The 121,896-nt window shown below is 43.6% G+C and overlaps 9 protein-coding genes, 2 long non-coding RNA genes and 2 pseudogenes across 11 annotated transcripts in view; 6 read left to right on the top strand and 7 right to left on the bottom strand.

Annotated features, from left to right (window-relative positions):
• Positions 1-1,289: 1,289 nt before the first annotated feature.
• Positions 1,290-30,523, bottom strand: LOC136525417 (DNA-directed RNA polymerase III subunit 2-like). Its single transcript, XM_066518410.1, has 39 exons — positions 30,284-30,523; positions 28,033-28,414; positions 27,080-27,966; positions 26,592-26,713; positions 26,413-26,505; positions 23,604-23,670; positions 23,431-23,521; positions 23,275-23,327; positions 23,042-23,106; positions 22,833-22,938; positions 21,658-21,768; positions 21,419-21,478; positions 21,271-21,300; positions 21,016-21,066; positions 20,836-20,934; positions 18,993-19,052; positions 18,835-18,924; positions 17,787-17,888; positions 17,593-17,703; positions 17,353-17,469; positions 16,513-16,629; positions 16,351-16,431; positions 14,302-14,406; positions 14,144-14,224; positions 13,924-14,070; positions 13,804-13,848; positions 13,459-13,536; positions 13,244-13,383; positions 12,974-13,073; positions 12,740-12,858; positions 12,480-12,615; positions 12,272-12,402; positions 5,556-5,681; positions 5,419-5,474; positions 4,979-5,049; positions 4,013-4,097; positions 3,818-3,921; positions 2,284-2,412; positions 1,290-1,539 (listed from the first exon to the last, which is right to left on the bottom strand). Exons 1-39 carry the CDS (start codon positions 30,521-30,523, stop codon positions 1,489-1,491), a joined length of 4,839 nt encoding a protein of 1,612 aa, XP_066374507.1. The 3' UTR covers positions 1,290-1,488.
• LOC136527223 (uncharacterized) lies at positions 9,932-10,288 on the bottom strand. The gene has a single exon (XM_066519864.1). It carries the CDS (start codon positions 10,286-10,288, stop codon positions 9,932-9,934), a length of 357 nt encoding a protein of 118 aa, XP_066375961.1.
• Positions 10,436-11,095, bottom strand: LOC136527222 (uncharacterized). The gene has a single exon (XM_066519863.1). It carries the CDS (start codon positions 11,093-11,095, stop codon positions 10,436-10,438), a length of 660 nt encoding a protein of 219 aa, XP_066375960.1.
• On the top strand, positions 30,352-32,061 carry LOC136528901 (uncharacterized). Its single transcript, XM_066521894.1, has 3 exons — positions 30,352-30,461; positions 31,484-31,582; positions 31,677-32,061. Exons 2-3 carry the CDS (start codon positions 31,489-31,491, stop codon positions 31,817-31,819), a joined length of 237 nt encoding a protein of 78 aa, XP_066377991.1. The 5' UTR covers positions 30,352-30,461; positions 31,484-31,488; the 3' UTR covers positions 31,820-32,061.
• A 13,497-nt stretch (positions 32,062-45,558) lies between these two features.
• Positions 45,559-47,726, bottom strand: LOC136527935 (uncharacterized membrane protein At1g75140-like). The gene has a single exon (XM_066520799.1). It carries the CDS (start codon positions 47,658-47,660, stop codon positions 45,738-45,740), a length of 1,923 nt encoding a protein of 640 aa, XP_066376896.1. The 5' UTR covers positions 47,661-47,726; the 3' UTR covers positions 45,559-45,737.
• A 13,504-nt stretch (positions 47,727-61,230) lies between these two features.
• On the top strand, positions 61,231-62,755 carry LOC136525279 (uncharacterized). The gene is made up of 3 exons (XR_010776474.1): positions 61,231-61,577; positions 61,798-61,906; positions 62,618-62,755. It is a non-coding gene; the product is annotated as an uncharacterized lncRNA (long non-coding RNA).
• Positions 62,756-62,851: 96 nt separating this feature from the next.
• LOC136525280 (uncharacterized) lies at positions 62,852-64,911 on the top strand. Its single transcript, XR_010776475.1, has 4 exons — positions 62,852-62,951; positions 63,031-63,237; positions 64,351-64,663; positions 64,753-64,911. It is a non-coding gene; the product is annotated as an uncharacterized lncRNA (long non-coding RNA).
• A 22,328-nt stretch (positions 64,912-87,239) lies between these two features.
• LOC136528470 (acyl-CoA-binding domain-containing protein 2-like) lies at positions 87,240-89,863 on the bottom strand (annotated as a pseudogene).
• A 2,398-nt stretch (positions 89,864-92,261) lies between these two features.
• On the bottom strand, positions 92,262-95,148 carry LOC136529122 (superoxide dismutase [Fe] 1, chloroplastic-like; annotated as a pseudogene).
• Positions 95,149-97,159: 2,011 nt separating this feature from the next.
• On the top strand, positions 97,160-100,417 carry LOC136525284 (protein CYCLOPS-like). The gene is given in 12 exon segments (XM_066518286.1): positions 97,160-97,351; positions 97,592-97,638; positions 97,999-98,139; positions 98,255-98,303; positions 98,398-98,450; positions 98,537-99,177; positions 99,356-99,402; positions 99,484-99,529; positions 99,764-99,812; positions 99,910-99,936; positions 99,938-100,036; positions 100,141-100,417. Coding segments are annotated over 12 exon segments (1,512 nt in total). The 3' UTR covers positions 100,262-100,417.
• Positions 100,418-100,971: 554 nt separating this feature from the next.
• Positions 100,972-101,950, bottom strand: LOC136529698 (uncharacterized). The gene has a single exon (XM_066522771.1). The coding sequence runs from the start codon at positions 101,865-101,867 to the stop codon at positions 101,304-101,306; it is 564 nt and encodes a 187-aa protein (XP_066378868.1). The 5' UTR covers positions 101,868-101,950; the 3' UTR covers positions 100,972-101,303.
• Positions 101,951-104,464: 2,514 nt separating this feature from the next.
• Positions 104,465-108,264, top strand: LOC136525415 (uncharacterized). The gene is made up of 2 exons (XM_066518409.1): positions 104,465-104,690; positions 107,732-108,264. The coding sequence occupies exons 1-2, from the start codon at positions 104,465-104,467 to the stop codon at positions 108,262-108,264; spliced, it is 759 nt and encodes a 252-aa protein (XP_066374506.1).
• Positions 108,265-117,799: 9,535 nt separating this feature from the next.
• The window catches only part of LOC136527290 (cyclin-dependent kinase F-4-like), a 6,028-nt gene continuing 1,931 nt past the window's right edge, over positions 117,800-121,896 (top strand). Inside the window, exons 1-9 of the mRNA XM_066519971.1 lie at positions 117,800-117,993; positions 118,913-119,118; positions 119,943-120,021; positions 120,140-120,208; positions 120,287-120,376; positions 120,469-120,607; positions 121,289-121,391; positions 121,470-121,522; positions 121,614-121,680. Coding sequence (XP_066376068.1) covers positions 117,976-117,993; positions 118,913-119,118; positions 119,943-120,021; positions 120,140-120,208; positions 120,287-120,376; positions 120,469-120,607; positions 121,289-121,391; positions 121,470-121,522; positions 121,614-121,680 — 824 coding nt within the window. The 5' untranslated portion in view covers positions 117,800-117,975. The remainder of the gene's footprint in view (positions 117,994-118,912; positions 119,119-119,942; positions 120,022-120,139; positions 120,209-120,286; positions 120,377-120,468; positions 120,608-121,288; positions 121,392-121,469; positions 121,523-121,613; positions 121,681-121,896) is intronic.

The raw sequence follows: 121,896 nt of genomic DNA, 5'->3' as shown, positions 1-121,896 counted from the left end.
GGCTCGCGGCCGGCGGCGAGGGGGAGTCCGCGGCGGACCAGGGCAGGTCTGGGGGCGCGGCGGTGGGGCGGCGTGCTGGGGCTCACGGCCGGCGGCGAGGGGGAGTCCGCACGGCGGCCTAGGGCGCCCGTGTGGCGGGCCAGGGTGGGTCTAGGGGCGCGGCGGTGGGGCGGTGTGCCGGGGCTCGCGGCCGGCGGCGAGGGGGAGTCCGCACGGTGGGCTCGGGCGCGCGCGTGCGCCGGGCAGGTGCGGGTCTGGGGGCGCGGCAGTCGGGCGGCGTGCCGGGGCTCGCGGCCGGCGGCGAGGGGGAGTCGGCACGGCGGGCTGGGGGGCGCGGAGGGTAGTTCGCGTGGGCAGCGGAGGGGAGTTCGCGTGGCCGGCAACGAGGCGGCATCTGCGCGGCAGGCTGTGGACACGCATCTGTCACTGCCGTGCTCTGCCTCGACATCGTGCACACCATGTCCAGCCGCATCTGCAGGGGCGCCTTTGTCGTCGTCAGGGACACCGCCTCCGGCGAGGCCGTCGCCTTCGACACCCGAGAGACCGCGCCGATACATACTTGCGCCGCAGGCCTGTGGCCATGGCGGAGGAGAAGGTCGGAAGGAAGATGGTGAGAGGAAGGGGATGAGTGCATGGGCCCGCATGTCATTGAGTGGAGAGACTGCAGTTAGAGGGGTATTTTGGGCTATACGAAAATACGATGATCTGTAAGTGGGTCTAGTGTAGTTTCAGACGTAGAAAATGGCATGAATTGGATACGGAGAAAATTGTAATGGCAAGTATCCAAATAGGTGAATAGTAATGGCATATGTCAGAAGTTCGAAAAATGTAATGGTAGGGATCAAAATAACCCCAAAAAAAACCCCAGATTGGTTCATATATGATAATATAGAGTCATCGGGAAAAGTTACACATATCATTCAGGCACAGCATGCTTACATATACAACAATTGCAAGGCGGCCGAAATAAATCTGCTACACCTTCGCGGGAGAAGCCCGCACCTACGTGGTTTCTCTGGCTTCTTAACTAGTTGCAATGAAGCCCTATCAAAGAGGACTTTAATTTACAAGGGCCGTTTTATCATACTTCAGTTAAAATCGGCCACTTGCCCGGTATTTTGTCTTGTATAGCAATGTTCTGGTCCAGTTCCAGCATCTATCGTGTATTATGGCGTGCAACTTAGCAATACTCCTTACCTTTTTTTTTTAGGAAAGCAATACTCCTTACCTGAAAGTTGTTGAATCTACTCTACGGGCAGAGAAAATCTCCATGATTTTCGTTAAAAAAAGAGAGAAATTCTTCATGGATTTTTTAAACCCATTTTGTCAATACAGTTACCAGTTTGGAAAGCGATCCATGGGATGAAAGGTTGGGTGAACTATTTCTACACTTAGGCCATGTTTTGTTTGACAGTTCAAATCGGCCACTTGCCCGGTATTTTGTCTTGGATAGCAATGTTCTGGTCCAGTTCCAGCATCTATCTTGTATTATACTTCAGTTAACTTCAAGCGTGGAACAACATTCATTGCATGCAATTCCTGAAATAGAAAATCAAACAAGTGAACATAATGAAATCAAATGCAGCATGGCATAGCTATACCCTACATGTACTAGGGGAATTAGTTAAGGTAATGCTGACAAAATTCCTCATAGTATGGCTTACTTTCCCCTACCAAGAAATGAGATTTATCATTTTGGGAATGGGACCGATACCAGGATAGTTCATTTGGGTTAAGTGGATTGTGGAATTTTCTGCAGGCAGATTTATAAAGACAAATAGGCGGGGTGATAAAGAGCTCCAGCATCTCCATTAACGAAAATGCAAATAGCTCTAACATGTATTTGTCTAAAAAAACTGCAAAAAAAAAAACTTATGCATGCGATCAGTCCAATTCCAAACGTATCACTTTAGACTTGTGAATAAGGCTTAAAACATCACTGCACTTCATTTGTGAGTAGTAGCATAATATCAAGGTGGCAATGAAGTAAAGAGTCAAAAAAAAAAAAAGTTCTAGGATGGTTTCATTTAGAGAGAAGGCTAAAACAACCTACATTCATTTTGGGAACTAAACAGAGTAGTCCACATAAGAGATACTAATCTTAACAAAAATTCAAACACAAATGATCTGTTAGCACATATACCAGATGGGTACTATACCTGAAAAAAAACTGTTCCTAAATTTTTGTGGCAGTTAAGAAGTCTTAGAAAAACAATTACATTGCAGGGCCAAAATAAATCAGGTTCTATGATTAAAGCAATACATTACGCTCTTATGCAGTACCTGGAACAAAAGCTTGCAAGCATATGGCAGCCTCATCTTGGCCATATTTTCCCCATTTTTGCACATTGAACAGTATGATGTCTTCAGTTTATGATTGTAGTAGCCTAACAAGCCACATTTTCTGCAAACCTGAAAAATGTTCACATTCATACACGAGGTGAGGCCACAGCAATACCCATTGGGGAAAAAAAAGAGTGCTTCGTGATACTGGTTGAAATAAGTAATGACATAAATAACAGAAATTGTCAACTGGCCTGGCCATTGGGCTAAGTTAGCTCCATTATTACAGTACTCTAATATGAATTAGATAACACCTGATACAACAGTTTGTCTCTAACACCCACCCGTAGATTTTGCTAGGTGCTGAAGAAAACAAACATTTTGGAGATCGGTTAAAAAGACCATTATGCCTTTCTCATTTTTCTTTCCTTTTTCTCCCCAAGCCGGCACTTATCATCTCAAAACCTACCAGCAGACTCAGGTTTGTCTCTCAAAGCCTAAACTATTTCTAGTTCCACATTTTTTTCTCAAAAACAAAATCAAATATGATATTGACAGAAACAAATACAGAAACAGTATTATGGAATGTAAACAAAAACAAAAATCAATTGTCTCTAGTTTTTTTAATTTCTGTGTTCACTTTATTTGGTTACCATTTTTATTGTCACTTTATCCTAAAATACAACAAGAATTCAGAAACAAGCCCAAGTAGACGAGATTTTTGTTCTAGTGTAAATGGAAAGGAGTATGACGCTGCTGGCGTCCAAGAAGACCAAGACGCTGTATGCAGAGATGTAATGCTCTTTATCTGGTCTGTGTTGAGAGGTGATGTAATCAGGATAGACTGTCAAGGTGGTTTTGTCGCTAGTAGTTATGTCAGTTAAGTTCGAGTCCTCTCTTGCGCTGGTGGTTAAGCGCACTCCTGTTAGCTGTCTGGTCTTTTTCTTTCTACTTTCTTAAAAACTCTTAACTGCTTGTATTTCCGTTCTAGTAATGGAAATGGGGAAGATCCTCGGTTCTAAAAAAAATGACAGGTGGACCAAAAGGAGAAGGTCAAAATGTTCTTTTTATAACTCAACTGTATTATATGATAGTCCTAGGGACAAATTACAAAACCACAATGTGCCTCAAAACAAAATCAACTAGTGGTATGTCCTAGGGAGTAGGGATCAAACAACATTATGTGTCCTGAAAAAGTTCCACTTTCAAGACAAGAGGCCCAATGGTCAAGAGGCAAATTTATTCTTTGGCAAAATATATATGATAGAGTAACATGCACTAGTCACCTCAAAGTGATGATCGATTCATCATACTTTTTAAGTGGGTTAACAAGAGGTGATATTTCTCTTAGAGTGAACCACTTCAAAGGTTGAAGGACTTAGATCCTTGCTTTTCGAGTTTATGCACAAAGTGACAGTCTAGGAAATGCTCAAAGATCCAGTACATTTCACTCCATAATACTATTAGCATTTAGGCCACCCTGCATCATTCCAACGTCTAAAAAATATAAGTCACAAACTACTTCTGATATCACCTGGACTTGATAAGGATCACTTGACAACATTAGCCGTTCAAATATTAGCATGCTAGCACCATATGCAATCAAACAATCACGTTCCATTTCACCAAGACGCAAGCCTGTAAACAATATTATAGAATGAGAATAAGATAATCAACAGGTACTAGTAAATATAGCCGTATGACTACAGCACAAGAAGATATTGCCAACCTCCATCACGGCTTCGCCCCTCAGTTGGTTGCCTGGTCAGTAACACCCGTGGTCCACTAGCTCGAGCATGCATCTTATCAAGAACCTAGAGAATCCATGTTTTAAGAAAATTAGAATGGTACCAAAAAGAAATAATCCACTTTTACACATCCAAATCTTGCCAAAGTCTGACACTGGTGTAGCAAAGATTGCTGTGCTGCTTGGCTGGGCGCTGTCGGGCGGATTAGTGTTCCATGAGCGTAGCAAACACATCAATGTGCGCTACCACTTCATTAGGGAGTGCTTGGATGATAGAAGGATTTAGGTAAGAACAGTGGCCCCACATGTTAATGAATTTGATCTACCCCTCACCTTATCCTTTCTTTTACCTGCTTGCCTCTCGTTCAATTTTTTTGGGAAGCTGTGTAATTTTATTAACACTATCCATTATGTAGCCTCCTAATTTTAGCAAATTAGTTGGTGGACCAGACCATTAATGTGAGGCGTTGTCGAATCTGTCCTTGATCACAATGTTTTCCAGATCGTTGATTAGATCTTTTCCTAGAGTTTTGGACTGAGATCTTGCTATATGTGGATTCAGATTACTTAACATGTCATCTCCTATCACACTGAAGTTGCTCATTAAACACTTTATACTCATTCAACACTATTTCTTCTTAATGAAAAACGTGCTCAGCATGTTAAAAAAAACACTTTGGAGGTTTGACTGGTAAACTTTTGCTGCATCGATGAATATAGTCAATTCAAGTGAAAACACTATTCTTCCATTGGCCTTGTACCAATTGTTGGTAGAGAAAAGCTTGTTCATGATACACAACTGACACCAATTTATATGTAATGAATGCATTTAGAAACCTTGTGCAGTAATGTTATAGAGAGAGCCCAGCATAAAAATAAGGACACAGAAGCAATAGAAAACAAAGCCTAACCAAGTTAAAAGGAACAAAATAATGGAACCATCATTACCATGTGCTTCAGTTTCTGATAGTAGATTGGCCCCATGAAGATGTATGCCTCAAGTGGCTGACCAAGAATTCCTGAGAGGAGAAATATTAAGACTGGAAAATTATGGCAGGAACATGAGTCGAGAACACATGTCAAGAAACAAGATATTTACATGACTAGAATAGTGTAGTACACTTGAAGCCATTAGCTTTTGTATATTATGAAGATTGTCCCCTTTTCCCAATGTAGCTTTTGTATATTATGTATTTCTATAAACACCAAATTTAATGGTAATATTTTTACATTAGCTTATTGCAAATTGGTGCACCAATGACTCGTTCAATCCACAAGTCCGCTACAGGACTATTGAGTTAAGTGCTTTCTAATTTTGTCGAATCTAATCAATAGATTTAACATGATAACTAAAGCTCAAGTATAAAGTAATTTGATATCAAGTATACCTGAGTACAAGAAATCTTTTCCACCATAGCTGAAGCCGTGCTTAATTAGAGAAGAGCTGGTATGCAAGAAATGGGTGTTAAAACTCGTAGTAATAAACACACCTACAGTCCCAAGATGACCAAACGCCAAAGTATACCTTATGTCTGCAACATTGTCAGCATTACCACTTGGCTCACCAAATGCACTGCCATAGTGAAATCGACCACAAGAAACACCAGCCTTTCCACCAAGAAGTTCGATCATTTTACCTATTGTCATACGACTAGCGAGCAAAATAAGAGTAAGGCAGCCTTGAAATAAGCATAAACACAGAAAATATAATAATACCAGCAAAACCAATTTAGTTATATAAAGCCTTGTAGCATTGATTATTTTGCATGCCCATGATCAATGGATCCTATAGGACAAATATACTCCTTGAGGATCCCTCTCTATAGCGGCATACTGTGGGCAGCCTTGTTTATCATACTTGAAAGAGAATATAATTGGAGGAATATTAATATATTGCATTGGGCCTCATGGGCTGATTATATAGAGTACATGGGACTAACATCTCACATGATTAGGCAATGTGGTACTATTCCTAATACTCTAACAGCCCCTAGGCTACCAGCCGAACAGGCTTGGTGCCGGCCCATAGCAGGCCCCTTAGGCGCCTATTCTAACACACCCCCTCAGTCGAAACGTCAGCCACTCTGCACGTTTAGACTGGACCTGAACTCCGTGAACTCCGTGAACACTGAAGTAGGCAGCCCCTTGGTGAAGATGTCTGCATATTGCGAAGCAGTAGGAACATGCAGAACACGAAGATCACCAATAGCAACTCGCTCCCGGACGAAGTGAAGATCGATCTCAATGTGCTTGGTGCGCTGATGTTGCACCGGATTGGAGGACATGTAGACGGCACTGATGTTGTCGCAGTACACCAGTGTGGTGCGCCGAAGAGGGGCACGTAGCTCCAAGAGAAGCTGTCGCAGCCAAGTCGCCTCTGCAACTCCGTTAGCCACTGCGCGATACTCGGCTTCAGCACTTGATCTTGACACTGTATTCTGGCGCTTGGATGACCAGGAAACAAGATTGTCGCCGAGGAACACTGCATAGCCCGAGGTGGACCTGCGAGTGTCCGGACAACTAGCCCAGTCAGCGTCGGTGTAGACAACAAGATCAGTCGGAGTAGACGGTCGCAGCAGAAGACCGAGGTGGAGTGTGCCCCGAACATAGCGAAGAATCCGCTTCAGGGCAGCAAGGTGAGGCTCTCGAGGGTCATGCATGTGAAGGCAAACCTGCTGAACAACATATGCAATATCTGGGCGAGTGAATGTCAAGTACTGAAGAGCTCCTGCAAGACTGCGAAAGTCTGTAGCATCAGACACTAGGCCCCCCTCAGCTGCAGCAACCTTGGAGTTGGTGTCAACTGGAGTAGACCACGGCTTGCACTCAGCCATCCCGGCGCGATCTAAGATATCCAGCATGTACTGTCGCTGTGAGCAGAAGTCCATCGCCGCATCGTTGAACATGCATCCCGAGGAAGTGATGTAGTTCACCAAGATCTTTCATGGCGAACTCCCGCTGAAGAGCTGAGATGATCCGCCGAAGAGAATCTGAAGACGAAGCTGTGAGGACAATATCATCAACGTAAAGCAACAGGTAGGCTGTGTCTGATCCGCGCTGATAGATGAAGAGAGAAGTGTCTGACTTGGCTTCAACAAACCCAATGGACAGCAAGTAAGAAGCCATCCGACTGTACCAAGCACGAGGAGCCTGCTTCAAGCCATAGAGCGACTTCTTCAGAAGACAGACAAAGTCGGGATGAGCTGCATCTTCAAATCCGGACGGCTGCTGACAATACACTGTCTCAGTCAAATCGCCATGAAGGAAGGCGTTCTTCACATCCAGCTGGTGAATGGGCCAGCGGCGACAGAGCGCCAAGGAGAGCACCGTGCGAACAGTGGCAGGCTTCACGACAGGGCTGAAGGTTTCATCAAAATCCACACCAGGCCGTTGGGTAAAACCACGAAGAACCCAACGCGCCTTATACCGCTCGAGGGAGCCATCAGACTGAAACTTGTGCTTGAAGATCCACTTCCCAGTGACAACATTGGCCCGAGGCGGACGAGGCACAAGGTCCCAAGTGCAGTTCTGTAGGAGAGCACTGTGTTCTTCTTCCATAGCTGCTCGCCAATTGGGGTCGGCAAGAGTACTACGGAAGGTCTTCGGCACCGGTGAGAGAGGCACGGCGTGGTAGATAGAAGGCATCCTGAAGCCGTTCTTCGATCGTGTGCCCATGGAGTGCTGGTTGGCTGCCGGAGGAGCAAGAACCGTCCCTTTGGGCAGCGGCAGCAGCAGTGGGGGCGGCCGGTGCAGCAGCCGGGCCGGCTGGGGCCGCAGTCAGGGCAGCCGGCAGCTCCCGTTGTCGACGACTGTAGACGTACGTGAAGTCGCTGGGCGGCCGGGGCGGCCGGAGGGGTGGGAAACCTGGTGGTGGCCCACGGGGTGCCTGAAGAGACACCGGAGAACCCGAGGAAGACGAAACTGCACGCAGCGCGTCGGGCAGCTCCAGGGCCGCGCGTGGCGCGGAAGAGAGACTCCTGGTGGCCGCGCGTGGCGCGGTGGACGTCCCTGACACCCGCAGGGCGGGGGGAACGTAGAGTGCGGGCGTCCGAGGATCCTCAGCATCCTCGGGAGGCTCCAGGGGCGCCCCAGGCACGGCCGCACGGGGACCGGCAGGAGCGCGGGTGGCGTCGAAGGTGCTGGAGGGAGTCCTTGCAGGTAAACACTTGTGCGACGGTCCAATAGGAGCGGGCACAATATCAGTACTGTCATCGGCAAGAAACTCGAGGTCTGCTGGAGTACTGGGACCATGACGCTCAGCGAAAGGGAAGGCCGTTTCATCGAAGATGACGTGCCGGGAGATGATGACTCTATTGGATGATAGGTCAAGGCAGCGGTACCCTTTATGATGAGCTGAATAGCCGAGGAAGACACACAGGACAGACCTAGGAGCAAGCTTGTGAATAGCAGTGGCGGACATGTTGGGGTAGCATTTGCAACCGAAAACTCGCAGATGATCATATGTGGGTGGCTTGCCAAACAAGGCAAGATGAGGTGTGGAGAACTCTAGAGTCTTGGTGGGCAATATGTTGGAGGAGAACAGTCGCCGTGGAGAGAGCCTCCGTCCAGTAGGAGGGAGGCATGGACGCCTGAAAGAGTAGGGAGCGAACAACATTATTTGTAGAGCGAATAATGCGCTCAGCTTTACCGTTCTGAGGTGAGGTGTAAGGGCAGGACATGCGAAGGTGGATGCCCTGGGTGAGGAAGAAGTGGCGGGTGCTGGAGTTGTCAAATTCTTTCCCGTTGTCGCACTGGACGGCTTTGACGCGGGCGCCAAACTGAGTGGAGGCGTGGGCGATGAAGTGAGCAAGCATGTTGAAAGTGTCAGATTTAAGTCGTAAAGGAAATGTCCACAGATAATGAGTGCAATCATCAAGTATGACCAAATAGTATTTATAACCAGAGATGCTGACAACTGGAGAGGTCCATAAATCACAGTGAATAAGATCAAACTTGCTAGACGCACGAGAGGTGGACACATGAAAAGGTAGACGAACATGACGTCCTAGCTGACAAGCATGACATAAATCTGAACAATCCTGAACAGAAAAAGACACTAGACGCTAGCTTTGACAAGGCCTCATGACCGGGATGCCCAAGACGCCGATGCCACAGTGGAGAGGAGCCCTGAGCGGCAAAGGAGAGTGCTAGTGGAAGGCGAAGTGGGTACAGTGGCCCGGAGCTATTACACCTGACGATCTCTTTCCGAGACAGAAGAACCTTCACAGAACAACCAGCGGGGTCAAACTCAACAGAACAATTATTGTCAATAGTGAATTGACGAACAGAGATAAGATTCTTAATAATCTGTGGCGACACAAGAACATTATTAAGACGTAGAGAAGGTGATAACTCTGTGGAGCCAGTTGCAATGACAGGAATAAGGGAGCCATTACCGACAATAATAGATGAAGGGTTAGGGTACCGCGAAGGTTGAGTATGTGAAAGAGAAGAAGACTGAGCTGTCATGTGTGAAGAAGCACCTGAGTCGAAGTACCACTCATTGTTCGAAGGAGGGGTCAACGACGTCGTGCTGAATGACGCCGCGAGGTCCGTCGGGTCCCAGGAGGGGAGACCGGTCATAGGGTTGTAATACCCCGGAGCGACCCACTGACCGGCAGCCTGCTGGTGGGCAGCAACAAGCGCCTGCTGCTGCTGCTGCTGCTGCTGCTGGGCGAGCAGGGCCTGTTGCTGCTGCTAGTGTTGCGCCTGCTGCTGCGCCTGGAGGTGAGGAGGCACCGGGATGGGCGCCAGAGGTGGTCGACGGCCCCCTGGCCACATCTGGATGGAGCCGGACCAGGGGTTGTAGATGCTCGATCAAGGGCACCCCCCTCCGGCCTGCTGCTGCTGCTGTCCAGCAGCTTGCTGCTGCTGGTTGTTGCCGGTAGGAGCCTTGGAACCCTATCCTGAAGAGCCGCTACTGCCCTGACCTTTGCCGCCGCCGCCGCGCTTGTTGCGGCGGTTGTTGGAAGGCTTGGAGCCCCCGCCACCGCCTCCAGAACCGGTGCTGGACGAAGGAGGAGCTGCTGTAGGAGTCGTAGTGGCAGCAAGGGCAGCTGCTGGAGTCTCCTTGCGGTTTGCCATGGTGAGTTCCTCGAGGATGAGGTCCTCACGGGCCTCCAGGAACGTGGGGAAGGGCTTGGCGCGGCGTAGAAGGGTGCCGACGTGGGCGAAGCGCTCGTTGAGGCCGCGGATGACGTTGAGGACGAGGGTGCGGTCGGTGATGACCTCGCCGAGGGCCGTGAGATCATCGGCCATCTTCTTCAGCTTGCGGCAGAAATCGGTGACGGAGAGGTCGTCTTGGACGAAGTTGCGGAACTGCGTCTCCAACTGAATGGAGCGGGCCTCCCGATTTCCGAGGAATTGCGACTCGACGGCGAGCCAGGCGTGACGAGCTGTGGAGCCCTAGGCACGGATGATCTCGCCAAGATCGTCCGTGAGCGTGACGATGATCCAAGACTTGACGACGCAGTCCATCCGGGCCCAATCGGGGGAAATTGGGACTGGAGGCTCTTCGCGGACATGGCCCTGAAGCGAAAACTTGCCGAGGATGAGCAGGAATTGATCGCACCAACGGTTGAAGTTACCGGAGTCGACGTCGAGGACGGTGGTGACGTGGTTCCGGATGTTGCTGACGGCGACAGCCTGGGAGTGAAGCTGGAGCAGCGCCATGGCCTCGTGGTGGAGCATGGCCGCTCGGAGATCGGCTGGCGTAGAGGCGCCTCCAGGCAGTGGAGAGGCGCCGCCCGATGGCCCAGGTGCGAGTGCAGCAGCGGCGGCTGCGCGTTCCATGGCCGCGCGCGCAAGGGCTTCGCTGGCGCGTAGGGCGGCGTCGTCTCGCTCCTTGGCCGCGGCTGCGGCCTGCTGCTCGGCCTCGAGAGCACGTGCCAGAGCAGCATCACACGCCTCCTCCTTGGCCACGCGCTTACGCTCCAGGCGCTGCACGGTGGCGGCGGCTTCGCTGGCCTGCTCATTGGCGAGGCACCGAGCGACCTCGTCACCCTGGAGCGAGGTGGCGGAGCTATCTTCGTCGCCCTTGGGGGTTGGTGGGGAGGACGACCCCATGGGCGGGCTGCGCGGCTGTTTGCCGGCGCGCGAGGGCGCTGCGCGGCTGGTGCCGGCGCGCGTGGGGTGGGTTGGGCAGCGGAAGACCTAACCTAGTCTGATACCATGAAAGAGAATATAATTGGAGGAATATTAATATATTGCATTGGGCCTCATGGGCTGATTATATAGAGTACATGGGACTAACATCTCACATGATTAGGCAATGTGGTACTATTCCTAATACTCTAACAGCCCCTAGGCTACCAGCCGAACAGGCTTGGTGCCGGCCCATAGCAGGCCCCTTAGGCGCCTATTCTAACAATACTGTTACCGGTCATGGTATTGTTTTTGCAGTCCACATGTTGAGTCCATTTGTCAGTGCTCCTACTTAAGTCCATTTTGGGCATTGCTTCATGTGCTACGATCATATCAGTGCTTGTTCTATGCCCATGTCAGTCTGCTTCACCCTCATGCTTACTCAACAGGCCATCATTTGTTACAAATTATTGCATTTTTTCTGGGCTCTTGACCTCTTGTATGGAAGTCCAACAAGCATGAACTTCAAGCACTACCACTTCATTGATTGTATTGCTTCATTAGTTGTTAACTGATTTTGGCATTTCCTACCTCTTAATGTGATAATTCTAGAACCATACAGATTGCTAATGATCCCATGAAGCATGAACTTACAAAACACATTAGTGCATGCCACTTTCACCCAGTCTCATTTTCATCAGAAAGCAATCTCTCCAGTATGTGCCTTCAAAATTGCAAGTGGCAATCTTATTCAATTATAAGCACAAACTTGAGAGCAACATTGGCTTCACTTGCTCAAACTCAGTGCTTCAGATGCTCCACTTCCACCTTGAGTTTGAAGGGAGTGTTAAGTCTATCAAGGTCCATATACTATAGGCCCATATGGCTCATGAGGTTCTCTATATAATGTCATCTCCACTACTGGAAACATCAACTTCTAACACCCCCATAGTTAGTGACAGCAAAGAATGAACTAAAGAACCCAAATTCTATATTAATTTGGAGCTAAGCTAAATACCTCAGATGGTATACAGTTACAAAATAAAACTACAATTACAATATTCATATTAATGATCATGAGAGAAGAAACTTCCTCAGATAAAACGAGATAGGTGAGGAAAATAACAAAAATAAAACAAATAACAAGCAAAATAAAACCTTGGGAAACCATGTGGATTCATGATTAAATCAGGACAGATTCCTCTCTCAGAGAAGGGGAAGTCTTCTTGCTGAATAATAGTACCACAAACACCTTTCTGCCCATGTCTGCTACTGAATTTGTCACCAACCTGAAATACAAACATGAAAGAAAAATTTTATATCCATCCGTGCAAAAAAAAAGGTGCATGGAGCATACAAACCATACCTCTGGCCTTCTAGTGTGACGAATAATACACTTAATGGACAACTTATCATTTGTATCTGAGCACAGCATTACACGATCTACGACAGTAGTCTCACCATCAACACCTTTGTAAATGGCAGGGGAGTCCTTGTAGCACCTAGATGGTAAAATTACAGGAAAGGGAAACATATATAGCATTCATCAAGACCAAAACTTAATAACCCTAAAATTGAAGAGTGGACACATAAACAAGGAAAAGTACAAGGGGAAAGAATCCTTACCTGTCTGTCAGTGGCCTACCTATACCTTTTGAAGTGTTCATGGGAGTTTGCTTGTTCACATAGATATCATGATTGCGAATAATTTGACCAGGTGCGACAATTCCATCATCATCCAATGCCTTTCAATAAGTAATCATATTGTTAGTGTTAACTAGAACATGCTTAGGTGAGAAAAATGAAACAGTTCTAAAAAATAGTGGCAGAATATGGGCAGTGATAACTCCGTATCCTTACTCTCATATTCTGCTTCATCAAAACACCATCTTTATCTCTTTGGGGTTTAACAATCCTATCCGATACACCATCTACATAGTTGTCCTTTAAAACTGTGTACCTGTAAGTGGAAAATAACATATGTAAAAAAAACTAATAATATAATTTTCATTAAAAAAAACAAAAAACCAATAATATAGGAGACCAACAGAACTAGAGACATGAAAGTAAAGCACTTCAATCAAACAATCAAAACAAACTACATGCCACTGATTGGAAGTACAATATTACTTTTTCAATGCTATGCAACGGCCAAACCCTCGATCAAGGGATGACTTGTTCATCACAATTGCATCTTCAATATCATAACCACTATATCCCATGACAGCAACAGTGGCGTTCTGCCCAGCACCAAGTTTATCATACCCCACCTGAAAACAAATTGCAGTAAAATATCCACCATATTGATTCAAAGAACGAGTGTGGGTGAGATTTTAGACACAAACCAACTCAATAGTTTTCGTCGTTAGAAGTGGACGTTGTGCATACACTAGTAAGTACAGTAGTGAATCTGCTCTGAACAACTGCAGTTCATTACAAAAGAAAATAAAACATTACTTTTGCCATAAAGGGTAAAGAACCTGAGAAAGAAGATAGAACCAGATATCACAGCATCAGAAGATTAAACAAGTCATTAAATACAATATAAAAATTAACTTTAAGTTTCTGAATATTCTGAATACATGCAATAGTTACAACCAAACCAACCAATGTAGCATTTAAATCGAGAGATTTTTCAACAAAAAAAAAATGCAACAATGAACTGGTACAAAAATTATGAGGTTCCTTGCCTGATTATATGCAATATTTCCCATCGCTTGCTTACCCATTGCACACTGAAATAAGTGAAATGTCAATAGAAAAATAAACCAAGAAACAATGAGATATATAATGATAATCTACATCCTTGCCTGATAAGTATTACGTGGAGATTGGTTGTGGTGTGGATATGGAATAAGTCCAGATACAACCCCTAAGATACTCAATGGCTCTATTTCAATGTGCGTGATGCTGCTTCTTTCAACATCATCTTGATCCATGTGCTCATACAACGCAATCTGTTTGAATCATATTAGTACACACCACCACAATTTGGATAACCATAAAAAAGGCAAAAGAATCATGATGTACCAGTGCATTGTTCTCTTCATTGACGTCAAGATATTCAATCAGCCCACCACTCAGAAAATCATCAAAATCATAAATTCCATCCTGAGGGAAAACCAACTTATGAGAAAGAGAAAATAAAGGATAACAAGTCAAGAAATTATGGAACTCAAAATGCCGACCCTCAGTTTTGCCATGTGAGTCTCATCGATCCTTGATATCCCCATATCAGCAATTATAAGTGGGCGACAAACACGGCCACCATCAGAGGCAATGTGAACGCAACGCTATAAAAGCAGGTCCAAGGTTAGTATCTTGCAACTTATTTGTTGATAAAAAAACATACAAAGCATTAAATTACAGATAACAAGTAAAAAAAGATTACATGTTTGACATGGAAAAAAACACATTCAAGAAATGTCCCCCTAGACCTCCTTCCTTGGGACAGATATTGGTTCAGGTTAAGTTGTTATGACCTCAGCAGTGATCTATCTAGCTATCGCCAATTCGCACTAGACCTCCCTCCATGGGCCATCAAGGTCAAGGCTATAGATAAAATCTGCCGAAGTTTTCTTTGGAGGGGAAGAAAAGAGACAAAGGTTGGACATTGTTTGATTGCTTAGACTAAAGTTTGTCGCCTCAAAGAGCTTGGAGGACTTGGTATTTCATGATCTTAAATCCTTTGGATAGGCATTGCAGATGTAATGACTTTGGCTTGCCAACACGCAACCTAACAAACAGTGGGCTGCTTTTCCTATCCAAGTTCATGCCTCAGTCAGGGCCTTTTCCCAATTGACATGGTTACTAATGTGGGTAATGGAAACACAAGGAATATCAATTGCTGGTTTGGCCCCTAATCTTCTTGCTTTAATCCTAAAGTGAAGAGAGAACCAGCTTACTGTGAGAGAGCCCCTAATGGATCATTGATGGGTCCAGGATATAAGTGGTGGTAGTGGTATTGCCCTCTATGATTTTCTTGATGTCTGGGAGTTGGACACAATCGTGCAGCTGCATCCAAATGCAGAGGATGACCATCGTTGGAGATTCACAGAATCCAATCAGTATTCAGCAAAATCGGCTGATGTGGCCTTCTTCAATGGGGCTGTTAATTTTGAGCCATGGGAGTTTATTTGGAAATCTTGGGTACCTAAGAAGTATCAATTTTTCCTATGGCTAGCACCACATGATAGGTGTTGGACTGCTGATACACTTGCTCGCAGAGGGCTGCCTCATCCAAATCAGTGGCCATTATGAGACCAAGAGCAGGAGACAATTCAACATATTTTGACATTGGGAGACACAGAAACGATTGTGTTTTAATGGTGCTGTACCAAATGTCCAGGTTGTTCTTAGAAGAATTTTTGAAGGGAACCTCTGGTGTAAGGCTGGTGCAAAAGGTTTGGCGCAGCTTTGGGCTGCTGCCTAATAAAGGTCATTTTTAGTTGTTCTGTTTGAGTGTTTTATGAGTTTCAGGCGTGTGTATTCTTTGAACAAGTAAGGTGTGGTGTGAATTTTGTCTTGTAATGTAAATATTTTCTCCTTCTTAATGCAATGAGATGCAGTTCAGCCCATGCTTCGGAAAAAAAAAGTGTCCCCCTTATGAGAAACATAAATCACGGGACAACAAATTTGCAATATACAAGATTAAGGCATAACTTAAAAATATTAAACCAGTAGAAATGCTGATGCAACCATTTTTGTTCACTTTTGTTGAAAAATATGATATCATAGGTCTTCTTATCTGAAAGTATTAAAGGCTTAGCAAGATGTCATACAAAATGCAATCCAGAAAAACAAGGAAATCAGTTTCCAGATCTATGCTATACTTACCTCCCTAAGAAGTTCAAACGTTTCTAGCTCCTCTATATGACTATATCACAATCCCATTCACTCATGAACTCATGACCAAATGGTATCCAACAAGAGTTTCAGGAGTCAACAGATCCAAAGTTCAGTTACAAGTTACTTTTCATGTATTGATTTTCCGTTTGGATAATTGAACATGAAATGATGAGTTTGTCTTGAAAATCTTGAAAAAGTAATTTCATATTAGTGTATTTTTGCTATATTTTAAAAAGTTTGTATTCAGAGTTGTGTTTTGGGGACGAAGGAACAACTGAAAATTAATTTCCAAGTTTTTTTAGGATAATATCAGCTAATAGGTACACAGCTTCTTTTGCGTGATAATCAGATTCGTTATAACCTAATAGTTACAAAGAGAAAGGACATACCTGTTTCTCATTAATAAAAATGCTTACAAACTCGCCAATTACGTTAGATCGACGTAAATTCCTCAAATCAATAACAAGCCTCTGAAAGCATGAGACACAACTTTACAATGGAAGAAAAGTCAAATAAATAAAGACGTATGTACGATCTGTAATGAATAAGACCTGAGGATCTTTGTGTTTCCCCAGTATTAATCCATTGAGCATGACCAAAAATGAACCCGGCGCATGAATTTCTTCAGACGATAGAAACAATAAATCCTCCACGCCTAGACTATAACACTACAGTAAAGAATGAACACAAATAAGAATAATAGATATATAATATTATAGATAAACTGATGCACTTGATTATAATAGAAGTAGAGAAACCAAGTGAAAAGAGAGTAAGAAAATTTTGAATCAGCGTACCAAGTTATAGGTACTAAAGCAAACAGACAAGTATCTTATGTAACTAAGGATCAGTTTGTGGTTGCTTTGCTGCTCTGTAAGGTCCTGCTAGTTACAGGAACTTTGTATTCAAGTACAGTTTTGCTGTTGTGGTGTCCAAAAGGTTGCTTTTGTGTAGTTATTACTATATTCAATACCGATCGTACTTGTATGCATTTTAAGCACTTCCAAAAGAAATTTAAAAGCACACCCAAAAAAGATTGAGAAAGCTTGTAGCTGAAAACATTTAGAAAAGTACAATGCAGTTTAAAATCTAATGCAACTCCTAGAAGAGCCTGAAGATGAAAATATTAGTTGATATACTTCTGCAATCAAGGTATTGCAGGATCTACTGTTGTATGCAACAGGTTCGAGATTGTAAACAACAAAGCGCGCTTGATAGCAATTTGGGTATTAAAGATTTTGATGCTAGAGTTGTTACAGAGTATTAAACTGCTATAGAAAGTTAGCTATCTAATCATGGTCTTAAGGGCCTATCGGATCATTAATGCACTATTATAGGCACAAAACATCAACACCAAAAAGTACAATTAAATGAACCAAAATATAACAAACCAGATCTATCAGTGGGCCCTCCTCTTGGTCTGTTGTGATATGAGACAGCAAAGCTAAATTTTTTGTCAATCCACAAGCTTCTCCTTCAGGAGTATCACATGGGCAAAGCATACCCCACTGTTACAAATAAAATTATTACATTATTACACAGTATAGGAAGAACAGATGGGTTTTAACATTCTTGGTTTCCACAAAATTTTTGTCTCTATGATGTAGCAACATTGTAAGATTTCTCTTCACCTGACTAGGCTGCAAAGCACGTGGACCACTTGTTTTACGAGTCTTCTCAAATTGGGGTGTTATCCGCGTCATGTAGCCTAAAGTTGCCATGTACGATAGCCTTGAAAGAACCTTTAATCAGAAGAAAAAGAGGTTACATTTAAAAAAATAACTGGGGGGATAAATAAAAATCAAAGGTATGGAGAACTTGGTACCTGAGATACACCTTTCCTATGCATCCTAAAACGTTTAATATCCCAATTTCCTGTGGAAATAGCCCTCTCCAAACCAAAGGTAATAGTATCTTGCATTATCAACTACAAAAAGGGAACACATTTACATAAACAAGACACCATGTCTGAGCATCCTAAGTGGTTAACAAATATGGTTAATGAGACAACACCCTCAGATATATTTCGGAAGGGGGGTAATTTGATGATAAATTTGAGAGGGATTTGAAGAAAGAAGAGAAGAAAAAGGAGTGGCTGCACCTAGGCTAGCCATCTCTAACTATGAAAAGGAGGGGATGGCACACGCAGCAAGGACGCTACCAGCGTAGTAGTGGTGGTGAAGGGCAGTAACATGAAAGCCAGGGCATGGGTTGGTTTAATTCTTACTCTATCCAAAAAAGGTATGGCTCCCCGTATATTTATAGACGATCCTGCATAATTTTAGAGAGGATCCCATGATTTGGCAACCCCTAGTATCTAAAATAACTCTACCAAAATTAATGTGTAGGTAACCACACTTTACAAGAGTGGGTCATTGTTAGTTGCTACTGTCCACGCGTGCTACCGACCTACCGTGCACACTGCGATCAACAGTCAGCTTTTTTTAACTTTAAATAATCAAGAAATAGTTTTAAAAGCTCTGATATCTTCTTGTCAAACATGGTGTCGGTTTGGAAAAGAGTAACCAGTAATAAAACAGATTAAGCTCTGGTTTTGAAGTCAACAAATAGATCTTCCAAGAAGTATATGTTACCCAAACAAGCATATAATAATAGAAAAATATTAAAGCCCCAGCAAGGTCCTTAGATCTTCCACACAAATTGCCAACCAAAGATAACAAGGTTATGCCATTAAAATGATAAAACTGAAGATATTACAGCTAGAAATGTAACCTGTCACATTGGGTTATTACAGCAATATTAGGTATTCAGAACTCAGGTGAACCTTTTTGGTGATTACAACATTGCAAGAGTAACAGGAGGCAAAATGGGAACAAATGAATATCCATAAATGTGCACTTGCATACTATTACCTGGCTAAAATCCAAAGGACTAGAGCGAGTCTTGTCACTATTTTTATTCATGCGCTCCACAGCTTGGGAATTCATTGTTTTGAATAAATCCTTCAAAAGAAACACCATAAGAAACAAAAAATGTAACATCTAATAAAAACTATGAGAAAAATATGCACCTCGAAAAGAAGAGATATTAGTTGGCCAGATAGCTCAAATCTCTTATTTCCAACATAATCCTGGAAAATGTAAGAAAATATGTCAACTAGATGATAAGCATGTGGTAAAAAAACCTTCACCCTTCTTTTCTAAGTAATATTCAAGGACAAATGTTGTAGTAAATCACCATCCATCACTCCATGTGTCCATCACTAACATTCAAGGTATATTTTATTTCATTAAGTCAATAAACATAAGGCACATTTTGTTTCTTTGCAAGAAAGAGTAGACCATAAAGAAAGTACAAGACAATTTTTTTTAAAGCCAACGGGAGGGACGAAGAGTCCCTACCTGATATATTTCCAAAGATTCCAGTGTGTTTCTGGTGGTAAAAGGTTAGGCATTGTAGCCTTGAATCATACAGATCTCAGCAAAGAGGGGGAGTAAGATTACATATGAAACATGAGCCTCCAATATGAAACTTAACAGGCTTTTTGTATGGGTAGGCGGCACAGCCATAGCTTTGCTGTCTCTCTGCAGGCTGCAAGTGCTCAACATTTGGTGCTTGGGACCTGAACACCACGTCACTGTGTTTCCACAGTTCCCAGCAGCAGAGCAGAAGGGCTTCCTTGGGTCCTTGGGTACTCCTGGCGGTGATGTGGAGGTCCACAGTTCTTGCACACGCGGCGATCATGTCCGGGTTCCATCCGATTCTCATCCAGAAGGCTCGAGTGAACGGACACTGAGAGATAATGGGGTCTGCGTCCTTACCAGTGAGCCCGCAAATGTCACAGGTGTCTATGTCAAGGACATCCTTCTTTCTCAGGTTGATCTTGCACTGGATGCAATTCTGAATCAGAAGCCAAGGAAAGAATTTGACCTTCGGTGGGGCATAGTTGCACCAGACGAAGGTATACGACAGGTGCATATAGTTTCAATCTGGACAGAGGCCTTGTAGATGAGATTGGTGGAGTCAATGGTCTTCATCTTAGATGAGGTTGGTGGAGTCGATGGTCTTCATCTTCAAAGAAGCATGAGCGCATGTCCAGGTTGTCACTCAGGTTCACACCTAACAGCATGGACTCCAGTTGGCGCAGCTCGATTGCCGCCTGCCGGCTCAAGCGTGGTTGGAATTGTGTTGCAAGTCTGGAAGACAACTTCCTCAACTGAAGCTCCTTCTCTCAGGAGGTGGCTGTGTAGAGCTGGCAGTTGCGAGGACAGCGGCTGGTCGCCAATCCACTGATCTTTCCAGAATGAGGTGTCTTGCCCATTGCCCACCTGAACATGTGAGATCTGACGGTAGGCCGGGAGGAGGCCCCGAAGGGCATCCCAATGGTTTCCAGTGAGCACTCCATGCAGCTCAGCAATGACAACTTGCTCTTTTGTCCATGCCACCCACGATGATTCTCCAGGGTGGTGCAGCTGGTGCAGCAGTTTCATCAGTAGACATGTGTTTTGTGTGTCTAAGAGCATCTGATGCCAAGCCCGCCATCTTCCTTCAGAGTACACACTTTCTCTCACGCCACTAAGCACTTGGCGTCGGAGTACAAGACAAATTAGAACTCCGTATTAAGTCAATGGTTGTTATGAATGTAATTTTCCTTTTCTTTGGGTCACTAGGTCAACCCAAAACACATAAACAAACTAGTCAGTGACCCAGAACCACCCATCGCATACCACTTGCATCAGAACTAACCTAATTCCCTATAAAAAAAGAACTAACCTAATTCTACCATATGGACACACAAGATTCTGCATGATTTTTTTTCAGTAAGAGTTGGTAAAGGAAAAAATAGCTTTAGCTGACAGAAAAATATTTTGAGTCCTTCACTGAAGTGATATATGGGTCATCATTGAACTTGCCTTATCATCAAAGGTGTCAGAATTTAAGATTGCGTCCATCATGCGCCTTAACATTACAGCAGTGTATATACACTTTGGTCGTAGGTTCCCATCTTTAACCTAAAATAGAGATTTGCAAGTGTATGAGCTATGACATTAATTTCAATTTTGGCTTGCAATAAGTAAAAACATTTATCTCACCGGCACATGGGCAATAAACACATCATGGAGGATTGAGTTTGACCGACCTTCCTGAAAGTGAGAAATCAAGAACAAATATAGATGGCTTCACTACAAAAAAAATGATGTGCATTTTGGATGCATACTTTTAGACAGGAACAAGCAACAGTAACTTTATTGATTAATAAGAAGCTGAGCTCTCAGCATCAGCCCCTCATCCTTAGCAATCAATTTCAGAATGGAAGAGCCAAGAAGAGAGGTGTGGTCAACAATTACCTTCTTATTTGTGGCACCAGGATACATCACCTGCACAAAATGTATACAGTAAACCAGTCTGTTTAGCATAATTCAAAACGAGACGAATGGCTAAACAGCATAACCGATCCATGATATTAAGTTAATGATTTTTATTTTGGTGTTTCACCTTCTCGTCCATGTACTGCAGGGCTTGCTGACGTGTATATATTCTCTCTGAAGCACATTCCTAAGCAATAATGAAACATTTAATTAGCCAGAGACATAAGATATAAATAAACTATTGAGAAAAATGAAAACAAAAATGGATGACGAAAAAAATATTAAACACTTAGCACAGGTTTAAAATCAAATTCACAATTATTGAGGTAATATCCATTTTATCATGGCTATTTAAAAAATAGTTACCTGAATAGATGGAAATAGGAGATCTCCGTATCTTGGGTCCCTGCCAACCATTTGTACAGTCTCCTGATCACTTTCCATTCCCATCGCTTTCATCACCACTATAATAGGAATCTGCAAAATTCAAAAGCTCAGAAATAGAGTGATAGCTCACCAACTTAGGCATTCAATATTATATTAGGATCCAAAGAACTCGCACACATTTATTACAGAGGCATCAAGTGTTAATCAAAAGATAGATAAGGCAACTAAGGTCAACTTGCTATATATGAAATGAGATGGCCAATCATTTCAATTTGAGATGGTCAGCTCAATACATTACAAGCATTTATAAAATGTAAAAATAAACCGAAACTCATGACTAACAAGTGGGCTTGTGGCCATTGAACAGTGACACACTGATGCCATTGTCCAACTCAGGCAGTGCATGTAATATCATTAAGATCTATGACCCCTTAAATTTCTCTCAGATTTAGGAGGGTCAAATATATATAGTAACCAGATTTAATGTAGGAATGGAATAGGTTGAACCGTTGAAGCATGACATCCTGATTACATTAGGAGAGCGAACTTTTAGAAATTTAAGTAAGGCAATCAGCTAGTTGCTAAGATAGGGTTTATAGCTTAATCATGGAGGCACTCAGCTAGTTGCTAAGATAGGATTTATAGCTTAATCATGGAGGACTGTTTAAGTCCTATTCTGCCAATGCAAAGCAATTAAGAAAACAAAGGAAATTCCATTGCTCATAGGTGAACGGGTTCTCCATTCAAACAGCCATCCCATAGCTATTTCTACCATTTCGAAAGAATCAAACGAACCCCCAATTGTTACAAAATAATGGAACCAAAAGGCCTGCACAAACTGATGCTTTGTGTATTTGAGAATTGAGATTTAAGTTCAGCTCTGCACGCATTTGTTTTAGGGTTGAGTGAGCTTGTGCATGTAGGAGCATGTTAGTATGGCCTTTGTTAACTTTGTGGTGTTCCCATTTGATCTTCTGTTCCTAATATACTGCATATTTGAGAAAAATGGAAAAAATATCCAAAGCTTCAAATGAAGAATGTCACCAATCAACCCAGTATTTCAAAATGAATTAACACAATGAAGTATTCCAAAATGAATTGATACATAAAGTGGAAAAACTCATTAACAGGACAATGGAGTACATAAACCATACTGGCTTGGTGAACTGATTCAGCTGTAGATAAATCTTCCCCTTATCCATAAGAATCACCGTCTTGCTTTTTATTGCATGTGTGCTACTGGTAACAGATGCGATCACCCTAATTTGATGTGCGTGACAGTAAGGAAAACAATAAATGTCTAATGTTACAGTTGCCAAACAAAAATAGTATATTCTGAAGTAATCAAATAACTTAATCAAACCTTCCTTTGCTATCAGTGTCAACAATAATACGATTCTTTGATAGCTGTTCTTGAATTAGAATGACCTGAAAATTAATATGTCACAAGATCATTAATACACACAAGAAGCAACTACAAGAGCATTGAGCAGTTAATGGCCATAACTATGGTTTGCAATCAATCGTAGCACACGGAACACGGACCACATCAAACCAGCAAGAAAAGAAGAAAATTACAGCACTGTTTTCTGTTACCTTCTCCGTTCCTTTGACAACAAAGTAGCCACCAGGATCAAGAGGGCACTCACCTGGCATAACATATTGATGAGACCATTAAAACAGCAAGCAAGACAAAAGGTTACAAAGTTTTAGTAATGAAAATATTTTTTTAGGGACAAGAATTTAATATACCATATTTTGCTAGTTCAGCTTCATCCATTTCATTCAGAATACAGGCACAACTTCTTAGCATAATAGGCATGTAGCCAATGATAAACTTATCCTGAAGAAAAAAGGAAAATAGAAGGCCAACTTAGTTACCAAATCAAACAAACAAAAGGGTTTTCAGTCAGATGGATAGGTACCCTTCTTTTCACTATATGCTGCTTTCCAACAGTGTATTGGATATCAACTTCTATAGGAGCAGAATAACTGAAACAATAAAGGAAATTTGAGCAAGCACGACAACTCGATAGGTCATATAGAATTTGAACATGCAGAAGCATGCACTAGAAACATAAACCACCACTGTACCACCAAGATAGTCAAGCTATTGGTGTTCAACAGATCTACAAATGCCACCATTGATCAGCATGTCAAGCTTTCACGTTGCAAACCAAGAGCAATCCTCCCTTGGTGCTTCATGAAACATCTCCACCACTATGCGCTATCATGCATAATGAAAAATTAACTGCCTACCTCTCTACCCATTCAAAAATTCCATCAAGTCAGATTGACTGAGTTTCCCACATCACTCTATCTTCAACAACCATCCTAGCATTCCACATGCCGTCCTGCCATGACTAAAGGTTTGTGGCAGCCAAGTACTAGTGATTGTACCATCCTGGAACTTGGGTGTAGAAGCGACCACTTAAAGATGGCAATGGGGAATTCCCCGTCGGGTTCAACCTCCCCATCCCCGTCCCCACGGGGTGAAAATTTCCGCATCCCCGCTAAGACTCACGGGGGACATTTTCTCCTCATCCCCGTTCCCCGCGGGGATTACGTACCCGACGAGGATCCCCATCCCCGCTATAGGATAAAAGAACTGCTCAAATCGACAAACCAAAAGTGTACAAAATACTGAAAAAAACTCATCTTGCAACAACATCAAACAAGATTGCAGTTTACAGATCACAAATCGGATTTACGGATTCCAACAATCCAACTCACTCCCTAGGTGGCCAAAATCTAATGCAGATCTCACGAATCACAAGTGAGATTGTTCAGCACCTTGAGTCCTTGACGTTGCCTTCCTGTAGAGTACAGACCGGAGCAAAGAGAGAATTTGGGTCTCCGGACTGAGCAGAGAGTGAGAGAGAGAGAGCAGAGAAAGACTATGCAGTTTTCCTAGACGGAGATCGAGTATTCAAGTGCAGCGCCAGCAGTAGCGGTCACGCTGAACAGCAGGCGCATGTCCTCTTCGTGGCGCGCCGCGCGCATGGCGATGGCGACCGGGAATAGGGGCGAGGTTGGATGCGGGATTGGTGAAGCCTAAAGCGAGCCTGCGCGAGCAGCGAGCTGGGCATCGGCAGGAGGAGCTGCCGCACTAAGCACAGTGCAGGGTCTTTACAAGGTTGCGGTGGAATCCATAGTTGGTAATGGGGAAAGCATCCTGTTCTGGTCTGGTAGGTGGCTGCGAGGAACAGTTGCTGAGCTGGCACCTAATCTTTTCGAAACAATTCCTAAGAGCCATAAAACAGCGCAGTGGCGCGGGCTTTGGAGAACTGCCATTGGGTCTCAGATATGAAGGTACACTCTTCTGTCCCGGTCCTGAGTACCTCCTGCTATGGAATTTGGTTGATAACATGTTGCTGCAAGAGGGGGTTGAAGATCAGCACCGATGAAAGCTCACCAGGTCTGGTATTTATTCTAGCAAATCAGCCTATAATGCTTAGTTTATTGGCTCTGTTCGTTTTTGCTCCATGGAAAAGAATTTGGAAGAGCTGGGCTCCTCAACACTGCAAGTTCTTCATTTGGCTTGCAATCAACAATAGATGTTGGACTGGTGATCATCTAGCAAAGAGAGGACTCCCTCATCCAGCAGCCTGTCCGGAGAGTCCATCCAGCATGTGTTGATCTCTTGCGTCTTCGCTAAGGTCTGGTATATTATTCTTCAGAGATTGGTGTTGAGCTCCATCAGTCCGGTTTCTACTAGCAAATTTTCAAGTTGGTGGTACTGGGCAATCAAGGATGTGCCTAAGGAGATGAAAAAAGAGTTTAGTTCACTCATTACCCTGGTGGCCTGGGAGTGCAAGTCCGAGCGTCACAATTCTACTGCAGACAATCACAAATAAATGCATACTATGGTGCTCTGCTGGGGCAAAAGGACTCCAGGAGCTGCTGGCTGTGTCGCTTGTTGTGGGTTAATTTTCCCTAAGTTTCTGTTGGGTGCTCTGTCGCCTATCCTATACTGGACTAGTTTCTTTGGCCTTGTGTCTCACATCCACAGATCATGTTAGCTGTGGAAGGCTAGTTGCTCTGGTCTTTTCCATGTGGAGTCATGGGTGGTGGTTTTTTCTCCCTCCTTTGTACTGTTCCTCTTTTCTCTCTTAGTGAAATGGTACACAATTCTCTTGCATGTTTGAGAAAAAAAAAAGGGAAGATACACAAAACAGGGCCAAAGAACGTCACCACGTCGGCGGGAAAGGAGAGAAGGAAAGGAAAGAGCTAGTCAGGGCAACAGGCGGCTCACTAGAGGCAACAAGCAAGAGGAGAAGAATCTAGGACAACCATGAAGCTCTGGTACCATGTTAACAATAGCACATCTCTGTTCAACATGCCCTTAAGGCTAATATATAACTACAAGAACAACTCATCTCTGTTCAACATGCCTTTAAGGATAATATACAACTACAAGAGGTGTATGCATACACAAATACAAAGAAACATATATACATCGAAGGAAATGTAAACAAGTATATATTTACATCTAACATCATTAACATCTACAATAGGAAATTTGATGTGGACAGCCCGAATTATGTTAGGCAAGAAAACAATACCAGAGCCATAACAGTCCCACATAAATCTTTTGCTTATTCCATCTAGCTCAAATGATGTGTAACATAATTTCTCTTTTATTTTTTTCTTAGTTTTGCAAGTACAAACTACAAACCGATGCAAATGAGGAAATGAATTTACGTTCAAAATATGAGGAAATGAAAGGCTTACGTGCGGTCAGTAAGGCGACAAAGATGTGGTGTGATAGATTCAACGTTACAATTTTCATATATCGAGGGCATGCCAACACGCACATCAAGATACCTGCAATGTGACCAACAAAATACATACTTAATAACAATAGTTAAAAATATAGTTAGAATACATATTACACAAATTGAAGAGCATACCTAAGGTAAATGGATGGATCATTGCGTGCTTGAATTCGATTGTTTGCCTCAACGATCTTCTTGATTCCTTTGTCGACAAAGTAGTTAAATGAGTCAATGTGCTCCTTCACAAGCCCTCTAACCTGGTGTTTCCATCAGAGAGAGAGAGAAAAATAAATCAAAGCAACACGAGCTTCAAACTGAATAGTCGTTGGCACATAAAAAAAAACATGTGCATGAGTTGATATTTGAGTCATGAATTAGACATGGATACAAGATAACCCAAGTATGGAACAGAGCAAGGAGCTAATTTAATCTGCGGCAAACAGAGCGAGGAGCTGAGATGTGCATATGACTGTAACAAACATGCATGGTAACAATAATCGGGTTAACACACGCCTACTGCTTGATCGCCCCGTGAATGCAGGGAGCATTAAAAACTGAGTGTGACAAAATTGCTGGACAATAAATCAACAGGCAGCACTGTTGAATGAGAACGTCATGCTGACCTTGAGGAAGGCCGGGAGGAGAGCAAACTTGTCGACAGGCTTCCTGACCGGCGCTGCCACCGAATGGTAGGTCGGTAATGGCATTGTATCAGCAACACCGCGGCCCACAGAATGCCAACGCCCAACAGAGGGGAAGCAGACGCTCGAGGCAGCCGCCGGCGCGCTCGAATCCGGCTGCGTGGGGTGCGACCGTACGATGGGGCGTGTCGCTGGCCGCCGGCGCGCTCGAGGCCGGCCGCGCGGGGGGCGTCGAGGAGGAGGGCGGCCGCCGGCGCGCTCGAGGCCGGTGCTGGGGGCGTGAAGGAGGCGGCCGGTGATGCGGGAGACGCGGAGGTGGTGGTCGCCGGCGAGAGCACGGAGGAGGTGCGGGACGGGGGAGGAGCGAGACGAGCGAGAGCACCAAGGGCTCGTGGCTCTCGTGCGGCGCGGGGAGGGAAGAGAAGGGAGCACGCGGTGCCGGCTGCCACGCGCCCACACCTGGCCGGCGAACGAAGAGAGGGAGCAAGGGAGAAGAGCGATGCTGTGAGTGGGGAGCGGGGAGGGAGGGGAGCTGAGCGCGTCGCGAATCGCAATTCGTGAGTGCGGCTGTGCGCAGAGGTGGGAGGAGGAGCGAGCACTGCGGCGTGGGGAGGGAGGGAGGGGGATGCGCGGGGAGATGGGAAGGGCGTTAGGGTTCAGGGGGTGGGGGCGGGCCGGATACGGGAGCAGGCCGGCACTAATGGCCCAGGCACGGCCTGCTTCTCCGGGCCGTGCCAGCCCAGGTCCGCTCGCCACCGGGCCGGGCCGTGCTTGACCGTGATCCCGTCGGGCGGGAGGAGACGCGGGATCTTGCGCCGCCACGGCTGGGCGTCGTCGAACACGCCGCGTCGGGCGTCCCGGAGCGACGCCTCAGAGCTGGCGAGGTCGTCGACGAGGTTCTGGTCGGAGTAGTGGAAGAGCAGGTCGTCGTGGACGAGCTGCTGCCTGGGAACGACGCCCGGTGTCGGGCTGGAAGATGGCGAGGTTGACGTAGGAGTTGGAGTAGGCAGAGTGGTAGAGGCCGCAGCGCGCCACGGCGTCAGGCGCGCCCCACAGGTGGAGGATCCGGTGCACGTCCAGCAGGTGCGCCAGGAACGTGCCGTGCTTGTGCCAGCACTCGCCGGCGCCCGCGGCGCGCAGCACGGCGGCGAGGCCCGGCAGCGCCGGGTCCACCTCAGCCTCCTCCCCGCGCAGGAACGGGCGCGCCGCCGCCAGGGACCGCGACGGCGGCGCCGTGGCTGCTGCTGCAGGCGCGGCGACGAGATCTGTGCGGTGGCATGGTGGCTGTGTTGTGGAGATCGTGATCACCACCGGACCCTGGGGAGTGGGGAGTGGGGAGTGAGGAGGAGCAGATAGGAGAGGTGGTTGTAGGCAACTTGGACACCGAGGGGACCCATTCGCTCAATCCTTTTTTTTTTCTTATAGGTCGCTGATGTTGTCTAATACGATCAAACGAACATGTGGATAGAGACGGTGGAAAAGACGAGATTTTTGGGGGTTGCAGTTGCAGATTTGCAATTGCGGTACGACCCGATTCCCATTTCCTCTTTCCCTGTACAACTTTAGGAATTCAGAGATAGGCCAGGATACGTTCGGAGCATAGCAAATAAAGAGAGCCATCAATAGAGTTGCCAATCTTGTTTTTTTTTTTACTAATAGTAGAACATCATGCGCCCTTCGAGCACCCTACAATGGTTTGAAGAACACAAGCTATGTCTATGCTCAACAAACATGACTTTATAATTCGATATCAGACGCCCTTCGGGCACCCACACAATGGTTTGAAGAACACAAGCTATGTCTATGCTCAACAAACATGACTTTATAATTCGATATGGTAACGCTAAGATATCAAGTGATACATATTCTTGTGTGAACAGCAATAAATTCAGTCAACGCTCCAGGCAACGTGTTTTGCACCATAAATTATGGATTATCAGATGTATGCAGATGAATTTTCTATTTCTTTTCTATTGCTCCTACAAGAAAAGGTAAGCTTCAATAGTTAGCAACTGAACTCTAAGCCTATAACATGGTAGAACTCTATATGCAAGGGGATCACAGATTGCTGTACAAACAATGACATACTATTATATAAGCACACATATATAAGTAGTTTGGAAATCTCGATGCAAGTTGTTTGATATTGTTCTCATATGTTTTTTTAGTACTTTATGATTGCATAGCACGCGCGTTGCCATTGCATCATTAATTTTTGTATGTATAAATGTGTGGCGAGTTAATTCCAGAGGTTACAGAGAAAGATGGTAAAGATAGTTATCATCTCTATTTATCTTCTTAGCAATGCTTCAGATTGCCTGTGTTTACATTTCGATTGCAATTGTTTTAGGTAATACACATCTCTGATGCATGGAATAGCGAATCTGTTTGTAAAAGCATGAATACAATAAGAACTTTTTTTTTTTCAGAGACTACATTGAGCACACACCGAAGGCAAAGCATTACGAATCTCACGAGATTTGCATCTAGTGTCTAATGTATACCAAATTGAGAGAGGGATGGGGAATAGGGGAAACCACCTGCGCCACCAATCAATCAAGGGGGAATTCCTTGTGTGCCATTAAAAAAGATCACGATGCTCTGTGTGCCTCTGAAAAAGTTCAGCGGTCTTCAGCGCCACTGCTCCAACTTTTTTATGCCCTCCATGCCACTGCCGTCAGTCTGGGCTCTAACGCCGTCAAACTGCAGGTGTGAAAAGTCGAAAATACCCTTAAGTCTAAATATGTCATTAATTTTTTTGAGAATCTTAACGACTTCAAATAAAAAAACTCAAAACTAGAAAGTTGTAGATCTCGTCGAGATCTATAAATTTTATATAAAAATTATCTTCATTTAATTCAACAAAAAAATATGATTTGATATGATTAATATATCTTAGAAAAATCATATCTTTTTTTTGCGGACTGACGTGGTGCTACGTGATTTGCTCGGGGAGGTAAATGTGACAGTTTCAAAAGTTGAAGAAGTATATAGAAAATTAGTTTTCCAATTGCGACAGGCAAAATGGATTTTCAAAATAGTTGATGGGTTTTCAAGATAGCTGAGTGAGGTTAGATGGACCTTTTTTCAATAATAAACAACCTATTCATTTGGGCCTAAAACAACCGATCATTTTAGGCCTTTTAGGCCTCAAGGGCTAGAAGCAATCCCTTAGCAAGGGCCCACATGGCCCGCCCGGAAGCCACGGCTCAAGGCGACCCACGTGTCAGTGTGACGCCCCCAAAGACCGGCGCCCCACCGGGTCATCGCCACAAAAGCCCATTTGACGCCGCCGCATCCCCTCGTCTCCGCCCCCATTCCTTCCGCGCCTCTCCTCCCCGCCGCGCCGCGCCGCCCCCTGCAGGTAACGACTGCTCCGGACCCTGCTCCCGTTGGTTTCCGCTGGTTCGTCCCCTTCCCAGGCATCTGGGGTCTCCGATCTTGTGATCTGATTTAGTCTCCGGTAGCTGCGGACGATTCCTAGGTCGGGTATTGGCGTCTTGGGTCCGTGGGAATCGGGCGGCTAGATCTGTGCGAATCCGATCGATTGGGGCTAGGCGTGGGGTTCCAGAACTTCACCTCGCGTGCTTCTGCGGAGGCGTCGTCGTCGTCCACTGGGCTGGAGATCCGTCCACCCAACTTGAGTGGATTTATTTTTGTTTCCTTTTGTTGTTCGTCGATTTGGATGCGCTGCATGTGCTGGTGGCAGAGTGGGCAAGGGACGAAAATTCGGGCGGAGAGAAATTTTCGCTCTTTGATCTTAGCTAGGTATATGATGTTGTCGTGATTTGAATCGTACCGTGCACATTACACATGACACTGTTACTGTAAATCTGGTGAGATTCATATTGACGCATGTTTTGTGAACAAAAAAATGCTGGTGTAATGTTAATTTGGCCTGATAAGTAGATGGAAGTATGGTGAGATTCATATTAACGCTGTCACTTTATGTCTGCTGAGATTCTTATTAACACTTGTTTCATTGAAGTTTTTATGGTCATCATGGTTTGAATTGTTCCCTGTATGTGACACTGTCACTATAAGCCCTGGAAAATTATTAGTAACACTTGTTTCATAATGAAAATAGATGTTGGATACAATGATAAGGTAAACTTGTTAAGGATCGGGATTCACTTGTTTGCTGCTGGAAAAACTGCAAACCTTTCTGTTATCAAGGAAAAGTTACGCCTTCCCTTGGCTTTTGTGTTGGCTATTGGTCGACCAGTATGTGTTTGCTGGACTGTATGTTCTGTTTATTTGAGTTATTTGTGAGGAACAATCTTTAGGCTTGTCTTCTCTACAATGCATCTACACATGTGACTCATTTATTCATGATTCATGGTTTACCAGACCTAATAGTTTGTACCTCAATCCATCCTTTTGCAGCAAAAATGACAGCTGGCTACATTGTTGGCTCACTGGTCGGATCCTTTGCCATTGCATACCTGTGTGACACATTTGTTTCTGACAAGAAGGCATTTGGAGGTTAGTGTCATCCTTACTAGATTTATGTTGGAGATCTGTGCCAAATCCTTGTAGATTTTGGATTTAATCTGCTTCAATCTTTGTGGGCACACAGGTTCCACCCCCAAGACTGTTTCTGAGAAGGAGTGGTGGCAGGCCACAGACACCAAGTTCCAGGCCTGGCCTCGCACTGCTGGGCCACCGGTTGTCATGAACCCCATCAGCCGCCAGAACTTCATCGTCAAGTCCACTGAGTAGGCTGGAGAAGCTGGTTCAGCGACTTGTTGCCACCATGAAGCCAAAGTTCCTTTTCTAGGTCTTAATCAATTGTAATAAAACGAACTACAGTCAGGGTTTTGGTGATTTTCACGTCATCTGTGAGCAAACACTGGGGCTTTCAGTTTACTTGTCATTCAATGGGTTCTGTTCCTTGGTGAAATTTCCCACCAGGCAGTAAAGAATTGCACTGTTTTCTATAATATATATGCTTTTGCTATGCAGCCTCTGCTTTTGTATGAATTATGATGATGAAATTATCCAGCACGCAGCAAGGAATTCCATTGTTATATAAGTGTATGGTGCTGTTTAACTAGTCTGTTGATGTTCCGTATCTGCTTGTGGTTTCCTGTAGACTGCTATGCCAATCAATCTCAGTTTCCTGTATTATCATAGCCAGTTTTAGTGTCCAGCACAAGGCGTTACAGGGACGAGGAACTCTTGAGGATTTGATGATATGTTAGCTCAATCAAGCTCTTTGCGGAGCAGAATCCGATGATGGTTACTTTCTTGAGGTTCAGATTGGGGGGAATTGTGGAATGCGCCTCATGTGTGATGAATCCATGTTGGAATTTTCAAGCATAATTGAGTCCTGCCTTACATCAAAATGTGGACCTGCCTGTAAAAGAATATCGGTCTCACTATCAACTATCCCGCGCAGCTGCATCATCCACCGGCTCTGTGCTGGTAACAGGATCCTCATGTGAGGTGGGCGAGGCGCGGAGACGCGCAGGAAAGCAAGCAAAGACAAGAGATATTTGCATTTCCTTTGTCTTTGTTGTCATGACTCGCGAGGTGGAGCCGTGGAGTCGAAGACCTCTCATCTCATGTGACAGCAGCACTGAGCCTGGTCTAGCTTATAAGCCATGGCTGAAAGTACTGTTGACTGATTTGGTGTGAAAGAAAAATACTGTTCGTTAGCTAATAAGTCATGGCTTATAAATCAAATACGACCAAACGAACAGGCTACGAGGGAGCTGCAGCTTGGCAGGCAGAGGAGCCCAAGCATTGAAATGGAAAAAGGAGCCTAGCTGGCTTTGGAGTTTTGACACCGGCATGGCATGGGATTCCATTCCATGGTGCGTGCAGCGTGCGTGGTGAATAAAGGTCCATGGTGACGGGCTCACCACCAACACCAGGTCCAGGAGCAGTGACGGCGCCAGTGCACTGGACTGGATACATAGAACGGCGCCAAAACAAAACGCAAGTACGTATAATAAACTCCACGAATCCGATTGAAAGTTACACAACAATCCTACCCATGCAAAAAATGAGCACGAAATCGTTTCTTCATTGCAGTTTTCGTAACACAAACAGCCGGGACACAAAACCAGAAAGCAGATCTTAGGAGAACATGTCCATTTATCTACTTATTCATCCTTAGATGCGATATGTAATACCCCATCATCAAATTATAGATTTCAATTCATGCGTGAATAATGCTCCTGACAAAAACTCCATGCTAGACCTTCCCATTCTTAGGCTCCTAGCTGCTACTAGCTTCATCTACAGACTCAAACATCATATACCACCATCATCTTCAGAATCAGACTCCTCGTCATTGAAACCTAAAAACACAAAATCAAAAATAAGTTAAGAGAATAGGAAGAAGCTATCAACATGCATGCGATGCACAAACTTGTTGGTCTGCAGCAAACTGTTACGATGAAGATCAAACAATAATCTCTCGCACTGAATACCCCAATTGGGATGTGGAGGGGTCACTACACTACACGTAAATGGTATATATTACCGAATTATGAGGACCACAAAGTGAAATTACTGTAACAGTCAACACAATGTTGGAAAAGTAAATTGGGCATATATCCTAGAAGTGTATACCTTGACCACTAACAATATTGTACGTGTATCTGAGCATTATGCTTTCTATCAATCCATGCAGAAAGATATTCATGTAGCAAAGTTTACTATCTTGTTGGTTTATTATAAGCTTGTGATTTCCATTTTTAGTACCCCTTCCACAAATCTACAAGGACAGAAAGGAATGATGATGCACTATATGTTAAATGCCGTAGTTTGACAACTCTAGACAAAACCCTTTCCATGATGCCAATACTACAGGATTGTGGATATCACACAGCCAACTAACCATGGAGTAATAGTTTTAGTATATAAGAGCTCATGAGCAGTTCCAGATTTATTTCCTAGGCTATAAGTGGTAAACATCACAATTAAAGAAATTCTTAACACCAGAACTAAACAAAAAAAATCAGTTGCAACTTATGCATAGGCAACTGTTAGATCATCCAGGTAGCATCGCAGGCTCTATAACTTGAACATCTATGAATGATGATCTACTTGCGACTAGTGATGAACGGTATGCACTGCTTGAAACTAAAGCTGAAACACACTGCATCTAGGATTCATATGCCTTTTAACTAAACCCGTCATGTCCAAATCACGCAAGAGAAAGCTGCGAATCCACAGAGGTAGCAATGCATAGGGGATTTGAATCTGATGATCGTGATCGGAGAAACCGAGTAAATTTATACTGATTTCGGGCGGCACCATCCACGCACAGACGGAGGCAGAAGAGGGGTTGCTGCCGAGTCTGTGGCGCTCGCACCTCTCCATCGTCTTGGCGTGCCCGTCGACGCCGAAGATACAGTTGTCGAGATGAAAAAGTACAGGACGTCGGGGTTCTCGGGATTGATAAGCGCGAAGGCAGGGTTCTTCTTCGGTAGTAATTCCTCCTCGTAGCTGTTCGTGGCCCAGATCTCGGTGACGACCACCAATGCTGCGGGCGCAGTGGCCGGCGTGTGCGATTCGTTTGAGCTGGTTGGGCTGGCGGATGTTGATGTAGCGGAGCGACCCCTGACTGAGCCGCACGTAGTGGTGTACATACGTAGGTGTCGTCGTGGTCGTCGCCAGCAGCATGTTCCTCGCCGATGGCCTCAGGATCCTAGAGGCGGATGTGGGATGTCTCTTGTTCCTCGCTGAAATGGTTCCAGTAGACGAGGTCCTGGGAATTGTCTATCCACCACAACCTTCCATTGTGAGGGACGACGTCTTCAGTGCTAGGCCTGCGTGCACCTTAGTGTTCCAGGTGGAGGACATGGACAATGAACTCTAGTAGACGAACACACTGACGAGCGTGGTGTTGGGGAAGATGATGAGATCCTGGTCGAGGATTTGGAGGTCGGCGACGATGAAGTGTCCCTTCCGGGTGGGGTTGGCGATGACGCTGAAAGGTGTCAGAGGTGAATAGCTTATAAAAATTTCTACAAATATATCAGTACAAAGAGGATAGTATACTAAGGATCTGTTCACGTGTCCTTAAACCCGGCTTGATCCGCTTTTTTTTTCATCCAAAACAGTGTTTTCCTCTCATAAATTTCTCCAGCATTCCTCCAAACCATCCAAATTTCTTCAAGCGAACAGGCCCTAAATGGCGTAATGTAATTTTATTCTAGCTCTACAAGGGTTACAAGCCACCCACTCAACAATTCTAGTTGCTATGATCACTAAGCACACAACAAGCTATGTCACTACTCACTAAGCTAGTGTGCTCTCAAAGACTAACTAAAGAGCCACACTAACCAAACTAACAAGCTCTCAAAGACTAGCTACGCTAAAGAGCTTGACAACTAGTTTGAAAGAATATAAAGAGTGAGTAGGGTGATTTATACCGCCGTGTCGAGGAATAAACCAATCATAATATGATGACAACCAATCACTGGGAGAAATCCAAACATAAGATGGACACCAAGATTTTTCTCCCGAGGTTCACGTGTTTACTGGCACACTAGTCCCCGTTGTGTCGACCAACACTTAGTGGTTCGGCGGCTAAGAGGTGTTGCATGAACCTCGTCCATACAATTAGACAACACAAGAACCTAACCACAAGTGAGATGACTCAATGACACGAGCAATCCACTAGAGTTACTTTTCGGCGCTCCGCCGGAAAAGGTACAAGACCCCTCACAATCACTGGGAGACGGTCACGAACAATCACCAACTCGTGTCGATGCTCCACCGCCGCTTCAAGCCATCTAGGTTGCGGCAACTACCAAGAGTTACAAAGAACTCCGCTGCCACAATGATCCACAAGTACCACTAGATGCAATCACTTAAGCAAATGCACTAGGAATCACTCCCAATCTCACTATGATGATGAATCAATGATGGAGATGAGTGGGAGGTGTTTGCTTAGACTCACAAGGATGCTAGTAATATCAAAGTGCCAAGAGAGTGAGCCACAAGCCAACCATGCTCTATTTATAGAGCCCCAAAGACCAAAGAGCCGTTGGCTCTGCGTAGGCGTGACCGGACACACCGACCGGACGCTGCCCCAGCGTTCGGTCGCCCAAGTCCGGTCAACCGATGTCGTCCTTTGTCCTCCTTTAAATCTAGTACATTCGATCCCAACGGTCACATAATGGTCAACACTACAGTCAAAGGATGACCGGACGCGTCCCTCGAATCGACCTGATGCCGCGCTGTCAGAGTCCGGTCAACATCAGAAAGCATCTAGAGCGCATTTTTGTTGACTGAACGCGTCCGCTCGTTAGTGACCGGACTCGGGCCAAAGTCCAGTCCTCACTGTCTCACACGTGCGAGCTGCTGAGTTGTTGACGCCAGCGTATGTCAGCATGGCCCTGACGCACCCCTTGCGCGTCTGATCACAAGTTGCCGCTAGCATCCGATCGCGAAGCCGAGCGCTGCCCTCTCTAGAACCACTGACCGGACGCGCCCCCTGCATCCGGTCCAGCGTCCGGTCGCCTCTGCGCTACAGCCCGAAGGCTAGGGTTAGGTATCGGACGCGCAGGTCCACCCCATGGCCAGCGTCCGGTCCTTCCCCAACTCCTCCTTTTCTTTTTCTAAGACCACAACCACTTCACTCTTGCTTCTATATTGCTAACCACAAAGTGTAGAACTTGTATGCACGTGTGTTAGCATTTTTCCAAGCATTTTTCAAGGGTTAATGTTAGCACACTAGGTCCCTAATGTATATGCAAGAATCATGTCATCTAGTGACACTCGATAAACCGCTTAGCCAAAGAATTCTTCTCTTTATAGTATGGCTATCGATCCTAAATCACTCACACCCTCTATGGTGTCTTGAGTGCAAAATAAAAATGGCTCCTAATAATATACATTTGCCTTGAACCCATTTTTGTTTTTCTATTTTTTCTTTTCCAAATGTGAAGCACTTGATCATCTTTTAGGTCACCTTCATCTCGATGACCATCATCTAACTCCACCACTTGGATTGTACCAACCTTGCTCAAATGATCACTCATGACAAAAGTTAGTTCTAGGTTTTATCAATTATCCAAAACCAAACTAGGGCTTTGAATCTCTTCCTTTTTGGTAATTGATGACAACCTTGTCACAAATATATTCAATTAAATCTTTTTGGATTCATGTTGCTTGCCCAAGCATTTTACCATATGTAAAGGATATGGACAAGTTTTATAAACCCAAATTAGTAGCATTAGCTTCCCCTACATATGTGCTAAGAGTTTAGATTTGAAAGCTTACACATATGCATGGATTAGAAGTGTGGGGAAGTAATATCTACCAAATAATGCTAAGCTGTAAAGAATGGACCTTTGAAATGTGATACCAATCGGAGTTGCCATTTGAACACCATCCTTAGCACTATGGTTTGCTAGATACCACATGGAAATTACATGAAAGCACAAACTAGATACCTTATGAGATCAACATTATAAGCAAGGTTTTTGTACCACTTGTGAAACAAGCAATTCAAGTATCTAGTTATCCTATGCATGCTAGCTCTTTATTTCATCATTTAAACCTACAACTAGCATACACCACACAAGCATGTATCAGAGAGTAAAAACTTGTGCCATACAAGCAAACATATGTAATGCACGTCCAAATGCAACATACAAGTTAATGAGCTTGCTCCCACCTACTTGTGTGCTTCAAATTTTAATTGATCCATTTCTTTTAGCATCTCTCTCCCTTTTACACTTATCTTTGGTTTTCTCTTCTATCTTTGTGAATTTCTCTCCCCCTTTTTCATCGATGACCATAAAAGGTGAGCTCAAATTTTTAGATAGGTTGTGTGAAACCATTGTTAGTGAGGATCATTTTCTCAAATTTGATTCAATCTAGATTACTTGCGAAAGACATTTAACTCGGTTTGATCCAAGGATAAGCTTCTTCACACCTCCAAATAAGAGTTATCTGGTACCATGTTGAGTTAAACACTTTTAGCTCATTTTCTAGATCAAACACTAGGTTCACAAGCCCACAAACATGTCATATGCTATCACTAGATCATTTCAAACATAGAAGCAATAGTGGTACCATACAAGCATCAAATTCATTTGATTTTCATGAATGAGCCTAAGACATGATAGGAATGACTAGATGCACTAAATAAGTCCTCAGCGAAGGATGAATGACATGTCAATCAATTTTACCTTGATTTGCTTGAAGAAGAGGCATGTCATATAAGTGGGGGTGCATCAACACATATTCTGAATTGAGAAATTCATTTGAGAAATCTAATATGTTTAATTCATTCCTTAGCTTGCAAAACATCTTCTCATCAAGTGGTTTGGTGAAGATATCGGCAAGTTGATCTTCGGTACCCATATTCTGAATTGAAATGTCCCCTTTTTGTTGATGAACTCTTATGAAATGATGACAGACATCTATATGCTTTGTTCTTAAGTGTTGAACTGGGTTGTTCGTGAGCTTTACGGCACTCTCATTATCACATAGCAATGGCACTTGCTTGTACTTGATTCTGAAATCATTTAATATAGCCTTCATCCAAAGTATTTGTGCACAACAACTACCGGCGGCTATGTATTCGACTTCGGCGGTTGAAAGTGCAACACTATTTTGCTTCTTTGATGATCAAGAAACAAGTGATCTTCTCAATAGTTGAACATGTGACTGAAGTGCTTCTTCTTTCAACCTTGCATCCCACATAATCCGAGTCAGAATAACCAACTAACTCAAACTTTGCTCCTTTGGGATACCACAATCCAATATTTTGTGTATGCTTTAAGTACCTCCATATTCTCTTGGTTGCCTTCAAATGACTTTCTCTTGGTGAGGCTTGAAATCTAGCACACATGCATACACTAAACATCACATCTAGCCTTGATGCGGTCACATAGAGTAGGCTTTCAATCATAGACCGATACATCTTTTGATTTACTATATTTCCACTTGCATCACTATCCAAGCTTCCATTTGTCCTCATAGGTGTACTAATGGCCTTTGTATCTTCCATTTCAAACTTCTTGACCATGTCTTCGATGTACTTGCCTTGACTCACAAATGTATCATTCTTTATTTGCTTGATTTAGAGACCAAGAAAGTAACTAAGCTCTCCAATCATGGACATCTCAAACTCATTTGCTATCATCTTCCCAAACTCTTCATAATACTCTTGATTTGTTGATCCAAATATAATGTCATCCACATAGATTTGCAACACAAACAAGTCTTTGCCAATCTTTTTGGTGAAAAGAGTTGTGTTAACCTTTCCCATCTCGAACCCTTTAGAAAGCAAGAAATCTCTTAATCTCTCATACCATGCTCTAGGTGCTTGTTTCAAATCATACAAAGTCTTCTTCAACTTATACACATAGTTGAGCTTCTTGTCATCTTCAAAACTGGCAGGTTGCTCAACATAGACTTCTTCATTGATGTACCCATTGAGAAATGCACTCTTCATATCTATTTGATATAGCTTGATGTTGTGGGCACAAGCATAGGCTAACAAGACCCTAATTGCTTTCAATCTTGCAACCGAGGCATATGTTTTACCAAAGTCAAGACCTTCGACTTGAGTATAGCCTTGTGCTACTAATCTTGCTTTGTTCCTTACTACTATCCCATCTTGATCTTGTTTATTGCGAAAGACCCATTTAGTTCCAATCACATTGTGTTCCTTAGACCTCTCAACTAACTCCCATACTTGATTTCTCTTGAAGTTGTTTAGCTCTTCATGCATAGCATTGACCCAATTAATATTCTTCAAAGCTTCATCTATCTTCGTTGGCTCGATGAATGACACAAATGAGAAATGCTCATAAAATAATACCAATCTTGATCTTGTTTGTACACCTCTATAAATATCTCCAATTATAGTGTCTAAGGAATGATCTCTTGCAACATTGGTTGGTTGGAGCATTTGAACTTGATTGCTTGCACTTGGTTAGCCATTTGGTTGAGATGATGAACTAGCCACTTGTTGTTGATCTTGCACATAAGAATCATTTGTACTAGCTTGATTTTGATCTTGAGAACCACTAGTTTACACATTTGAGTTAGAGAGCACTTGATCTTAGTCATCTTCAACTTTAATCACTTCTCTAGGCCTTATGTCATCAATATCCATCTTTTTCATTGCATTTGTCAATTAAGTGCCTCTCACATCATCTAGATTCTCATCTTTCTCTTAGAAACCATTGGTTTCATTAAATTCCATATCATGAACCTCCTCAAAAGTACCACTAGCTAAATTCCAAACTCTATAAGCCTTGCTAGTAGTAGAGTAATCAAGCAAGAAGCATTCACCATATTTCTTCTCAAACTTGCTCAATCTAGTGCCTTTCTTTAAGATATAGCATTTGCAACCAAAGACCCAAAAGTATGCAATATTGGGCTTTCTACCATTCAAGATCTCATATGGTGTCTTCTCCAACAATTGATGGCAATAGAGGCGGTTGCTATAGTAGTAAGCCATGTTGATTGCTTTGGCCCAAAATGAATAACTAACATTGTACTCACTTAGCATTGATCTTGCCATATCAATCAAGGTTCTATTCTTTCTTTCAACTAGCCCATTAGATCGTGGAGTGTACTGGGCTAAGAATTGATGCCTAATCCCAAATTCATTACAAAGCTCATCAATTTTTGTGTTCTTAAACTCACTTCCATTGTCACTTCTCACTTTCTTGATTGTGGTTTCAAACTCATTGTGAACTCTCTTGATGAAAGACTTGAATGTAGCAAACATATCACTCTTGTCAACAAGAAAGACTACCCATGTATATCTAGTGAAATCATCCACAGTCACAAACCCATATTTGTTTCCACCAATACTAGTGTATGTTGTTGGTCCAAACAAATCCATGTGAAATAACTCAAATGCCTTAGATGTGCTCATGATGCTCTTCTTAGAATGAGTGTTTCCAACTTGCTTTCTGGCTTGACATGCACTACATAGCTTATCCTTCTCAAATATGACATCCTTCAAGCCTCTTACTAAGTCATGCTTCACTAACTTGTTCAATTATTTTATTCCAACATGACCAAGCCTTCTATGCCATAACCAACATATGCTAGATTTGGTGAACAAACATATTGATAATTGGGTTTCTCTAGCATTGAAATCAACCAAGTATAGATTCTCATATCTAAAGCCTTTTAAAATCAAGTTAGAGCCATCTACACTTATGATCTCTACATTATCCATACCAAATATGCACTTGAAACCAAGATCACAAAGTTGAGCTACCGACAATAGGTTGAAGTGCAAGCTCTCTACTAGTAGCACATTGGAAATACTCAAATCATTGGATATTGCAATCTTACCAAGCCCCTTGACCTTGCCTTTGCCATTGTCACCAAATATGATACTTTGAATACCATCACTATCATTTGACTTGATTGAATTGAACATTCTTGAATCACCGGTCATGTGTTGTGTGTACCCACTATCAAGCACCCAATACCTTCCTCTGACTTTATAATTGATCTACAAAAGAAGATCAATTCTTTTAGGTATCCAAACTTGCTTGGATCCTTAAAGGTTAGTCACTAAGCTATTTGGTACCTAAATGGCCTTCTTCTTTGGGCCCAACAAGGATGTACCAACAAACTTAGCCTTCATACCATTGGCACTCTTAGTAAGCAAATAATAAGAATCAAACTTAATTAAGGATACATTAGCATGTGATTTCTTGTTCTTGCATTCTTGCTCTTTGTAACCAACTTGCTTGCAACTAGTGCAAAAATGACCATTGTTCTTCACAAAATAAATCTTGTGAGGAGCAAAGGCTGCCTTGCCTTTCTTGAGGGTATAGCCCAATCCCTCTTTATAGAGAGATGCTCTTTAGCTACCCAAGCACATAAGTAAGCGGTCCTCACCACCATAGACATGCCTAAGACGCAAGTGAGCTCATTGACCTCTTTGAGGGTCTCATTCTCAACAATTAGTGAGGCATCATAAGTAAAACCATCACTAGTAGATGAGGTGGAAGTGAAAGTGCTACAAGAAGAGTTAGTGAAAGTAGCAATAATAGGCTCGAAAGATTCATTAATCAAATCACATGTAGAGCCCTTGTCACAAGTCACAATTGCTTCCTTCTTCTTGGCTTGCTCGAGAAGAGAGGAGTGAGCTTTTTCAAGCTTAATGTGAGCAATGCCAAGCTCCTCATGGTCTACCTTTAGACTCTCATGCGAGGCTTGGAGCTCCTCAAAGAATCGTTCAAGAGATTTTACTTTCTTGCATAATTCTTTGCACTCTGCTCTCTTCATCTCAAAGCAAGTGTTGACTTGCTCCAACATGTCCATGAGCTCCTCCTTGGTGTACCCCTCCTTATCATCACTCCTACAATCATCACTTTCACATTCATCATTACTTTCATCATATTGTACTGTCAGAGATATGGGCCAGGGGTACCTGCACCGCCCGTATATTTGATCATCACCAAGCTACCGGCCCAACGGTTGTCAAGGGTAAGGCCCGCAAGGGCTAACATGGTTGACCAACATGGAGATCAAGGCAAACCGAGACAAACATATCTAGATGATAGCTAGGATCAATCTGTTGTAACAAACTAGGAACACAATCTGTTAGCCTGTCCGTCCTCTCTGTAACCCTACCTCTCCTGCCTATATAAAGGAGGGTAGGAACCTCGGGTTCGGGATCCAATCTTCCACCAATTCTATCTACCTCGTAGCTAGGAGCAACAACCCATGTAATTGAGCATACGAATACAAGAGTAGCCGTACCACTGGAGTAGGGATTAGCCTGAGAACTTCAAATGGAGGATAAAAAATCCTCCATTTGTTGACAGGAGGGCCTTCTTCAACACCTTCGGCACGAGGGCCTTCACCAACATCTTCGGCGTCCATAACGACTCGCCTTCGGCAACACTTTGGCATGAGGGCTTCGCTAACATGTTCGACGTCTCCACCAACACTTCGGCGTGAGGGGCTTCCCTATCATCTTTGGCTAGTACAACGGCTCAAGAGCCTTTGTCAATACATTTGGCATCAATGTTTAGACAACTAGCCTTCATCGTCGAGTTTGAGGGGCTACATCAACTCATTTGGCACCGAGGACTACTTCACCTTCCTCGACCACTTTAGCTCGAGGGGCTCATAGATGACTTCGAAAGATCTGCATGCCAAAAGGTCCCAAAGATGATCTATGCAAAGAGAAAGTCCTAGAGGCAAAGATCTACATGAAGCTAACAATCCATGTCATAGAAGCAACCGAGGAAGCCCAAGGCCAAATATGAAGATACCGGGGAGATTGGCATAGAGGCACTTGGAGTAAGTAGCTTCCTGAGTTAGCACTTGTATAGACTAGAGTCATGTCCGTGCTCTTTTCTCCATGCCTCGTCTAGTATGAGCATCTATTAGGTCATGATGTACCTTTCATAACCCAATAGCTAAGGGGCTACTGTTGGGGGATCCCATGAGGTATATGGTCCAAATCTCCCCAAGAATAGGCCCAACTAGCAGCTAGAGTAGTGTCATGCGAAATCCAACCCCACCAAGAGGCCACTTGTAAGTAGCCATTGCCTATATAAGTGGCCATGGGCATGAGGGCAAGGACCTCACCTTCCACTCATTTTCACTTGTTCAAAACACTAATGTGTTCCTCTCCATCGTCAAGCTCTCTCCTCCCTCTCATTTTGTCCATCCTCTATAGAATTACTTGTACACGAGCATCAATATCTGTGAAATCTCTAGGTCTTGCATGCGATTTAGAATATAACTCATCACGTAACATAGCAAGCAGAGCTTGAAGTACAACCGCAATAGAGTCTACCCAATAGCGAACATTGGGCGACTGCATGCTAGTCCTGGTGAAATCAAGCTCTGGTGTGAAACGTTCCACAAACTGATCGACTCTCAGTCAAAGTGGTGATCCCGAAGCAGCCAGTTTAGATCACGGTGTAGTAGCGCAAAACTATCTTTGAGGTTGTGCACCTGTCTTAGTAGCTCAAAGTTACCCACCCATAACCAACCTTGCAATTTCTTAAATCTTTCTGATGACATGGAGTAAATCCCAAACATCTTCAAAACAAAATGATTGAATGATATAGTAAGAGGACCTGGAGTATCTTTGCGGTGCAGATTTGATGTGTTTGAGCCTGCTCAAGCCTCTTATTAGAACAAACCGATCAAGTGTGTCATCATCTTGGGTGTCAGTCAGAAACCCTCTTTGGCGTCTCTGGATCCTTCTCATCCTGTGCTTGTAACAGTAACCTCTGGTCATACACACAATCTTCTTCGTCCTCTTTAACCTCGTCTTCCTAGACATCCTCTTGCTCCTCTCCATCCTCTTCAGAGTAATCGAATGCAGACGACATCCAATTGTTCTGGGAGCAGAACATCATCTCGGTAGTTTATATCTTCCTCATCAACAGCTCTGATCCCCTCTAGCATATATTGTACATGAGTCAAGATCTTCGTAGTTGACCAGACAAGAAACAACTGCAACTCAACCATTGAGAAATTTGAGTGTTGTTGTGCTAGCATCAGCATAGTAACGAATGATGGGTGGCTAGAGACTAGTCCTGTCCACAACCAGCTGTGATAAAGTGATTGAATCATATCTTTGTCTAAATAGTGCTCTTGGAACGACCTAGAGAGGCAGCTTAATCGGGTGTGTCCAAATGTTCTCGGCAGCCATGCTGCTTGCGGTAGATGCTTGAAATTGCCTATCCAATACCACCTCTCCTCTTCCCATGCCATCCTGATCCCATCCAATAGATCCATGTTATGTACAAAGCAGAACGATACAACGATGCACTCGGAACTCTGAGCATACTTGAGTGGATATGATCTGATGTGACGAATATCCTCCAAACCTCTTATGGCAATTGGTCCTCTTCACCGCCCTCTTCCCCATCCTGCGACTCGAGGTGCTCTGGCACGATGACCAGGCCCTCCCTTTCCCCGTCCTCTGCGACAATGACTGGGGCGTTCGTGGGCTCAGCACCAACAATCGTCGATGGGTCCGTGGGCTCTGGACCGGGGAAGCCCTAAAACTCAATCGCGAAGGCGTTGAACCCCAACGGGTTATCGGCGACGGCGGCGGCGGCGTCGTGGTGGTGGCTGTGGTCCTGCTAGCCGTCGTCCGCTGGCTCGAGGTGCCAGGTGCCCCACCATGGGTGCGGTGGCAACACGGGGAAGTTGTCGGGCAGAGACGGCGGGGGCATGTCGACGTCGTCATCGGCGACCTCCTGCTTGCCATCGAGGAGGCGCGGCGGTGTGATCCCGCCATCTCCGGGCAACGAGGGTAGGCAATTATTAACATCTAATACAACAACATTAGTCAGCAATTATTAACATCTTTGACAGTTGAGCATTGTCATGCATCCCAGTACTGTTAAGAGATCATCATTAGCTTTAGCAATTTTTACTTATCAGTAAAGATGAAACGGACAGCAAAGAAATGGCTTGGACATCCTTGCACGAATTGTATAAAGTACAAAAAAGAACAAATGCAACCAATAATATATGTGTTATTTCACCATTTGCAGCATCATATTTAAATGGCCGGAACCGTAATGTGCTTGTACAATACAACATTCTGAGTTACAACATACAACAGCACATGTTGATCACTGGCACCCCAAAGGACCTTCAAAATGAGATCAAAATTTAAGGGACTGCCAACACCGACCTAGCCAAAGCCTCAATCAACATGATCATCTACTACAGCCTGATTGTTCGAGAACAATGGTTCCCTTTTCTTGGGGAAACCAGGGGGTTCCATACCTGGGCCCCGGTACTTGATCTCTGGAGTACCCCTAAGACCAGGCTCAGCCGAAGCAGGTCGGTATTGGATTCCAGATGCCCCCGCATATCTAGTAGGGGACACATACCTTCTTGGAGCACTCCTCAGTGCCCCACCCCGCAGATCCACAGCCCTAGTAGCATCAGAATAACCTCGGTCAGTAGTTCTTGCAGTGGCATCCACATAGCTTCTATCGCTGGCTCTTGATGTTCCATCTACATAGCCCCGATCACTACTTCTTGCTGCACTGTCTGCAAAGGCTCGGTCACTAGTTGGATGATTCAGAAGGCTCCCCGTTGGGGCTGTTACAGAGGTGTTAAATGTCTCCTCTGGTGTCCATCCCAGAGAATCCTTCTTTTTCACATATACTTGCCAAATGCCAATCAAGAATAGGAGGAAAAGCAGGGCCGGTCCACTCCATACCACAGCATTGCTCTCTGGCTTGTACACCGGGAAGTTGGACCTATAGATGGCAATGTGGCCATCCCCAAGACCCAAGATCACCAGCTTCTCCCGGTCTGCCGCAATAACAGGCTTCCCAGCTGGCTCGGTGGGCAGCACGCCACCAGAACCCGCAAACACAGATTTGATGTCCTTGATGGTTGTGGCAAACAGGGGCCGAGGCGCACCGACTCTCCCATAATACTGAGACGAGGTGTTGAAGACAAGGATTTTATCATGGCTCGCAACCAAAAGGTACCCCTTGATCGTCTGTATGGCAACAGGGTTGTCAATCTCAGATTTCTTGACGGCACGTACCCGGCATTTGAGGCTGGAAACATCACCAAGCAGCAGGACATGCACGAGATCACCAGCTTCAGTGAAGCCATAGGCCTTGAATCGCTCAGAGGGGTCGAAAGAGTAGGCCTTAACGCTGGTGCCATTGAGTGCTTCAGCAAGGCCCTCGCAGGACGTCTCCCGGACGGACATGGAGCGGAGGTCGAGGGAGGCAGCTCCGGCCTCGGTGAGGAAGAGGAGGCGCTGCTTGACAAAGGCGAGAGGCGTGGACGAGGCGATGGCGGTGCCGTAGAGCGTGCCGTTCTCGGTGAAGACGCGGATGCGGCCGCCGGCGTCGCAGGAGAGCACGTAGCGCGCGCGTCCGGCGTGGTGGGCCTCGAGGTGGACGACGGGGGAGGCGTCGAGGCCGCGGACGAGGAGGCGGGAGGAGGCGGCGGCGAGGGTGAGCCAGTCGTCGCCGTGCGGGGACGACTCGATGAGGCGGTGCGCGGCGATGGAGCCGTCCGCGTGGCCCGTGAAGAGGAGGCAGTCGGTGCGGCGCGGCGACAGGTAGGCGAGGAGCGCGGTGACGCGGGACTCGCCGCCTCCTCCGGCGGCGGCCTCGAGCTCGAGCAGCGCGTCGCCCGCGGCGGAGAAGACGAAGACGCGGCCCCGGGAGTCCCCGACGGCGAAGTACTTGGTGCGCCCGTCGGCGTCCTCGTACGGCAGCGCGGCCGCCGCCGCGGCGTACGCGCCCTCCCCGAGCCGCGCGGCCGCCGCGAAGTGGAAGCGTTCGGACCAGACGGGGCGGCGCTTGGTGACCGCCACGCCCTGCGGGGAGCGCCGGTCCCCGACGGCCGCCGCCGGGGCGGCCGGCGGCGGGGGATCCGGGTCCGCGGATCTGGCGAGCGCGGACTCGAGCGCGTGGACGGACCTCGCGAGCGACTCCGCCAGCTCCTCCAGCCTCGCGAGCTGCGCCGCGTGCCGCTCCAGCAGCGCGGCCTCGGCCGCCCCCGCCACCGGCGCTGCGGCCGGCACCGGCGCTTCCTCCGACGCGGCGGCGAGCGGGAGGAGGAGGAGGAGGGCGGCGACGCGGTGGGGCATGGCTGTCAGTGGCGGTGAGCGGGGAGCCGAGTAGGGTTTTATTTGAGTAGCTGGAGGCTGGATTGAGGGATCTGGGTGAGCTGGGGGAAAGTGGCAGGGAACGGGGGGTGCGGCGGGGGGCCACCTGTCAGCGAGGTGGTACGCACCGGCGGCTATGCATCGCGTCGCGCGTGCGGCGTGCTGGAACTGGAACTGGAACTGGAAGAAGGGCGTTGACTGTCAGCTTGTGTGGGGGCAGGATGTCAGTGGGGCGAGTGTAAGTAGTTTTTCAGATATCGGCCATTCACATTCATTCAGCCCTGCATGAACTTCATACTGGAAACATGACACAGACCAGCTTTCTTTTATCACATTTGTTTACATACACATCTTGGTTTGGAACGACAAAACTTTACACAAAAAAGAAGAAAAAAAAAAGATGATCCCTGCCCTGCTCCATTACCTTGCTTATAGTATTGCTAACTTGGTGAAAATTTTGTATTTTGGTCCCTTTTTAAAATATTTTTTACAAAAAGACCTCTGCCAAAACTTTTGCTACAAATAGACCATTTTTAAGCGTCTTAGGAAATCACGCCGAGGTATGAAGGTCGGCGTCGACTGACACGACGCCGAGTCCTTGCCATGTCACCGACGACTCTAGGGCTGGCGCATGGGGCCCAGTACGTCGGCGTCGTTGAAGGGTCGAGATGGCGACTAGAGGGGGTGAATAGTCTTTTCTAAAACTTAATCGCGTCGGCTAACCGATACAAATGCGAAATCAAAACTATCGGTCTAGCCAAGACTATACCCCACTATATATGTTCACTAGCACCTTGCAAAGATAACAATTATGCAACAAAGGTGCCGGGCTAGTTAGAGCTCTCCTAAACAATTCTAGGAGCAAGGTTACACAAACCTATGCCACTAGTACTTTAAGCAACAAGGGAGCTCCTACACATGCTAGTAAGCAAAAGCACAAAGCTAACAAAGCTCACTAGCAATGCTCAATAACAAGGCAACCAATGCCTAATTAGAGAGCGCAAATACTTAGCTACACAAACTAAGCAATGTGACTAACAAGGTTACTAAAACCAAATTAGCCACGCAAGGGAGCTACTTCTATGCTACACAAGCAAAAAGGTAATTAGCAAGCTACACAAGCTATCTAATTACAAGAGCAACTACACAAGCTTAATATGTATAAAAGTAATTGCAAGCTTATGTAATGGGGATGCAAACCAACGGGAAGAACAAGGTTGACATGATGATTTTTCTCCTGAGGTTCACGTGTTTGCCAACACGCTAATCCCCGTTGTGTCGACCGCTCACTTGGTGGTTCGGCGGCTAATTAGCATCACCCGCTAAGCCCGCACGTTGGGCGCCGTAAGAACCTACCCCGGAAGTGAGGGTAGCTCAATGACACGCTTTACTAGAGTTGCTCTTCACGGCTCCCACGGGACGAGCACAATGCCCCTCACAAGCACTTCTCCGGAGCGCCGCACAAGCTTCTTGCGCGCTTCGACGGAGACCACCACCAAGCCGTCTAGGAGGTGGCAACCTCCAAGAGTAACAAGCACCACCGGCTTGCAACTCGATCACCTAGTGCCACTCGATGCAACCTCTCGATGCAATCGCACTAGAATAGCTCACTCACACAATCGGATGATCGCTATCAAGTATGTGTGAGATGGAGGGCTCCTAAGCACTCTCAAGTATGGACACAAAGTCCCCCAAGGTGCTCCACACCAGCCATGGCCGAAGGCCACTTCTATTTATAGCCCCAAGGGCTAAACTAGCAGTTACTCCTTCACTGGGCAAAAATCGGAGCGACCGGACGCTCCGGTCGTGTTGACCGGACGCTAGACCTTAGCGTCCGGTCGCCCACAGACGATCACGTGTCCTGATTCCAACGGTCACTTGTCCTGACCGGACGCAGCAGCTTCAACTGACCGGACGCTGGACCTCAGCGTCCGGTCGTTTCTAGTAAGCTCCCCGAGGCGTATTTCATCGACCGGACGCGTCCGGTCGCATGTGATCGGACGCAGCCCAGCGTCCGGTCACACGCCAGCTTCTGCGTCACCGTTCGTTAGCCTGACCAGACGCACCCTGCCAGCGTTCGGTGCTTTCAGATCCAGCGTCCGGTCAATTGACCGACGCCAGCATCTTTGCGATCAACTCATTTTCACTTCTAACTTCTTCACCCTTGCTCTAATGTGCCAACCACAAGAATTTGCATCCGGCGCAATAGAAAATAGGCATTCCATTTTCTCGAAAGCGTCGAATCCCGCCGAGAGGGACCCAAACCCATCTCAACCCTGCAAACACCACCTCCTTTGTAAATGTGCTAACAACACCAAGTGTACACCACCATGTGTATGTGTGTTAGCTTTTCACAATCATTTCCCAAAGGATGTTAGCCACTCAACTTGCCACGCCACTCGATCCTAGCGACGATGCAAAGTTAGATCACTCGAGTGGCACTAGATGACCGATATGCAAACAAGTTTGCCTCTCTTGATAGTACGGCCATCTATCCTAAACCCGGTCATAAACTTCTCTACACACCTATGACCGGTGAAATAAAATGCCCTAGGTTATACCTTTGCCTTGCGCATTCCATTCCATCTCCTCCAATGTCGATGCAACATATGCACCAACACGATCAACAATGATATGATCCACTTCATATCATCACATGATCATATTGGTTCATCGATCTTGACTTTACTTGCTCTTCACCGTTGCCATCGTCCATCGGCGCCAAGTCTTGCTCAAGCTTCACCGTCATACGGTCCATCACTCCAAAGCCTTCGACTTGCCCTTCACGTTTGCAACCGGTCCATCAAGCCAAGTCTTGTCTTGATCTTCTCCACCTTGCTCACATGACTCAATGTCATGTCTCATGTGCATTAAGCTCCTTCATCATCACATGTGTGAGCTTTGCAACATCTCCAAGCCATTTTCACCTCCATGGCATATGTTGCTCATACACATGTACCTATGGACTAATCACCTATGTATCTCACATAAACACAATTAGTCCACCTAAGTTGTCACTCAATTACCAAAACCAAACAAGGACCTTTCAGTCGTGTCAGCCAACGCCACAGGCCTAACTTCGGTGCGGTGGGGAGTCACGCCGAGCTCTTGGCACCATCCAGCGCGTGGCCTAGGCGGCCCAACAACGCTTCGTGGGCCAAGAGGTCGGCGTGCGATCAGCTGACGCCGAGACGCTAACCTCGACGCGGCGGACTCAACGCCGAGGTTCGGTCAGTTGAGGCCGCGCCACGGCCCCCTTCTTCCTCCTCCCTCCATTCAGAACCAACAGGTGGCCATTTTCCACTCCCTCTCTCTTCCCACGAACCCTAAATCCTAAATCCAGCTCTTGGGAGGCCAGATCGAGGGTTTTGACGTTTTGCCAAGGTACTCCTCTTTTCCCTCTTTCATTTCATCTATTTAGATTCGGTTGTTTGTGTTTTTTTTTAACTTGGAATTATAGGTTTGGTTCATGTTCATGTCATTCGTGCAATGTATGGTGGTTCAAATGATTGAATGACCCAAATGTATGGTTGTTGTTGTTGTATATATTCTGGTTTATAATCATTGAGTTAAATTTTGTGTTTGTTGGGATTCAAATTTGCTTAGGGTTTGTAATGAAAAGCTTATTTGGGAGGTATGGTGATTTAGTGTTAGTAGCTTTACATTCGTTGCAAGGTACTTTGGATTGATTTTTTTTCCTATGTAATGTTAGGATACCAAGGCGTGGTAAAGCTCGTATTCCAAGGTAATCCCAATGTTTATTCATTATTTGTGCAACAAATAGAAAACCCTAGGTTTAGGTTTGGTTCTCCATTAATATGACTAAATTCTTTCAATTGTAGCTATGGTCGCCAGAGGGCAAATTCCTACGACCTAAAGCATCTCCCTGAAGGTGTTCCTTGACCCATGTGCTTTTGTGATGATCCTTACAAGGTAGACATCTCTGAAGATGAGGAAACATATAGACAGAGGTACTGGATGTGTCCTAATTATGCATGGGAACCTACAAAGCAACAGCGCCGTGCATCGATTGTGAGGAATTTTTATTGTGTGTTAATTAATTTTCTTGTGATATTAAATATTGCTTATTTATTTGTTTTGTAACAATTTGTTTTTCTTGCAGACCGTTCCACCACTGTGTGACTTTGAGCAGTGGATTGACACTGAGATTAAGGAGTCGGACAAGCAGCATCTAGAAGGCCTAAAGGAGTGGGATGCGGAGGTTAAGGAGAGGTTTGAGCAGAGATGCAGACAGGAGGCTATAGAAAAGGAGCATAAGGAAGAGGAGGAAAGGAGGCGTGTTGCTGCGTACAGGGCGGAGAGGGAGAAGAAGCTTGAGCGTGTGCACCGAGCGAAGGCAGCGATGGAGGAGAATCCCGATGCCCAGAGGAAGGGAAAGTGGCCTCATTGCACTCAGTAGGTATTTGGTTTATTCATGAGCGATGTCGTGTAGCCCTGGACTTTTTTTACTATGTTGTAATGCACTCTGCTTTTATTTCAATTGAACTTATTCCCTGGACTTTTTTTATTATGTTGTAATGCACTATGCTTTTATTTCAGATGGTCTTATGCCCTGTACTTCGTTCACTATCTTAGGACTGTAGTGCTACTGTTTGTATCACTGAAAAGGCTACTTGTGCTATTGCAGTCACTGAAAGAGCTACAAGTACTGTTGCAGTCAATGAAAAGTCTATTTGAAAACTCATTGAAAAGCCTAAATTCATTTACTGTTGTATCCGTATACGCAATGAATTAATATCAGAGTGATGTACTGCATTTAGATGAAGTGACAAAACACAGGTGTAGCCTTTTCAGATGAAATGACCAGTCATGGTTGTAGGCTTTTCAGATGAAGCATCTAGCCTTTGCAGATTCAATAAATGAGTACGCACACAAATTTTTTGTCAAGTAGCATTCATGGTGAACCTGCCTTCATCTCTATATATAGTGCTCCATGTCTTACTTCACATCCACACAACTTGTTTTCTGGTTTAGTTTTAGCAAATGTCGAGCGGAGGTTCCTCGAGTGGAAAGGGTTTCGGTGGAGGGAGAGGAAAGGGGGTGAGGAAGGGACTTCCGATTGTGTGGGAGGGTTCTCCGGGTCCTGATTCTTTTGAAGAACCAATAGAGGAATTTCCTTTGGAGAGGAAGAGTGACTTCACCCGTGAGAGACCTCTTAGATCATACGGCAAGCACATTGAAGATTGGCCAAAATGCCGCCACGGTTTGGATTGCGTTGTGCAGATGTACAACGACTGTGACGGTGGAGGCCGTCGTTTCTTTAGATGCCCGCATGGATTTGTATTTCCTTTGAACTCTCTCCTTTTTTAGATTTGCATTTGGTTTGTAGTTGTACTTATTGGTAGATGGGTTTTCAGGATTCAAGCTGTCCAGATAACTGTGGCTTCACTAGATGGGTCGACCCTCCTCCTATCTATCCCCATCAACAGTACATCACATATCTATAGGGATGAATCTTTGACCTAGAGTATGGCCCTAGAAGTGGTAACAGGGACAAGTCGGATGACGACAACAGAAATGATGCAGAGGAGGCACTATGCAATAATCCGTATTGCCAGTGCCCATGCCATAAGAAGCACGAGCCTCCTTCTCCACCGCCACCGCCACCGCCACCCTAGACAATATCTCTATTTCCCTAAAATTGAGACGACCAACAGGGCGATCGTCATCAGAGTCTTCGGCTATCTCCTCTATGAAGGATTCATCATCTCCAGCTATCTCCATGTCAAAATGGTTCGTAGCCCTAGCATCACCAAAGTCTTCTTCACCACTAAGATCATCTTCATCGCTAAGCTCATCCTCAATAGAAAAGTCTCCACTAGCGTCGTCCAAACCTTCTTCTGCATCACCAATTACATAATCATCATCCTCTTCATCACTATCATGATTGCCCTCACCATCGGCAACCGCATTCTCCTCCTCATCTCCACCGCCCTCAAACCAACCTCCATCACGCTCGAGTGATCCAAACACTTCACCACCACCGTAGCCTAGTTGTGTGACAAGTATTTCTTCTTCAAACAAAGGACCATAACCTATGTGAGCGGGGGAAGATGGACATGCTTCGAAGTTATCATTTCCTAAGCCAGACTCCTTACTTACTACTAAATCCAAAGATCGCACTTCTGAGGCCAATACAACTGCCTTGTAATCATTCCATTCAGACTCGCTTATAATTTTGAGCAACCACTTGATCCGAGGACCCTTCGACGACCCAACATCTATGACACCTTCAAACTGAACATGCATGTCTCCTTCATTCCAGCCTAACTTAACCTTCACTCGCTCCACTAACTGGGTCAAAGATGATGTTTCAGAAAAAATCAACAACTTCTCACACATGTCTAGAAATTCCAAACTATCATCTCTTGTCCTAACAATACGGCCTCCATGATGCAACCTCACTAATTTATCCATCTACAGCCATCACACAACAAGTAGTGTCACATATCAATATATCATGCGAGTTTCAATCCAATAAGTAGAAACTAAAATATATCATTTCATCTTTTTCAACCCCAACAACATAATCATTTCTAGTCATAAAAAATTGAAATCTAATGACCAACAAATAACTAAAATACATACTAACCCTAATGACCAACAAATAACTAACCCTAATGACACCTACAATAAACAAAGAATGACCAAAATAACTAGAAACCAAACTAATCTAACATGTTCAGCACATAAAATAGTTAAACAACAATGCACTCAATCAATCTAAGCCATACATTTTGCAAATGCAAATACACATATACCAAAACACCATACACCCATGATTCCACATGATTAGAGACAATGCAAGTATATCTACGCGGATAGATTGGAGGAGGGGAGGGACCATTACCTCGAGAAGCTTCGGGAGACGAGATCCGGGCACCTAGGGTTGCATTTGGGGGTTAGGGTTTCGTGGGGGGCGTGGGGGGAGACGAATAGAGAGCCGGCGCTTTCAAAATGGAGGGAGGAAGAAGAAGGGGGCCGTGGCGTGGCTTCAAGAGTCCAGACCTCGGCGTTGAGTCGGGCCACGCCGAGTCTGGTGGCTCGGCGTTAAGTGACCCCGCGCCGAGCTATTGGGCCACGAAGCGTTGTTCGGCCGCCTGGGCCACGCGCCGGATGGTGCCAATAGCTCGGCGTGTAGTCCCACCGCGCCGAGGTTGGGCCTGTGGCGTTGGCTGACACAGCGCCGACGTGTCGGACCCCATGCGCCACCATGTCGCCGTCGACCGGGGTCGTCCGTGATGTGGCAAGACCTCGGCATCGTGTCAGTCGACGCCGACCCTCATACCTTGGCGTAATGTTCTAAGACGCCTAAAAAATGGTCTATTTTCAGCAAACGTTTTGGCATAGGTCTTTTTGTAAAAAAATGTTTTCAAAAGGGACCAAAATGCAAAAATTTCACGCTAACTCGCGCGCCATAAGCATAGAGTATGTAGTGTAGGTAAATAGGTCATGCATAACTGATTTATTTAGACAGCAAGGATGTTCCAATTTTGTTGCACATGGCTCTGAAACCTGAACCACAAGATCGGTAAGTAATTCAGTGCCGTACAACACCTGTTGAGCTAATCCAGACTCTAAACTTGTCACCAAGCAACAACTGGTAGATAAGAAACACACAGCATGTGAGCACAAGCATCTGAAACTAAAACTGAACGCTGCAGGTGTCCCCAAACAATGCAACCTGAAACTGAACACTGCAGGTGTCCCCAAACTAAAACGCCACCTTCTTGGAAGACATAGCACAAGTTGCGCAAGCCATGGCCAGGATTCAGGACAGTGTGCCTAACAAACTAAAAGAAGAGGACATATCCTAAACTTTTGAGCAGATGCTGATTTGATGGAGATATATCCAATTTGTTTTCGCAAGAGTTTACAGCCTTAATTTAAACGATTATCAGCTATTTTCTCAATCCATGGCATAAGGTCCCTCTTAAGAAGCTTTTTGTTCGACAGTGGTAAGCCCAAATACTTGCATGGGAACACCGAGATAGTACATGGTAGAATATCATGAATAGCTGTCAAGGACTCTCCTGCACAACCGATGGGGATGATGTTACTTTTCTGAATATTGGTATGCAACCCTGAAGCGTCACCAAATACCTTGAGAATATCTCTAGTGACCAGCAACTCCTCTTCAATTGGCTTAATAAAAATGGCAACATCATCAGCATACAGAGAAAGTGTTTGTCCAGCCACCCTTGGGGATAGCAGCTGCAATAGCCCCTCACTTGCTGCCTTTACAAATAAAATGTTCAGCACATCCATCACTAAAATAAAGAGCATGGGGAGGCAGCTCTCATGAACAAGGCTGGTCGTGCCACATTAGTCCGGTGTGTTCTTTCTGCCATGCCTATTCATTTGTTAATTGCCATCAGCGTCCCAAAATGGTTCTTCAAGGCAGTAGACAAAATCAGAAGGGGCTTCTTATGGCAAGGAAAGGATAAGGCTAATGGAGGTTGTTGTCTGGTGGCTTGGGAGAAGGTCATGAGACCATTGGATCTTGGTGGCTTGGGCATACCCAACTTGGAGGTGATGGCCTGGGCTTTACAAATCAGGTGGCAATGGTTTAAAAAGACTAAAGCTGATCGTCCATGGTCTGATCTGGAACTGCCTTCGCACTCTAACTCGCTAGCCCTTTTTGCCATTGCAGTCATGACTGAGGTTGGGAATGGTCAGAATACTCTTTTCTGGACTGATCGGTGGCTTCACGGGTGTTCGATTGAAAATCTTGCGCCATCTGTCTATGCTTGTGTTTCTCCTAGAATTCGTAATAGCCGGACTGTGGCTGCACCTCTCACCAATGTGCAATGGCCAAGAGATATTCAAGGAGGCCTTTCCTGGACTGGTATTAGAGAATTCTTGCAGCTATGGGATTGTCTCTTGGGATTTACCTTAACTGACCAAGAGGATCGTCACACATGGAGGCTAGATTCAAGTGGTTGCTACTTTTCCAAATCTACCTATAAAGCGTTTTTCTGTGGTGCTGTGACCTTTGAACCTTGGCATCGGTTATGGAAGTCCCGGGCCCCAAGCAAATGCAAAATGTTTCTGTGGTTGGCAATCCGTAATAGATGTTGGACGGCAGATAGGCTCGCTAAGAGGGGCCTCTCTCATCCGGATAAATGCCTCCTATGCGATCAAGAAGTTGAGACAATACAACATCTGTTAACATCTTGTGTGGTGGCAAGACAAGTTTGGTTTAGATTATTTTCTATTTTGAACCTAGCAGATTGTGTCCCCCACCATAACGAACTAAGCTTTGCTGATTGGTGGCGCAAGACTATTAACAGAGTTAACAAGGAGCACAGGAAAGGAGTGAATTCTCTAATTATTCTTGGGGCCTGGATTATTTGGAAACATAGAAATGCATGTGTTTTTTAGGGGGCCTCACCTTCGATTAACTTGATTTGGAGTGAGCTAAAGAATGAGCACAGCCTTTGGTGTTTGGCTAGTGCGAAAAAGCTAGAAGGGCTAGGTTTATTCAGACTAGGTCCTTCTAGTTAAGGTCGTGTCGGGTTTGTTTTTATGGGTTTTATTCTTATGTATGTGTAATCGCCTCATTCATATTTGGTCCCCGTATGAGTGAGGATCCTGTTGGGGACCCCTTCTTTTTTCATTCTCTATAATACAATGAAACGCAGCTCTCCTGCGTTTTCAAAAAAAAAAAATTAAACGATGATGAGTATCCATGGAGACGAACAGTTGCATGTATGGCATCAGAAGCCATATAACAAGACAAGATTTATTCGCGTCGTATAGCATGACTATATACGCAACTATGGGTCATGGTGTTTTCATGGCCTAGAAAGTGGATGCTGACTCCTCCCCCAGCAGCTGCTTCACTTGGGTGATGTAATCATGTAATCGGTCATGGCTTACTCCTTTGATTTCCCTGTTCAGACAAACATTGCAAGGATGCATAATGGTCAACTGGGAGTATGTTCAGAGAAAGATTGTGCATTTGGAACAAACCTTCAACAGCCCTCCAAGCATCCCATTAACCCATTTGGTTCTCATTTTCAGGCTGAAAATGCCAGGACGCCCTGACAGATACAGAACAGGAAGGTTCAGCATGACGAATGTTAGTGGTCGACAAGCAAATTCATCTTGCTTCAGAAAGCTTTGTAATACAGATGCGTGCTTTGATGTTCATAACACTCATAGAAGTAGGTAGTAGCCCTTTTCTCCTCGAAAAAAAAAACGCTAACCCGAATCTGACGACCCGTTTTTTTTTATAAAAAAAGTAGAGTATGTCAATGTTCAATTTACCTATACAAGCCAGAGGTGGTTTCCCGAAGGAACCACCGTCCACGTCACCCTGAATGTTTCCAACCGTCCGATCCGCGATCGTGTGGCCCAGATTTGTTGAAATGGATTCTTCTTGGATCAGCTTCCCATGCTTCTCGTTGGCTTCTACTGCTTCTCCTCTGCTTCTCCCGCTTCTCTTCAGAATCTAGAGAAACAAATATATACCTCGGCTTCCGCTTCTCCTTTCAACCAAAAAACGGCATCTCTCCCGTCCTCTCTCTCGCGTTCTCTCCCGAGGCAGCGGCGACCAGGGCCACGGCGCCCCGACGACGACGGCGACGGCCGCCAGTCCTCGGGCCAACGGAGGCCGCCCTCCTCCCTCTTCCCTCCTCCCTCTCCCCCGCCCTCTCCCTCTCTCCCAACATGGTGGCGTGCCAGCCAGCCCCAGCGACGCCGGATGGCCGCACGGCGCGCTGCCGGGACGACGGCTCCCCGGCCTGCGGCCGCAGCACCGCGCATGGGCCCCGATGGTGGCCGTCGCCACGGAGTGCCGCGACCCAGCCACGCCGGTGGCCGTCGGCGCGGCTTCCCCCAACGCTGCCTTCTCCCACCGGTAAGAAACCCTAGCTGCCTCTTCGGCGGCGGCGTTGAAGCTCGCCACAGCGAATGGCAGCAGCCACGTGGTCAGAAACCCTAGCTGATGGGGGCTCCACTGGTCACCGATTCCCAAACCCTAATTTTTAGGACGCTGATGTTATTGTTTTGTTTCCCTTTAGCAAGATTTCTCGTATATATTCATGTCCAGCAAAATTTTGGTCGTGCAGTATGGAAGGATAAGAGATGTTTAGTGTTGTAGTTGGGAATTCGAAAAGCAAACCTATTTTTCAGTGAGCTTGATACTTGATTCAGTCCATTTCTCAATTTGTCCTGCCTAGGAAGGTACAGCTTTTAGGTTCAATTTGACAGTTCTCTAATGACAAAGAAAGGCGAGCACGACAACATATATGAACATGGATGATAAGAGATGATTAGTGTTGTAGTTGGGATTTCAAAAAGCAAACCTATTTTTCAGTGAGCTTGATAGTTGATAGCTTGGTACTGAGTTTTTACCATTTCAAAGTTACTTCTGTATCGAGTAGAGTTACTAATGTCAGACCAGTTTCCTGTAAAAAATTGAAGCAGGTACTGCCTTCCATGGCAGGGAACATGAAGTGCCAGTTATTTTAAGGGTTTCCAACTCATATGTTACTTAATCAGGATATCTATCTATAGTATGAATCCAAATGCACGGGTGTTTAACTCTACAATAGCACGACCATGATTTGATTTAGACTACCAAACATTGGTACTGCATGTTAGCCAATTTGTAAAATTTGATGCTTTGGAATTGCCTTTGAGAAATACACCTATATGTTAAATTGAAACGAGATGAATTTCATGTTCATAAGTTCTATTATACTGTACGCTCTAACTGTCTAAAGGAAACCTCAGTACTAAACAACAATTTTTTTTTGGCGTGCTAATTCATAGCTGTGATTTTTACCTGATCAAGAGTTATGTACTATATTATGTTTTTACAGTTCAGGAAAAAAATTGTATGGGTTTATAAATCTTTTCTTTTAATCCAAGAAACCTATGTTGGTTAATCCAATACCCGTTTGTTTTACTCCACCTCCATTATGTTTGCTTCTGACTTACAGCATGTAGCTCCATCCATAGTAATGTTTCATAGTGCTTGATGTATTGGTTTCCTTGCTTGGTCCTTCCAAGATTTACATAACCATGGAAAGTTCCTTTCCCCCGGTATTCAGCAACCTCAGCACCGTCTCTTAGGTACTCCCGTTTCTATGTTGGTCCTATATAGGTTACTTTTCCCGTCCTTACTTACCAGTTCCTAACGAGATTTATTCACTGAATATCCATATTGAGGATTGGTGCTACATATGCTGGTGTCTGCTGAGTTTTTGTGTCTGTATATTTTTCTCTCCAAAAATTAAACTGGATATATATGTGATGCACTATAACTCAATGCGTGGATCCTTATATTCCGGATTGGTTTGCTTGATAGTTCTGTTTTGGTGTCCATGGAAATGTTTTTTTGTGTAGGATTTTTTTGAAGGGGATTGTGTAGGATTTATCTAATTTCGTTTTTCTCATGGTCAGTGATTTTTATGGTACAAACCCCAATTTGATTAAATTTGATTTCATCTGTTGATGTCTCCAGGTGGGACACTGATGCCAATGTGTTTGTTGTCACCATGTTATAATTTAAATATTACTGCATTCGTAATTGTTTTAGTCTACCTATTGCTACTTGCGTGAATATACTTTCTTTTAAAGAAAATTGTGAACTACATTATCCCATTTCTTAATTTCTGATATCCAGGTTCACTTTAATGTCATTACCATGCTTTACAAAATCTACTACTGTCCACTTGCTGCCTCTATGATTTATGTATCTCATGTCCTGCTTGTTAGTTTCACACCTGCTACAAACATAGATGCACAGCTAATTATCTAGCCCATTAGTACCATTTTAAGTTTCAGCAAATTAAGACATGAGATGGCCACACATATTTATCTGGCCTATTAGAGCCATCTTCATATTTATCTGGCCTCTAACATGGGGTTGCCTCATGACAATTTCGGCAATATAGTTTCTGCTTGCCCCCTTCGTCAATCTAGCGGTTGCTTAGTGTGATGGCTGTATTTTCCCCATTTACATGCGTGCACTTTTGCAGCAGAAAATGGGCTGTCGGTTCCATGTTTCCCTTGCATGATTTCATTGCTCTTCAAACTTGGGACAGCAAGAAGCTCATTGGAAAATCTAGAGGTCTTTCTTCAGATCAAGGTTGTCAGCTTTGGCATTGAACATTTAGCATATGCTCCACATTGGCCTAAAACTTCGTCAAATGTTTTCACCTTTTTTTGTCATTTAAGTTACTAAAGATGGCATTCCTGCCTTTGTTTAGGACCTGACTCCTGAGTCCCTTTGCATTTGTGAAATGGCGAGTGTAGGTACTATGCTAATCCATGTCAATGGTTTATATAGCATGCTATAAATTGAACTGCAGTTACTGCATTTTACATTTTTGTTGGAATGAGGATACCTGGTTTCAGGTGACAAAGTTGTTATTTTTTAATCTTAGGTTCATTATTTTCCTGGGGCCCTTCTACCTTGGCACCATCTTATCTAAGAACGTTTTCCATGTAAACATTCTATGGAAAGTACAGTGCCGGCCACTCATTTTAAGGAACCTGAGCTTGACCTAGACTGCTGGGGTTTCAATTGAGATGTCCTAAAATGGAGATGATCTTTTAGTAATCCAACTGGACCTTACATAGTTAGGTGCTCCACTGGCCTTACCATGTTTCTAATTTAGACCTCCAAGCAACTGAGCTGCATGTTTATCTGTTTGTGAAAATTGAGGAATTGCAGACAATCACCTTTGAGAAATGCATCGCAGTGTTGTTAAACAAAAAATTGTCGGCAATTCTACGGTAGGCTCTAATTTGCCATCTCGTGTCTTATCTAATATGCCATCGATCAAACATTCTATATCGACAAAAGCATGGAGCGCAACTTCAAGCTTAGATAACAATGACAATGTGGAGGTCATTCTGGAGGTATGTTTATCACATTCAATACTTATTACTACATTGCAATTGTCCCCATGTGAATAAGTTCATTGGTTATGTTAGAGTTTCCTCATTACTTTTTCTACAATTTAGAAATATAACCAAAGCCAATCGGTTATCTACATTATGTATCTCTAAACTATGATGTTCAGCATGCTTTCGCTGCCAACCTTTATATAATCCTTTATGATCTTTACAATGTTATCAGGTCGGCCGACTAAGCGCGAGCGCGATTGGTCGTGACTAATCCAGCTGCTCGGTGCCACAGCTATCAGCCATGCAATACGATTAGTCACGATTAATCATGGCCAATCATGGTTAGTTGGGATGATCGGTACCATGACAACTAGGATCGACCATGTTTTTGTGGCCAATTTGAAACCTTAAAGTTTAGCTGTCCTTGTATGCCAGGCTTGTAGTCAAATAATGTATAAGCTTTACAGTATTGCCTTAGTCGATGACATTAGTCTGAATATATCTTCCCGTTTGCTCCTGTCTGAGTTTTTGGTGCTTTCTTGCATATAGAATTAGTTCTGTTACACTGCACTTTTTCCCCCTCACACACACCCCCATTCTAGTTAAATGGCACCGAACAAAAACATTGTCTGCTCAATAGTCAATATATATGCAAATTGGCCTTTTTTTGGTCTACATATCAACAACAAATTGCTGATTGAAGTTGCCTTCCTTTGGTATGCTGTCTCTCTGGTCCTTCTCGCCCTCTTGATTGGCTCATGTGCTGTTAACAAATTCATGTATTTGTAATATTAGTCATAGAAAAATGCATGTGCAGTAGTTTGCCACTGTGAGGATGTTAGTTGCTATTGTTAGAACTGCTTTTCATATTAAGTTACTTCACTCCATAAGTGCTTCAATCTGAAACTGAAATTGACATTGGTGTCTTTCCCTGGACCTACACCATTATTGCCTTCAGTTTAACACTTTAGTCTACAAAAAAAACAAATACGTAATTATATGGTTGATGATATAATCTGAAATTCTCTTATTTATTTTCTTTGATTGGACAGCTCAAAATTTCTGAAATTGGAGATACCATGAAGTTTTTGCTGGTCAAAGTATGCTTATTTAACTATTGTGCAGTACGAGCTCCTTCCTGCTGCTCCACCACTATGCGGTATTGTCATTGATGAAGAGAGGGAAAATAGTTTCGTGGTTAAACTGATTCTTCCACCACTTATCTCAACATGTACGTTATATAAATAATTGGATATCGATACCACTGTTATTGTCCATTACTTTGCAGCAAGTTTGCGTCAATGTAAACTATCGGAATGGGGCATGCTGTTGCCAAGGGAACTGCTATGCATCATTGTCTTATTTGTCCCTTGTGGTCCAGCAAGTGTAAGGCCTTTTCCTTTTACCATTCGTTACCTCACAAGCATTCCAGTATATTATATTACATGGTAGCCGTTTGATACAGGACAAAACCAATATCTATTTTGTTGGAGCAAGATAGACCTGTCACGGTAGAGAATAGTCATGTTGAAGCACTCAGGGACTGGAGGAGAGGTAGAAAAATATACAGACGCAACAAGCATTTAAAAGAAGTTGCTGGTTCTAGGCTAAAATGTATGTTTCCGGATGCCGTATGGGTTAGTGCCATTTATCTGCACCATCACAACCTTAGGTATGCACTTTTTCTTCATTGTATAAGTCTTCCAATGCCCGCTGGACGGGATTCTTCTTTTTAATTAGCTTACTCATTTATGGAATTCTCGCTGCCTATTTCTCATGTAATCCCATTTTCTCTTTGTTACCTCATATTTTTGCCTTAGTTTAAACATGCTTGGTATATATTGCACGCATATGGTCATATTTGCTGGCCCTAGTCAGGGTTCCGCCTTTCCTAAGTAATCCTAGGATTACTCAGGAACGTTGTAACCTTTGACATTCCACTTCTGCTTAATGAAACACGTGCCACAATGACACGCTCGTGAAAAAAAAAAGATCGAAGATGGACAGAGGTCACTGCTGATATACAAATCAATACTCTTCTGAAGGCAGTTACATATGGCTTGAAGAGTGAAGTTCGTCAGGCTAAAGATGTTCCAAGACACACTATGGTCTTTGCAAAAACCATTGATGCTGTCAGTCCTGTCTCTGCTATATCGTGGCGAGTTGGTGTTCCATGTACCTTGTACCATCGTGCGAGTTCCTTGGAGGAGAGGCCTATCAATTTGTGATCTTTTCGTGAAAATGCTGCTCTGCTTGTATGCACTGATGCTGCTGCTTGTGGGCTTCATGTCCCAAATGTCTCGTCATTCAGGTTTCATCTACCTTTGGTATCCGTGTAAATACTTAAACAGTGCCACTGAAAATTTCAAATTTCTCTGCTCTCACGCGCGCGCCAGGTTTCATCCTATATAGTTTCCTTGCTATATAGGTTCCTGTGGTTTGCAGTGATAATATAGGTTTCAAAATTTTAAACAGTGCCACTGATAATTAACTGCTTCATCCTATGACTCCAGACTGATCTAGAAAAAAATTAGAATCAAATAGTAGTAGTTTCCTTGCTATATAGGTTCCTGTGGTTTGCAGTGATTGTGCGTTAATAGAGGTTGAGTCATTATCAAGGTACACTTTGTGAAGCTATACTGTTTCCAGTCTTTCACTGCGCTGACGTTTATGTTGTCTTTTGTTGTTCAAAGTGTAAACTTTCGTATCTTCTTTACGACACCTCTATTCATAGCAGTGGTATGTCATACCTCTCTGTTTGCCTCATTCAGTCTAATTGTCTTAGATAAGCTCCCAGAATTTAGGAGACGACTTCTCTGGCTTGCACAAAATCTGACAGTTGATGTTGATGCTCAGATTAGTCTTTTTGAGGTAATGCTATTTGATTATTTACGATGGTACACACATGATTTTGAGAATCAAATCAGCTCTGCCTTTTGTCATTGTTTTTTTTCCTATTCAGTATAACATGGAATTTTTCTTTCCCCTAAACAACTTTTCTCTGCGTGTAGCTTGCAGAAGGTGAAGCTTATTTGTTGATCATGGATGCTGTCAAAAAAAAGATTTAGTTCACTCTTTTTTCTTCTTCGAGATTTCAGGTACCTATATTCTGGTTTTTGTTCAATGTGTTCCGAATATTAGCTTGACTGCACTTATCTGAAAACTAAGTTCGTTTGCTGGTTCCAAGGCTCAAGACCTATTATGACTGCCAAAAATAAGTTTGGTGTTGCAGCGAAAATGAGCTTGACCCCTCCAGCCCCCACGCAGGTATGCAAATTTTTACAGCAATCATGTCGGATTACTTGATTATTATTCATAAAGGTTAGACACCATGAAGCGATAACTGTGATTTATTACGACTTTGAAGTGTTCAGCTATGCCCTGTAACATGGAATTCTTCTTTCCCCTCAGCAATTTTCTGTGTGCATCTTGCAGGAGGAGAAACTTATTGGTTGATCATGGATGCTGTCAAAAAAAGAATTAGTTGAGCCCTTACCTCCTTTATAGTTTGTTTTAATAATTGGTAGTTTTCATTGTGATTCATGAAAACACAGGTGGTAGATCGCCTCACCAGATTCTATTGTAGCACCATCCAAAATTATGTCTCTATTTTTTTGGACTACCACTAAGCTAATATTGATTTCTATATGCCCTTTAACATGGATTTTTTCTTTCCCCTCAGCATGTATGTTTCGCAGCCAGTTGACGCGCGCAATGGCGCGCGCAATATACTAGTAATAAACAATGCAACGCAATCATCAGAAGATCTGCAGTTCATACAGTGATGTTTCGTAATGGAACCTGCTTGTGGGGATGAGATTTTTTTCTCAAAAATATTTATGAATTTTCTGCTATGCATGGATTAAACAAATACATATTTAATACCTGTACGATGGTTACGACAATTTCATTAGTGAACTGCATTCATCTGCTTCTTCGTCGGAGAGAAGCAATGACAATTTCTCAATAAAAATACGGTAATGCTAGGAAACAGGCAATGCACCCACGTTTTTTTAATCCACGAGCTATCGGGTTGATTTGTTTTAAGCGTCCGGACGGACTGCTTTGCGCGCCGCACCCCGCGCGTACCGTTGCTCCAGGCTACACCGTTGCTCAGTGGACCCAGTTATATTTTAATCTATGGACGCAACATAAAACAAATATGTGCATGTACATGTATGTACGGAGGCCTTATCAGAAGTTCAGAACATGAATACGTGACATGCATTATACCAGAAGAGGACATAATCGACATGCATGGAGAGTTGTGCTGAATGACCAACAAGAACAACGTATGACCACCGCCTATACTTGCATGCGTTGGCAAGAAAATGCCTTTAGTCCAAAAATAATTATAGACCACAAATATACATGAACCTGATCATACAACGAGTCAACTTAGCATGGTCAACATAAATGGCAACCATTTCCATATGGGCCCTGATACGTTAGAGCAACATATAAAATATTTGTATGGTAGGCTTAATAATTTATTTATGCCAGATTAACCATAGTCAACAATGTGCCAAAAATTCATCATGCATTGTCTTTAACGGTAATGCTATGAAGCAGGCGTCTGTCCGTTCGGACGGACCGCTCCGTGAGCCCTGTTCGCTTCGCTCGCCCTGTGCCCCTCCCGCCCATGCCGTTGCTCGCTCCAGCCCACGCGGATTTGCTTCGGCCCATCACGCGCCTCACCTGCTGCGGCCGTCTCACAGGGCCGCCTCCACCTCGCCAGTTCGTCGCGCCGCCCGCCCATGTTGTACTAAAAGCGTATGTTGTAAACATGTGTGAAGTGTTTCAGATGTTCCAGTTGTATGTTACAAGTGTTCCATATGGATGTTGCAAAAAAAAGTAGATCTAGATGCTACATATGTTGCAATGGTTATATACGTATGTTGCAAGTGTGTATTAAAAATGTTACATCTACTTTAGACGTATGTTGCAAGTGTTTTATCTGAATGTTGCATATGTTGTAAGCATATGTTCTAAATGTTTCATCTGCTTGAGACTATGTTGTAGGAAGTGCTTTTATGTTGCAAGTGTTTCATGAGTAGGCGCGGGCGGTCCCCGCAGGCGAAGGCGGTCCTTGTGTACGCGATACGTATGTTGCAAAAGTAGATCTGGATGTCGCATATGTTGCAATGACTATACACGTATGTCTCAAGTATCTGTTCAGAATGTTTCTACTTTAGACATATGTTGCAAGTGTTTTTATCTGGATATTGCATATGTCGTAGTAGCTATACACATACGTTGCAAACATATGTTTCAAATGTTTCATCTGCTTTAGATATATGTTACGAAAAGTGCTTTATGTTGCAAGTGTTTCATGAGTAGGCGCAAGCGGTCCTGTGTGTACATGTATTTCATTTACATACAAGGCCTATAGTTGGATGCTGCAATGTTAGTTGGGCAACAAAATAAAATGTAATCTACGTAACGTCTAACAAGAGAGGTCGATGACGCCATCCCCTCACGGAGGTAGGGAAAGTGAATATGTAATTGTACAAATGTTCAGGACGCGGAATTAAAAAAGAATAATTAACGAGACACATAGGAAAATATTTTTTGTGAATAAGAATAATTAACAGGACATGTACGAAAATAATTTTGCGGATAGATGGAGCGTCCGACGAATCCGATTTGTCTAGACGTCCTAGCGGTAGTTTTATTCTTAATCAAAACTACATGAATAACGTAGTGGTAAGAAGGGTTCAAAACTACATGAATAATTAAAAAAGAATATTGCTTTATTAGCAATTAGCAAAGGGTCAAAAGGGTTCAAAGACCTATAATATTATATTTATTATTTATTTTTGTTCTTTATTATAAGGGAGGGAAAAGATAACTCTAGAAAAGGAGGGAAAGGCCCGTTGACCTAAAAAGGGAAAACAAAAGATCCGGTTGAAAAAAGCAAATCTCTACACCTAAAAAAAACTCTAAAGTAACCATTTACCTAGTGATACAAAAAACATATACTATATGATCACAGAGAATACCAAAAAAAAATGTACCAAATACATACACTACCCGGCAACCGTTCCTCCGCATCACAAATCCAAAGTCATACCAAATACGTATACTATCCAACCAAATATGTACACTATCCGGCCAAACACGTACAATTCACTGACCTAATCTTAAGAGTTGCCAATAATAGTCTGCAAGTCTCGCTGTCATTGTTTTTCGAACGAACTGATTTTAGCAAGACTCAACGCTTCTTTTCCTATGCATTCATTGTATCATTGGTCACTGAAGTGGTAGTAGTAGCCATTTGTTTTCTTTTATTGCATGGCCTAATGTCGTTCACTGTACGGCAACAGATATGAAGGTAGATCAACTCTGCAATGGCCATCCATCTAAAATACTACCTGCTATTCAGTCAGCAATGTCTCCTCATATATTACAAGCAGTGGCGGATGTGACAACGGGGAGCCCCCCCTACCGCGGCAACGCTCATGGAGCAGCAGCGCAGCACAACGCCCACACCAGCAAGCAGCAGCGCAGCACAGTAGTAGCCAGCGGCCAACGCCCAACACAACAGCTTGTTCAGCCCCCTCTAGGATTTTGTTCTAGATCCACCACTGATTACAAGTGCTTATATATTTATGTCCACTAATCACATAAGGCGAGAGAGGACATAAAAAGTGTGTACAAAAAAACAGGAACATGAATATGCTGTCTAGAATTAACTTTTTCTTACAATTTTTTTTGATTTCTCACAATCTGCTGTCTAGCATAACAATATTTCGATTTCTCACGATCATATTAGTTTACTGCATGCCACTGATTTTGACTTGGCTACCATATATCAATTACAAATTTTTGGTTCCTCCCGTGCAACGCACGGGCACTCATCAGTGTGAAGAAAAAGCTGGAGTCCACGGAAGAGAACGATGCTGAAAATACAGGATTTCGATAAGAAAACGGAAGGTCACGCGGAACAAAGCAATTAAGCAGATGGAAGAAAAACGGAAGTCAACTCAAACACGGCAACAACGGTCAATAGTCCGGCTTATCAGTTATGGTATAGTATTTTTCTCTCATTTTAAACAGCATCAGTCGGCTTATCAGCCGAACAGCGCGAACTGAGCGTGGACTGCACAGAAGGAGGAAAAAAAGTACGTAAACATTATGAGCTTCTTCAGGCATGGTCTGCGCTGTCAATACTTCACCGGTCTGTACCCAATATTCTCTTCCCCAAAACATGAAGTTTTATAACTCCTATAAAAAAAAGTATTGGAAGGAACAAAGAAAGTCATTTCCAAGAGTTTCTAATAATCCACTCCTAAAATACAGAAGATAATTTTATATCAGAAATCATATACTATTTATAAATTATCCTAACCACTTTTATATATTATTTCTATCTTGTACGTTTGCATTAGGAACCATTTTCTACTCTTTATTCTTTTCATGCCCTTCCACTTTTAAATTAGCCAACAAACACGCACAGGGAGAGATAAGATACGCGCGACTCGAAAGCGTGTAACTTTATGCGAAACAGGGTGATTTTTCCTAAGTTCTAAAAGATTAGGAGGATAGATTAAGAGTTGTTGGAGAGGGGTTTTTTTTTCTCATTTTGCTAAAAACAAGGATTAGTAAGGGATTTAGGGAACTCTTGACATGCTCTAGTGCTAATTTTCACATGTGTGCTAATTTTCACAACACTTAGGTTAAGCTTTTACTCATATTTACTAGACTCAATTAGGTTAAGCTGATCCTTCACACCCCTTGATAGTACAACCAAAGAAGAAAAAGGAACGTAAATTATTTTTAGTGGCTCTCAACACCAAATGAGCTAGCACATCCTTAACCTTCATGCATATCTTAGAACTACCGAAGAAGAAGAAGAAGAAGAAAAACCACATTTAGAACTACCGAAGAAGAAGAAAAACCACATTGAAGTCCGAGACGGAAAAAGAAGAAGAAAAGGGGAAAAACATTTGACAAGAACTACGGAAGAAGAAAAAACATCTTTTCGTGTTAAAAATAAGGGACTTGCTATATCCCAGTCGACTGAAATATAGAGCTTTTTTCAGTTGACGAGCACAACCCTTGGACCTGCATCCAAGGGTTCAAATGGTCTCTGTTGTTTTTCTTCTTCTGCCAAGGCTAACGGGTCCGCGAATGAACCCACAAACCCAACACATGTGGCTACCGGGCCTGCCAAACCTTAACGGGCGCATGATCTGATACCCGTTAACTGAAGTTGGTGCTTGTTTGACCCAAAATGACCCTATCGGTCCAGTAAACAGACATAGAAGCACACCAGACAATTACAACTCTCATTGCACCCTCCAGGAAGAAAAAAAACATGGCTGATTGAATCACACACCACTTTGCAAGAAAATCAGGCATGGGAACTCCCCTCTGTTGTGTACAAATTCCATAATTGTATTAGTGTTCAATGCCTTGTAGGCCTTATAGACTGTAGCACTACCATTGTGTATGTGCTCAAATCAGATTGTACTATTACTGCCTTAGCTAAGACCGCACAAAAATGCACCAAAAACCAAAAACTACTTGATCTGCTAAGGGAGACACATTTGCCTAATGTTAGATCAGCTGCATGGAGACACCAGTTTAGCTGGTCAGTTCCCCTACTACTTGCTCCAAGTGCTGAATGACTTCTAGGCCTTATAGATCACAATTGCACAACCTGATCAAGTGGCCAACCTAAGAAGAATTCAAATCGTGCAAGAACTGAACAGAGCGAACACAGTGAATTACAGACCTTTTCTTTCTCTGATGATAGTGAACAATATAAGCTGCATGCATGTGAAGCATGTTGTAAGTAGATTTAATGCCTGATCTATATCTAAACAAAAAACAAACTAATCAGTGTTGGCACAAACACAAAAAATCACAAATCTAACTGCGAAAATTGCGCATTCCAACAAATGCAATTTCTAGTATTGAAAAATGCAATTATAAATAAAACATTAGTATTTCATTATGATTTGTTGGATACACACACTCAAGTCTACGGAGAAGAAATTATGAACTGCATAACAACAAAGGCATAATAATTTCTACTGAGTAAAGAATGAACTAACTTGCAGTAGACTAGGCAAGTAGACTACTGCATAACTAACTTGCAGTAGACTAGGCAAGTTACAAGAACCAAAGGCCAGTCATCTGGTACATATAAGGAGAAAACGCTTCCATCTAATTGCCCTGCAAGCCCAAAAATCTTTCGCCAAAACACGAGCTAGGACAATATTTGTTGCTGGTGCCTTTTATTTTTCTTATTTTCTTTATTCAGATAAAAACTAACTTAGTCTTCAAATTTGAGAGCTATGACAATGTTGATGGGATCACACCAATCATCACCTGGTTTTCTTCAATATCCTAGAAATCACAAACACCAACAAAATCGCAACTTTGATATTGAAAATGATATGTCACCATCCAAGTTGTTGGAAGGAGAAGTCCCTAAACGCAAAAGGCAAGTTTGAATAAAAGCACTGTATGCTAAAACCTACTGGCCACAACCACAAATAAACATGATACTCGAAGTTCAACTTACATCCTCAATGATGAACAAGCGCCAATCTCATTAGTGATATATCCGGATAGCCTATTTGAATTCAGATTGCTGAAGATAGATGCAAAGGACACCAATTAATAGAGGTCAGAAAACTAAAAATCCAAAGTAGTGAGCACATGGCCCAACACAAGCGTAGATCAAGAACAAATATTAGCTAAATTTACTCCTACAGTTTAGCTAGTCTTTGAATATAACCATTGAAGGGACAAGTACTGTCACAAAAAATTGCGTTGGCACAAATCACAAGAAACAAGCACTGTGCAACAAGAACTCATACAGACAGAAGCTTTATCTATAGTTGTTAGCTACTTCTAGGGCGGGAAGAGAGAGAGACAGAGAATGGTTGAGAGGGTGGGTGGGGAATAAGAGAACCAGACAGTGATCTAGGTCCAGGCAATGGCAAAATTCACAAACAACAGAAATACAAGGACAAAAATGTGGTCTATATTGGCACAAATCACAATTAACAAATTATAATTTTTCTATAGAAGGACAGAGACAAATGGGTTTTTATTCTTGGTATCGAAAATTGCGCATTGCACCTATACAAATTGCAAATAAGGAAATTTGCAAGTTTAGTACAAAATGTGTGCAATAACCGTCAGAAACAACAGAAACACACTTCTCTATTTGGTCAGTAATCAGTTCACTCAAATCCTAACATGTTCAGACAACAGGCAGTGGCTAAAAGCATGAAAACCGTAGCAATGGCAAATACATGTTCAGACTAGATTGAGCAAACATACACTCTCATCTAATCTACAGGTGCTGAAACCCATCAATACCTACGACCAGTATGAGGCAGATACTGGTAAACTCGATACCAGAAGCAGTGTCATATGCGCTAACATTTTTTTCGAATGCTGCACCAGTCTGTAAAGTTCTTACCGAGCATGGTAGAATGATTGCGCCTAGCAAAACAATGCAAATATAGTATCATTCATGCCATCCGTAGGCAAGTTTAATTTGGAGCCACAACTAACACTATGTTGTCCTATGCCATCTAGCAATGCTCCTTCAAATCTGTTGGATCCCCTACTTCACCTACATCTAATATTCTATTAGCACAAAAAGCCTATTAACAAATTAGTTTGCAAGGCTACAACAACGTTTTGACAATGAACAGGTATGTAATGAAATACGGGTTCATTGACTGTGCCATTCAGCCTAACCTTAGGCCCTTACTCACCCTCCGTGAACAAACTTGTGGCAATCAATAGAGAAACTACTATGTTGTAAATTGTGTATGCTAACAACTAAAATTGTGGTGCCCGACTTGTGCAATTTACATTATTACAGATAGCAATTAATTAATTTAGTATTTTATTTGTATTTTTTATGAAGAGGAGAGATTAGCAGGAACAGAGCACTTCAACTACTAGGAAAAGAACAACAAATAGATGGAATGAATGTGAGATTAAAAATCAAGCACAAACAATCACATGTATTAGATGATCTAAACTAATTGTTGCCTGAAGAAACTGAGCACTTCAACAATCACTTTAGAACTACTATGTTCTAAAGTGTCGGTCGGTAGCCGCAAACTAGCCCTTTGGAACACAGTAACACAAACCCAATTCTATGTGATTTGGTCAGAGTGTTGTATCCATCAGGTAGTTCTAAATTTATAGAATAGCTTAATTTGGAGCACACAGGAGATTCACCGGAGTGCCCATCAAAGGTCACCCTCTCCCCCCACTACTGCATCTGCTATAGAATATGTTATTCATTTCTGCATTCTTAACAAAGATTGAATAACAAAGATACAAGCACCTGCTGGCACACTACAACAACCATTCTTGCATGATCCTGTCTATATCAACATGTGTGAGTTGCCACAAGCACATCCTGCTGTTGGAGATGCAATAGCAGGATCTGTACTAATGAGAGGTTTGTGTATGAACAAATCACAAATGACAGATTCCAACTAGTTTTAACACAAAATACAACAATTTTTTTCTATGCAATCACAATAAAAAATCAAAAGAGAAAAAAATTTTCCTATACAAGGACAGATTACAAATTCTTTTTATGCAAACACAATCACAAATCACAAAGAAACAATTATTTTCTATAGAAGGATAGATTACAAAATTTTTCTATGCTAACACAATCACAAAACACAATAAACAATTTTTTTCCTATACAAGGACAGATTACAAATTTTATCCATGGAAGCACAATCACAAATCACAAAAAACAATAGTTTGTTGTCATAGCTAAGGTAATCATTAGATTGAATGATCGGAAGACTAAAGAAGTCTAGAAGATAAAACATGTTGCTGACATGGTTAAATTGAGGACCAAAACTCGACTATTTAACAAGTGCGCCATTATTCGGCACTTGCCAGACTCTAATGATTAATAAAGCATGATCAACATTCCTAGTTTTGACATCGATAGGCCCCTAAACTTCACAGTTCACAACTGGCAAACTAGAATGGTTCCTACGCCCCAAAACAATTATGCCCACTAGACCAGAGTTGCGACCCGGTTCCATGCATCTCAATCTGGTCAAACCCTCCTCAAAATTCAAAAACCGCGAGAGGGAAATCGCGAGTTTATGAATAATTATTTCAAGTGGCATGGTGCCTGTATATTAAGTGATAGCACAACAGGTTTGCCTCATCTTAGTACAATTAACATACATGGGTGTTGCTACATGCTTGGTGAGAGGAGCTTCAGTATTATGTGATGATAATATAGAACTTATATGATTCTAGTAAATATTACTTTTTGTTGGCCCACAACCCAATTTGATTATTGAAAAAAAAATCTACAATGTAAATGCCAATTATAATCATAAGGTAAATCAAAATTCCACATATTGCATATTATGACACCTACAGTTGCAGCTTTAAATACTTGCAATCTACACTATCCCTAATTGCAACTAATGAACTTAGTGTTTTATTTGTTTGTTTTTCATGAACATGAGAGTTTAACGGGAACAGAGAACTATGGAGAACAACAACAAACAGATGGAAGGAATGTGACATTCAAAATTCATACCTCATTTATCAAAAATAAGATTTGCTTGCCATTACCAAGATGAATCTTCTATATTGAAGTTCCTTAGCCACACACGAATGTGAATGATAAGTACAGCCTGCAGGCGTGCAAAATAAGCAGTATCCATTACTTTCAAGTTAACTAACAATATACATGAATTGTCCTGCCGCAAGAGAAGAGAAAAGACTTATGAGGATCATAGCAGATGTCCTTACCAACATAGAAATCTACAGACACTTTGGATTCTTAGGACTGAATTAGCAACCATCCAAAGCAATAATAATCATAAGCTTCTTGGTTGTTTGTTCTAAAGAATTGACAGAAGACTTGCCATCATTTGACAAGAACAACTTATAGTATGCATGCTTGTAGAACCTAGGCATGATCACTTAGTCAACAATAGTAGTCGCAGAAACAAGTACAGAGTAACAAAAAGACATGATCTCTAACGACACTAAAACAATTAACAAATCTGAACCGTGTTGGCACAAAGACAATTAACAAGTTCCAATTTTTTCTATAGTCACACAAGGATAAAAATCCTAACTGTGTTGGCACAAAGACAATTCAAGTGGTGGCAAGGCATGGTGTGTCAGGAGCTACATCATTAGTATTTGAATTGGAAGTCACAAAATGTTAACTGCGGAGTGGAGTTGCTTAGTTAGCACAAGATGACGATGTTCTTACTGACAGACACAATCACAGAACAACTAGAGTTTCAAATATTAAGACATGCACGTTTCCACTTCTTCAGGTCTGAACGATGTACGTACCGAAAGAAAATTGAATGTGAACGAGTATTCATTGAAATGGAAAGTGAGCTACCTGAGTAAGTTGGGTGAGGAAATTGGGCGTCTCCAGCATGTCGAGGCCGATCTGGCCGAAGGTGAGGGCAATGAGCACGGCAGCCAGGAAGTTAGTGATGGAGAAGTCAAGGGACCTGTGCTGCGGCAGCCGGCCCCGTCGCTCCAGCACCGCTAGGACAACCGGCCAGGTGCCTAGGAGCACAATCGTCACTGCCATCAGCCTGATGCACTGCTAATATCCTTCACCAGGTGCATCTTGCCATCTCTTCTTGTCTTACAGACAGGACGGGACAGAGACGACGTCAAAGATTGCAGGACCACAGGACCAATCAACAAACCTGATGCAAGAAAAACTTTTTCAGTCATGCTTACTGATCTCAATTCACAAACTAAATGCAAGAGATGCATGTAGCAGTGTGGGCCATCGCATCCGTGAATCCAGAAGTCAGAGGACGTAGGTCTATACTCTAGTGAATTCGTCCTAAAGAATTCAATCAGCTCAACTGTCAAGAACAAAACAAGAACACGTATAACAATAAGCTTATCTCTTTTCAAATTAAAAAAGTCACTACATATTGATAATTGATTGCGCAGCATGCTGTTTCTAGATCTAAGATCCTACGAACGCTGCTAGTAGAAGAACAAAATATGTCAAGTTGAATTTCCTATATAATCTGTAAAATGCACCACTCAATTGCCTGTCGTTTTGTTAAAGAAACGCTGAAACTGCTTAGGAAGACAAAAGGAGATAAACAGAGAAACCCCAGAACTCTGAATCCAAAATATATACATATATGACTTGCTACTCAAAAGGCATATGAATGCACAGTTACAAGCCTGCAACTCAAAAAGTGTTCATGATACAACAGTTTATTGTAAGTGCAATAACACAGAATATTTTTTCAGACACGATGTTCAGTTCTGTAAAAACCAATCTGATGTCCTATAGTTGACAATGCGCCACTAGTACAACACATGCTTAAGAATAATTTCTCAAGAAATGACTATGGCAGAGCCTACACAATTGATAATACTGCGATCCTTCTTTGAGGTCTTCGTTATTGTTGCACATACAATATTTTTTTCTAAAACAAATCAGATATCTAGGAAACAAATTTTACTGGAAATTAAAAAAAAACTTATGGTATCCCAGACTTACAATGTTTAGTAAACAAATTCACTATTGCACCATGACACAAGGCAATAGACATGTCATGTGCTAAAGAAAGCATTCTACTACTCAGGTTGGGTTGCGAAGCCTATAAACTAATGTAGCTGGGATTTTATTTGACAATCTCCAAGTAAGAGATCCTATACTGGAAAGAAACACAACAGTGCAACCATTAATAACGCTATGATTTCATCATACGAGGCAATCAAAAAATGAAACATGCATGTATATAGAGTTTCATCCTACATTCAAAACCTGGCATGTCACAGAGAGGGCTATCTTCTTTGCTACTGCCATAAGCCCTGTATATATCACACAAAAATGGTTAGGCAACACGTATAAACATGATAACATATGCAGTAACTATGATAATGTGGCCCAAGCAGTAAGTTATGAGGCTCACAACACATGCAACCATCTGACAAAGGGGTAGTATTTCTAGCAGATCACTAGATCAGGATAAATAAGTGCATTTGGCAGCATACACAAGCCTATATCAATCTAATAAAGGGAAGACGCTGACTGAGAGCAAGATTTCAGACAACTAGAACTATTAAACTTTTTGTTTAAAAGAAAGAAAGAAAGAAAGAGCATAAACCAAATTTACTATGCAATAAATCACCATCTACACAGAAAACACAATGGAAAGCCACTTGAAAAGTTTGTCCAGTGACTACTAGTACTGGATACTGAAATGGAAAGAGAGTTGCCTGCCATCAATCGGCAAACAACTCAAGATGATACTTGTAGCTCCTCGGCAATGACTCTACAAGTGAAATCACCAAAAACCAATTTTAAAATGTATGTATTATTAAAACAATCTACAAAGTACATGTAGTCCATACTGTAGAATGCTCCAATCTGGTGCCCTCCCATTAATCAGAAACAATACTATTCGATTATATGCAAATAATATCCTAACTTTCATAAAGAACAACTAAGGAACTATTATGCCCATCATTCCCTTCTAGAGAAGTGAAAAGTGATCATAGATGAAGTTTTGGAACATTTGCCTAGTGCCTCGAGATATCAAAATGAGTTATTAAAAAACAGAATAAAAGAGGACACAGGTTCCTAGACAGTAGTTAGCTTATCACATTGGAGTTCTAGAACTAAATCCAGCAGTAATGGACCAATTTTGTAAAATTGGGAATAGTAACTATCCTAAAGTTACAGTCACTGGTTTAACTGCTAGTAAAGATCTAACAACTTACAACAAATGGAGTCATTTAAAAGAATAGAAACAAGTATTTGTGTGGTCCTAAAAGCTTTATAACCAAACAATGTTGGAAAAATTAAATTAACTAGATTCAAGACAAGAGGCAATACTACAGCAGAGCCCAAGTTATAACAATACCGGTAATCAAATGGGGTGAATTAATGCGATTTAGAAGAACAGAAGCAAGTAGTAGTATAATCCCACAAGCTTTCTAACTAAATAATGCTGAATAACCAAAGTAGTTAGATTCAGGAAGCCACCAGTACCAAATTACAACCTAGCAATACATCAATGTGTAACATCAAGCCCGTAGTAATGCAAGTAATAGGCAAAAAATCACTGTATCCCTTGCTATTACAAATCCTTGGCTACTGCTTGAAATCACCGCACAAATTTAGTACATGTCAAAATCAATTTAGTACGTGTTGCAACAACGCTTAGGCACCTAAAAAGGAGTCTGCACCCACAGCCTGACAATGGCCCCGTTCGCTGGATCGGCTGATCGGCTGAAAGTGTCTGCACCCTCCCCATCTTCTTCTGCAGCAAGCACGAAATGAAGAAAAAAAAACACCATTAGCGATAGTGCTTGCAGAGGGAGTGGATCTGGCGGCGCCCAGCTACGACCGTCACCGCAGATCCGTGCCCAGCCACAGATCTAGGCCACCAGCTAACTCTATCGCTGCCAGCGGGGTGGACCACCGCCGCGGCGTCGGGAAGGGCGCATCCAGGTCCAGCTCCATGGGATCCGGTTCATACAAGCAGCCAAAACCAAAACCTAGAACAAATCACACTGAAGTCACAAACCACACCGCGTACGAACGTACCTCCTGAGCTCTACCAATGGCCGACGCGAGCAAGCCTCCAAATCGGCGAGGGAGAGCCTTCGATGCGCCTCAATGCAGCGGAGAGAGGAAGTGGCCAGAAGAATAGCCGCTCCCTCCCGACCAACTCCAGGAACGCCGATTCATTTCGTGTCTGTGCGTGCGGCTCCCACCCATCCGTTCCTTGTTAGCGGGTGGCGTCACCGGTGCCCGAACCCAATAAGAAAGATCGGACCGAACAACAACCAAAGACCCACCAATCGGTCGCACACATCTTGATGACAATCCAACGGACAACGAGTCGACTGAAACATCAGCCACATTTCAGTCGACGGAACAATAGGAATAGTGTAAAAATAAACTTCGAACACCGGAAACATAACCGGAAAAGAAACTGAAACGTGACAAGAAAGAAACAGAAAAATATGGAAGAGGTAGAAAAAAGAAGTACGGTAGAAATTTTGTCAAGACTTCACTCGTCGGATCATGATCGAAGGTCAAATATAATCTACGACGCAGAGGCTTGCCCTACACCGCGTCGCCTCCGCCGCCGCCACACTCCCACCTTCACGACCCTCCGCCCTTGAGCACCTCCGGACCCTCTGCTTCACCGCTCTCATCTAGCCAGCCCAGCCGGGAGCTGCTAGGGTCCGAATAATCGGATCGTACCCCGCGCCGGTGCAGCGCGCCAAAAATTTTGCAGAGGAAAGCGCTTGCGGGCGCATGCAAAAATTTCGTAGAGGAAAGCGTGCGGGCGGATGCTGGCAAATCGCGTAGAGGCCTACCTCAGCCACGTTACATCTGAGCTCACACATGCAAATGGCCTTTAACGAACTAAAAAAAATCATAACAGCTAAACCAAATATCTAAATTAAATTCCGATTACACCATTAGGTTTCTTACAATAAATCTTTCAAAACAAGATCCCACATGGATATATTTAGATATTTTTTTCTAACAAACATTTGTCCTATAAAGATAGAATATTCTTCTTTTATTGAGCAAAGACGATGTTCTAGGTTCAAAGAATAATGTTATGTCTTTATAAGAAGAATGTTCTCTGTTTAGGTTCATGAATTGGTATTATAATATACATATAAATAAATAAATAACTTAAATAAAAAATGAAATCTAGAGCAAATCATAAGAAAAAAAATGAAAACACGTAATAGAGAAAAATTTAAAAGAATATCACATGGGCACTTTTCAAATATTCTAAAATATACTATAGAACATCACATGTATACTGAGTGAACATCACTAAATATACCATAGAACATTGTAAAAAACATAATAGAATAACACATGTATACTATATGAACATCACAAAATACATCATAGAACATCATTCTATACTACGTGAACATCACATGTATACTACGCGAACATCACAAAATACATCATAGAACATCAAATTATACCACTTGAACATATAAAAAAAAACATGATACAACATCACATTTATAACACGTGAAAAGAATAGCAAAGAAGAGAAAACACACATAACACATGAATAACAAATAATAAATATATAGAAAAATAAGAAATAAATATGTACATGAAAAAAATAAAATAATTAATTAGAGTAAAATAACACAGAATAAAAATAAGAAAAGAAAAAGGAAAAAGAAATATAAGAAATCAGAAAGAAAAACCAACGTCAGCCTAGTAGGAGTTAAGAAGAAAAGAAGCAAAAGAAAAAAAAAAGACACCAACTACCAGCCTATATCAAGAGAAGAAAAGAAACATAAGTGTGGGAAACATACAAAATAAAAAAACAAAAAATAACATGAAACAAAAAATAAAAGATAAATTGAAGAAAATAAATAAAATAATAATAAGAAAAGGAAAGGAAAGAAAGGAAAAGAAAAGAAAAAAGAAATAAAAGAAACTTACAAAATATGAAAAAAATGAAATGAATAATGAAAAATCACATAAAACATAAAAAAAATAAAAAAAATGAAGTACAAAAAGAAAAAAACAAGAAAAGAAAAGAAAAGAAAAAGGAAAAGAAAAAGAAAACCTTGGTGGTGCTCTCACCCTTGCTGGAGAAGAGAGCCGGTCGTGGAATCTAGCCGGAGCCAAGGGTCTGTCTTCCTCGACAACCTCTCGTTTTGGTGGTTAGCTTAGTGCTAGTGTTTGGTCGTCCTTTGCCCTTTTTCAGGCGCGAATGTAATTCCTGGGGTTTGTGTGGAGTTGTGTGTGGTGTGTGTTGTAGGGCTCTAGCCCCTTTCATTCTTTTTAATATAATGAGACGCAGTTCTCCTGTGTTTTCGAGAAAAAAAGCTATTGCTTTTTTATGAAAATGAGACCGGGTAAAAGTGGCAGGCACTAATGTGTTTTGTAAGTTCATGCTTCATGGGATCATTAGCAATCTGTATGGCTCTAGAATTATCACATTAAGAAGTCAGAAATGCCAAATCAGTTAACAACTACCGAAGCAATACAATCAATGAAGTGGTAGTGCTTGAAGTTCATGCTTGTTGGACTTCCATACAAGAGGTCAAGAGCCCAGAAAAACGCAATAATTTGTAACAAAATGATTGATCTGTTGAGTAAGCATGAAGGTGAAGCAGGCTGACATGAGCATAGAACAATGCCCAAATTGGAATGAAGTAGGAGCACTGGCAAATGGACTCAACATATGGGCTGCAAAAACACTATCAGGTCTGGTAACAGTATGATAAACAAGGCTGCCCACAATATGCCGCTATAATTGTAAAAAAAACAATACGACACTTTAGAGAGGGATCCTCAAGAAGTATATTTGTCCTAAAGGATCCATTGATTATGGGCTACAAGGCTTGATTATGTAGCTAAATTGGTTTTGCTGGTATGATTATATTTTCTGTGTTCGCGCTTATTTCAAGACTGTCTTACTCTTATTTTGCTTGCTAGTCGTATGACAATAGGTAAAATGATCGAACTTCTTGGTGGAAAGGCTGGTGTTTCTTGTGGTCGTTTTCACTATGGCAGTGCATTTGGGGAGCCAAGTGGTAATGCTGACAAGGTTGCAGACATAAGGTATACTTTGGTGTTTGGTCATCTTGGCACTGTAGGTTTGTTTATTACTATGAATTTTAACACCCTTTTCTTGCATACCAGCTCTACTCTAATCATGCACGGCTTCAGCTATAGTGGAAAAGATTTCTTGTACTCAGGTTATACTTAATATCAAATTACTTTATACTTGAGCTTTAGTTATCATGTTAATCTATTGATTAGATTCGACAAAATTAGAAACTATTTAATTCAATGTTCCTCTAGTGGCCTTGTGGATTGAATGAGTCATTGATGCACCAATTTGCAATAAGCTAATGTTAAAATATTACAATTGAATTTGGTGCTTATAGAAATACATAATATACAAAAGCTACATTGGGAAAAGGGGACAATCATTTATACTCCATCTGTCCCAAAATACATGACGTTTTTTACTTTTAGACATCTTGTTTGATTATTCGTCTTATTTATTTTTTTTGTATAGATATTATTTATTTTGTTATGACTTGTTTTATCATTAGGTATACTTTAATAATGACTTTTTTTATTATTTGCATAAAAAATTAATAAGACAAATGGTCAAACATGATATCTAAAATAATCTATTTTGGAACGGAGGGAGTAGTTAGAATGGCTTAAAGTGTATCACACTATTCTAGTCATGTAAATTTCTGGTTTTACGTATCTTGTAAATTCTGAAAGCACAAATTTGATATTCTTGGTTCTTGACATGTGTTCTCGACTCATGTTCCTGCCATAATTTTCCAGTCTTAATGTTTCTCCTCTCAGGCATTCTTGGTCAGCCTCTTGAGGCATACATCTTCATGGGGCCAATCTACTATCAGAAACTGAAGCACATGGTAATGATGGTTCCATTCTTTTGTTCCTTTTAACTTGGTTAGGCTTTGTTTTCTATTGCTTCTGTGTCCTTATTCTTATGCTGGGCTCCCACTATAACATCACATCACAAGGTTTATAAATGCATTCATTACATATAAATTTGTGGTCAGTTGTGTATCATGAACAAGTTTTTCACTACCAACATTTGGTAGAAGGCCAGATTATGGAAGAATAGTGTTTTCCACTTGAATTGACTATATTCATCGATGCAGCAAAAAATTACCAGTCAAACCCCCAAAGTGTTTTTTAGAACATGCTGAGCACGTTTTTCATTAAGAAGAAATAGTGTTGAATGAGTATAAAGTGTTTAATGAGCAACTTCAGTGTGATAGGAGCTGACATGTTAAGGAATCCAAAACACTAGGAAAAGATCTAATCCACGATCTGGAAAACATTGTGATCAAGGACAGATTCGACAACGCCCCACGTTAATGATCTGGTCCACCAACTAATTTGCTAAATTTAGGAGGCTACATAATGGATAGTGTTAATAAAATTGCACAGCTTACCAAAAAAATGAACGAGAGGCAAGCAGGTAAAAGAAAGGATAAGCTGAGGGGTAGATCAAATTCATTAACATGTGCGGCCACTGTTCTTACCTAAATGGTTGTTTATCCTGTTTACACACTGTTTAAATGCTTACGCCGTTTCTGTTTGATCGTCCATTTATCCCATTTAATCATCCCCTACACCCCTTATCCTGTTTAAATGGCTATTTTGCCCGGTTTAGGTTGCCATTTAGCCTTTAATAACATCTAAACTGTAAGTTACTAACTGTTTGCCTTTTAGCGTTAGAAGGCAAATAGTCCACAACAGATCACAGGAACACACACGTTCACTCTGGATTCGGTAGCTGGAATGTCTTAGTCTTTTCTTATTTTTCTCCTAGCTTTATGGAGTGTCGACAGGGTGTTTACCTGGCTTCTCCTGATGGACAGACTCAACACAAGGAACATCCTAAAAAGAAAAAAACACAAGCTTGAAGGAAATGACTACAGTTGCATTCTCTGCAACAATAACATGGAGGAAACTGCCTTTCATCTTTTCTTCGGCTGCCCTTTTAGCCAAACCTATTGGCAGTTTCTAGGCATACATTGGAACTTCTCCATGGATTTCTTCCAGATGATGGTCAATGCTAAACAACAATTTCAAAGGCCTTTCTTCATGGAGATTTTCATCATAGGAGCCTGGCAGATTTGGAAGCAAAGGAATAACTTCATCTTTGATCGTGGTCGTCCTTCCTTTAACAATTGGAAGCAATGTTTCCTGGAAGAAGCCCAGTTGCAGTCTTTTCGCTTCGGCCACTCTAAAAGACCTATTTTCCTCTCCCTTCTTTCTAACCTAGCTTAACTTTGTTGGTCTTGTTTCTGCTTGTAAAGCCTGTGCAGTTCTCTTAGTTGTAGCTTCCTGGCTCCTCTTTGTACAGTGGTGGTGTTCTTTTTGTTGTGTCTTTTCTAATAATAAAATCCTTACAGTGGGGTCTCCCCCGCTGTATTTAAAGTTCAAAAAAAACAATTGTCGCTGTGATAGTCTCTTAATTAATACAGAATATTACCCACTTGATCAGCCTATTACTACACGCTATGCTGAAATTTAGCTATCGTAAAGACTATGAACCTAGACACTAGCATGCACGCACAGGTTTATTTCTAACAATCTCCTCGTAATTCATGTGTGTTGATTTGGAGTGCAGACCACTCCAATCCTAACATGAAGCTGAATTTGATTTGTTGTAGGTGTAGGGTCGTTTTTTCTTTCTTTACCGGCACAAATGTATCTTATGAGATAAAGACAAGGGTGTGTGGATGTGTGTTGTACTAAGGGTTCTTTAACCCCTATTTCTTCTTAATATAATGAAGCGTAGCTCTCCTACGTTTTCGAGAGAGAAAAAAAGTGTCAACGAGCTGGCCCTTAGTGTCGATGAAATCAACACTAATCCTTGTATCATCCAAACACTCCCTAATAAAGTGGTAGGCACATCGATGTGTTTGCTACGCTCATGGAACACTAATCCGCCCGACAACGCCCAGCCAAGCAGCACAGCAATCTTTGCAGCACCAGTGTCAGACTTTGGCGAGATTTGGATGTCTAAAAATGGATTTATTTCTTTTTGGTGCCATTCTAATTTTCTTAAAACATGGATTCTCTAGGTTCTTGATAAGATGCATGCTCGAGCTAGTGGACCACGGGTGTTACTGACCAGGCAACCAACGGAGGGGCGAAGCCGTGATGGAGGTTGGCAATATCTTCTTGTGCTGTAGTCATACGGCTATATTTACTAGTACTTGTTGATTATCTTATTCTCATTCTATATTATTGTTTACAGGCTTGCGTCTTGGTGAAATGGAACGTGATTGTTTAATTGCATATGGTGCTACCATGCTAATATTTGAACGTCTACTGTTATCAAGTGATCCTTATCAAGTCCAGGTGATATCAGAAGTAGTTTGTGACTTATATTTTTTAGACGCTGGAATGATGCAGGGTGGCCTAAATGCTAATGGTATTATGGAGTGAAATGTACTGGATCTTTGAGATTTCCTACACTGTCACTTTGTGCATAAACTCGAAAAGCAAGGATCTAAGTCCTTCAACCTTTGAAGTGGTTCACTCTAAGAGAAATATCACCTCTTGTTAACCCACTTAAAAAGTATGATGAATCGATCATCACTTTGAGGTGAGAAGCGAGGAGAAAATTTATGACTAGTGCATGCCACTCTATCATATATATTTTGCCAAAAAATAAATTGCCTCTTGACATTCACAACAAAAAAAAAGCCTCTTGCCCATTGGGCCTCTTGTCTTGAAAGTGGATGTTTGAGCCCTACTCCTTAGGACATTCCACTAGTTGATTTTGTTTGAGGCACATTGAGGTTTTGTAGTTTGTCCCTAGGACTATCATATAATACAGTTGAGTTATAAAAAAACATTTTGACCTTCTCCTTTTGGTCCACCTGTCATACTCCGTTCCATTTACATTACAACAAAAATCTCGTCTACTTGGGCTTGTTTCTGAACTCTTGTATTTTAGGATAAAGTGAGAATAAAAATGGTAACCGAATAAAGTGAACACAGAAATTAAAAAAACTAGAGTGAAGACAATCAATTTTTGTTTTTGTTTACATTCCATAATACTATTTCTGTATTTGTTTCTGTCAATATCATATTTGATTTTGTTTTTGAGAAAAAAATGTGAAACCAGAAATAGTTTAGGCTTTGGGAGACAAACCTGAGTCTGCGGGTAGGCTTTGAGATGATAAGTGCCGGCTTGGGGAGAAAAAGGAAAGAAAAATGAGAAAGGCATAATGGTCTTTTTAACCGGTCTCCAAAATGTTTGTTTTCTTCAGTACCTAGCAAAATCTACGGGTGGGTGTTAGAGACAAACTGTTGTATCAGGTGTTATCTAATTCATATTCTAGTACTGTAATAATGGAGCTAACTTAGCCCAGTGGCCAGTAGCCAATTTCTGTTATTTATGTCATTACTTATTTCAACCAGTATCATGAAGCACTCTTTTTTTTCCCCAATGGGTATTGCTGTGGCCTCACCTCGTGTATGAATGTGAATATTTTTCAGGTTTGCAGAAAATGTGGCTTGTTAGGCTACTACAATCATAAACTGAAGACATCATACTGTTCAATGTGCAAAAATGGGAAAATATGGCCAAGATGAGGCTGCCATATGCTTGCAAGCTTTTGTTCCAGGTACTGCATAAGAGTGTAATGTATTGCTTTAATCATAGAACCTGATTTATTTTGGCCCTGCAATGTAATTGTTTTTCTAAGACTTCTTAACTGCCACAAAATTTGGGAACAGTTTTTTCAGGTACAGTACCCATCTGGTATATGTGCTAGAATTTTTGTTAAGATTAATTTCTCTTATACAAACTACTCTGTTTAGTTCCCAAAATGTAGGTTGTTTTAGTCTTTTCTCTAAATGAAACCATCCTAGAACTTCCTTTGAGCCTTTACTTCGTTGCCACCTTGATATTATGCTACTACTCACATATGAAGTGCAGCGATGCCATTTGATCTACCATTTTTAAGCCTTGTGCACAAGTCTAAAGTGATATATTTGGAATTTGACTGATTGCATGCATAGCATTTTTTTTGGCGGATTTTTTAGACAAATACATGTTAGAGCTATTGTACTTTTGTTAATGGTGATGCTGGAGCTCTTTATCACCTGGCCTATTTCTCTTTATAAATCTGCCTGCAGAAAATTGCACAATCCACTTAACCAAAATGAACTATCCTGTGGTATCGGTCCCATTCCCTAAATGATAAATCTCATTTCTTGGTAGGGGGAAGCAAAGTCATACTATGAGGAATTTTGTCAGCATTACCTTAACTAATTCTGCTAGTACATGTAGGGTTCCTGTGTAACATTATAGTTATATATGCCATGCTTGATTGTTCATAAACCAAGTTACCATGCATTTGATTTCATTATGTTCACTTGTTTGATTTTCTATTTCAGGAATTGCATGCAATGAATGTTGTTCCACGCTTGAAGTTAACTGAAGTATAATACACGATAGATGCTGGAACTGGACCAGAACATTGCTATCCAAAACAAAATACCGGGCAAGTGGCCGATTTGAACTGTCAAACAAAGCATGGCCTAAGTGTAGAAATAGTTCACCCAACCTTTCATCCCATGGATCGCTTTCCAAACTGGTAACTGTATTGAAAAAATGGGTTTAAAAATCCATGAAGATTTTCTCTCTTTTTTTAACGAAAATCATGGAGATTTTCTCTGCCCGTAGAGTAGATGCAACAACTTTCAGGTAAGGAGTATTGCTTTCCTCAAAAAAAAAAAAAAAAAAAAAAGGTAATGAGTATTGCTAAGTTGCACGCCATAAGCATACTGTACTGTGGCATGTAACTGATTTAGACAGCAAGGATGTTCCAATTCTGCTGCAAATGGATTCGAAACCTGAACCACAAGATTGGTAGGTAATTCAGTGCGGTACAACACCTGTTGAGCTAGTCTAGACTCTGAACTTGTCACCTAGCAACAACTGGTAGATAAGAAACACACAGTACATGAGCACAAGCATCTGAAATAGAACACTGCAGATGTCCCCAAACTAAAATGCCGCCTTGTTGGAAGATATAGCACAAGCTGCGCAAGTCATGGCCAGGATTCAGGAACATGTGCCCAACAAACTTTTGAGGAGATGGTAATTTGACAGAGATATCCAGTTTGTTTTCACAAGAGTTTACAGCCTTAAACGATGATGAGTATCCATGGAGACGGAACAGTTACATGTATGGCCACAGAAGCCGTCTGAAACATAACAGTGACAAGATTTATTGACGACATACAGCATGACTATATACGCAACTATGGATCATGGTGTTTTAATAGCCTAGGAAGTGGATGCTGCGGCCTCCTCCAGCAGCTGCTTCACTTTGGTGATGTAGTCTGTCATTGCTTCATCCTTGGATTTCCCAGTTTTGACAACAATTGCAAGGATGCATAATGGTCAATTGGGAGTTTGTTTAGTGAGAGATTGCACATTTGGAACGGGTCTGAACAAACCTTCAACAGCCTTCCAAGCATCCCATTTGGCTCTCTTTCAGGCTGAAAATGCCAGAACGCCCTAACAGACAAAAGAGGAATGTTCAGTATGGAATTGTTACTAGCCAAAAAGCAAATTCAGCTTGCTTCGGAAAGGTTTGGAATACAGATGTGTGCCTTCATGTTCATAACACTCATAGAAGTAGTAGTACCCTTTTCTCCCTGGGGAAAAAAAAGGCTAACCCGAATCTGACCACCTGATCTTTTCGAAAGAAAAAAAAAGGTAATCTGAAGAATACGGTATTTGAGGAAGCAGCTTGTAGGGAAAGAGAGATGCACAATAGCTTGCAAACTAAGTCACCATACATTTGGGAATTGTAAATATATGGAATCTCGCTTTGTATATAATAAGGAATCGAACCATTGCACACATTAACAATTAATCAAAAGGTTGCTTGGAATGCTAGTTACTCCTGTATTAAAAAAAAAGGGCATACCCAGTGCAGAGAGCTCCCGCTCTGTGCGGGGTCTGGGGAAGGGTGTTAGTGGCAAGCCTTACCCTCGCCTGTGCAATGCGAGGAGACCGCGACTCGAACCCGGGACCTTCCGGTCACAGGCGGTAAGACTCTGCCGCTTGCACCAGGCCCGCCCTTCTACTCTTGTATTCAAGAAAAATCAAAATGTTTTCCTGCAATTCCGAAGTGACAACTGATTTTCTGCACCATATGTCGAAATCTGAAATTCTGTTTGGTGCGCTCCATCTATACTGACAAGGTGTTCCATAAAAACATGAGGCCCCAGGAATCCAAAAGCTCACACGCACGAGCGCCCCACAAGCATGAAATCCATGGCAAAATCAAGCACATCACAAGGCAAACAAGCCTGCTGTGCTGTCATTAGAATCAATACTCTTCTGTCTTGATTCGCCACAGAAAACCATGAGCATGTATTGCCAGCCTAGGCAGGACAAACTTGCATTGCGAGCAGACGAAATTAAAGCTTGTAGCATCCGAGCAGTACGAGATTCGATCGACAAGATTAAAAAAAAAACAGATACATACCGGTGTTGACGACGCCGACGGTGGCCTGCTTGTAGAGCCTGTAGAGGATGAGCTAGTTCTCGTTCGTCATCGTGTCAGGCAAGGTCTTGGCCTTCTCGGCGTGCTCCTCAAACTCCTCCTGCCAAAATCAAAGAGAAGGTTAAGCCAAAATCAAAGAGAAGGTTAACGAACCAAGGAATCTATTTCGTCACCAGGGATGGCTTTGCCAGCAGTGCCGGCACTGTGCTAGCTTGCATAAGCTGGGGACAAACCGATCCACCAATCACCACAGATAGCTCTGCAAGTGGTAAGTGGTAAGTACTGTGCTACTTGCTTCTTCGGCACGATCACGAAAAAAAAATACAGTACAGTGCTACTTCTATTTTGCAACGATTTCAGAGCTACAGAGTGTTGCTAATAACTTGCACGCCATAATAATAAGCAGACGATAGTCACAAAACTCAGAACACACTTTATTTGTAGGTAAAATAAAAATAAAATAGGTTAGGTGAGGTCCGTATAATAACTAGTTAACGAAGACAGCAAGGCAGCACTGCTGTCTCATTGGCTCTGAAACCTGAACCACAGAATCCATCAGCGACGACGCTAGCGGTTCACCTAATCCAGACTCTGAACTTGTTGCCACCAAGCAACAACTGAACCGGCCGGCAAGATCACAACCACACAGCAGCTGAAATCACAAGCAACCAACTACTTCACCAGCGAAGCCGGTGGTCCCAAATCGACCTCTCAACACTGCAGGTTTTGCTCCACAACCCAAACACATCTCTTCTTCGAAGACGCAAATACAATACAGAGCGGCGAGGATCCGTACCTGCAGACCCATGGCGACGAGACGGCGGCGCTGCTCATGGGATGCCTCGGCTCGTTCTTGGCGGTCGATTGCGTCCAGGGGACTGGGCGGGGAGGTCCAAGCCGGCTGCTCCGCTTCTGACTTGTTTGAGCTTGTTTCCTGGACGGCGGCACGCGAGCGCACGCCCCTCGTGTTGGTTCGTGCGTGCCGATCGACAACTCCTTGCGTCTTTTTGCGCTTTGTTTCTTGGACTTGGATTTTATCAAGAGGCTGAGGTTGCACTCCGAGTTCTCCAAGGCTTTTCCTTTTCTTTTTTAAAAATGCAGACGTTTATATACATGCATGTTATTCCTCGTCATATTCATAATAAACAATTAAACATATGCACTATTGATACATCAATCTTTTATCACCAAAAGAACAATACCACTAGGTTTGATAATAATTTTTTCCGAAAACATAAGTATCTATATGTAGGGAAGCCGAGAACTTAAATCACGTTGAGAGATTCCACCAAAATTGGGCATTGGATTGGAGAGGCCGTCCCAAATGATGTTGTAGCCGGTCTATTCTAGTCTTTTGGAGGTGCTTATATGGGTAAGAAATGTACGTGTACGTAAGCTTCTACGTTTCGCATAAAAAAGAGCATTGGTTTACAGAGTTTTCTTGGTCGAATCGAATTTACATAAATTTATTCGTTCCCAAGGTTGGACTGGATATTCTAAGCATGTACGAGTCTAAGCCAGATACTTCCACCATGTTTGCTTGAGCAATTTTTCAATCATGGAACGGTGTTTTTCTTTCACAATATTTTAGCATAAGCATCAGCATAAGTTAAATTTCAACATAAGCGAACAGGGTGTTCGTAGTTACCCGATTTTTTTTATTACAAGAACCGGTATTTTTTTTATACTACAAAGGGGCTGTTTGGCTGGTTATAAAAAAACACTGCAGCGGCTGAAAGTTACTGTTCACGGCTGAATTTATGAGAGAAAAACACTGTTCCGGCTGAAAAAAGAAGCGGATAAGCCGGGTTTCATGTCAGCCGAACAAGGCCAAAAACCAGTATTACTAGTTGTTAGCCATGCGAGTAAGCCCCCACCAGGTAAAGATGCGAGTTTCCTTCTATTAGGCCCAGGTTGGCCAAGTTATTTATTAGGGTCTGCGTTCCTCTGGAGAAAGACTAGCGCCCATATGTCCGGACGCTCGCGCCTACTGCCTGCCCATGCGCCTGACGTCCTCCATCTGCATGCGGCAGTAAACGACGTAGGCGACGCACTTCCCTAGATGCATACGGCCATCAGAAGGGACGTGTGCACCGCGCCTCCACCTCCCACTTTGTCTCGGTGGGGCCCACAGCGCATGCATGCAGCTCCTGCCCGCCCGCCTGTTGTCGCCGCGCGCTACTGCTGCGCCTGCTACTGCGGTACCCATGCGCCTGTGCATGCATGTGGGGGCCGCCACGCCCACTTCGCTTCCCGCACGCATGTGGGGATCGCTGCACCCGACGGGACCACCTCCGTCTGCGCCCACTTCCTGCGCCTGGTCATGCAACACTTGCAACACAAAGCATTTGCTACGTCCGAAACAAATAAAACATTTACAAAGATACGCTTGCAACATATGTGTGGCCGCTACAACATATGCAACATATAGATAAAACACTTGCAACATACGTTTAAAATAGCTAAAACATTTGAAAACATGCAATGGCAATATACGTATATAGCCAGTGCAACATCTGGATAAAACACTTGCAACATACGTTTGAAACTGCCGAACCATTTGAAACATACGCCAACAACATACTTGTATAGTCATTGTAATATATACAACATTCAGATGAAACACATGCAACATTTAGATGAAAACATACATCTAAAACGCATAAAACATATGGAGCTAGATGCCATGGATTGATGAAAAAAATTGAGCCAACACTCAGCTGCCATGCAGATATGGGCCCGCACTCCTCTCACAAACATGCAAGCGGCTTGGCCAGTTCTACAACTGGCTAAGCGCCTAAGCCGGTCGGCCAAAGCAGCAATGTGGTAGGGGAAAATAGGCCTGGCAAGGGCAGGCACGGCAGAGAGGCCTGCGACCCTAGGCGCGCGCGGCTAGGGGCCTGGCGATGGACCCGATCGAGTGCCGCACGCGCTCCTAGGGTGCGGACCCCACTGTAACTACGCACCCCTTTTTTATTGGTCGTAACGCGCGCGGGGTGGGTCCGTCCTCAACCAAGCTTTACCGTTTGAGAAATATATGTATGGCAAAGGTAGTTACCGAGAGGTTGTATTTGATCAAAGTCACAACCAAACGAAGTAGTAAGGCTGTCTCCAACAGGAGATCCATTGTGGAACCCAAACCTAAAATAGGTCTTCAACACAATAGCTATAGTCTCCAACATAGTATCTATATGGAAGACCCATTTTTGACGCCAGGAGAGGCATAACCTAAATCTGAGTATCCTCTCTCCTGGAGACCCATTTGCAAAAAAGGTTGTCTTTTTTGTCTTGTTGTTGGAGAAGACCAGAAATAGGTATTGAACCCTTTGTCAGTAACGCTACCCAAAGGACGAATGGATCTTGTATTTTGGGTCGCGGTTGTTGGAGACAGTATAAGGGTTTATAAGATCAATTTGTGGGCGTTGCTGCAAAACTGATCATGCAAAGGCGCTTCTATGGCCTCACATTCTGTTCATGACGCCGTGGCTTAACAAGAATCTTGTTTGATTTGCACACAGTAAATGAGTAGAGTGATTCTGTTTATGTGTGTGTTATATCACTGGACAAGAGTAGCAAGCACACAGAGAGAGACTCCCACAGCATAACATAGGCCGTATATATAAATGAAGTGAAATAAAAACAGAGCTGGTCAAGTTCCTTAACAAATGGGTACATTCTCACAGGTTGATCATCACTGGAAGGGGCCTCTCCAAAACGAACAAGACTGATAAGGGACAACATATATTTAACTTTCCCTTGTTGCACCCTGCAGCCTTGGTTCGTCGACCAATGCTTCACAAGTCAGAATACACAAGCATGTCTTCCATTCTCACTCACATCCCACAAGGAATAGCGAGCAAATCGAATTCTGGACGCCTGGCGAGTTTCTGTCTATTCTACATTTCTACCTCTACCCTAATCTATCAAAACTTATCCCAACCCCTTCACAGTAATGAGGGTATGCAGCCTCAACAGACCAATAGACCATGCAAGCTCTCAAGAGTCAAGACTGTCGGGCCTGTTCGGCTGCAATAAAAAGCAGCTGCTGCAGCCACCTGCAGCTGCTGGAGCAGTATTTTTGTGAGAGAGCCTGCAGCAGCAACAGCCGCTTTTTACCACAGATGAGGGGGCCTGATGCACCTCATTTCACCAGCTGCGTTGTCATGCCTCCACAGGACTGCTCCTGGCGACTTCTTGGTCTCCTTGCCTCCCTGTCACCGCCTTGCCGAGTGCGAGGCCTACCTCGACTCTGCCCATTCACCTGAGCTAAATGCTGCTTCCATAGAATTCTCCTGCGGAGATGCTCATCTCTTTCTACTGCCCGTACAACGGCTTTCGTGAGCCTCGACTCGACTATTTCCCACGACACAAGATTCTCTAGAATCGCAGAAACATAATCAGCCCTTCGATCCTGTAAGAATGAAATGGAAGCTAAACACGTCAGAGAAAATGTGCTATTTAACTGCTGGCAAACTACAAGGATCATTCTCCATCTAACCTCATAATCCAGGTAATATGCATGCTGTTCCCAGAGGTGAAGAGTATTGTTAGTAAAGATGCATTTTTAGGGAAAAGGAAAGGAAAAATACATTTGCGAAAACTGTACCTCCCAAACATCAATCGCAAGGAGTGGCTGCCAAAGAAATAGATTCATGAGACTCCTGTGGATACATGAACTCATGGTGATATAAAGGGGGGAAAAGTTGTGGAGTTGATACTCACAGAGTGGCCCCAGACAAGAGGGTTGATGGCATTTGGAGTCTTTGAGATGACCAGCCTACCATAATTGTCTGATGGGATTGGGCTTCTTGATTTCACATAAGGCAAACCGCTTCCTTTGTCTACAAGCAGTAAAAGAAAAGATTTATGTTCATCTGACCATCATGTGCAAGTTACATATTAGAAGAGTGAAGGTAAGAAGCATGGTCGTCAGCATCACTTACAGGAAAGCCAAACCCATCCAGAACCAAACTGAGTTAGTGCAGCATCCATGAATTGGCGGATCATACCCTCATAGGAGCCAAAGTCTCTATTAATAAACTTCAGAAGCCGTTCTGGTGGCTTGCCCCCACCGCCAGGTTTCATGGATCGCCAATAGAAATCATGGTTCCATACCTAAATACATGGCCTAGAATTAGCCACTTGAAGCATACACAAGTAACCACAAATGCCCCGCACACAATGGCCAATGGTACCTGTGCAGCATGGAAGAAGGGGGGATGGGGCTCCTCCCTGCCCTCATTGAAGGAGGCGAGCATCATCTGCCCCAGTGACATGCCTTCCCACTCACTACCACCGATCATGCCATTGAGCTGGTCCACGTGAATCTGCTGATGAACTCCCCAGTGCTGCTCCACCGTCTTCTTGCTTATGTATGGCTCCAGAGCATCCTACATTACCATCCCGTCTATCTGTCATTCCATTCGCTACTAATCTTAGCAAATCAGCGCTGAGTACATACCAAAGGATAAGGAATTGGCTGCTGCTTTATCCACTCAAAATCCTCAGGCAGCGAAGAATCCAGTTCATCTTCGGTATCAACATCAGCGTCAATGGCATCATCAGCTGCAGCTTCAAGGTCTGCTTCGTCGTCAGTAGCATCACCATCGACACTGTCATCCTCGGTCACCACATCCACCTCATTGGCGCAATGAAATTTTGGGCAATTCCGTCCCCTCATCCTCTGTCCCTGACCAAAAGCATTCGCTGTATCACATCAAACTCAGCCTTGAAATCAAGTCGGAGAGGCCTCCTTGACAAAAGAAAAATGGTACAACTGACATGAAGATAGTGCTTCAGGTCCTTATTTTTACAGCTAAAGATGGCCGTACTCTTCTGAGATTTTTAAGAAAAAATGTAAAAAGACGTTGTAGATAACCTACTGGCTACTGCTTGGTATTGGAGATGGTTCAACAAGAGGTCAAAACATGACCTGTTATTGCACTAGAAAATAATCTCAAAAATAAAGTAAATGTTGTTGGCTTGTTGCACAGACGAACACAAGAACCACTTCCCAGTTCCCAGTGTCAACCGGGCCAATAACCGACCACAGGCTACATACAGCTCATAATAGCGCACAGATAACCAAACAAAGACAAGAATACCTCCCAATTCGAGCTACCAACTAATGAATGGCAAGGGGAGGAAGGAGGGACGGGGGAAAATACTCACCTCGGTGCCTCCTCTCCGCAGGATGACGAGACGGCGGCCAAGCCGCCGGGAGTCGCCGGCGGCGCGCAGGGAGCAGGATGCGACGAGACCGAGAGAGATGCCGCCCCCCACTGCCACTGCCACCAGCGCGGTGGACGCCATGGACGCGCTGCGCTTGGGGGACGGACGGGGAAGCCTTCCCTACTTCGGTTGCGAGCGAGGCAAGACGAGAAGTGGCGGACGGAGGGGATAAGCGCGGCCGCGGAGGGGATTGCCTTGTGGGCTCAAACGGACCGGGGATTTGGGCCCCACTTTAGTTTCTCGGCCCATTCGTGACCCATATTTCATCCAGCAGCCCATGTGAATGCTGTAAGGCGTAGTATGTTTCTACGTGGGCCAGCTGCAAGGCCCATAAGTGCAACCGTCGCGTGAAGGCGTGGTTGCGAAACTACGCTTTCTTCGATAAGCTGAAAGACTGAACCTGAACGACTCTTGAAGCAGTGAAGACAGCAAAAACCTGCACTGCACTGTGCATATATTTGTAAATTTGTAAGAAGCATCTCCGGATCCTTCCTTCGAATATTCATATGATATGAACACCCAATCATGAACCGCGTTTGTTAGAAAACGTACTAAAAATATCTTTTTTATTTGTCCGGAATAATGCAGGCAGGCACGCGCATCGACACCTCAGTGTCAGCCGGTCAGGGACACTGTTAAAGAAATGCGGGCCTCTGATCTGAGGTCAGACGACGGGTGCGGTCGCCATCACCGGGGGCCGATGGCGCTTCCGCGTGCGTGCCGGCAGTAGAATCCGTCCTTGCGCCTGTGCCGCCGGGTGCGGCTTGCCGCAATGGACAACAGCTATGCTGCTCCGTCTCTGCAAGATTAGTACAGTTTGGTGTAGAATACTTGCTGTGTGATCGTAGCTGATGCTGACAGACCACCTAATCCGTGGTGTTTATTGTTGTACACAAGCAGCCAGGGATGTATCTGGACGGACAGTCGAGGGAGGGAGATCTTGCATTGGTTGATTGTCCTGGTCAAACCTCACGGGATCTTTGTTTCTGTAAATAGAAGTTGGATAGGAAAGACAAAGGTCTGTGTCAGTGAAAATCATATGCAAATTCATGTGAATTCATTCATCAATACTAGACCCCCCTTCAGTAGATTCAGGAAAGGTAGAAAAGTACAGTTCTTTGCTTTCTTACCTAAACCAGTAAATCTGTCTTTGGCTGCTTGCTGCAGATAGAGGAGCATGTGGCAACAATTTTTTTACCAAAAAAAATGTTATTACAATGAAAAAAAATCCGGTTTGGAGATTTCCAGCTCTGTGTTTCAGTTACAGAAGAAAATCAAACAGGAGCCATTGTCAGAATCGGCAGAAGCTTCCAAAGCAAAGCTTTTTTGCTGCAAAAACTATATCAACAATTAAACATGACGAGAGGAGCCAGTTTACCTTACCAGTAATAAAAGAAATGATCTGGTGAGAAGTTCATGTCAGGGAGGCTCCAAACCGGCACTTTTGAGCCTTCCGTCAGTATGTATTGTATATGATTCAAACATGTCGCTGTAATGCCGAGTAAGCCTATGGGCACTTAGACTGGCCATCCACTTCCTCCAATTGCTGCATTATATTATCTTAATACCCATATCATAGATACTGTCAGTGTCAACACCTAGGACCAAGTTGCTACAGATTAATCCTTGAATTAGGAATTCTGAAGCAGATAAAACAAAACCGATGCAAACAGTTCAAACATTTGATGTTTCTGTGTAAACATAGAACATAGCAAAGAGAAATCTAGAGCAGCTGCCAGAAACATTTGTCCAATCTTTGTGTTGCATTTTTTTTCAGACCATCTACAGAAGATGTCAGCATAAGGAGATGTGTAATTCAAGCAGTGTACTGCTTTTCTGTTCATACGTATACGTAATATAGACCGCGTGTGCGTGCTCGTTCATTGGTGCGAAAGTGGCCAAATTCTTCATAGGCCGATTTTTCCACTGATGAGACAAAATGAGGAGAACGGAATCTTTGCCTCCAATGAAGGGGAAGATACCTGCCATCACTTTGTTTAGTCCCAACTAGTGCCACACTCAACTAGTACATGTCTTCTGTGCTTGAACTCTTCTGCCAAGCACCATTTTATAAGATTAATTGGTGTTTTAGGTGGGATTCTATTTTATATTATCTAATTTGTATCGTTGCTTCTGTTGATTGAATTTCAAGTGATTGCCCTTAGTGACCCTACTACTGCAATACTACTAAAGACAGCTTTTCGCGACTCCTGTTATCAATCTGGTCAGTTGTTGCGCCAGGAGAGGGGAGGTTGAGTTGAGAGGGGTTCATGGAGATGGAGGGGAGGGGCCTGTCTGATTTGTTCAGGAACACCAGCGAGGAGATCTTCCTCAAGGCAGTGATGGAGAAAATGGGAGTGGCAGCAGCGCCAAGCATGGAGATGCTGGGGTTCAAGAACATGTCGCAAGGTCTCAGAGAAGATAGCGAGGAATTGTTCAACAGCTGGCTTATGAATGGAGAGGCAAGAATTCTGAAATTTTCCTGTCATTTCTTCTCTCTCTGAACATGAAGATGAAATCGTTCATGGTTCAGAAGATATGGCCCCTTTTGCTGGGGATCACTCACTTCTTCTATCATTTCAGAAAGTACATAGAGGATGTTCCATAAGCTATATGAACATGAATACTAAAGTGGCACTTAATATGTTGGTTAATCTCTTACTCGGAATCTATCACCTAAATGTATGGCTTCTTATTTGCAGATCCCAGGATTTGGTTCAGTGAACAATCGCCCTCGACAGCCATCTAGGTAAAATACTGGTAAATGATGCAGAGTTAACTAAATTTGCTAGGTCTGTAAATATACGCCAATGAAAGAAATTGTGTACTTAGGTGGAGAGAACACCTCAAAACAAAGATCAGTAATTTAATTGGAACTAATAATCTTAAAAAGGATATCTGAACTCATATGCCTCAGATACTAAATAGATCGTGTTACCAATTTTTTTCTAAAGAGAAAACCTCTGACTTTAAGAAAGCATATAAAGGTTCGCATATTACCCAATTAAAGGTTGGAAAAGCATGAAATGTCTACTCCTATTATGATCAATTCCTATGATTTGGTTAACTGTAACTCCTAATTCACAAGGTGTTGTCCGAAACTATGCAGGTTGTCATCAGAAGCTGCAGGCCTTCCGAATCAACAGCATGACATTGCTCAACAAAGTTTTATCACTGACAACTTGGTTCCACAGAATTTAGCAATTCCTTCAGTCGAATATCCAAATAACCACAACCAGCAATCGCTCAAGTAGTGTATTTATATGCCAACATCACCTTCCACAGTTTCTTAAAAATAAAATCACATTCTACTTTATGATCTATGTATTATAAGTTTTATTGATCTTGCTTTTTTGCCATAACAGAAATGCAGCAGAGAAGGGAATGAAAGCCAGTGACCTACTTCTAGCAAAAGTTAGTCATCTTCACAATCCAGTTGCTACCATATTCACAAATTTGTATATGAGTAAAAAAAAGCAGTAATTTTTCTAATTTTATCCATTTCTAGGCCTGGTTCCACAGCACTCAACCAATGACTAGAAGTTGTTCGTCAGAGTTAAGGCAGGACCTTCTGATTCCATGTGCACTATTACCTTCCCGCATGAAATATATGGTTCTTGCCTCAATTTTCTTGGTCATATTTACAGGAGGAGGTATGCTGCAATGCAAACTAATTTGGCACCAATAACTATAGGAAGCATTGAAGCAACTAACCAGTTAAAACAAGATTTTACAAACACATCAAACAGCACACCAATGAGCAACACACCTGTTCATACACCAAAGTTTGTATCTCCTTCAAGTTCATCAACATCCCCTCTGGATAATCCACATATGGCAGCACAAGATACTATTACCTCAGTGGTGACCATGCTCAAGGACACGCTTGAGCGCAAGAAGCTTGGTAGCCATGCTAACAAAGACACCTCAGTAGGCAATTCTTTTGGATTCTATGACACTCAGCGGTTTCAACAGAACATTCTTGGAGGAACAGATTTCTTTCCCATAGTGACAACTGCCCAAGTTCAGGATTCCCTGATGCTTCCCAAGGTTGAGAGGCCCATGGAACCAAACAATGGTAACTTCGTTGCTCCTGCAAACCAGGTTTGGTTTGGTGTAGCGTCTCAAGAGCCTTCGCACAGTGGATCCTCTACAGCTATGACCACTCATTCAGCTGGATTTGAAATGTGTGATGAGCTACCTCCTACAGGGCAAGCGATGTCTGTTTGTGAGAGCACTAGAAAAAATGCTGCAAATGGAACAACCGACTGCAAATCAAAAGGCAAAGGTATACTTCTATCAATACAGATGTCCTTGAGTTTAGCAAAACTTTACTTGGCCTGACACAAATACTTATGAGTCACAACATGGATGTGAGAATGCTTGATCTTTTCTCCTATAACGATGTCATTGTTATCATGCCATGAGAGAATAAAATTGTGTTTATATTTGTTCAAAATGTACAGAATACAGAGAGAGGGTACAAAAGGATACTTTGAAAGATGAGAGAAAGGTAAGTTTAACTCATACTTCTAAGCATCAAAAGTTCATTTTGTTGAATTATTTCAATATGGATCATTTTTCTCATTTGCAGAAAGCAGCCCTAACTCGAATGGGATCCATTTCATCAGAACAAGCAGGTATATCCAACAGATAACTTATTTTTAGGCACCAAATAATTGCTATATGGTCATTTCTCGAAATAATCACTCACCCTAAACACATGTTCATAAGATACTTGGGGGAACTTGAAATATATGAAATTGTCATGTACATATGTACTTGTGTCAAATGAGCATAGTCACTTAAAATATCATATACTACTGTGCAGTTTCTTCTTAATCACCAAACAATCTAATTAGTTAACTCTGCAGCTGATAATGGAGATCCTACAAAGAAGCGCAGGGTTGAGCGCTCACGTAAGTATGTGATGGTTTTCTCTTCTTTCAAAAATGGTCTTGAACAATGAGTTATAATTATCATACAGCATGTGATGTTCCATTACGTTCTTATGGTTCAGAATGGCAGAAGCAAAGGAAAGAAGTTCCACCAGTAATACCATCTGACATGCAAGCCGTACTTAAACGCTGCGAAACCCTAGAGAAGGAGGTCCGATCACTAAAACTTAACCTGTCTTTCATGAACAGGTGGGTACACTGCTGCAAGGACACTCTAATGCAAATTTTTGTCAAGCAATCATAAGCCACCTTTGTAAACCTATTTAATTAAATATTTATAAACATGATTACAGGAAAGATTCAGAACAGACCAAGCAGATCGAGGAGCTTCAGAAGCAAAACGAGGACTTGACGGAAGAGAAGGAGCGGCTGCTGGAAGAGATTGAAAGAATTGTCTCCGACCCCAACACATGAGCACCCAATCATTTTTGACCCTTTTCTCTATACTAATAGAATTAGACCTGAAATGGTCCTAGACACAAATACATACACAATCCAGCAGGGCAGCAAGAATTAAGTGCTAGCCTAAATGTACCATTCTTTCCTTCTTGTTACCACAAGTTTAACATATACCAATACCAAGAAGCAAAGGGATCAGAGATTTCAGTTTGCTTCCTATGACTTAAGCTGATTACAGCATGAAATGGAGCCCAAAAAAAAAAGTGGCAGCCTCTTGGGTATCAGAACAGGAACTACATTATTTCAAGGTTGATTCAGAGACAGAGTCCCTATATGGCTATATGATATCTTCGCCTGATCAAATGATATATTCATTAGAGCATAAAAAGACAGCAACACATATAACGAAGATATCAACAACTTTCATTTCAGGGTTGTTTTCATCATAACTCTAGTATTGCAGTATGTAATGCGCCTAAATGTCATAGTTATGTTACTGTAGCAAATTAGCGCTACAGCATGCGCGCATCTGCCCATATGCACATAAATGTATTTTCGTTTCATAGCTTCGTCGAATTACAAGATGGGAAAATGATTTCCAATTTACCAAGTGTGTGAAAGTTTCAGCTAAATAGCTAATGATTCAAACATGAGAAGTAGAACTAGACGCCACGTTAAGCAAGGCCTAACAATGCAGCATGATCATAAAATTCCATGGATTAATAGAGATAACCATCAATTCGATTCCATTTCATCACCATTCCAATCCAGCAGTTGCGACAACCACACATTACATTTTCAAGACTAGCAACCCACGATCGCCTGAAAAACAACCCAACAGATGAAGAACTAGAGCAGCACATACAGCGACCTCCGCTCAGTGCTTGTTCCCCGGCGAGGTCCTCCTAGCCCCAGCCACCGATGAGGGAGCCGCGGCCATTGCGGCAGCCTTCCTCCTTGGCGACGCCCTCGCCGGCGCCCCAGCAGCAGGTGCAGAAGCCTTCCTCTTCGGCGACGCCCTCGTCGTGGTGGCCGGTGCGGCAGCCTTCCTCTTTGGCTACGCCCTCGCCGGCGCCGCGGCACCCGCCTTCTCCTTCTCCAGCTGCTGCTCCACGGCGATGCGGTCGAACTCGTCGCTGAGCTTCCTCGCGCGCCTCTTCTTGGCGGCGGTGACGATGGCCGCGAGTGGCTCGTCCTCCTCCTCCTCCGACTCGTTGGACCCGTCGGAGTCCTCGTCGTCATCGACGAGCTCCCGCTTCATAGCCCGCTCCCGCGCCGCCACCTCCTCCTCGTCCTCCGAATCCCCATCGGAGGCGTCGTCGTCGGATCCGAGCGCGGCGAGCGAGGCGGGCATGTGGCCGACGGAGCGGGCCTTGGCCTTGGCCTTGGCCCTGGCGTCGCGGCGCGCGCTGCGGCGGAGCTTGTCGATGGAGCCCTCGATGCGGCCCTGCAGGCGGAGGCGCTTCACGCCGAAGCCGCCCATGGACCAGTGCGCCTCGCGCGCCCACTCGAGGAGCGGGTCGGTGACGGACGCCGGCGGGTCCACACGGTCGCCCGGGAAGAAGCGCGGCCTCGGCAGCCCGCTGCCGTAGAACCGGCCGGGTCCCAGCGCCACCACCATGGCGATCTCCTTCCTCTCGGTTGTGGATCTGTCGCTCTCGGGTAGATCTGTCACTCTCTGGATCTCGATAACTGCAAGCGTGGCGGGGTGTGGGGAGGAGAGAGGGATCGTGCGGGAGTTTATAGGAGGAGGGGAAGCCTGGCGGGAAGGATAGGCGAGTTTGGCGCCAAGAAAATGGCGGTAAAAGGCTCGGGTGGATCGAAATGGCCAAATGGGGATCGGGAGCGGGAGGGAAAGCCGCCGCCGCGTCGTTTGAATCGGAGGGAAATGGCGGGAGCCCACTGCTTCCCGCGCGGCGCTGACACCAGGGGCCCCACCGGCCCGCTGCGCTTCGGTTCACACGAACACACGGCCCAGTTGAAGAATGGAGACTAAGAGTTGACTTAGCTGTTTTATGGACCGGGCTAGTGGACTCGCTCGTCGACCTGTGGCTGGCTGACTAAGATATGGCCCATCTGTAGCCTCCTCAAGGGCTGAGAGAGGCTGGGCCAGCCTTAATATTTCGTTGGAAAAAAATCCACATTACCTCCTTAACTTATGTGAAAGTCTATTTTTCCTCCCTAAACTCTAAAACCGGGTAAACCACCTCCCTAAACTTTTAAAACCGTTCGTTTTACCTCCCTGACAGGTTATAAGCGGTTTTCAAAGACGATTTTGTCTTTTCCTTTTTTTTTACTAAATATATGCCCGTGCGTTGCACTGGGTCACGAATTTTTACCAGCACCTACGGCGACATATTTGATCATTTCATATAAAATAATAGATAGCTAATAAACAATTTTGCATTGGGATGTCCCAGGGGTGGATCTACAGGGTATGCCGGGTATGCACCGGCATACCCTGCGATCCCAGAAACTTTTACGGTATATATACGTGTATTTTTTAAATAAAAGAAAAGAAAAGAACACTTACATGGATGCCCAGCACCCAGCGGGCCACATGCAACGTGACCGCTCGCCCCTAGTGGGTGTGACCGTGACCACGTGACGGAGGCCCACGCGGCCCACGAGGCCATGCAGCCACAGCCACGGACACGTTCCCCTTCGGTCTTGTCGTACAGACGCGCACAACACATCGTCGGGCCGCCTAACCGCCGATGCCCTAATCCTCATCCTCGTCTGATCGTCCACACCGCCGCCGAAGGCCGCGTGCCACACGCCGGTATGAAACCTCATCGACTCCGTAGTTGCTACTCACTATCTTAGATTCGCTTAGGTGAGATTTATTTCTTTTTCTCTTCAAGTCTCTTCCACTCTTCGTCTTCTCATAGAAATTTTTTGTCTACTTAATTTCATTGCTATTTGCTAATATCATAAAATCATCACTCGCGCAGGTGCAATGAGATATTGGGGATTTCCCCCGACATCAGAGACAATTGAGACCGATATCATGTCAGTATTTGTCTAGTTGCATGTGAGAATTCGATTTGTATGAGAAGAATTTGTTTTAATTATTTGGCATTGTATTTTTGTAGAATCTGTACGGAGAGAGCAGGGACATTGCATCTCTTTTTCAGAAGGATGCATAAAGAAGGTGACGGCTACTGCTGTTTTAAATCCTTCATTTGATTGTGAGTCTCTTACTCTCTTTTATGCTTATATTTTAAAGTACCAATATGGTGTTTGAATTATTTATTATTTATATTGTAATGTGTGGATGTTTTTAACTTAATCTTTGAATTTAATATTTATCTTGTTATTTTTATTGCAAATGTTCCTAATTATATTAAAAATTCATCTGTTTTTCTTAAATACGTATAAGTATGCGTATCATTGTATTAGAAGGAAAAAAATTCAATTGTTACCGAATTGCCAGATGGCTTTACCGAATTTGTATATGAAAAATTTTGGGCGGCGAACTAGAATCCTAAATTCGCCACTGGGATGTCCTAATCTATTTTCAAATCTATTTAGGCCTTGTCTATTTTCTCTCTCAGTTATTTGAAGTGTAACTGTATTCTCTTCCTATTTATTCCCTACATCTGTTTTTTTAGTTATTTTTCATCTGGGTGCAGTGGTTGTGCTTGTCTCTCTGTTCAATAGGATTCGTTAGTGGACGTGGCCCTCCAAGTTTGCATGGACATGGCCTGGCATAGAGAGCAAGCAGAGAAAGATATCTCTTCCGGATATCTACTCCCGGGGACGCATACGCGGAGCTGCTAGGCGAGCCTGGCGGCGCCGCTGGAGCTGCGGAGGCGAGCCTGGCGACGCGGGAAGCAGGAACATGGCGAGCTGCGCGCTTGACCCTCCCGAGCACCGTGACCGCACGGCCAACCACCGACCGTCAACAAAGTCCGAGCACATCGTGGTGGCGTACTCATCGTGACTCAGTATTTGATATGGAATCGCGTCCTAATTCATTTTGAGATGGAAGCTCGGTTCGGAAAGGAAACAGGAGAGAGGAGAAATTGGAAATCTCGTCAAATTTGATCGAGTTGCCATCTAAAGTGGCGAACGACAAAAGGAAACGGGAGAGAGGAGACGCAAAAATCGGCACGCAAGATCTGGCAAGCTTGGTGACCTACGACTGCAGCACCAGGATCCGCCGGCGCCGCCGAGCCTCGCGAAACAGCAGCATCGAGCAGAGGAAGAAAAAGAATGCGGCCGAGCACCGAGCACCGAGCAGAGGAAGAGGACTCCTGCTCTCCAGCACCTTGGACGTGGACTGTGGGGGCATGCCGGCCGACCGGCGTCGGCGTCAGAGTGGGCAGTGCCGTGGGTGGGGTCGCGGAAGGGATGGCCGCGGAGGAGGGCGCCGCGTCGTCTTCGTCGCCGCAGCCTGCGACCGCGACAGAGACGAAGATTTATTTGAACGGGTTTTGCGGTCTCTAACCGGCCACAAACCAACCCGTAGCAGCCTTTAGATACGGTTTTACGTGGCCTGGTTTGATGGGTTACCGGACCATGGACTCGGACTCCGTAAACGTACGTGGGCGGAGGTGCGAGGCGATTGCAACGAGCGGAGCGATTATTAGGCGCTGACGATGACGTCGAGTATTTTTTTGTTAGGTGTAGAGATTTATTTCGGTTAAATCTTCGAAAAATCACAGTAAATCACATAAAAAATAATAAAATAAAAAATCCAAATTTTTTAGACTCCACATAAGTAATCTACACAGTCAACATATAATACGGCATGCTTTAGCACATTTTTTTTTTGTTGTAGCTTTACATCTGTGCTTCTCTATAATTAATTCATAGCTGCAGTTTCTATGGTTCAATTATGATGAAATTTTTATGATGAGCTAATTATTATATGCTTGAACTATAGTAAAAAATTCATACTCATTGGATCACGTATAACTTAGTTATAGATTACGTGATCCAATGAGTATGAAATTTTTAGTACAGTTTAAGCATAAAATAATTAGTCCACAATAACAATTTCATCATAATTAGACCATAGAAACTGCCGATATGAATTAATTATAGAAAAGAATAGATCTAAAGCTACAACAAAAAATTTATGCTAAAACATACCATACTATATATTCGCTGTGTAGGTCTAACAAAATTGGATTTTTTTATTTTATAATTTTTCTGTGATTTACTATGATTTTTCAAAGATTCAACAAAAAAAAAAGACAAAACCGTCTTTGAAAACCGTTTATAACTCGTCATGGAGGTAAAACGAACCGTTTTAAATGTTTAGGGAGGTGGTTTACCCAGTTTTAGAGTTCAGAGAGGAAAAATAGACTTTCACAAAAATTGATGGAGGTAACATGAACTTTTTTCTTATTTTATTTTATTTTATTTTATTCTTTTTCGTGCATTCTTGCGGGAGATGGTGTTTTGAATGAACCACTAATCACTGTGTCCGACCAGAATCGGACCCAAGTAACCGTTCGACCATCTTCCTCCGTATCGCGCTGCATATCTGGTTAGGGTAATTACACGAATGTTGGAGGTTGGTGTTTAGAAATATTATATATATATATTTCGTGGAGCGAGAGTTTTAGTTTGATATGGAACGAAAAGTTTAGAAAACCTAACTCCCACATATTTCTTTACGAGCCATTTGGATCTCTTCATTTCATAGGAACGAAGGAATTAGAATGTATTTAATGAATTAGGTTATTTGGCTTGAAATTGGAGATGCACCTGGACGTCCGAACGCTCCCGCCTATAACCGTTTTCTACGCCGTTTCGTGTGCCCACGCGGGTCCGCGCCATCCCCCTACGTCACTAGCATCGAGAAGAGGGGGAGGAACAGATGCCAACCGGAGCCGAGAGGAAGAGGAGACACCAAGGTGACGCGGTAGAAAGCGAGGAGACACCCGATCTACTTTTGAAACCTCCAGATGCAACACTTGCAACATATGTCTGAAGGCAGATGAAACACGTATAACATGCATCTGAAACACTTGCAAATAAACTTCAAAAACATTGTAAAACATACGTAATATCCAGATAAAACGCTTGCAACATATGTGTGAAACATTGCAACATCCAAATAAACACACTTGCAACATATATCTGAAAAAAATAGATAAAACATTAGGAATAGAAGCTTGCAACACACGTGTACAACCATTGCAACATATGCAACACCCCGATTCACTTTTGCAACATTAGTATGAAATACTTGCAACATACATTTGAAACACTTAAAACGTACGTTTGCAATAGGTGCTTTAGTGCAACATCTCCTTGCTGCTCGGGAGAATGGAGGCTCGTCGACGTGTGGAGTTCACGAGAGGCAACGACCTGGGGCAAGGAGCGGAGAAAATGGCGTCCACATCGAGTTCAAGGAGGCGACGGACTGATCTCTGAAGAAGGGCAGCCGGCGATCCTCAGTCCGACGGTCCGGGGCGCGGGAGAGCAAGCGTGACGGCGCGACAGGTGGGTGGAGAGGGCGATGCGATGCCAGGTCGGAGCAGCGAGGAGGCGGTGCGGGGCGCACGGGTGCGCTAGTAGCCGGCGGGGCTGCAGGCGACAGCGTGGCGCTGCGATCTGCACGCGAGGTGCGACACGGTGGGGAAGGAAGAGGGCCACGAGGCAGAAAAGACTATTTTTTTAGAAACTCCCGAGCAAACAGGAAGGGGTAGTTGGGCCAGCGTCATGGCCCACCAACGGAGCGTTCGGGTGGACGGACGCTCGTTTCCTAGCATTACCATTTGAGATTCCACGACTTTCCAAAATTCACATATAAGCATATCTCAAATCCATATGTGGAAGATGGAAATTGATTTTATAGATCATTATGCGTTGTTTCTACTCTGCAACTTGTAGCACGTTATTCAACTCATTTTGCCATAGTAGAAATGCAACATGTAAGCATCTCTCTTGCATAGCTAACAATAGCATATAAATATATTTCATATACAACCATATTAGCTTAATTAATATGTGTCTCAATTATAATTTATTAGAATGAATTTAATTCTAAAGATCAAATGGGGCCTTAGTGTAATTAAGTAGACTGGTGGAGGCATAGTATTGTCCCAAGAAAGCATGCGAACTCATAAAAAATGCTTGTCAATTCAAACATGCCCGTTGCATTGATTCAAGGGCGGAACGCGCTAAGGATAAATATTACGACAACAAATGCAGAAAAGATGACACATTGCTGACTGTAATGTATATATCTCTACTATAATGGACTAATCAAAATTATACTAGGTTTTTCTAAAAAAACGTCTTCCGCCGAGAGAGCCTTCAACAATTGTACATCTAGAAAAATACATATAAAAATTCGTCTATATTAAAATTAAGGACTAATAAAACATCCAAATCAAATCTAATGGCCACGGATTGATGTGTGATGCCTGGCTTCTCACGCGTCCGCACTCCGCCTCATCACGACCGCACCCCGCGCGCCCTCCAACACACGCACGCGCGGCTTCAAACGCGCTTCAACGCCAGAAACCCCGCCGCTGCCGCGACGGCCATCCTCCTCTGCTCCGTCGCGACTTACAGCACCCAGCGCGACATCTTCCGCCTCCGAGCGATCTCAGACGAGCCGCTCCGCCTCCGCCTCGACGTACAAGGACGAGCGCGACATCCTCCGCCTCCGAGCGACCTCATGCAGAGACGGGAAGACGCCCGGCACGCCACAATCCAGGGCCGGCGCGGCCATGCTCGGGCGGTGGCGGCGACCTCAGCCAAGCCGAGCGACCTACAGAGACGGGAAGACGCCTGGCACGCCACAATCCAAGGCCGGCGCGGCCATGCTCGGGCGGTGGCGGCGACCTCAGCCGAGCCGAGCGACCTACAGAGACGGGAAGACGTCCGGCACGCCGCGATCCCAGGACGGCGCGGCCACGTCCCTCCACGCTGCGCTGATCCCCGCGGCAGCAGATGATGCAACCACCACGCAAGATCCCCGTGGCAGCACGCGCCTCGATGGTCTCTTTGACTGTCACACCCCTGGCCGCGGCGGGTCACCGGCGACGTGAGCGGAACAGCGGGATTTGACGGAACCCTGGCGCCGGCGGGCAAGCCCCTGCCTTGGCGTCGTGTGTATTACTAAATGTCTGAATGAGCGTTCATACAGAGTAATGCAGGCACTTATGCTGCTTACAAATTCTGTCCAGTGGACCCAATTGGTCATACTCTACTATGAAAACGTAAAAGCAACAATGCGTAAATAGAACAGCTTGGCGCCTTCACGCTGGTGTGACACCTCCCCCGACGCGAGAATCAGCTTGTCCCCAAGCTGGAGCATCAGGAAAACGAGCTTTGACGACGTAGTAGTCTTCCCAGGTCGATGTTGATGCTGGTAGCCCTGTCCACTGAATCTTTACCTGAGGGACTGCAGCATTGCCCTTCTTCACCATGCGGCGCTCCAGGACGGCCCGAGGAACCGTTTGTGCAGCTTCGAGATCTGTGAGCACCGGTGTCGTGTCATAAACAGGGGAGTGATCCGGGGTGTAGGGCTTGAGCTGGGAGATGTGAAACACTGGATGGATATGGGAGTTCTCTGGCAGTTGTAGCTTGTAGGCAACTTGACCAATACGCTGAAGAATGGTATAAGGGCCATAGTACTTGTAAGCCAATTTTGGGAAGGGCCTGTTGGCCACAGATGATTGAGTATAGGGCTGTAGTTTCAGCAGGACCTGATCCCCCACCGTGAACTGAAAATCTGTTCTTTTAGTATCTGCAGTTTGTTTCGTCCTGTTTTGAGCCTTGGCTAGATGTTCTTGCAGGGACTGAAGATGGAACTTCCTGTTCTGAATGACCTCGGTAACCTCAGGAGTGGTGTCTGGTGTAAGAGTTGGTATGGCACCCAGATTAGCATCATAACCATAGAGGGCTTGGAAAGGTGTACAGCCTAGTGATGAGTGCAGTGAGGTGTTGTACCATAACTCTGCCAATGACAGCCAAGATTTCCATGTTGATGGGGAGTCATGAACTGCACATCTGAGATACATCTCAAGGCATTGGTTGACCCTCTCAGACTGCCCATCTGTTTGAGGGTGATACGCTGTACTGAGGTTGAGTTGAATCTTGTATTTGGTGAATAGTTGTTTCCAAAAGTTGTTTGTCAATCTGTCTACAATGACCAGTATGACACTGAAACCCTCTGATTTGGGGAGACCTTCTATGAAATCCATGGTGAGATCTTGCCAGACCCCTTTAGGTGTTGGTAATGGTTGGAGCAGGCCCATTGGATGCTGCAGGGAGTGTTTAGCATGTTGGCAGATGTTACACTGCTTGACAAAGTTTTCTACATTAGTTTTCATGCCCTTCCAGGAGAAATGCTTCTTCAGTCGGTAATAAGTTGCTGCTACTCCTGAATGTCCTCCAAGTGCACTGGAATGAGAGTGTGCAATTAGCTTTGTCTGCAGAGCTGAGTTATTACCTATCCAGACTTTGCCATTGTGCCAGATGAGACCTTTATCCAAACTATACCCTTGGTTGTCTGGACTGGTGATGGAGGCTTCTGAATGAGAGTTTGAGCATGGCTATCTGTGGCATAGGAATTGAGAACCTCCTGTACCCATGTTGGTTGCACTGTTGAAACAGCTTGTATGGCCATGAGATGGCCAACTCTGGATAAGGCATCTGCTGCTTGGTTGTCTTTTCCTTTTTTGTACACTATCCTGAAATTGAGGCCCATCATTCTTGTCATTGCCTTCCTCTGCATGTCAGAATGGAGGTTCTGGTCTTTGAGATAGGCTAAGGACTTGTGATCAGTTTGGATTGTGAACTCGCCTCTCTCTAGGTAGTGTCTCCACTTGTCGACAGCCATGATAAGGGCTAGGAATTCCTTTTCATATATGGAAAGGGCTTTGTGTTTTTCCCCCAGAGCTTTGCTCAGGTAGGCAACTGGTTGGCCCTTTTGCATAAGGACAGCCCCTATACCATCCATACATGCATCTGTTTCCACTGTAAAGGTTTCCTGGAAATTTGGTACTGCTAGTACCGGTGTTTCAGTCATTGCCTGTTTGAGAGCATGGAATGCTGACTGGGCTGCTGGATTCTAGGCAAATGACTTGAGTTTCAAGATTTGAGTCAGTGGTTTAGCCAGTGTACCATAACCTTTGACAAATCGTCTATAGTATCCTGTCAGACCCAGAAAGCCTCTCAATTCAGTCATTGTAGTTGGTGTTGGCCACTTGAGCATATCAGAGATTTTGCTAGGATCAGTGGACACTCTGCTAGCAGAAATGATGTGGCCTAGGTATTCCAATCTGTCCTGAGCAAAGGTACATTTGGACTGTTTGAGGTGTAGGTGATGCTTCCTTAGTGTTTGCAACACTTGCTCCAAGTGGTGAAGATGCAGGTCCATTGATGGGCTATATATCAAGATGTCATCCAGAAAGACCAATACAAATTTTCTGAGAAAAGGTTTCAATACTTCGTTCATGACACATTGGAAGGTTGCTGGAGCATTGGTTAAGCCAAAGGGCATGACCCTGAACTGGTAGTGCCCTTGATGTGTTTTGAATGCTGTCTTGTACTCATCTTCTGGGAGCATTCGAATTTGGTGATAGCCAGCCTTCATGTCTAACTTGGTGAACACTGTGGACCCTGAAAGTTCATCTAAGATCTCTTCAATCACTGGCATAGGGAATCTATTCTTGATAGTCATGTCATTGAGCTTCCTATAGTCAACACAAAATCGCCAAGTTCCATCCTTTTTTTTGACAAGGAGGACTGGGGAAGCAAATGGGCTATGGCTATGTGTAATAAGGCCTGCCTGGAGGAGCTCTGTTACTTGTTGTTCGATTTCTGTCTTGTGGGCAGGGGAGTAGTGATAGGGTCTGGCATTGATTGGTATGGAATCTAGTGTTAAAGGAATTGCATGGTCATAGGTTCTTTGTGGTGGAAGAAGTTTGGGGTCTGTGAACACATCTTTGTATAGTGCCACAAGATGTTGGATGGTCTCATCAGGTGGAGAAGGTTTGGGGTACTGTGAGTAGTTTGGATGGGGTAATTGTTCCAGCAAAACATAGGCCCAGAGGTCATTCCCTTTTGTAGCCTTATATACCTTGTGTGCCGAGATATTAGCAATTTGGAGAGGTGGGGCACTGATCCCTTGAAGCTGAATGAGTTTGCCTTGCTCCTGAAACTGTAGTGTTTTGTTTTCCTAGTCACATGTCATAGGACTGTGAGCACGAAGCCAATCAAAACCCAAGATGGCATCATATGGGTGCATGTCCAGGACAATCATATCTGTTGTGAAGGTCTGTCCCTGGCAATAGCATTGAAGTTGAGATACCATACTGTTGGTAGTAATCCATTCCCCATTAGCCAGTTTCACCTTTCTAGGTGAGATTGGAATTGTTGGTATATTAGCCAATGTCACAAACTAAGAGTTGATGAAGCTATGAGTGCTCCCACTGTCCACCAAAATGAGCATAACCTTGTTTTTGACCCTGGTTTTGAGTTTGATGCACTCTAGTTTGTCTTGGCTGGACAAAGCATTGAGGGATAATTGGCAGAATTCTTCATGTAGAGCGTCCTCCATAGTCAGTTCACTGAGAACCTCATCGCTGAGTTCTCTGTCCAAGTCATTGAATGCCAAAGCATTGACTTTTGGTTTGTTTCTGACTTTGCAGACCTCTAGGTGTCCAGGAATAAATTTCTCCCCACAACTGTAGCATAAGTTATTAGCTTTTCTGTAGTCCCTTAGTTGCCTGTCCTGCCACAGAATGGAGGATTGAGGGGCAGGCTTGGGATCTGTCCTGTTCTGGTAGGGTCTTGGTGTATATTGTTGTCTTGGGTACTTGGACTTCCCCCTGTCCACTGTTCTTTGTTGTATCTTGGCTAGAATTGAAGCCTGCAAGACATCTGGAGGTCTATGAGCCTCCACCATGCCTCTGATATCCTCTTTGAGACCCATAACATACTGCTGTGAGAAGAACATGTCATCATACCCTACACTGTGCATTGTGACACTATACTGTAGTGCTTGGAATTGTTCTGTATACTCATCAATAGATCCAGTCTGTTTGAGTGCCAACAGGTCCTGCATAGATGATCTGAAATCATCAGACCCAAATTCTTGGTCTATAACTCCACAGAAGTGTGTCCAACTCCTGAATGTGTTCTTCTGCTTGAATGCTTGATACCATTTGCCTGCCTTCCCTTCTAGATGCATTCTGGCTGCAGTGACCCACATGCCTTCAGGGATTTGGTAAAGGTCGAAGTAGTCTCTACAATTGTCTAGCCAGACCTTTGGGTCAGAACCTTCAAAATCAGGGAAATCCATTTTAGGCATGGCTGGCCTAGGTAAGGCATAAGATTTGTGCTCTTGGCCTTTAGTGTCTTGCCTCGTCTCATTCTGTTGGTATTGCTTGGGATTTGTTTTGTGTTGCCTGGATGGTTGTGCTTTGCCTTGCATGGTATCCTTGGCAAACACATTGTGAAAGGAGGCATTGTCATCCAAAATCAGAGAATCTACATCTTCTGTATCTGAGTGATGATGTTGACCATATTGAGGTTGATCAGGTTTCTTGGACTCCTCCTCCATTTGCCGGAGAGTGACTCTGGCAATGGCTTCTCCATTGGCTTGAACTTGCTGAGAAATGAGATGTTGTTCGTGAGTGTATTCATCCATAGCTGCCGCTGTGAGGTCCAACTGTGCTTTCATTTGCTTCTGGACTGAATGCATCTCAGTAATTTGGTGAAACATGACATCCAGATTTTTCTGCAAATTCTCCCACTTGGTGTTTTCCTCATCCGACCGGCGTGTCATGATGTCAATAATGAGATTAGTCTGTGTGGAAGGTTGGACCTTGCTTTTGCTTTGAGAAGCCAGTTGTACCAGCAGTGGGTTTGCCCTGTGCCGCTCCCGTCGCACTGCAAGGTACGTTCACCGCCGCCTAGGAATGAGGCGGAGCCGAGGGATTTTACACTAAGACAGTTGTAGTGCAAGCACGATGACAACAGCCTAGCAACCCAAGCTCACGGACATTCCGCCGCCGAACGCCACCGCAACAAGAGGACAGTTCGACTTTGGAATTTTACGCACGAACAAATGCCGCGCAACCCATTGTCGACTGCCTACTTGTGCAAAAGTATAAAAAAGGAGCGGATTTGGGATGCTCACTCAGGTTGACGCCTCCAGACCCCGGTTGTTGATGCCGGACCCCAGTCGAACACCTGGTGGGCGTCGATTGAGGCGTTGTGTAGATGTGAGGCGCGCCGGTGTTGCGAACGAAGAGGTGCGGCGTCGCCGTGGGCGTGGATCTTGACGACCCAGACGACGACGGTGGTGGTGGTGGTGGTGGTGGTGGTGGTGGTGGTACGGTGGTGGTGGTGGTGGTAACTGGCGGCGGCGCCGAGCAAGGAGCTCGTCACCCACACGCCGAAGGAAGGTGGCTCTGGTACCAACTGTCACACCCCTGGCCACGGCGGGTCACCGGCGACGTGAGCGGAACAGCGGGATTTGACGGAACCCTGGCGCCGGCGGGCAAGCCCCTGCCTTGGCGTCGTGTGTATTACTAAATGTCTGAATGAGCGTTCATACAGAGTAATGCAGGCACTTATGCTGCTTACAAATTTTGTCCAGTGGACCCAATTGGTCATACTCTACTATGAAAACGTAAAAGCAACAATGCGTAAATAGAACAGCTTGGCGCCTTCACGCTGGTGTGACATTGACGGCAGGCCTCGATCCAAGGCGGCCGCGGCCACGCCCTTCAGCGCGTGCTAGCTGTGAGTTTTCTGATCCCCGCCGATGTTAGGGTTTAGAAATTTGGGGAAAACTTTGAATCTACCTTTGTTTTGAGACACGGAGAGGGAATGCAACTGCCATGCGATGAGTTTTTGTAAGATCTGAATTTTAGTGCTCAGATTACTATAATAAGTATGCATGCTAATTCTTTATTTGTCATATCTAATTAAGTTCTGAACTTCTTTGGCATGTTGATAATATGAAAACGGGAGTAAATTCTGCAGGTTGCCGAGTTTCTTGGGTTTCATGGATTAGTCTCTGAAAGCATCAAGAAAACTCTGGTCCAGGATTAGCCGCCACCGCACTAGACGCCAAGGTCCCAAGGCAAGTTTTTAGTTGATAGGGAGCATGGTTTATATTTCTGAAGAAACATAGATAGCGCAGTTGAATATATTATAAATACTACTTGTGTGCTGCGAGTCTGCAACTACCAACGTTGGTTGTTGCTCTGTTGCTGTCTTGTTTATTCTGAATAAATGAATCTTTATGAACTCAGCGAATCCTATGTTGTCAATTTAATTATCATCTCTGGTACTAATGAAATCTTAGTCTCATTTGAAGTCTTTGGCTTATTTTTTGGTCTCTCTTCCATGAAGACTTTTTGTCAAGAATGCCGACACCGCTAGAGTACATTTTTGGGTCTATCTTGTGGTAACTGGATCACGTTCACTTTCACCAGATTCTTATGTATTTGTGCTCTTGTTCAGGAAAAAAAAACTGCACGTATGATTGAATTTTCACCAGGCCTTTATACTTTGGATAGCTAGCCCCGCTTGCTTTTCCTCATCTGCTTGAGAGATACATTTAGACAAGACAAGAGAAAATTTAAATATCCAAGAAGATTGTACGCTCCCGGGCGAATGTATCATATACTCGTTGTCAAGTCTACCATCTTGATATTGTTGCTAAATAAATTGTCAAATGTATTTTTAACGACCTACTTATATTGTAATATTTTTAATATTGTTGCTAAATAAATTGTTAAATGTATTGTTTATCCAGCCTACTTACACTGTCACATTTTTATCAGTTTATATCTCTCTCTTCTTAGCAAGGAGAGTGATTGAAGCAGACACTAAATTCAATAGGGGTGAGTGCAGCTCGTTTTTGCAATCTTTGACAAATTGTTGATACACGAGAAGCTGACATGCACCCTTTTTTTTATGTGTCATTTCAGATCTCATAACCACAAGGCAATTCAACTGAACTAGTATCTCAAAAGATGAAATATTAGTTTGGAGGAGTTGACTTGGAAGTTTTTTTTTCCTGGGTAGAATAAGGAGCAATTCACTACTACAAAAACGATTTTTAGCAACGTTTTTTTTTTAGAGGCGGCTCCAGTACTAACCGCCCCTACAGTGGGTGAGCTCGGATCCCATGATTCTAGCCGCCCCTACAAATCTAACAGTAGGGGCGGCTGGTGATACGAGCCGCCCCCTACAAATAGGGCAAATTTGTAGGGGCGGCTCACTCATCAGCCGCCCCTATTGTTCGATTTGTAGGGACGGCTCAATCACCAGCCGTCCCTACAAATGCACGTTATATAAATATCTGCAGCCCCCCTCTTCCTCCTCGGGTCACTCACTACAACCCGTGAAAAAAGGTAGGGAGGCCTTGGGCACAAAAGACTTGGGATCCAGATCCAGATCCGCACAAAAGCATGACACGAGCACACGACTGAGCAGCGATCGAGCTCTCAGCACCCGGTCATTCCTTCCACCAGAGACTTAGGATCCTTTCCCTCTCTCGCTCGTTTGTAACTCCTACTAAAAACTTTTAGTGCTAGTAACACAAGCAGCAACAACGAACTGGACGTATGAATTTTCTGTCTGAACCAGTATAAACCTCGTGTCCTCTAAGCACACCATCCGAGTCAGACGCGCAATACTACAAATTTACTCATCGGTGGTAACTCGAAACACCGACAGACACCGTCTGCTGACGTCATTCATAAAATAGCCGATTCTGATATCACATCTAAATCAGCTGATACCGATTCACATCTAATTGATTTCTTGATGACACAATCCTAGAAACTTTGAGTTCCCGCGTTCCTCTTCTCAAATTTTTGGTGTAAACCGTACTCTATTGATTTCCCTATGCACTGGGTCAGTGGAGGCCTCTATGTTGCAAGACATACTCTGTGCAAATAGCTACAAGGTTAAAGCTCAATTTCTTTGAGAAGGTGTATGCTGCACTGTTTGGCTACATCTTTGAATCAATACGGAAATACTAATTTGGTTATATTTCAGAATGCAGGATAAAACCATTGCTTATGTGGGTGATTCTTTAGGAAGGCAGATGTTTCAATCAATGATGTGTATGGTCACTGGTGGAACATTGGAGGCAGCTGTGATAACACAAACCCTTTGGCCAAGGGACTAGGATCAAGCTTGTGGATGTACTTGTAAACCATTCTGAGGATGGTGATGCCGAGGGTGCAGTGAGAGGAACTAGGATCAAGCTTGTGGATGTAACTGCCCTGTCACGTCTAAGAGACCAAGGGCATATATCACGGTAATAGTATCAATGCCACGCTAGGCGTTCAAGATTGCTTGCACTGGTGCCTTCCTAGCGTTCCTGATACATGGAATGAGAACATTTTTTAGCCCAGCTATAACCTTCAGTTGAATACGCGAACAGCTACATCAAACAAGTTAGGCTTTACTGCAGAGGTTTTATGCTGCTGATAGGAAACAACGAGCAGCAGTAGATTTACTTGTTGGTAGATTGATTTTTATGGTATATCAACTAATTATTCTTTTCGATAATGATATCAATATTGGATCAATACTTATTGGTAGATTGATTTTTTAGCTTGCATATATTTCAGTTTAAATTTGCATATATCTGAATGTTGTCGTAGCATTAGCACGTGCACCGTACTAGTCGAGGTAATCATGCATGTCACCTAAACAAATCATTCGTATCCACACTAGCATTAATAATGTTGCAATCCACAGCCCATCACCTCGCATTCATCCACTACAACGCTGTAATGAAATGAAATTATTAAAAAGCTAACAGAGGCTAACCACCACCAAAGGCGGTGTAATTAGCAGTTTCTAATCTAAATTATAAACAACTGCTGTATCAATTATTTGCATATCCAGCCCTTTGAAGTTAGATTATTGACCGATATACTTGTAAACCACCATGTGAATGTGATTAAACTATTGCGCCTCGTGGAGATATTTCATTTTAAAAGATTACTACTCACGGATCCGAGGCCATAACCATTGTTTGGTTTGGGCGCTACGATCATTGCGCGTATGGGGTTTTTCCTAGACTAATTCGGCCAGGGGCGTAACGGCCGAGTCAGAGATCACATGATTCCAACACACTGCTCAAAAAAGTATGGTAGAAACAACGTTACCACCCATAAAAAGAACACTCCCTCGGTTAAAAAACAATTATCATGTTAAGGAGCAACACAATTTTGAACTTACTCAAATATATAGAATTTAATATAGAACAAGAATAATGAGATTATGAAAACATATTTTTCAGAGTAATTATTATTTGGAAATTTTAGCCAAATTGAAGAGAATTTGTCTCGATACAAAAATCTCTAGTATCTGTATCTTCCTATAAAAAAACTCGCAAGAACGTGTACAATTGGAGCGTTGAACACGAGGTGTGGTCGGCGTGAAACCGCGGGGATAGGGAGGACTGTTCTGCGATACCAGAGTCGTACAGGGGCCTGGGCGCAAAACACGCGCCACATTGGACCGCGGCCGGACAGGGGCAGATAAATAAAGGCAAGGCCGGGAGGGCGGCAGAAAAATCCTCGAAGCAACCCACCCTCCCGTCCCCGTGTCCCCCCACCTCCTCGTCGTCGTCGTCCTCCTCCTCCTCCTCCTCCACACCGCGCGAGCGGCGGTGTTGACCCACCATCCCGTTCCTCCCCCACCCCATCAGCGCTGGAGGCGGCGGTGCGAAAGTCCCCCGGACCCTTCGGCGGCGGCGGCGGCGCGCGGTTATGCCGAGAGGCTCCCAGGTGCGTCGTTCGTCCCGGCCCGAGCTCTTCCGAATTTGTGGATGCAGAATTGGTGGCGGGAACGTCGAGGGATCGGCTTGGGGCTGCATCCGGGTGGGGAATTCGGCGTGGTCTTGGTCGGGGGTACGGGGATCGTGCGGCGGGTGGCCGACCGGTGAGATCCGGGTACGGGACGTGGGGGCGTGTTTCGCGTGTTCGGATCCCGTCTGTTTTCATTCAAATTGGGGGTGGTGGTTGGTCCGCCGTGGGTAATTCCACTAATTCGTGTGCCTGGCGGTCGCGTGGGTCGGTGGGTGCTTGATTTGTGAAATTAGGCAGGGGTAGCTGTGTGTCTGCGCCGCCGGGTCTCGTCATGGTTCAGGGGCGTTATCGTGCTGGTTCATGCTCAATCACGCAGCGGTGAATCATCATACTGGTCTATGCTCAAATTGTGTGTGCTGCTGCTGTGAACTCTAGATATCTAATTGGTTTGTTTTTTGGGGCTGCATGGTTTGTAAATTGTAATAGATGTGTCTGTGCTGTACTCGTGGATAGCGTGTGCGTGTAATTCTGTAAATCCAGCTCTTGTGCTCTTGCTGTATCCAAACTTTTAGTGCTAATTTGGGAGAGCACCAATTAATTCGAATTGTTGGGACCTTTGAGCTTAGATCCAATTGATATATACAATATTGTTTACTGTAGAAGAATCCATTGGGATTTTCAACGCATCGATGCATGCTTGTGCTTTTTTTATTTGATTCTGATTCCTTTGCACCTATGCGTTGTGCGTGATCTACTTTGCTAGGCTCCAATTAATTAGAACTTAGGTAGGTAGATCATGCATTCAGATTCTGCGTGACCTACCGTGTTACTTCATTTTCGCACACTCATAGACTGCCAATTTGTTGCCTAATTACCACTTTCAATACTTATTATGCAGGTTTCATCACCGTGCTCTGCTGGAGTTTTAGCATTTTCAGCAAGGATATGGAGTACACCCCCTACACAGCAAGTTCCTCTGTATCCCACATCTCGCTGCTCGAGGAAGTTCTTGGCTGGAGGTTTTGTCTTTACGGAGACTTCCTGGTCATCTCTTTTGTCAACTCCACCTGAGGATCACCCCGCGTCTAGCGACTGCCTTGCCTGGTCCCATGCTGTCAGACATTAGAGTTGCCTAGTGATTACAGTGCAGCTGTAGCACACTTATTTGGGCATGGTGGATCTGTTTCTCTGGCAACATTTCGGTAATCTTTGTCTTGGTGCTAATCAGCCAGCAAAAGTTACCATCAAGACATCTCTGGACACTTGAATCTAACGCTTAGAGCTTTGCCATCGCATATAGGCTCTAGGTATCCTTTCACCAATAGCTAAGCTACTAGCATTACATATTCTGTATCCTGCCTATTCCAGTTCTCACACATATTCCCCCCCGACAGGTTCTGGTTTTGTTCTCTGCTAGCTTTCTTCTACCTTATCGCTGTAAGTTTTCAGTCTGGTCAGTCCAAAGTTTGGTGTGTATTGGTTACGCTATCTTTCACCAGCCTTCACTTTGGATGGCGTGACATTAGGTACGTGTGCACTCTCTAATGTAGACATGGTCCATTCATGATTCATCATTATGTAGCATTAGAAAACGTAGTTTTACTTAACTAATACCAGATCCATTATGTGCTAATTTCAGAGCAGAGGCGTTCAAGATTTTGTTGCGCAAAGCATGGGAATAGCATACATAGCTTTGAGAGGAGTCTCCAGTGACTTTGGTGTTGTAACATCCAAAGACGCTCCTGTGATACATATATGAGTCCTGTTTGTTACTATACAACTGTTCTGAAATAAGGGCAGTTCTGTGCACCACCAGCTAATAAAATGGAGAGGTGAAGATCCTCTATAACCAGATGATTATAAGAACTTAGAATCCTGTCTAAGCTGTTTTGGATGTCTGCTTACCTCGTTTTGGCATTGTGTTCCAGGTATACGATCATCAAGGAAGTTGGTGATGGAACATTTGGGAGTGTTTGGCGTGCAACCAATAAGGAAAGTGGTGAAGTGGTATGTCATTAGGCTTGCCCATTTGTTGCTTCTGTTACACCTCAACTTTTTCAGCAGCTACACAGTTTAGTTTCCCATTGTTAGCTTTTTCACCTCATTAAGATACCTGGTCTGATAGGTTGCGATCAAGAAGATGAAGAAAAAATATTATTCTTGGGAAGAGTGCATAAGCCTCCGCGAAGTGAAGGTGATTGTTGCTTTCAATCTGTCTAATCTTTATAATGTTCTGTGGCATTCTTTTGAGTTACTTATTTTTTTTAATCAGTCCTTGCGAAGGATGAACCATCCAAACATTGTGAAGCTCAAAGAAGTCATAAGAGAGAATGATATGTTGTTCTTTGTTTTTGAGTACATGGTATGGACATATCATAGCCCTTATTCATGTGTCGTTTCTGTGCTTGTACTCTGTAAGGTTACTAAAGTTTACGTTCTTTGTTGTTGTTTTAGGAATGTAGTCTTTATCAGCTGATGAAGAGCAAAGGGAAGCCCTTCTCAGAGACTGAAATCCGAAACTGGTGCTTTCAAATATTTCAAGCTCTGAGTCACATGCATCAGCGTGGATATTTTCACCGTGACCTTAAGCCTGGTATGTGATTTTGCATTTGTTTTTTACATTTAATGTTGCAATGGTTGGTCTATGGTTCCTGTTCGTTACGAAACAAGTTACTAGCTCCAGTGATTTTCACATGACATTTTGGACAACAAAATAGTTCTACACGCAGTTCAATCTTGATGTCTAAAACACCGTATATATTTGACTGACTGGAGGGACTATCACTTATAAGCTCAGGAACAGCTGCCTTGCAATTTTCTATATGAACTGCGTCTTGAGGTTACAAAAAGTTCAAGAAACCTTTTGTTAGTTATAAATTGCTGTAGGTGAATAAGTATTCATGATGTGGTTGCCCTCTGTGGTTATTTTTAAATTTGTTGAGTAGTTTATCTATCATTATACACTGATGAAACTTTGCAACAGTAGTAAATGTTGTCTGTTCATTCCCTGTGTATGATGTAGTTGCAGAGTGATTCACTTTCAGAACCAGAAAATGTATACATGGTAGTGGGTAATGGATTCTAGTTCTTTTCATAGTAGCTGTGGACATAAGATCATATAAGAGGAAAACAGAGAATAAAAGTAACGAAATCTTGCAGTACTGTTCTTTATTTAACTTGTTACATGTACTATGTTCCATCTGGGAATGTGTTCAATGTTGTTAGCTAATGGCAACAATCATAATTGATCCTATTATAATTTGTGCAATTTCAGAAAATTTGCTTGTTACAAAGGAGCTCATTAAGATAGCGGATTTTGGGCTTGCTCGTGAAATTTCTTCTGAGCCACCATATACGGAATATGTGTCCACTCGTTGGTAGGTTAATGTTTGAAGTCTTATATTTGCTTAAAGTGTACAAAATAATAGAATAATCTAATGCTTACTATTGACTAGGTATCGTGCCCCTGAAGTTCTTCTACAGGCTACTGTTTACAATGCAGCAGTTGGTAAGTGAAAAATATTTGTGGCTTTACCTGAAAGCCGGAGACTAAATTGGTGCCATTTTATTAATATGTTTATTTTCTATCATATTTCAAGACATGTGGGCAATGGGTGCCATTATCGCTGAGCTTTTTTCACTGCGACCACTTTTTCCTGGCTCAAGGTACGCATGGTTCTTAAAACCAAATTGGTTGCCCCTCTGTTTCGGTTGGCGTGTGTCAATCATTTGAACATATTTAGTTTCACTCTCTATTTGAACTGAGGTTGCTTATACTAAGAAAAGCATGCCACATAGGTGAAAGAATTTAGTGTTGACCATTTTAATAAAATATGATAGTTGTGTTTCGGTATTTCCTTTTTAATATTTAATTTTTATACA

Source organism: Miscanthus floridulus, chromosome 19 (genome assembly GCF_019320115.1).
Source record: "Miscanthus floridulus cultivar M001 chromosome 19, ASM1932011v1, whole genome shotgun sequence".
NCBI classification, from domain to species: domain Eukaryota; kingdom Viridiplantae; phylum Streptophyta; class Magnoliopsida; order Poales; family Poaceae; genus Miscanthus; species Miscanthus floridulus.
The sequence above is the reverse complement of the archived record's forward strand: the minus strand, read 5'-3'. Positions and strand labels throughout refer to the sequence as shown.

Coding starts and splice junctions, on each gene's coding strand:
- LOC136525415 (XM_066518409.1), top strand. CDS start 104,465: ATGCGGCCGAGCACCGAGCACCGAGCAGAGGAAGAGGACTCCTGCTCT. Junction 104,691..107,731: donor TTATTTGAACGGGTTTTGCG/GTCTCTAACCGG, acceptor CTTCAACGCCAG/AAACCCCGCCGCTGCCGCGA.
- LOC136527935 (XM_066520799.1), bottom strand. CDS start 47,660: ATGCCCCACCGCGTCGCCGCCCTCCTCCTCCTCCTCCCGCTCGCCGCC.
- LOC136525417 (XM_066518410.1), bottom strand. CDS start 30,523: ATGCCTGGGAAGGGGACGAACCAGCGGAAACCAACGGGAGCAGGGTCC. Junction 18,925..18,992: donor TAATATCTCTTCTTTTCGAG/GTGCATATTTTT, acceptor TTTCTTTTGAAG/GATTTATTCAAAACAATGAA. Junction 3,922..4,012: donor GGGGCGAAGCCGTGATGGAG/GTTGGCAATATC, acceptor TATTGTTTACAG/GCTTGCGTCTTGGTGAAATG.
- LOC136527223 (XM_066519864.1), bottom strand. CDS start 10,288: ATGGCCGATGATCTCACGGCCCTCGGCGAGGTCATCACCGACCGCACC.
- LOC136528901 (XM_066521894.1), top strand. CDS start 31,489: ATGACAGCTGGCTACATTGTTGGCTCACTGGTCGGATCCTTTGCCATT. Junction 31,583..31,676: donor TGACAAGAAGGCATTTGGAG/GTTAGTGTCATC, acceptor GTGGGCACACAG/GTTCCACCCCCAAGACTGTT.
- LOC136529698 (XM_066522771.1), bottom strand. CDS start 101,867: ATGGTGGTGGCGCTGGGACCCGGCCGGTTCTACGGCAGCGGGCTGCCG.
- LOC136527222 (XM_066519863.1), bottom strand. CDS start 11,095: ATGGGGTCGTCCTCCCCACCAACCCCCAAGGGCGACGAAGATAGCTCC.